This window comes from Cupressus sempervirens, chromosome 1 (genome assembly GCF_028749045.1).
Source record: "Cupressus sempervirens isolate cs-2001-9-10 chromosome 1, ASM2874904v1, whole genome shotgun sequence".
NCBI classification, from domain to species: Eukaryota; Viridiplantae; Streptophyta; class Pinopsida; order Cupressales; family Cupressaceae; genus Cupressus; species Cupressus sempervirens.
Genome location: NC_143118.1, coordinates 416967599 through 417111777, shown reverse-complemented (window position 1 = coordinate 417111777; position 144179 = coordinate 416967599).

Below are 144179 nucleotides of genomic sequence, written 5' to 3'. Positions count from 1 at the left end.
AGTTGTATGTTTCCTCTAGCACTCTGAGGAATGAAACACTCCCAAGAATACATATTTAATGAAGCCAAAAAGTAGTGAACATATCAGATCTAAAGAAAAATCAATATAGATTGTCAAGGAAATGGATCAAGTAAAATAAAATTTGTGAGGAGCAGGGGATGCACATGAGTAGACACATCCCTGAAGGATGCATATGAGTAGACACAACAATAGCGTTCAAGAAAAAGAAGGTAGTTACAACTCATAATAGAAATAACATAGTTAATGACAATATTGGAAATGATAGAAATACATTGTTTTGTAGGCAAGGATAATTAGGAGAGCCAAATGGGATTATGTATAGACAATATGAGACATTCTTTTCATATAATTTTTCCAAACAACTCATCTTTTCTTCCACTACCCATAATTAAATGGATTTTTGTTTTCAAGATTTGTCCACATAGGACTCCTTTCAGGATTTCCAGGGATATGGTGGATATTCACGTTTTTATTTTTATTTTTCACAATTTTATGTTTAAAGATATATATTTTTGGATAATACATAAAGATGATACATAAGGAGTTCACAGAATATATGCAAAGAAGTAGGGTTTGAAGATTACCTGGGAGCTTCTCCAACATTGTCCTTAGAGTTTTAGAGATATCAAAATTGCAATGCCACAATTTTAATCATTGTTATACAGCTACAATTGAGTATTTAAGGATAAAAGAGCTGCAACTTCTAAATGAATTAGGTACAACAGTCATTTCCTATGGCACCTGTGTGTATGGACAAAACTTGTGTAATAAATTATGGCTAAATCTCCATGTTACCCTACCATGATTGATGAAGATGGTCAAATGAAAGGGAATGCTTTGGAAAATAATTCTTATAAAGAAGATACTCTGAGATAAAGCCCTAAATCTTTGAGCGAAAAATAATAATATGAAAATAACACTTATAAAAATCTCAAAATGTAAAATGCCTTTAAGGAAAACAAGATAAATTCATACCAGGGGTGTGAAATATAAGAATGGGAAGCTAAAGGCTTTTTATATAATTAGAGGTTATGTTAATGGAAGCTCAATATTTACAAGTGACCTTCCACTTCCATCGCTCCCAAACAACTGGTTCTCATGGGTCGACAGTTTTTCCCTAAATTTCTTATAACCTCCGTTCTTCCAATAATGCCCTTCTGAGGCAATATCTTCTTCTTTTTTAATGATCTCATAGGAAGTGTGTGTGTTTTACATGCATTGTATCACACAAATTTTAAACTATGGTATTCAATGTTATATTTTTAAAAAAATTGCTATAATTTAATAAATGAACTATTTGTTAAAAATAATTATTTTATACTTGTAAATTGATTCGATTTTAATATTTGAGCTAATATACTTTTAGAAATTATACTTTTAATAAAATATGAATCTAAGTATAAATTTTATTTATATCTATAATTAGAAATTTTCAATTTAAAATTCCTAAATATACATATAATACTACAATAATAATGGTACATAATATATTAAATTTATAATATTCATTAAATAATAATACATGTGTATGCATCTAGCTTGTATGTAAAGTGTAAGATACATTAACATTAACAATGTAGTCAATGTGTGGTGCATACGAAATCATGAAATGAACTCAAACACACACACACACACACACACACACACACACACACACACACACACACATATATATATGTATATATATAGAGAGAGAGAGAGAGAGTTCATTTTATTTTTTAAGATTGTGAAAATTACCACATAAATCTTCACAACTCCTCTAGTTATTTAGTCATTCATTTGCGCATTTATTGAGTCATTATAATTTATCTCACCTTGTAGTTTTACCCAATTACCAAATTAGACCTTTATTTAGATGTTTATACTTATAAATTACAAAGAAAAGTAGAATTTGATCACTTTTAGTCACATGACTAAACATTTTAGTTGCGTGACTAAAAATTTTAGTCACATAGTTATTTATTTTCCCAAATTCTACTAGTGCCATTCTTCTTACATTTGTGACATTTTCCTTCAAACTTAGGATTTTCTTTGCATTCATTAGCTCTATGACCATGCTGATTGCAACTGTAGCATTTTTCGTTGAATTTAGCTTTCCCATTGCTCCAACATTTGTCTAATGTATGAACTATCTTACCAAAGTGACTGCAAGTAGGTCTTTGATTCTTTTGAACTCCTTGCTTGGATCATTCACCTTCTTCTATATATCCAATTCCTACTTTTCCCTTTTGTTTGTATTGGATTTTCTCATTTAGTTGATCCATGTCTGCTTGATATTTTATCATTCTCTCATTGGTTTTCTTTCTAGTGTTTCATTCATTCAACAATCTTTCATTTTATAATCTTCGATTGATGAAATTTATTCATTTGAATTGGTGAGCTAAGTAATGAAGTCCTCATGCTGAAGGGATAGCTATTGAATTTTATTGTTCTTTACTTCTATCTCTTCTCTTATCTTGTTTTTCTCTTCTATGACTTCACACAATCTTACTAGCTGAATTTCTTGTTGTCTTCTTAATTCTCTTATTTCTTCTTGAAGGTTACCATTTTTTTCTAATAGTTCTTTGATTGCTTCATTGGCTTCATCTGAATTTCTTGAATAGATGTCTACAATATTTTCTTCAATATAGAGTTTGTCACTCATCTATATTGCAAGATGTTTTCTCCTTTTCAGGAATTGAAATATTTGTTCCTTTGCTTTCTTGAGTTGTCCAATATCCAATTCCAAATCTAGCTTCTCATTTTCAATACCTTTATCAAGTATAAATTCTTCCATAGCGTTTGATCTTTGCTCAAGTTGTTAAACTTATTTCCTGAGAACCACAAAGCTCTGATACCAATTGTTCAAAATATATGTGATAGGATAAGTTGTCGAGAGGGGCGGGGTGAATTAGTAACTTGTAAAACTTAATCCTTTATTTTTCAATTAGTCCTTTCTATGTATTCTATTCTAATTGCATGTATGAAAAACAGAAAGCATCAAAACATTCATAACATTTTTGAAACACAATATGGTGACCCAAAAACCTTACAAATAGAAAGTAAAACTAGGGTGGGGATGATATCCACAAGCTTTAGTACTCTAGTATAAAGTTGGCTTGTGAAGGCTTACAATGATCACTTCTGATGATCTTCCTTGTTTGGAGCAATAAGGACTGCTAGGTCAAGCTTGCAAAAGGATTTACAAACATACAATGAAGTATGCACTCCGTAAAGAGATTTACAAAAGACTATTTAGTCTACTTTAGAAATGACTTAAATGACCCACCTACTAGGATAGTGGCTGATCTCTAATCTACAACTTGGTTTACTAATTGAGATTTTTATGAGTGTAATGATCACCTTGTTGTGATAGATAAATCTTTGCTGCTCCTTATACTATTGTAGGCTTTGTACTTCACCCTTTTGTTCATCTCTGCTTGTTATATTACTTCCATACTATATATTAGATGTGATACAATACATTACATATATACAAATCCAAATTACAAATCAACAAAGTCAACTACAATACAAGTTTACATAAAATACACAAAGTTGGCCCAATTGTATGAATTGAGGTTCTAAAGACTAGCTTGATGATGTTCTAATACTCAACATCCACTGTCAATGCTTGGAATTTTCATGAATTTAGTAGACATAGAAGCTTGGTCCATACTAATCACTTCCAAGTATCCTAAACTTGGTCTATACTGGTGACTCAGTGAATACTATTAAATTTAACATATAAACTAAATCACTTGATTCACACTACATAGCTCAATCAATGCTACCACGATGAGCTAGGTATAAATTGAATCATTTGGTTGACACTAAGTGACTTGGTCATCATTGGATTCACATCACTATAACTACAAACTTTGTAAGCACTACACAACTCAGTTTACACTAAGGAACTTGGCATACATTGAGATCCTTGATTTACACTATTGATCACCCACTTGGTAGAAACTGCTAAGCAAAAACTAAATAATGTTCCTTGAACTTAGCAGCAACTATAGAACTTGGTAATGCCTAAAATGCTAGGTTAATACTGTTAACTATACATAATCTTAGTAGATACTATCTATCTGAATAACTGTGTGTCAAGTGCTAATAACAAACATGACTATAATGTCAACAATAGTAGCCTTCCTATTCGAAACATTTGGTTTACAAACTCAAAGGAGCATGAAAGAGGGCTTTTTTACTTGAGAGATGGGCATTTATCAAACAATGTTACCACTTCATCATCACAAAAAAAAAGGACATTACTAAGAACTTTACTTATTAGGATATCAAGTTAAGTGTCAAATGATTGTGGAAAATGATAGCTCTTGACTAAATCAGATGATCAAAGCTTAGGCTTTATAGTTGATTTTTAATTTAACAATTTAAATTTGTAGAAGAATTGTGATTTTATTTTAGTTGAGTTTTTAAAAATTATGAAAAAAAAATTAAAATTACAAAGCCTGACCTTATTAATATTTCTTTATTGATTCAATAAAACAAATGAAATTTGATGCTTTTCCATAATACCTAACACTAATCATAGATATGTAAACAATGAAGAAATATCCTAACACTAATCAACATAAATATGTAAGCAATGGAGAATGATTAGAACAATGTGTACTTTATTATTAGAAGCTCCATTACATATGTCCAAGCATAGGTTACCAATTTTTATTCCAATAATAGATCTCAAGCTAAAATTAAATATACACCATTGAAAATTTTACAACATAAGAGAATGTCTATAAATTTGTCTCAGGCCTCTATACATTACACACATGCAATAAATTAGAAGAACACACAATAAAGTTTGACATAGTAAAAAGACAAAAAGGTATATATAGGTATGGCCAAGTTAATCCTATTTTCATGGATCAGTTATAGATCACGCAAAGAAAACCATTTCCAAACACCATTTTCAAAACCAATGGACTAAAGATTTTTATTTTTTTTGCACCTTGGTGAATCTAGGCACCTTTTTATTTAACATCTTCCATTTTTGTTGTACAACTTGCTTGGGCTTGGATTACAAAATCATTGTTTTTTAGCCATAGACTTGTTGGAGTTTCTCCTAGCATGCATATTCCAGTGCTTTCTTATATCTCATAAATTCTTGATAGTCAACTAATGGATCAACTTCATGGAAAAAACTCCTATTATTTCCTATTAGAGACCTACTCATTACCATGGAACCAAAAAAAATCTTTGAGAAAAGCCAACAATATTTGTTGAACCAAACAAGAAACTTTTGTAGGCCATCCTTAAACATCACACACTAAGGGAAGAATTAAGCTTGATAAAAAAGTCAACTTTGACTATAAATAACACTTTTGGTCTAGGAATTAAGCTTAGTGTGTGATGTTTAAGTCATTCTACTTTTGCAATGCCAAAAGAAAGCAGAGAAACTTATGTAACTGGACTCTTTTGAACAATTTCATAAAGATGCCACTAAAAAATGTTCCATCCATTGTAGGCTTTTGGTCTCTCCACCACTCTTGCAAATCATACATATTTATGAACTCCTATAAGATGCTCTTTTTCTATAAATCCTCCATAAAGCATTGTGGAAAAAAATGAGAACACTTGATACCTCTTCTAAAGAATATTAGAAAGTAAATGATTGCCATGAACCATCCTCGGAAGATTACCTAGCTGTCTAGTAGGAGGAAAATGGATTACAACACAAAAATTATGTCTCTAATTAGAAAATCAAGCTCATCATGCACATGAAGAATAACAGATCCCATATTTAGTTCTTTAGCTAGAAACAACACAATAGACATAGTCACCACAAGCCCTGTTGATGAGCTCAAAACTGATCCAACAATCATATATTGTGGTTGACAAGCATGAAACAACAACCATGATTTGAATAGATCATCGTCAAATTTCTCCCAGCACTCCTTAGCCTTATTGAAGGTCAAAAGTTATGAAATTATCTTGTGTCTGACAAAATAACATGCAATTATTTAAGATCTAAAATATGATCTCTTATTCCATACTACTAATGAAAGAAATACAAAATAGAGCATAAACAACAAACAACCAAAATTAGAATAAAAACTCTAATTGTATTGAATGTATATTTCTAAAATTAAAGAGTACATTATAAAGAAAAACTAAAACACTTAACCTTGATTTTTGATCAAGGGAGAATGTCAACACAACAAATAAAAAGCCTAAACGATAACATGCAAACATATTGCATGATAATAACAATTTTGCATACAATGCAAACTAATTAAATAATAATAATAAATGATGCATTCGAAGCTAACTACAATGTTCATGTAGTTTTAATAAGCATGAAATTAGTAAAATAATCTAAATTAATGCATTGTGAATGCATTGAAATGCATCACCACTACATGCACATGCAATGAAATGATGTATACGAGCAGTGCATGTGAGTAGTAAAGTTAATGCTTTCAATGTCTCCCTACATGAACAATAGAAATGAGACCAAGTTGATGTCTCAAGGTAGTAAAATTGGATGTAGTGAGAGCTTTGGTGAAGATATTAGTAATTTGACTAGAAGTTGGGCAAAACTGTAACTCCACTGTACCATTTTAAACCAAATATTAATGAAGTGATGACAGATTTAGATGTGCTTCAATTTTGCATGAAACACTAGATTCTTAGTCATTGCAATGACACTATTGTTATCATAAGAAAAAATTATAGGATGTTCTTGAACCAAATGTAAATCTTCTAGATTCTTTTGAACCCATATGACTTGAAAATTGGCTACTATTGGTACAATATATTATGCTTATGCTAAAGAGAGAGCCATAGTTGGTTGCTTCTTACTACTCTATGAAACAACTCTAGAACCAAGTGTGAAAATATAGCTAGAGGTTGATTTTTTACAATCTATTGAACTGGCCAATCAAAATTCCTATAAACAACCAGCTCAAACTTATCATTAGGAGAATAATGAATATCAAAATTGTGTGTACCACTCACATACCTTAAGATTATTTTTGTAACTCATAAATGAGACTCATGTGGATCTTGCATGAATTAAGAAATGAGGCTCATGAAAAATATAATATCAGTTCTCATTGTAATAAGGTACATGAGGCTCCCAACAAAACTTTTGTATAATGTAGGATCAACATGGGAGCTTGGATTGTTGAAGATTGATGCAGGAGCATCTAAATTCTTTTCTATTTACCTTGGTAGAGTTATGCAAGGGCATCCTTCATTATTTAATTTTCTAGTCTTTTCTACTAGTTGCTACTGAGTTTATGTGGCCACTGAGTGCTAGTTACTACTGAGTTCCAATTCTGCTCAGTGTTCCTTCATGTGTCAAGTGATCCTTTCGTTGTTGAGTTCATGTCGATGCCGAGTCATCTTTTGGTTGCTGATAACCTATTGATGCCGAGTGATCCTTTGGTTGCTAAGTTCTTGTTGATGCCAAGTGATTCTTTGGGTGTCAAGTTCTAGTTAAAGTCGAGTGATCCTTTAGGTGTCAAGTGCCAGTATTTCATGGAGTCTTCATTTGTTGAGTTGTCTCTAGTTCCAATTTGGGTCAACCTCTCATGCATTCAATTTAGTTATGGGTATTTAATATTTGTTGAAAGCTGGCTTGTGGCTTGGTTATGTATTTAATGTAAGGATTTATTAGTTGGTATTTGCATCAGGCCAGCTTGTGGCCTTTTTGTGTTCTAGAATCTTCTATGTGTCATTTTGGCAAGTATTTAAAGGCATCTTGGGTAGATTCCTTTGCATTAGCATGGGAGGAAGGATCATTGTGAGTCTTAAGAGGAGCAGCTAGGAGGTAGAAGTTTGTATTTGATTCTAGAGATCTATTCTACTTTGAAAGATGTATTCTTCTTTGTAATGATAGCAACCTAGAAGGCCTTATAGTCAGACATGTTGGATGTAAACTTATTGATTTGAAGATAAGAAATATTTTCTCTTTAGATCTGAATCTCGCTCCTCTTGTTCATTTTTCATTGTGTGTTGATTTTCTAGTTTCTAGATCACTTCATTTTGGGGTACATCTAGATTCTTACTATATTAGATGGTATCAAAGCTCAATTGTTCCTGAGTGTGCAATAAAATCACTGAGTGTGAGGTAGTTTATAATAGGACCTTGGTTGGGTGAAGTTCATCAAAGAAAGGTTTTGATTTTGGAAGTCCTATCTAGTTGGTGATTTCGTGTGGGGTGTCAGATCTGTGGATTTAGCCTGCACTTGCAGAGGACTTAACATTTGTTCTTTATTTATGAAGATGGTTCAAGGAAGGAGGAATGTTAATCCAAAATTATTGGACATGGTGGGGAAACTTGCAGGTAGAGTAGAAGCTATTGAGTTAGCACAATATTGTGGAAGACATCTTCATGAGGTTAAGAGTGATGAATATGATTCCTTTTGGGATGATTTACATGAAAGAATTGATGATCTAGAAAACCCTAATTTGAGTTGGCATCTAAGGATTAGAAAGAAGGTTTGTTGGTTGGTTAAAGAAATTATGAAGAGAAAAGATAGATTGTGGAAGTACATGATGATTTTGTTGGAATGGAGGAAATATCATTTGGTTTTCATGAGCAAACGAATAGATCTAACATGGAAATTATAGAGCATCTTGTTGTGCACAATGAGGTTGCTGAAGGTTTCACTTATGTTTGTAAGGAACTAGATGTTGTTATACAGAATGATGTTCATTTTGGAATGGATGTGATTGAGGAATTATCTATTGTTGTAATTGCTAAACTAGAGTTATCTATTCATCCTATTACAAATGATGTTGATCTAGATGTTGCTTGTGGTAACAAGACAAAATTGCTTGCTAGTAATATGGTTGATGGTTTTAGAGGTGTTATTGATATGGATTTACATAATGATGTCATTGCTGATATGAATCTGACCTTATATGTTGTTGTTGAGATGTTGAAGGATATGGAGGTGACTGCTAATGTGGATCTTGATGATGTTGTTGATTTACATGTTGCTAGAAGAATGAGTATACATACTATTATAAGTATGGATGACATAGAATTATTCTTGCATGTTGCTGATATAGATTCATTTACTATTGATTTGGTGGAGGATTCCTATATTATGGATTTATATACTTTTTCTATGATGGATCTGAGATTATATATTTTTTCTGATTTTATTTTCATGTATGAGGGTACTGTTATGCATGATGTTGATGTCAAGCTATAGATGGAGCATTGTTATCTTCAGTTGGGTTTGTATGTTGGTTGGTTGGATGAGATTCTAATTTTTGAATGGATGAAGCATAGATGGTTGAATTTTAGATTTGTTCTCTCTTCTTTGTTGGATTGGAAGCCTTTAGTAAAGATGAAGCTAAGTACAAAATTTTCTTTTGGGATCAAAATGTGCAACATATTTTCCTATTTACCTAGGGAAGCTGATGCAGGAGCATTTGAATTCTTTTCTATTTACCTTGGAAGAATAATGCAAGGGCATCCTTGGTTCTTTAAATTTCTACTCTTTTTTGCTAGTTGCTACTTAGTTTATGTGACGGAAAAGTGCCAGTTACTACTGAGTTCCAATTCTACCAAGTTTTCTTTCATGTGCCAAGTGATCCTTTGGTTATCAAGTTCTTGTAGATGCCGAGTCATCCTTTGGTTGCTGAGTTCCTATTGATGCTGAGTGATCCTTTGGTTGCTAAGTGCTCATTGATGTTGAGTGATCCTTTGGGTAAGTTCTAGTATTTCATTGAGTCTTCATTTGCTGAGTTGTCTTTGGTTCCAATTTGGGCTGACCTCTCATGCATTGAATTTAGTTATGGATATTTAATATTTGTTGAGATTCAACTTGTGGCTTGGTTATGTTTTTAATGTAAGGATTTATTAGTTGGTATTTGCATTAGGCTAACTTGTGGCCCTTTTATGTTATAGGATCTTCCATATGCCATTTTCACAAGTATTTAAAGGCATCTTGGGTAGAGTCTTAGGAATTAGCATGTGAGGAAGTATCATTGTGAGTCTTAGGAGGAGTAGCTAGGAGGTAGAAGTTTGTATTTGAGTCTAGAGATCTATTCTTCTTTGAAAGATGTATTCTTCTTTGTAATGGCCACAATCTAGAAGGCCTTATAGTCAAGCATGTTGTATGTAAACTTACTGATTTAAAGATAAGAAATATTCACTCTCTAGATTTGAATCTTCCTCCTCTTGTTCATTTTCCACTGTGTGTTGATTTTTTGGTTTCTGGATCACCACATTTTGGGGTACATCCTTATTTTTACTACATCAAAGATGGATGAACCTAGATTTCTAGAAGATCTTAGACCCATTAGTCTCTATCAAATGATTTATATAATCCTTTTTAAGATCATGGTAAATCATCTCAAGTCCCTTCTTGACAAGTTTATAGGACCCTACCAGAATGGTTTCATGCCAGGGAGGTAGATTCTTGATGTGGTCATAATCACACATGAGGTAATCCATTCTATGCAAAGGAGCATGAACCTAGGTATGGCCCTTAAACTAAAAATTTCCAAATCTTATGATAAAGTTAGGAGGGATTTTCATTTTTCTATTCTCTCTGAACTTGGCTTCAATGATAATGTTATTAGAATTATTGAAAATGTGGTTAACATTGTCATATATTTTTGTTCTTGTTAATAGGGCTCTTGGTAGTTTCTTCTCTTCTTCACAATATCTTCATCAAGGTGACCCCCTATCACCTTACAAGTAATCATCATTGTGGTGGAAGTTATAAGCATAAATTTAGTGTCCCTAACTAACTCTATCAAAATTAAAGGAGTTGAACTTGCATCCTTGTACCCAACACAAACTATCTAGAAATTTGTTGATGACACCTTCTTATATGGAATCTCTTCTATTCATGAAGCCAAGGTGTCAAAAGGTATCTTGAATTAGTATGCAATGGTTTCTAGGTAGTGCATAAATTATCAAAAAAGAAAAATTTATTTTTTCAACATTGTTGCTAGTCTAAGAGAAAAGGAGACCAGAACTCTGGAATGCAAGGAGGTGTTTCTCCTAGATACTTATCTTGGTCTACCACTCATAATTAAAGAGGTCTCCATTCAGTATAGGAATGACTTGGTTGAACACTTCTAGAGAAAATTGGCAGGTTGGAAAGGAAATATTCTAAGTAGCATGAGGAAAATATAGCTTCTCTCAGCTTCTTTGTAGAGAATCTTGCTATACTTCCTCTCTATCTTTAAAATATAGAGTAGATTTAGATAAATTCTTGAAAAAATTGAATGTAATTTCTTATGGTTAACATTAAAATTAAGTCTTCTATGAGCTTAGTGAGCTAGGAAGAAGTCTATCACCCTAAGGCCCTTGGAAGTTTGAAAATTAGAAGGATAAGATATATTAATAAGGCTTGCCTAACCAAGATTGACTAGAGATTATTGAATTCTTAGGGAAGTTGGTACAACATTGTGAAGGTCAAGTACCTTGGAGGGGAACAATTTAACAACCTTTGAAGGACCCATGCTCTCCCCCTAGGTTCTAAAATTAGGAACAATGTGTTGCACACATAGAAAATTTTGAAGATGGGTTGTTACTAGATTGTGGGGAATGGAAATACCATTGATTTCTAGGAATACCAATGACTCCAAGATAACCTCCTCATGCACACTAGATTCCTACCCTTGTGTGAGACTTGTACTCACAATTATGGTTCTCTAGCTCAAAGCTATATCACCCTAGAACATCAATGGATAAAATTAAGAAATAGGAGATTACTAGGATGGGCCTTACCCTAGAACTGAAAATTCTCCTTTAGAGTTAGAGGATTCCTTTCACCCTAGTGTATGACTCCTTGGTTTTGAAACTTACCCCATTGGGTGATTTCATGATTAAGTTAGCTTATCTTTGTTGTCATGGGAGAGGGTGGGCGATGGCCCAAGGGGATTGGAGAAAGGTCTGGTACCCTTGGATCCTACCAAAAATAATTTCTTTTGGTGGTCTACCTTACATGGATCTATCCTCATGGTGGATAACCTACAAAGGAGAAGAAGTCAACTAGCGAACTATTGTATCTTATGTTATCAAGAGGTAGAATCTATCCCATACCTTCTTATCCAATGCACTTTTCCCTCAAATTTATGGAGTGGGGTCCTTTCATTATAGGATATCCAAAGGTGTGTTGATGAAAGCTTGTATGTGAGATCCAACATATGCTTGTTGGAAAATATGGAAGGAGTGGAATAATAGAATCTTTAGAGACAAAGCCACTACCAATTTCGTGGTGACCCAATAGGGTAAGAAACTTCTAAATTAATGTAATAGGATCTAGTGGTGGAAGCTCCCCCTCAAATCCCCTAGGTTGATATGATATGAACTAGGCTTTTGCTTGGGACATAAGCCCAAAGGTGGCATAGTTTGACAATTCCAAAGCTATGTCTAGGAGTATAATGGTGTGGAACACCCCCTCCCCTAGTCTTGGATAAAACTCAATTTTAATGGGTTGACCATGGTGGGTAGTACTAATAGTAGGGGTGTCTTAAGAAAATTGTATGGGGAATTTGAAGTGCTAGTACATTATGAATTAACAAGTTAGCTATTGAGGGGGATTCAATGTTAATTATTAAAGTTTTTAAAGGTGAAGGATGGAGTAGCTGGTCAATCAAAGTGATTATTAATGAAATTTGAAAGTTGATGGAACAATGCCAAGAGATTGATGTAACATGAAACTTGGTCCTCAAAAATTTAACATTTGCAATTCATTGACTATGGTAAATAAGTCTAGACAGAGTGCTATTTGGAGATCTTTCATCACATCCATCCAACTATGCCCAATCTGAAACCTATCTCCTAGATAGACCCATACTCAGAGGGGTATAACTTTTGAATGAGATAAAAACACCTCGACCACTCTAGTGAGGATGGGTGCAATTAACCTATCACAAACATACTTGAATCTGAGAAAGATCCAATGGTTAGTTTGGAAGATAGTGCCCTCGCACTAAGACTGAATTCTATCATAGTTTCAAAAAAAATGAAACATACATCTGTCTACTTCACAATTTCTATTATCCCAAAGGCTAATATCAAACATGGTTTTTTTTTTAGAGAGTCCCAATAACACTCAACTTTCTTGAAACATTAAAGGCCGATAGTAATGAATTATGCACAAAATTCCCAAGAAGACTATGAAACTCAGTACCATTCATAAGGAGCCAATATCCATCAAATAAACCAAAATATCTCTCCAACCCAATATCACTGAAAGTTTTGCACTTGTGTATTCCAGGTATGTAAGGATATAGCAGATTTTAAACCAATTCTTTTTATAACTAAATCCCTTGACCAAAACAAAAATAAAGAACCACATACTAAATATTTCACAAGGAAAACTATGAAAATAGATAAGAGAGAGAGAGAGACAACATGTTACAACAACACCAAAAACTTAATCAAATTAGAATATGAAATATACATAGCATAACTAACATGCATGGCTCTCTGGTTAAAGGCCAGAGAGCTGACTTTTTTTTTCCTATTCTTTGTGCTCCCTCTCTGAGCTCTCTCTCATAATTCCTCTACTATTCGTCTTTTTCTTTTCTTTTTCAGTTACATTATACTTCTCTCTTTATAGAGATGAATCCCATTATCAAGATTCTTGGGTAGTTATAGAATACCCAAAACCGTTTTCAATCCTATCGATGAAAGGTTTACCAAGAATATATATTCTATTTTAGAATTCATTACAATGTTATAATAAGCCATTAAACCATTTCTTGACATGGTTCCACGAAATTCAAAATGACTTAAACATTGCAATATGATGAAACTCCTCATAATGTTAATGGGTCATGATGCTCCCACATCATACTCCCAAACTTAAAATATTTCCATGTCCCATGGAAATGTGTAGTGGAGAGTTTTGGAAACAAATCTTTCGCTTCCTTGTCTTCATCAATGGGTCCATGCTTCTACTACATACTCTATCTTTTTCAAAGAACTCCCATCAATGGAGTAAAGACTTGCTGCTAGCCATCATGCTTCATGCTACTTCTACATACCACCTTATTGTAATCTTACCGAACAATAGACTTAGTCCAGTGATGCACTTCCCACTCTCACTCAGTTGTTTCTCTCAACATCCTACTCTAGACGTATATTTGATGGAGACAATACCAAGATCCTAGTTTGAGATCTTCACATGCATAATTGCAAATGCATCCTTCTTGCAGCTATGATGGATCCACATATCACCAGTTATCTCTACCCAAAAAAACACCAGATCTTTCACTGGCTCTGATACTAATCTAATGTCATGTGAAACTTGGTCCTCAAAAATTTAACATTTAAAATTCATTGAATATGGAAAATTAGTCTAGATAGAGTGCTATTTGGAGATCTTTCATCACATCCATCCAATTATGTCCAATCTAAAACCTATCTCCTGGATAGACCCATACTTAGAGGGTTATAACTTTTGAACAAGATCAAAACACCTTGATCACTCCAGTGAGGATGGGCACAATTAGCCTATCACAAACATACATGAATCTTAGAAAGAACCAATGGTTAGTTTGGAAGATAGAGCCCTCGCATTGAGACTGAATTCTATCATAGTTTCAAAAAAAATGAAATGTACATCTGTCTACTTCACAATTTCCATTATCCCAAAGGCCGATATCAATCATGCTTCTTTTTGAGAGAGTCCCAATAACACTCAACTTTCTTGAAATATTAAATGCCAATAGTAATGAAACATGCACAGAATTCCCAAGAAGACTATGAAACTTGGTACCATTCATAAGGAGCCAATATCCATCAAATAAACAAAAATATCTCTCTAACCTGATATCACCTAAAGTTTTACACTTGTGTCTTCCAGGTATGTAAGAATATAACAGATTTTAAACCAATTATTTTTATAACTGAATCCTTTGACCAAAACAAAAATAAAGAACCATATACTAAATAGTTCACAAGGAAAACTAGGAAACCAGATAAGAGAGAGAGAGAGAGAGATAACAGGTTACAATGACACCAAAAATTTAATCAAATTAGAATATGAAATATACATAGCATAACTAACATCCATGGCTCTCTGGTTAAAGGCCAAAGATTCAACTTTTTTTTTCCCTATTTTTTGTGCTCCCTCTCTAAGCTCTCTCTCACAATTCCTCTACTATTTGTCCTTTTTTTTTTCAATGACATTATGCTTCTCTCTTTATAGAGATGAATCCCATTATCAAGATTCTTGGGTAGTTATAGAATACCCAAAATTGTTTTCAATCCTATCGATGAAAGGTTTACCAAGAACATATATTCTATTTTAGAATGCATTACAATGCTATAATAATCCATTAAACCATTTCTTGACATGGTTCTCCAAAATTCAAAATGACTTAAACATTACAATATGATGAAACTCCTCATAATGTTAATGGGTCATGATGCTCCCGAATCAGGGATCTACATGGACCACATTTATCATGGAGGAAATGGCTTGGTGGATGATTTGGAAAAATTTGGCCATAATTTCACATGGCTAATCGAATGGGAGGAAGTCAACCAAATTCCATCATCACCTCAAGTTATGATGATACATGAGTGTAGTTCACACAATGTTGCATGATGCATCACAATAGGTGGCACCCCTTTAACTTTCTATGTGTGTGGGAAGGAAAGATGTTTTCCCTTCATAAAGTGATTATTTGAAAAGATTTCATGAGGATTTACTTTTATGATCCTCTTGCCACGAGCTTCGATAATTTTGATAAAAGAATGAATGGAGTGGAGTTTCCTAGATATAAAAAACTAGCTTAAAAAGTTAATAAAGACACCTAATCAAACCCGACTTCAACTACAACTAGTAGCAAGCTATTACAAAAAGAAAAGGTCTAATAAAACATGTCGACGAGGGAGGTTCTTTATGTTTTAGGAAACCTTGCAAACTTATGACATTTTTTTCCTTCCTTTACATTTTTATCTTGGGTGCATTTTATTTAACTTGTGATGACTACAAACCTACAAGAAGGTGATGTCAAAAAATTTTGAGGAGTTGGTGGTTGAGCTAGGTGGAGTTATAGGCAACAATGATCACACTGAACCTTTGGGAATGGAGGCTTGTATCTATAAGAGTGAAGTTGCAATGGTTTATATGTGAGAGGGTGGCTTATTACCAATTATGGAAGGGGTGACAAAGCATGATGAGAATATCTTGATGTTGTTCTTCAACTCAAGAAATGAAAAAATAGTGAACATCACTGGGATATGTTTCAAAATCATGGAAGAGGTTATTGCTCAGGTTAGAGGGTTTACCCTTAGATGAAAGAACTGGTGCAAGAAGGCCAAAGTGAGTGATGAAACCAATCTGTGGAAGTTCTTCAAGTTTGATGAGAAACCAATTTCAATGCATGTTTTCCAAAGAAGATCTTCCTAATCCTTGGGATGTTATCTACTATGCCTTAATGAGATACATTACTCTTAAGCATAATTTTTAGGTACTTTATTATTACCATTTCCCCTTTCTCAACCATTCTTGAAATCTAGATCAAATTTCCTTTCTATATCTTTGTTTCAATTCTATGGAACATAGTATCTATAAGGCTAGGAAGAAGAAAGAGGAGGGTAAACTAATTTATCTCATTCACCAAATTTTCATGAATAAACTATATATCTCCCACCTTGCCCTAAACCTACTTCTCCTAGTCAACCCATTTACTACTAGTACTCCCCAAATTTATTTGGACTCCAGCCTTGGCTTGAACCACAAAAAAACAAAGAAAACCCTTATGCTTGAAGATAAAATTAGCCTCATTGATTCAAATATAGAAATGAGGAAGATAAAATAACATGCTAAGAGAACTAGCAAGCATCTAGAATTGGAGAAATTCTAGCCCCCCCCCCCCAAATAGGCTTTTAGTTCTCAGTCTTTTGAGAGTGACATAAAACCTACCAAGAGAAAGAGACCTCACCAAGACATTGAGAAAAAGCCCATCTCTAGCCCTCCTAGTCCCTCTCACATTTATAATATCCTTGATGCTACCCCTTCCCTAGTTATAAGTGAGGGAGAGGAAATAACCTCCCCCATGAAAGGTACTCCTAAGGGTTGGGGAGGGAAAAGCATATCCATGGCCAAAGACAAAGCAAGATTCCGCTGGATAGGATAGAGTAGTCGATGAAGGAAATCACAGACAATGACATTGGCATATGCCAAGAATTTAACACTCTGGCTGAATTCTCCACAAAACTTATGCAATTTTATTCCATTAGCCTTTATTTCTTATAATTGAGTAAGGAAGAGAAAGACTTGGGCAAGGAGAGTGAGACTATTTGCTCCATCTACAACTTTCTAGTGGAGGACTGGTTGAAAATGCTTCTAGAAAAACCTATCAAAGAGGAGGGGGTGGAAGTGGATATGGATGGGCCTAAGGAGAAGAAGGATGAGGCACTTGAAAAGAATGAGGGCAGCTAGCCCTAGATATGTTTTTTCTTTTTTCTATAATCTTGTTAATTAGTCTAAACTTGATGCCCTATGATGTTTTAGTTTTTATTTATATGTCTAATTGTTGCACTGATAATAGTAATACATTTCTTTACTATAGGAATATTTTTCCTTTTTATTTATTGGTTTGTAACATGACTAATGGTATTGATAGTTCTATTCCAAAACTTATATATTTTTTGAAGTATAAAATTTGTATTGGTTAGATGATTGGGAGTAAACCTTCAGCTAATGCTTCAACCTTTTTGGAATTTGGGGTCAGTCCCCCATCCTTTTGGATGCTATCTAATAATTTAAAAACATGGGGACTTGGATCATCCTTGGTTAACTTTTCACCAAGGGCTAGAAGGGTACCAATTGTTGTGCATGACATCATTCTAAACTACTTCAATAACTCAGCAACATACTTAGTTTGAGAAATGGATATACCATCAAGTTCTTACTACACCTCTACCTCAAGAAAATAATGCATAAGTCCTAAATTTGACATCTCAAATTCTTGTTTCATTTCTTCTTTAAATTTTTTCATGAGAGATTGACTATTACATTTAAAAATGAGATCATCAACATAAAGGAAAACAATTAGAATATCATTACCAAGATATTGTATATAGAGGGTTGGCTCTAAAGAACTCTAAATGAATCCTTTCCTCAAGAAATAACTATCAATTCATGCATACCAAGTGTTCTTTTCATATAATTTCATAGCCAATAGGCTGATCCACATAAATCTCTTCATCAATATAACCATTTAGGAAAGCTGATTTTACATCCATCTAATAGACTGACCAATTAGTTTGAGCAGTAATTGACAATATAATTTTAACAGTATCAAACCTGGCAACTAGAGAAAGACTCTCTAAATAATCTACTCTAGGTGTTTGTGCAAATCCCTTGGCAACTAGTCTAGCTTTGTGTCTTTTCACAGAACCATCATCACTATATTTCACCTTGTAAATCCATTTGACACCAATTACTTTTCTATTTTTTGGAAGTGGAACTAATTCCCATGTATGGGTAAAAGCACAAACTTGTGACACCCTTTTGTTAAAAAAAAAGGCTAACAAAAGTATAAATGCTCATCTTTAATGACATAAAATTGGCTTTATTATTTAGAATTTGAAAATGAAGTAAACTAATGAAATGTATAGAAATTATTGAAGTTTAAGATTATAATTTTTTAATAATTATTTGGAATAAGAAATGACAGATTTTTCTATTTGTTATAGATAATTGTTTAGTTGCTAAAAAATGTTGAAAATTAGGGGTTTAGTTCGCACCACAAAACTATATGAAAATAAGCTTATTTCTATTTGAACTCGGAAAATATTATCGATAACACATTTAGCTAGAAAAATAAAAAATTAAATTAAATTTAGATCTGTATTTTCTCTTTTATAGTGATACAAATTTTGAATCACCTAAATTTGATAGTTTTCATCTCCCACCACATTTTCAAAACAAATATATTCTAACTAGAAGAAAATTATACATTCTAAAAGTGGACTCTCTCCTCTAGAATTTCATATAATTTTAATATTTTTTTGATATGATTTAATATTTTTTTTTTCTCAAAATTGACATCTTTTCAAGTGTTAAAAGAGGTGCTTGTAGAATTTTTTAATTACAATATACTATGCATAATTAAACACTATAAATTCTATATGAAAATATTATGTACTTTGAGCTCTATAAAATGGTGTTTATATTTTACTAAAAAAATATCATGTAAAATAGTAAGATTTATTAAAATGCCAATTTTGAAATAATTTTATTTCTTTAGTAATTGGATACAAACTAGTATAAAACATGCATTTAATAGACATTTCCAATTAGAAAAGTGTGAGACATATATAATTTAGCTAGAATGAATTTATTTAGATCATATGTTTGAGAAAAAATGATTTTTGGATAGAAATGCTCAAATGTAGTCATTCTAATAAGTTAGCCTATAAGGTGACATGGCTTTGTATTTTTACTTATATCATTTTTCTCAATAGCATGCATCTCGTCATTCATAACATCAATCCACATTGGTTCTATCACAACTTCTTCATAAAAAAATTGTTCAACTTGAATGGAACTTAACAATACAAACTTAGCAAATAGATCCACAGTAGAACTCCTTTGATATATTTTATTTAAACTTCATACCTTTTGTGAGGAACCTGGACTCAATTGTGAGTTTCAACTTTCACCAAAAGAGGAACTTGGTGAACTTGGTGGACTTGGGCTTGAGCTTCCACTCAAACTTGTGGGGAGAGGAGGGAATTTAACATCTTCATTACCCATGATGAATGGTGTAGATTGTTGAACTTCTTTCTTCCATTTCCATACTCCCCCTTTATCAAAAACCACATCTCGACTAATAATTCATTTCTTTATCTCAAGTTAATAAAATTTATATCCTTTGATGTAATCAAAATATCCCACAGAGATACAAAGTTGGGATTTGGCATCAAAAATTTTCTTCTTTTGAATAGGAAAATGAACATATGAAAGGCAACCAAATACATGAAATTGACCTACTGAGGGCTTGCGTCCACTCCAGGCTTCCTTTGGAGTGATATTATATATAACTTTAGTTGGCCTTCGATTCAAAATATAAACTATGGTTGCCACTGCAACTCCCCAAAAGGAATTTGGAAGGTTCTTAGACTTTAACATAATTTGTGTCATCTCCATAATGGTACCATTCTTTCTTTCTCCAATACCATTCTTCTAAGGGGAAAAGGTTTTCATAAGTTTTCTTTGAATTCCATGCATGTCACAAAAATTAGAAAATTCTTTGGAGATGAATTCTTCCTCTGTATCTATTCTGAATATTTTAATGGAATACCCACTTTTCTTTTCTAGTATAGTTGTAAAATTCTTGAAGCATCCAACTGCTTCAAATTTCTACATAAGAAAAATAACCCATGTGTGGCATGAGAAATCATCAATAAATGTCAAAAAATAGATATGCTTACCAAAGGATTCCTCTTGCATAGCACCACAAATGTCAAAATAAACAAGATCTGGAGGATATTTTTCCTTCCATGACTTGTTCAGTAGGAAACTTTCTCAATGTTTCTTACAAAGAACACACCCTAAACAAACTCCTTTTTCCTGAATGGTAGGAAATCCTCTCACACTATCCTTTTTATGAAGAAAACTTAAGCCCTAAAAATGCAAATGTGCATACCTTTGATGCCATATCCATGAATCATTTGTGGTTTCCTAAAGAGAATGCATATTAGTGGAAACCAAAGTGAGAGGAAGTAATATATTCTCTATCATACAAGTATTTGCTACAAGATTATGGTTAGCTAGTTTATCACAAACTTTGTAGTAGTTATCCTCAAAAGGAACTTTATAATTTCTCGCTACAAGCTACCCAATACTAAAAATATTATTTTTTAACTTGGGCACATGCAAGGTATCATGATATTAGGTAATTTCACCTTGCTTAGTTTTCATAGAAAGGGTACTTTCTCCCATAATATCAAATTCTTTATCATCACTAAATTTGACTTGACTTCTGATAGATTCATCTAATTTGACAAAGAGATCAGATTTCCCTGTCATATGATTTGAGCACCCACTATCAAGAAACCATAAGTCCCTCTAAGGTTGATTTTCCAAATCACATGTAAATAAGGTGGAGTTCTTTGAATCTACAAGAGATTCTTTAGTATAGTTGGCTCTTAACTTATTTAAATTTTGTTTTTTTTCTATTTACATTCAAATTCATAGTGTTCATACCTTTCACAATATATACATTGGATGCTTCTTTGATCCTCAAAAATCCTTCCTCTTTCTCGCTTATTTCCTCTTCCTCATCCTCTACCACATCCTCTTGATGTAGAAGACTCCCCTTGAGTTTTGTTTGATTGAAAAGAGGTTGCAGGTTTTGCTTCAATTTTGATTGTAAACTAGAAGGCTTACATTAGATTCTCTATTGAGTGTTGCATGTGCTCTTCATGTGATTGCAAATAACCTATCAACTCTTCAATTTTGAAGCTAGATGTATCTTTACTCTATTTAGTGACTATGACCACTAGATCTTACCAATATTATCTTGTTAGAACCTTGGTATTCTATTTGAAGAGCTTCCCATGCATCCTTTGACTTTTTCATATAAGTTTGAATGAAGAAAATAGCTCGATTATCCTTCTTCTTGTCTTGTTTCTACTGATTTTGTTGAGCCTCTATCAAGGCATTTAAAACATTCCAGTCTACATGTTCAATGTATCCTCATACTAATTCCAAAAGATCTAGAGACAATAGTAGATTATTCATCTTGATACTCCAATATTTATAGTTGTCTCCATAAAATAAAAAAAGTTGGAATGGAAAGTTGCCACCATTTTTCATTATAAAAGATCTTGGAGAAAACCATTGCTATACTTGCAAGAAACAATATTCTAGAAATAAGCTTTGATACCAATTTAAGATCTAAAACAAAAGCTCTTATGTTATACCTATAATCAAAGAAATAAAAAAATAGAGCATAAACAATGAACAACCAAAATCAGAATAAAAACTCTATTTTTATTGAATGTATACTTCTAAAATTAAAGAGTACATTATAAAGAAAAACTCAAACACTTAACCATGACTGCTAATCAAGGAAGATAAAGAAAAATACGATAAAATATCCTAAAAATTAACATGCAAAGAGATTGCATAATAATAATAGTTTTCTATATTGTGCAAACTAATTAGAAAATAGTTTAAAACAATTTCTACAAAGGTAACTAAAAAATGCAATTTTATTAAGCGTAAAATTTATAAAACAATCTAAATTAATGCATTTTGAATACATTGAAATTCATCACTACTACATTTTCATGCATTGGAACAATGTATGTGAGTGGAACAAGCAAGCAGTGAAGTGCATGCTTTCAGTTTTGCTACCTAAAGTGCAAGAGATAAGGAATAAAATGAGCAGTACAATTTCCACTAGGAAAATTGAGCTTGATACAATGAAAAAAGCTTTTTTGGAGTCATGTGAAAGTTCACTTAAAAAATCATTATGGTAATTTTATCCCTCTCCTTTGGATTCTTTTCTAGCCTTGTACACATAAAAGAGCTCAGAGGTGATAGCTATGAATAAACTGACAACTAGCACCACAATATCCAAAGAGGCTTTAGTAGACCTATGAGTGGCCATTCCTAGTAGAAAATAGGAAATGAAGACATAGATCACAAGATTTCCACTATCAATCATTAATTGATTGGCAAGAAAATTAGCTACACCCCTTTCATCTAGAACATCTAAAAATCTTATATTGTTCTCATCTAGATAACTGATAACTTGGATGCTCAAAACACTAAGGATCATAGCTTTGCCTGGTATCCACCATGTACCTGGTTTTCTCTTTAGTACACTTGAGTTATCCATCAACATAAGATAGATAAAAAAAAAATCCCTAATGACACCCTATCTAGTTTTATACCACACAACAACACTTGCCATGTTATTTTGTGTTGCTCAACTGCCATTGAATATAGAACAACAATAAGAGAAAACATTAATTCTTTCTACTAGCTACATTTCCTATGGAAATTTAAAGAATTTAATATGGATTTCATGTTAGTTCTCTATAGAGTTTTCTAACTAGATTATATATTATTAAATATTATGTTATTAAATTTCATGTTACAACAATTTAAAAAGATTTGTAAAAAAAAAATTATTTTGATTTAATTTAGAATAATAAGTTTTATCTTAATTCATGTTCTTACATTTCATGTTACAATAATTTGGAAAGATTTATGAAAGACAAAATAATGTTTTAATCATTTAATGAGAATTTAAATTCTAATTAAACTTTTGGATGTCTAGAATCTTTTAGAGTTGTTATTTTTTTTAAAGTTTATATTAATTTTTTCTTTTTAAGAAATCATTTTCAACATTATATGCACTTTTCCCTAAGTTCAATGGAGCATTTTATATAAATAGACAACAACTTTTAGTTTTAAAAAATATAGTTTATATTGCAAAATTGTATCATCAATTTCATATATTTATGTTCTTATTAGAACAATTGAGGAAGAGCTCAAACCTAACAACACATAGCATCAAGTCTAAAGACAACACTAAAGGAATTCATATGAGGTAATTTGAACACATTACTAAAAGAACCATAAAATAGACAACAAAAATTTAGAACAAACTAGCACAACAAATGAAAGAAAAGGGAGATTGAAATCTTTATTGAGTTCTTCAAAACTATCCAAGTACTAATGAATCTCTTACTTCTCTTAATCCAAAGGAATAAGAGGCTCAAGCTCATAAACATGATCTTCCAGAATGTCCCAATCATAAATTTTTTTAGTCCAATTCATCACCTACCTCTCAAACACTGTTATCCACCTTTTACATGAGACACATTAATGGTATTGGACCTTTTGTATCTATGTACTAGTTTGATTGAAGAAGAGGGAACCCGTACTTTAAAACTGCAATATTTAGCTTTGTATATATATTTGTTGTTAGAATAATAAAGTATTTTCTTATTAATTAAATTATATTGATTTAATTATTAAGTTACTGTTTATTTTTAGTTTACTTAAGCTAAAATTTGGGCATATAATAATGAATTAAAAAAATTAATTCTTTTATTAATTATTATCATGCAACCTAGTTTTTACTAGTTAGGGTTTTGACCTACTTTTAGAAGGATTGATCTATTTATAGTTTGATATCTTTGTAACTTATTCATTCACTTTTGATACTATAAATTTCTCTTTTTTCTCACCAAGAATGTCTCATTTGTGGATCTGGGAATTCCAGCCTCTGTAACTTTTGCTTCTCTCATTCTATGACCAGTGCTTACATGTAGGTGATTCTTAGCAACTATGGGGTTGATGTTTCATCAAATTCAATATGGTGTTAGAGCTCCAGATCTTCATGCCCATGTTCTTCTTATAAAAAGTTTAGCTTTTCTCTTAGATTTGTGTTTTTCCTATAAGGGGGTTTCATTTTTAAAAGATTTGTTTTGTATTAGATTTGATTGGATGGGGGGGGGGGGGAGGTGTTGTAGGGGGGTTGACCTTTTTCTGGTGCACTTTGAGCCCAAGTAGACAACACTGTTGAGCTTAGAGCACCCAAAAACCCTTATTTCCATATAAAATTTGTCCAATTTGAACATAGTTAAAATTCGAGGCAAAAAAATATTGCTCTGGGATTAGGAATGTTTCCTGAGGCAGTGATTTGAAGATCCTCTTTGGCATGGAAATTGAGATATTTGGACATGCAAATTGATATTTTTGGACAAACAAATTGATATTTTTAGTATGTAAATAAGGATTTTTGGCACTCAAATCAAGATTTCTTATTATGCAAATCAAGATTTTTTGGTATGCAAATTGTGATTCTTTTGCATGCACATTGAGATTTTTGGTACACAAAATGCCACACTTCCAAAGGTAATTCTATTACTAGTGTAGACACTTCCTTGGGTATTAAATATTTTTATGTTTCCCTTCCAACATTTTTTTGACCTACATGTGTTATTTTGCCCATAACTTGCTCATTTGGACTATGTTTTTTGCAAACAAGATATCGCCATAAAGCTAGTTTCAATCTCTTTGTAGTGGTGTAGTTTATTTAGACTTTTTATTCTGCTTGGTTTCTAGTTAATGTATTAAAATTCAAAGGTTCTATTTTTTACTCTAGGAGACATATCTTGTGACATTCTATTTTCCAAATTCTACTCTAGGCACGTTCCATTCAATTTTTTATTTTTTTGTATTTTGATGGATATCTTGGTTGTATCAGGTCTAGAGATTGGATTTTTTGCTCTAGATATTTTTATAGGGTTTTACTATCTCTTGTATCATTGTTATTTCTCTTTTGACCTTTTTTGATATCCTTATGTTGTATTTTTTGCAAACACACTGACATAAAGTGTCATTTTATTGCATTTTGCGATCTTGCACATCCATGTTTTTTTTGTACTTACACTACATTATAATGTTCCTTGGGGGGTTTCATGTTTTCCATATTTTTCATCTTCCTTTCTCAAGAGATTATTCATTTGATTACATAAACCTCATGATGTGTTGATGACACACACAATTATAGGTGTTTGTACTTATTTTGCACTCTTGATGTTCTCGTTCTTCTTTCTTTGGAAATATTGCATTTAGTTTTAGTGTTCTTGTCTTACCTCTTAGTATTATAGGGTAATTATATAGGTTTTATTACTTTCTTGGTTTGATGGAGTCAGCTATGTATTTAGTATTTGATCCTATGTATTAGTTGATTGCAGTGGCCAGATACCTATGCATTTCGGTGAGATGGATCATTTACTGTAGATATACATTCTTTCATTCCTATTTTTGGAGGCAATGAAGTTACCTTCCATCTTCAATTGATCATCTCTTCAAACTTAATCTTCTCTACATGGTCATGTTCTATACAATGGAGGTATTGTTAGGTCACCAATTTGGTAGTGTTTGCAGCTTCATGCTTTAGTGGTGTTCTTTATGATAATATTTTGTTCTTATCTTCTAGGACATTCCCTAGATTGGAGGCTTCTTGAGTCCCTCACTAGTTCTTTTCAAAATTATTTCTATCTCATTATGGAGTAGGGTTTATCACATTTAGTTTTCTTTAAATTTCTCCTCTTTTCAAAGATTTGGTTGTCCTTGGGTACCTCATCGGGCCTTTGTTGTCGAGACCCAAATTTACCTTCAGTAGTAGTTTCAGGAGGTGGGGGGGGTGGGGGGGGGAGGTGTTAGATATAGGAGCATCCTAGGCTTGCTTGCAATCCTAAATATTGGAGGCATTTTAGCTTTGGAGTTGTTTACTTGATCACCAAAGGAGTGACTGTTTAGTCACTATTGGGTGCAATGTTGGCCAAGGTGGTCAGTCATTGAAGGGGCTTAGTCATTGAAGAGCTTGATAGTTACTACTTTTCAGCATGTTTTTGTGCTTTACATGTGTTAGCTTCTCATTATGTATTGGGTTTCTCAACATGTATTGGTTAGATGGCAATGCTTGTGGGAACTTGACAATGCTTGAGAGTTTTCTAACACTCAATAGTGTATTTATGTTGATTGGAGTTCTTGGTGCATTTCATGCATGTAGCATGTGATCATGACATGGATGGATCTAGGAATTTGTGTGGAGCTATTTGTGGTCTTGATTATATTTCCTATGTACATTTAATCATGGTTGTAAACTTGGGTCTTATCCTAATTATTTGTGTCATTATCATGTGTTAACTAATGCAAGGGTTAACATTTTGTATCTAATATTTTTTTGAATTAAATATGATTTTAATTCAAGGGGTTTATTTAATTTTGTAATTTCTAGGCCAACTTGTGGCTTAGTTGGGTATAAGTAGAGGGTCTTGTGGAGTATTTATTCCTTATGATCCAACTTGGAGAAGAGGATGAAGTGTAGGAGTAAAATTTGAAGAGCTAGATGTTATAGCTTAGAAAACTAGGAGATTTCTTGGTGGGCTTTCCAACACAAGTTGAGATTTCCTTGGTGGTTTTCTTCCAAAGTGCAAATATGGAATAGCTGGGATTAGTGTTGGTAGTTGGATCTTATGGGATCTTGAAAAAAAATTATTGTAATTGCTATTGTATTTGGCCCTAACCAAAAAGGCCTTACAACTAGGCATATTGCATTTAATCAGTTATTTTGTAAATAAAGAGTTGTGATTTGGTATTAGATTTGGTCTTGTTGTTGCTTTGTTGTATTTTTCTATTGTCTGGTTGCTTGTTGGGGGCTATGATATCTCCTCTAGGGATTCTCCTATCTTGGACTATGTTTGGTAGTATCAACGTGAAGGTTATTCCTAAGCATGTAGATAGATCACTAGAGCTAAGGTAGTTTGCACCAAGATTGTGGTTTGGAGAAGATTGATCTTGTGGAATGAATTGATCTTACTTATTTGTGGATCTATTTCTTAGGGTTTAAATTTTTTTTGTAAAGCTTGGAGAAGAGGATAAAGTGTAGGAGAAAAATTTGAAGAGCTAGTAGTTATGGCTTAGAAAGCTAGGAGATTTCTTGGTGGGCTTGCCAACACAAGTTGATATTTCCTTGGTGGTTTTCTTCTATAGTGTAGATATGGAATATCTAGGATTAGTGTTGTGGGTTGGATCTTATGGGATCCTGTACAATTGTTATTGTAATTGCTATTGTATTTAACCCTAACCGAAAAGGCCTTACAATCGGGCATAGTGCATGTAATCAATTATTTTATAAATAAAGAGTTGTGGTTTGGTATCAAATCTAGTCTTGTTGTTTCTTTGTTGTATTTTTTCCATTGTGTGGTTGTTTGTTAAGGGCTAGAATATCTCCTTTGAGGATTCTCCTACCTTGTAATATGTTAGGTAGTATTAGAGTGAAGGTTGTTCCTAAGCATGTAAATAGATTACTGAAGTTGAGGTAGTTTACACTAGGATCATGGCTTGGAGAAGGTTGATATTATGGAGCCAATTCATCTTACAAATTTGTGGATCTATTTCTTAAGGTTTAAAAAAAATTTGTAAGATACCTTTGAGAAGATTGGACCCTAGGGAAATTGATGATCTTAGTGATGTTGTGGAAGAAAAATTTTTAGAGAAGGTTAAAGAAGATGTTGGATCTGAAATGAAGTAGGTTAAAGCTAGTTTAAGATCTTAGATAGCATTGATGAAGAGCAATATGATTGTTGAAAGAGTGAGTACTTTAGGTGGTGTACCTAGGCATGTGGGTACTAAAGCTAGTTATGAGAAAGTTGTTGAATATTTTTGAAGTTTCTAGATCAAGTGGTGAGGAATGAACTGATTGTGTGAAGAGACCTATTGGAATTAGGGTTGTTCAATTTTCATGACCTTCATTTTGGAAATGATTGAAAAGATCATGAATGAAGAGAAATGGAATTGGTAAAGTTTGTTTCAATTTTTTTTTTGTCATTAATATCAAACTTACCACTTGCAAGAATGATAATTGGTTTAGTGATCCAAATACTATCAGTTGGTTGATTAATAAGGAGGTGGCAATCAATAAGATGTAACTAGAGTACCTAGAGAAAGGTTGAACTTATGATTTGGTAATGAAGTATAAGGATTAGCTAAGCCATTGATGAAAAAGTGCATTGATGACATACTCTAAGACACAAGGATTAACTAAGTTCTAGTTAGTGTCGAATAGATTCTCAGTTGAAGCCGAGCAAGTTCAACTTAGTGTGTGTCGAGTGATCTTCAGGTGCCAAGTAGTCTTCAAGTATCGAGTGAAGATCAGGTGTCGAGTAGCAAAAAAGATAATAGGTGCTGAGTAAGTCTTAGAGTCCTGACCAAGATATAATTGTCGAGTGATATTGAAGTGTTGAGTGAATTTCAAGAGCTGAGTTTCACAGAATTTCTTCAGGTGCCAAGCGCCAGTAAATAACAATAAAAGCCGAGTAACATAGAAGGTACCAAGCATCAGTAAACCAATGATGTCGAGTTGCTACATTATTTTGAAAAGTCAAAGGTTCACCAAATCTAAGCTAACATGGTAGTTATCTAGAATTTTGTGAACCAAATAGAAGATACTTCACATCAGATGTGGAATACATTATCAAGAATCTATGGACGAGATGATAATGTCAAGAGAGCCAAAAGAGAAAGCCTAAGAGGAAAATTTGATGACATGAAAATTGAAGGAGAGAATGCTTCTCAATACAATGCAAGAATGAAGGAAGTAGTCAGTGCCATAAGAAGCCTAGGAGAACAGTTAGCAGAAAAAACAATATGCAGCAAATACTTGAGAACTTTGCTTCCCATATATGCTATAAGAGTATCATCCATCCAAGAGCTAAGGTGTGTACTAGGCAACACAGTGACATTTGAAGGAATAATTGGAAGACTCACTACCATTGAGCTATCCAACTTTGACAACTACAAGCCAAAAAATTTTGAATTTGCATTCAAATCTAAGATGACAATGAAAGATAGCGAGGAGGTTCAAACAAAGAAAAAGAATGGAAAAGGAAAGTATGTATCCAGTGATAGTAGCACTAATGAAGATGATGTGGACCAATTAGAAGCATTTCTAGCAAGAAGATTTCACAAAGGAAGAGGAAAATTCAAAGGTAAGCTACCAATCATTTGTTTAAATTGTAATGAAGTTGGTCACATTGCAGCCAAATGCACACAAAAGAAAAATTACAAGGATGGAGGAAATTTCAAGAACAAGAAATAGGAAAACAAGGACTACAAAGGTAAAGGCAAAAGATGCTACATTGTTGAAGAAGACTCTGACAAGAATGATGATGAAGTAGTCTATGTGGCTATGAAAGATGAATCAGATGAAAATGAAGCAACTGCTTTGGTAACCTGCATGAACAAAAATGATAGATGGATCATAGATAGGGGATTCTCTTATCACATGACTGGAGACAAAAATAAGTTAATTACATTTGTTCAATATGAAGTAAATATTGTTAGATTTGGTAACAATGCACCATGTTAGATCAAAGAGAAAGGTAATATCAAGCTTACTGAAAGGATATCATGTGATAATGCATACTATGTTGAAGGCCTAAATTATAACTTGTTAAGTGTCTCATAGTTAGACAACATAGGATGTAAGGTTGAATTTGAAAAAGGAGTTGCTAAGATTTATGATTCTCAAGGAAGTCTATTAGGAAAAGGTGATCAGACTAAGAGTAATTTGTTTTACCTTGACATGGAAGATGCTTCTTTTCTTATTGTTCAAACTGATGATGTATGGTTATGGCACAAGAGGCTATGTCATGTAAATTTTGGCAATCTGATAAGCATCAACAAGATAAAGAAAGTCAAAGGTCTACCAAGGTTGAAAAAGCCTAATAACATCATGTGCAAGAAATGCCAACAAAGAAAGATGACAAAATCAACTTTCAAAAGCAAGACTTATACTTCAAAAGAAGTACTAGAGCTAGTTCATATAGACTTGTGTGGTCCTATTGAAGTACAAAGCTACAAAGGTGACAAATACATAATGCTATTAGTAGATGACTATTCAAGAATGATGAAAATCATGTTCTTGAAACAAAAATTAGATGCATTCCAAATGTTCAAGTGGTACTTGGCTAGAGTTGAGAAAGAAATTGGAAAGAGCCTAAAATGTCTCAAATCTGATAGAGGAGGTGAATTCACATCAAGAAAATTTGAAGAGTTCTGCAATGAAAGAGGAATTAAAAGGAAAACATCAGAACACAGAACTCCACCTCAGAATGGTATAGCAAAGAGAAGGAATAGATCAATTATTGACTATGCTAGGACCTTAATGATGGAGAAAAATGTTGCACTCAAGTATTGGAGAGAAGCTGTAAGTACTGTAGTCTACACACTTAACAGAGTTCAAGTAAAGAAAGGTACACATGCAACACCTTTTGAATTATGGTATGGGGATTCTCCTAATGTAGAACATTTCAAAATATGTGGATACAAATGCTATATATATATAAAGAGTCTATGAATGGAAAGTTTGATGCAAAGAGTGAAGAAGGCACATTTCTTGGTTATTCTACTAGAAGCAAAGCTTATAAGTGCTTGAATGTTAACACTAACAAAGTAGTAGAAAGCACAAATGTGAAATTTGATGAACTTGCAGAAGTTCAAAGTGTTGAGAACACCAAGAAAGAAAAAGAATACAAGAACTTTGCATGCTTTTATCAAGGTATACCTAATAATGGTGAAGTTGCAATTCAGAATGACAATTAGCAATAGAATCTAGTATCTGTCAAGTCACAGAAAGTGAATGCTAAATAGCAGAAACATTCAGAAGCTGAGCTGTAGAATACAGAAAATGTTCATTCAAATTCTAAGAATAGACAACAAGAAGAAAATGAACAAATACCTTCTGAAAATATACATGAGAATATAGATTCTAAAAGAGACAACATGCAAACAAGGAAAGAACCTGTATTGGCAAAGTATGTGAAAAGACATCATCCTATAGATCAAATTATTGGAAATAAAGAGGTAGGACCAATGACAATGAATAGACTCAGAAATAAAACATGTCTACTCAGAAAAATAGAAGCAAAAATAGTAAGTGGAGCCATAATAGGTGATGATTGGTATAATGCTATTGAAGAGGAAATAGAACAAATTTAGAAGAACAAGACATGGACCTTAGTCTCAAGACTAGTTGATAAGAATGTGATTGGAACCAAGCGGGTGTTCAAAAACAAGTTAGATGAGAATGGTGAAATCACAAGAAACAAGGCAAGATTAGTCTATAAAGGATATGCACAAGAAGAAAGACTATATTATGGAGAAACTTTTGATCCAGTTACCAAAATGGAGGGAGTGAGGACCTTACTAGCATACGTAGCCTTCAAAGGATTTAAAGTATATGATATGGATGTAAAGTCTTCATTTTTTAATGGTATACTTGAAGAGAAAGTCTACATAGAGAAACCATAAGGTTTTGTTGATGAAAAGAACAAAAATAAGGTATGTAAACTGCATAAGGCTCTATATGGATTAAAGCAAGCCCCTAGAGCTTGGTATGAGAGACTTCACAAGTATTTGGTGCAAATAGGATTTGGAAGAATTGATGATAACAACAACATGTACATCAAATTAGAAGAAGGTAAGGATATTATTGTATTTGAAATCTTTGTGGATGACATAGTTTTTGGAAGAAACAAAGTGCTTTGAAAAAGTTTTGCTAACAAAATGAAACATAAGTTTGAGATGTCTATGTTTGGAGAAATCAATTATTTTGTTAGTTTGCAAGTACATCAACTAAAACATTGTATATTTATAACACAATCAAAGTACATCAAAGAGATACTTAAAATGTTTGGATTGGAAGACTACAAACTAGTCATCACACCAATGGCAATAGGACATAAGCTATCTGAAAATGATGTATAAGCTAAAGTCAATCAAAAAAGTACAAATCCATGATTAGAAAACTACAATATGTTGTACATAGTAGACCAGACATAGCACTAGCAGTTGGAATAGTGGCTAGATTCTCTGCCAATCTTAGAGAAAATCATCTCATAGCAGTAAAAAGGATAATGAGGTCTCTCAAAAGAACTGATGATTTTGGCCTATATTACAAAAAGAATGAGAAGTTTGAGCTCAATGCATACACAGATGCAGGTTGGGGAGGAAACATTGATGACAGAAAAAGCACAAGTGGAGGAGCATTATTCTTAGGCAAAAGGCTAGTTACTTGGACTAGCAAGAAACAAACGTGCTCATCTCAGTCTGCTACAGAAGTAGAATATGTGGCAGAAGCAGTCAATTGCACAAACATTGTGTGGCTCAAACATCTATTGAAAGGAATGAAAGAAGAGGTAACTACATCTTTGATACTGTATTGTGATAATATAAGTGCTATAAATATATCCAAGAATCTAGTAATGCATGCAAAAACCAAGCATATTGCAATCAAGTATCACTATGTCATAGAATTGGTGGAAGACAAACAAGTGAAGATGGAGTACATTCACACAAAGAAACAAATTGTAGATATCTTCACCAAACCATTGCCTAAGGATATATATGAATATCTTAGAGGCAAGTTAGGGGTAATGCCCCTAACTCAAGCAGTCTAAAGCAACACAAAAGCTGCCCTGCATCAACAAGAGTAGATCATTGAAATATCAGAAGAGTGATGCAGAGGATGACAACAAGAAAAAAAACTTCAGATCACTCACAAGCATGGTGACAAAGGGAGAAAACATGAAGATGCAAGGCCTCTATTTAGCATATTAAATATGCTACATCTTTGGCATTTATGTCAAAGAGGGAGATACAGGTGAAACCGATCTGATCAATACAAAGACAGAGACATATGATATATATGAAGGATCAAGAATATAGAGTAAGGATGTAGCAATCCAGAGGGAGAAACAAAACAAAATAGATTCAGATTTTGGTGGAAACCAAGTTGATCAGCTTAATCATTTGATCAATTTAGTTTTCCAACAATGCCAAAGAGGGAGATTGTTGGAAATGATTGAAAAGATCATTAATGGAGATAAATAGAATTGGTAAAGACTTTTTTAATCAATTTTTTGTCATTGATGTCAAACTTGCCACTTGTAGGAATGACAATTGCTTTAGTGATCCAAATACTATCAATTGGTTGATTGACAAGGAGGTGGCAATCAATAAGATGTAACTAGAGTACCTAGAGAAAGGTTGAAGTTATGATGTTGTAAAGAAGTATAAGGATAAGCTAAGCAATTGATGAAAAAGTGTAGTCAGTGATCCAAATACTATCAATTGGTTGATTGACAAGGAGGTGGCAATCAATAAGATCTTACTAGAGTACCTAGAGAATGACAATTGTAGGAATGACAATTGCTTTAGTGATCCAAATACTATCAATTGGTTGATTGACAAGGAGGTGGCAATCAATAAGATGTAACTAGAGTACCTAGAGAAAGGTTGAAGTTATGATGTTGTAATGAAGTATAAGGATCAGCTAAGCCATTGATGGAAAATTTTATTGATGACATACTCTAAGACAAAAGGATTAACTAAGTTCTAGTTAGTGCCAAATAGATTCTCAATTGAAGCTAAGCAAGTTCAACTTAGTGTGTGCCGAGTGATCTTTAGGTGCCAAGTAGTCTTTAGGTGCCGAGTGGTAGAAAAGATAATAGGTGTCAAGTAAGTCTTCAAGTGCCGAGCAAGATATAAGTGCCAAGTGACATTGAAGTGTTGAGTGAATTTCAAGAGTCGAGTTTCATAGAATTTCTTCAGGTGTCGAGTGCTAGTAAATAACAATAAAAGCCGAGTAACATAGAAGGTACCGAGCATCAATAAATCAATGATGCCAAGTTGCTGCATTATTTTGAAAAGTTAAAGATTCGCTAGATCTAAGTCGACATGGTAGTTATCTAGAATTTTGTGAACCAGATAGAAGATAAGAATGATCAGCTGGTGGCACAAAACACTATGTAAATTTTTTTTGGTGAATGCTAATGGTTTTATCATGAAATTTATAGATGGAAACAAGATATGGGATAGATACATTGTATCCTACCTAATCCATTGAAACCCTAAAATTGGAGAGGAAGATTTGAGCGGGAAATCAAGAATAGAACTTATATTTAAGAAGTTACAGGTCAAAAGATCAATAGTGCATGGAAGAGAGGGAATTGGTCATAAGTGCAATCATGCAAAGAAGCCTAGAGGAGTAAAGAACAAGAGCATCAAGACTTTGAATTGATTGAGTGAATAGAGAGAGCATTGGGAAAACAAGTGGAAGAACTTAAGGAGATAGATCTTGAAGGGTGAACAAGCTGTCTGTACTACAAAGGAGGAAAGCCAAGCAAAGAAGAGAACTGAAGGAGTGATCTGAAATATGCACAGTGAGGGTTGCAAATCTGTATCAGGTCAAAACCCTTCTAATAATTTCTTACCATTGTATTAGATATTAGAACTGTACATTGCTAGGTTAGCTTAATAGCTAGGTGGATAAGCCTCAAGAAAAGGATAAAGAGATCCCTAGGAGAAGAACAAAGAGATCCTCAAGAGAAGGATAAAGAGATCCTTAGGAGGAGAGGGATGAAAGATTCTTTTGAGAAGGTGACTATAAATCTCATGGACTTGGGTGAGCCTAACAGCTCTATGTAAATCCTTTAACAGGGTGACATTCCAAGTCGAATGTTCTTAAATCCTATAACAAGTTCACATTTAACAATGTGTTGTATCCTTTAATATGGCAGGCCTTTAATAGGGAAAACCATCACAAGTGGTTGAAGTGAATTGTGCAGTTATTTTGAGGGTATCATCTCCACTCCAATTTTACCTTCTTATTCTTGGAGGGTTTCTAAGTTATCAAATCCTTAGTGTTATGGTGTGATGCATGTTTACTTTTCATGATTGTTTAATGTTCAATTGCATGCATGATAATTTCAGTTATTTTTCATTAAAGATTTGTAGATAAAGTTTTATTGGACATGATTGGACCTTGAATGGATGATTCAACCCCCCCACTCTCAATTATTCTAAAAATTTCTAACACTTCATCTCAATTAAAGTTGAAGCATAAGATGGAGGTTTCTAATTTCTTGGGTACTTTAAATCTTGAAGACCTAATTGATTGAATTAGTGGATCAGAAGACTACTTTGGGCTTGAGGATATTGAGGATCTATTCAAGGTAAGGTTGGAACAAACTAAGTTCAAAGGACATGTTTCTCTTTGGTGGAAGGAACTATGAAGAGATAGATATAAGGAAGGTGAAATGAAGATCTCTAGATGGACATTGATGTTGACTAAGTTGAAAGCTAAGTTCACTCACTTTGATTGTGAACTTAAGCTATTTAAGAAGTTTCAAAATATTAAATAGAAGGATATTTATATGAAATATTATACCCAAGAGTTCTACAAGTTGACTATTTAGTTTGGGAATAGAGAATTGTCAAAGTAGAAGGTAGCTTAATACATTAATGGTTTAAGATTTAATATTTAGGATGGTATTTTTATGCTAAATATCTCTTCTATTAAGGATGCTTATTGGTATGCTTTGAGAGAAAAAGAGAAGACATCAAGGTAATCCTTGAGGAAAGGAAAAGTAGGATAGTTTGGCACAAGCTAAACCAAGTGCAAAAGCTGAACCAAAACCTATTGATTAAAAAAGGAGGACATATGGAGGTGTGTTTAGAGGTAATTTTTTCAAATGTGACAAAGAAGGGCACAAATATTTTGAATGCCCAATGGTTAGGATAGTTATTGTTGTGAATAAGGTTGTAGTCCAAGACAAGCATCCTAAACAAGGACAAAATTTTCTGGCTTAGCTAGTACTCACTAGTCATAGGACTAGTTTTTTTAGGACTCATTTTAAGTCTAGTGGTAAAGTTTGCAATGTGATTGTGGATGGTAGTAGTACTAATAACCTTGTTGATGAGGAGATGGTTCAGAAACTTTGTTTGAAGAGAGTTAGACATTCTTATCCTTATAGGAGTGGTTGGTTGCAAGGTGAGTATTCTTTGGAAGTGAGTGAATAATGCCTTGTGGATTTCCAAATTGGGTAGTATAAGGATCAAGTGTTGTGTGATATTATCAACATAAAAAATTGTCATGTGTTTCTTGATCAACCTGGGTAGTATGATTGCAGTGATGTGCATGATTGTGTCAAGAATGTATTTACTATTGAGAAAAGTGGAAGGAAGTTTTCCCTAATTCCTTTGTAGAGTGAAGAGCTTAGTAAAGGAAATTGAGTATTGGCAGTCAAGTTGAGTTGAAATTTTTTGAGAAGGTTGGAGATCAATATGGAAATAGTACATGTGGAACACCGAGGATGGATTTGAAGAAGAAAAATAAGAGCAAATGAAAGAGTGTACAAGTTGAAGACTTAGAGGACATGTATATGAAGAACTAGTTTTGGATTTATGTGTTGAATCGTAGAAGATGTTTTTCTAGCTTCTAGAACATCTTCTCAAACTTGGGGTGTTTGAGGCAAGAGAATCCTAGGCTAGCTTGCAATCCTGCATGTTGGAGGGATTTTGGCTTTGGAGTTGTGGACTTGGTCACCAAAGGAGTGGTGCTTGGTCACTATTGGGTGTAGTTTTGGTTGAGGTTCTTGATCATTCAAGGCGCTCAGTCACTAAAGAGGTCAATAGTTACTATTGGTTAGCACTCTATTTTTCTTGGCATGTGTTGGCTTCTCAGCATGTATTGGGTTGCTCAATATGTATTGATTTCTTGGCAATTCTTGTGGGATATTAGTGATGCTCAGGAGTTTTCTAACACTTGGCAATGTGTTGGTGTCAACTAGAGTTCTTGGTGCATTTAATGTATGTAGCACGTGAGTGTGACATGGATCAATTTGGGAGTTTGTGTGGAGCTAATTTTTGTCTTGGTTATCTCTCTTATGTGCATTTAATCTTGGTTGTAAACTTGGTGCTTGTCCTAACTATTTTTTTTGGTTATCACATGTTAACTAATACAAGGGTTAAAATTTTTTATTTAATGTTGTGTGCTAACTTGTGCCTTAAATATGTATTTAACTCAAGATTTTTATTTAATTTTTTAATTTCTAGTTTGATTTGTGGCTTAGTTTGGTATAAGTAGGATGTCATGTGGATTCTTTATTAATTATGATCTAGCTTGGAGAAGAGGATGAAGTCTTGGAGCCAATTTTGAAGAGCTAGTAGCTATGGCTTAGAAAGCTAGGAGATTTCCTGGTGGGCTTGTGAGCACAAGTTGAGAATTCCTTGGTGGTTTTCTTCCAAAGTGCCGATCTAGACTAGCTATGATTAGTGTTTTGAGTTGGATCTTGTGAGATCTTGAAGAATTGTTATTGTAATTATTGTTGTATTTGTCCCTAACCCAAAATTCCCTACAGTTGAGCATATTACGTGTAATTAGATAGTTTGAGAATAATTATTTGTGATTTGGTATCAGATCTTGCATTTGTGTTGCATTACTTTTGTGTTTTCATTATGTGGTTATTGGTTGGGGGCTAGGACATCTCATTTGGGTATTCTCTTACCTTACACTATGTCAACATTAGAGTAGTAAAGTATTTTCTTCTTAATTAAATCATATTGATTTAATAATTAAGTCTCTTATTATCTCTAGTTAACTTAAGCTAGAGTTTGGGCATAAAATAACTAATTCTTTTATTAATTATTATCATGCAACCTAAGTTTCACCTATTAGGGTTTTGATATCCTTTTAAAAGGATTGATCTCTTTGTGACATATTCATTCACTTTTGATAATAAATTTTTTTCTTTTTTCTCATCAAGAATGTGTCATCTGTGGATCCAAGAATTCCAGCCTCTATAGCTTTTGCTTCTCCTTTCTATGCTAGGTGTTTGCATGAAGGTGATTCTTGGGAGTTATGGTGTTGATCTTTTATCAACTTTATCATTCGATGCAAGAATTTCAATAATAAAATGTACCTCCATTTGATCTATTGCTAATAATAGACTAGCTTTCATATCAAACATGACCATATTTTTCACAACTGCAACAATGTTCATTGAATTATTCAAACTATATGAATATCAATCTACTCCCAGAAATATTTGTTGCATGACCAAATTTTCCATGACTATTCAACAAATAAGTGTATTTGGTTTCTTATTCATGTCTATTTTATGTATATTTAGGTCTTGTTAAATTTCTTTAGATTTTGATGATTCTCTATCTTCAAACATTCTACTTGGAATATACCTAAGGAATGTTGTATGTTTATATTTCTTGTGATTGTTTAGTTATTTAGTAAGCTTTTGGGAACTCTCATTAACCTTTTAAAATCTTTCACTAGATTCCTCATTGGTCTTCAATTCATTCTTTAGCTTCTTCTTTTCTTCTCCTAGTCTTTCTTACTCACTAATCACTTGTAGATTTTTCATCAATAGCATCCTATATGTGTGTCTATAGTAATGCCATCTCCTATCTAGTCTTAGTTATTCATCTTGTACATCTCTCTTTTCTTAAATACCTTCATACAAAATTTATATGACCTCCATGTTCCTATTTTAGATTTATAACCTTCTCTTTAAGCTCCTACTTCTCATTCATCACTTCTACTACTGTTTCCTCAGATCATTTATCATTGTGTAAATATATTTCCTCATCTTTCCTTGGAATTCACTGATCATGTTGGATTCTTCTAAGCAGTTAATCTTGTCTTTCTAGAGGACCTATGCTTTGATACAAATTATTTCTATAGATAAAAATTGATTAGGGGAGTGAATAGGTGCAAATAGGTAAACTACTAACTCAAATAATCAATTTTATTATGTTATAGGAAGGTCTCCAAAATACATATCATATAACTACTAAAATAATGGAGAAGAAAATAACACCAATCAACCACACATACAACACACAAAACACATTGACTTTTGTACATGGAAAAACTTGGATAAATTAAGACAACCATAGTGGGGATGACATGAACAAGCCCTTCACTATAGTAAAAAGGTTTTTCATGTTAGGAGCTACAATACCATTTCTAGGTGTTCACCCAATTAGGAGCACCCTATAAACTATTTGGAAACCAAAAAAGTTATTCTAAGATATAGCTCACTACATAATTTAAATTTCCTTATGAGATTTCACCCTATTAAAGAATGTATGCAAAGAGACCTATTAGAGTCCACCCAATTATGAGATTTTCCTCACTATAACTATTAGGAAACAAAAAGTTGAAAGATTTATGAGAATCATTTCTTGGGTATTGGATCCAATCTTCTTTATCCAATATAATAATTCTAATGGCCAATCACTACTGCACACCTTGATTTCGCCTTCTTTAATCATGAAATTATATTACCACAATCAAAACATTCTACTTTTTTTCTCTTGGAACAACATTATACAAATAGACAACTGTAGTAATTCTTAATCTTCACCATCCATTCCAATTTTAGACTTGTTGTTCATATAGCATATGCAATTCACATATCCCAATGTACCTGACACATTTTTCATCATCTTGAGACATGAGATTAAAAAAAGATATGCAATCCATATGTAACTAGGGCAATCATATGATGAATAAAAAACTAGTTTGTTTGGTTGTTAGAATAGGAATATAAAATTTGGAATATGTTTTCTATTTTTTGTTTAGTTCATCAATTAGAATAGGTAATACATAAGAGAATTACTAAACCTAAGAATTACATAAATAGCCTAATTTGTTAAATTAGAATTTTTCCAAGACATGTTTCTAAGCATTTTTGAGTATATATTTTTATCTCAATACCAAAACATAGAAAATAGATAAATATATATTATATTTTTTATTTCCATACTAGTGAAGCATAGTAAACTTTCAAGTTATTTTGTATCTATATATTTAGTTATAGTTTCTATGTCTATATTTTGAACATTATATCAAAATGAATGAAGAATTTTTGACATATATCTACATAATCTCTGCACATTATACCTTTAGTTGTTTGATGTGCTACACTTGTGACAAAAAAGGAGGAAACAATGGTTTCCGAATGTAAACATCATAGTGTAATGTGATAGACCCTTGAATACCAACACCAACACCTTTTCAAATTTGTTTCATTTTGAGGTGGCATGTTAATCACTTTCATATGGACAAATAACGCTATTTTAGTAGAAGTTGATGTAAATTTTTAATATTTCAAACTCTAATTAATATAGAACTTCATCAATGGTGCACTAGTGTTTAAGGATTGTTTTCAATTTTAATCAAGTTTGTTACAAACATATGCCAACGTGAATATCTCTTTTCTTTAGATTGTTTATGGAAAAGTATAAGGATTCTAGATTGCTTTCTAGATTAAGCCTCTGTTTTTATGGGAAATTTCTCAATTGAAACATTATTCATTGATTTAAGTTTTGATATTATTTAATATTTGTTTTTTGAAAGATTGCACACATTCGACTAATTATGGTGATTTTTTATTTTTCGTTTAATTTAGGATGTTCGTTTAATTCTGAGCAACCTAAAACACTAATTAAGATATGTGAAAAAATATCCAAAATCAACGAGACAAATAGATTAATTAATATTTTATATTTTTTTAATTGTTTAATTGCATAGAAAATTTGAAATTATAGCTTATTACACCATTATAGACATTGGAGCTTAACTTTTTTGCAAAATTTGGAGTTTATAGAATTAGAATATATTTTTTAAAATGCCAACTTTACCTATGAATCATCCACATATGTGAAGTTTATTTAGCAAAGACTAATCAATGAATATCGTGAAACATATTTATTCTAATCATCTCCAATTGAAACATACTATTTTGAATTTATTGTATGGAGGTTCTTTTAAAATGAAAAAGATCAGTAGTGTACCATGCTTCAACATATATCAATCCCATTTTATTCATACTACACTATAATATATCAGTGGAGTAAAAGATGAGTTTGCTCAATGACATGTCATTTGATAAAATCTATCCCATCAATGAGAAACAAAAGATTTCCAAAGGTCATTTGATAGTATAAACATGCTCCAATAACCATATAAGCATAACAATTATGAAGCTCTACCAATGGGAATAGAAACATTACAAAATAGACACATTTGACACAACTTAGAAATAGTTACACAGATGAAGGAAAGAAACCAAAAAATGGTGACCAAAAATGTTAGGATAATGAAATGATTAGACGAGGACATAAATATTGGGAAAACAAGAATTTTTAGTCAAGAAATATAAATTTTTTTTTAGGAATTACAATCTACAACACATAACTAGTAGAGGATGTAGGGTGGGAAATGAATCAATTGTGATCAAATCAAAACTTTAAACCCTCCATTATATATAAAATTTGAAACCTTAAATACAATCCAAAGAAAATAACACCATAAGACATATCACTAAATTTTTTTTCTCAAGCGGAACCTTTAGTGCATAAAGAAAACCCACTAGATGTACTAGCACACATCAAACCTTGTTAGAAATACAATGGAGAATGCAATTCCATTTAGCTACCGACTTAAAGCCCATTTCTTAATTGGACAAAAATCCAAATATCAAAAAAAAATTTTGGAAGTAGAATATTAGATTCAACTCATACCCCTTGTTAAACAACTCTAATCTTAATCTTTGAGCCAAACATTAGATTTGTATTATTCTCTCTTTAGCACACACAATTTATCTTATATCCACACACAATAAAAACTAAACTACTTCAGCTAATATGATTCCATCAGTATACACTAGAACATATAAAAAATATATTGTAATATCAATTAACATCTTCTCATCCACTAGATAATCATTATAGTCCAAACAAGATATTTCTAATTAATTTTTTCAAGAAATAAACTATGTTTCAATGTCCACTGAGAAAACTAACTTTTGAATTATTCATCCTGTAGAAAATTTGTAGCTAGATATGAATACACCTCTCCATTAGGAATCCCAAATCATAGACCAAATTATTTCTCCATTGAAACTCATTAAATAAAATACTAAACCACGACATAAATAGTTCTCAGAAAATACTGTTAGTAACCATTCTTCATCAAAAGTTCTCTAACTTTACCACATCAACTTATAAACATATGCAATGGAAAATATAACATGTATTTGGTACCATTTTAATTGAAGATTGCTCAAAATTGATCTAAAAAATTTATGTTATTATTTAGTTGAAGTTTATCATGTGGTTGAATTAATTGTATTGATCTATATAAAAGAAAATTGCAACAAGGAATTTCTTGTTGATCTCACTCAAAAAATAGAAATGAAAGGAAACAAAAATTAATTTTATTCATATTAATATTTTATAATAGATTCATGTCACCTTTTAGGATTCCAAAACCTTTTTTGGTCAAATCTCATTTCTCTATCACAACTCTTTTTTTTTCATAAACTAAAAATATCATTTTATAGATCTCAAATTCAATATAATCATTATATAAATATATGGGTTTTTTGATTAGTTATAATATGTTATAATTCCAAAATTTTATAAGTCAATATTTCAACATTTTAGAAGATGCTCCCTCAGAAAGGAAAAAATATAGTAAAAATATCAAAAAAATTAAAAAGTTAATATTTATCTCTAGAGGAGAGAGTCCTCTGTATGAACACGTATTTTTTTTTTAAAAAGGTGTACATCTGATAGGAAGAAAATTTTGTTGGATTCTGCTAAGGTTGATCTTGAGCACTTATAACAAATAAAATTTGCATAAAAAATAATTATTTCTTTTTTTGCCCCTAGCTATACATGTCATATATAAGATATTTTCAATTAGAATAAAAAAAGTTGATTTGCATATACTTGTTTGACGAGAACTATACCCTATATTTTTTATAGTTAAAAAAAGGGACTTCAAATTTATTTTTTAAATTAATAAATTCTCACTCAAAAAATTTATAAAAATTATAGGCATAAAATTCATCCAATTTTACACATTTCATTAGTTCACATCATCTTAAAATTCTAAACACAAATACCATTTATTTTGTCATTAAAGTTGAACAATTGCATTCTGATATCGTTTTTCTTTATAAAAGGTGACACAAGTTTGTGCTTTTACCTCATTCATGTGATTTGTAGTGAAATACACAATAAATTCATAACTTCAAAAGAGAAAGTCTTCATTTAAGAAACTACATAAAGAACACAAACACATTTTTCTAAAGAATTCAAATGTACACAAGACGTGACAATTGTTAAAATAATGAGAAAATGAATGAAAATAGCTTTGAATGCATAAACATTAACAATAGAACTATAGGGAATAAGTACTAGATTACGTAGTAATGGAGGTTTGCATTTTCTTTCCTTACGTACAATAAATTAAGCTTTGTTTATATCTTCATATCTTTCATAACATTTCATACCCAATGATTCATATTTCCTACAATATCTTAACATTTCCTTATTGATTTATCATCATATTTTTTTGTTCTTATATATAGTTTTTGAAAATTGGATATTATCTTATTGTGTTATTTCCATATAAATCTTCATATATCTCCATCCAAATCACCTACTAACTTCTCATATTTCTCATATTTCTTTTATATCTTTTTGTCTCTATGAAAGAGGAATCTTCATAAAGGAGATAACCATATTAATGGATATTTCCCCTTGTTGATAATTATTTCAAACATTAAATGTATTATTCCCTCTCTAGAACTTGTGCGCTTGGCTCTATTATCATCTTGGCTATGCCCTATCCCTTTTTTTCCATGCTTATTAAGGGGGTTCTTGATGGAGGGTCTATCCTCCCAACTTCTTCCTTGAGCTATGCCCCAAAATTGATTGAGGTTACCAAGCATTAATCTAAGCCTATCGTGGCTACTGGTAGCTTGCTAAATAAGGACCCATCTCTTCCTTCTAGAGTCTCCCCCATGACTCCTTGTACTAACAAGGTAAAACTAGAAACTTGTGTCACCCTTTTGTAAAGGAAAAGGCTAACAAAAGTAGAACTATTCACCTTCAATGACATAAAATTGGTTTATTGTTTTAATTTTGAAATTAAATTAAACTAATGAAATGTGTAGAAATAGATGAATTTTATTATTATAATTATTAATAATCATTTGAAATAAGAATTGATATATTTTCCTAATTTTTATAGATAAATTTTTAGCTATTGAAAAATGTTGAAAATTAGCCTAGTCAAGTTCCCACCACAAAATAATATTAAATAAAATTATTTCCCTTTGATCTTGGACTATGTTATAGATAACATATATATCTAGAACATTCAAGAATGAAAATTTTCTTTAGAACTATATTTTCTCTTTTATAATGATTTAAATTACAACTCACCTAAAATCAAAAGTTTTCATCTCCCACCACATATTTCAAAACAAATCTATTCTATCTAGGAGAAAATTTATACATTTTAGAAGAGGACTCTATCCTCTAGGATTTCATATACTTCTAATTTTTTTTGATATGATTTAATATTTTTTCTTTTTCAAAATCAAGATCTTTGCGAGTGCTACAATATGTGCTTGTAGGATTTTTTAATTACAATATACTATATCTAATTAAAACACTATAAACTTTATATGAGAATATTCTTGACTCTAATATCTATAAAATAGTATTTATATGTAATTTTAAAAATATCATTAAAAATACTAACAAATATTGAAATGCCAATTTTCTAAAATAATTTAACTTCTCTAGTAATTGGTCACAACCTAGTATAGAACATGCATTTAGTAGATATTTCCAATTAGAAAAGTGTGAAAATATATATAACTTCACTAGAATGAATTTATCTTGACCATATAATTGAACAAAATTTATTTTTAGATAGAAATACTCAAATTCAGCCGTTCTAATAAGTTAGCATAAAAGGTGACACAACTTTGTACTTTTACCCAACAAGACAATGCTTGACAGCCAGTTGCTAAGCATGTTTCTTTCATTTATAAGGGGGTCTCATTTGACTCTAAAGTAGCTGGTAAAATGTCCAACTCTGTTATATTAATTCACAAGGCTAAGGGTTATGTCTCTATTAAGGATACAACCATTAGTATCCTATATGATATACTAGAGGAAACTATTAAATTATATGGTCCTCACTTTGGTTGGGATACTTCTCCTTTACAAACCTTCTATTTGAGCAAATAAAGAAATGGGCTTCCTCAAGTTGGGCTTTGAAGGGAAGCACCAAAATTAATGCCTTGGTGTTTTTGGTATGTATATGTTATCCTTTTGTGTAAGAATTTTCGTTAGGGAAAAATCACCCAAGACCAAGAAGCTAAACAACTAACACAAAATAGACCAATAGAGTATGATCAGAATAACAATATGATATTCAATTGTTGTACAAGTACACTAGGAGTGCCTAAATATAAAGACCTCTAGAATGCTTCTAAAATGTCTAGGAGCTAGCAGAATGATAAGACTCAAAACTAAGAACATGTCCACCAAGAGTTGAATACCCTCCATTAAGCACATGAGTTAGTGTGATGATGAGAGAATAAGCCTACAAAGGTGTGTCATGTAAATTTATGTTGTAGACACCATGTACTTAATTAAGAGTATGAACAATTGTGTTGTCTACATGACAACTTAGTTGATTATAGAAACTCCAGTGTTGTAGACACCATGTGCTAAAATAGAGTTGGTAACTCTTGTGTTGTCAACATGACAACTCATATGAGTAAGCAAACTCCTAGATGTCTAACCTAATAAATAATAAAATAATGCATTTATCCTAACTAAACTAAAGTAAAGTGTAAATAATTAGTATTTACACTAACACCCCCCCTTTAGTGCAACTTAGGGGAATGCACTTAAGCTCACTAAAAGCTATGATGAATTGCATAATGAGTTTTGGCTACTAGGCTATGTTAGGTATCTAAGTACAAAAGTAATGCTCTACATACAAAGATGAAATGCAATTTATCTAAAAATGGAGAAAGAGGGAAAACCTCATGGGGAAAATACTCCTCCAAAGAGAGATAAGTACAATAATGAAAATGAGAGAGAAGAAGACCTCAAATGAGGAAAAGATCCCTCCCAAAAGAAAGAAGAGAGAAATCAAGGGACTCCCCTTTTTGAAACATCTTGTAGCCCCAAGAGATCTCACAAATGGATATACTTGACCTCTATGAAGGGTTTGGTGAAGATATATGTAATTTTCTCTATAGTAGGATAATATTATAATGCAATGACTTGCTCATGTATCAGCTCTTTGATGTAGTGCATATGAACCTCAATGTGTTTGGTCCACTAATGCTAAATTAGATATTTTGAGATCTCAATAGCACTTTGATTATCACAATGTATGACTGTGGGTTTAGGTATGTGAAATTCAAACTCCTCTAGGATATGTTGTAACCAAATAGCTTTTTTTGCTATAGTGACAGAACTTTGATACTCAACCTCAGTTGAAGAAACAGCAATAGTATTTTGCATCTTAATCTACCAACAAATGGGGTTGAAACCAAGGTGGTACATGTAACCTAAAGTAGACTTGCGAGAATCAAGATCCTCTACATAGTCTAAGTCTGTATATCTAACAAGTTGAAGTCTAGTACCTACTACATAGTGTATCCCATGTGTATGTGTACCCTATATGTAGTGCAAGATGCTCTTGGTGGCCTTCCAATGAAGCTATGTGGCTCTTGCATGAAGCAAGAAACCATGCCAACTGCAAAAGCTATGTTAGGGCATGTATGTGTCAAGTAGATAAGACTCCCACCCAACTATCTATACATTGTAGTATCAACAAGTGGTGTGGTATAGTTGGCCTCTAACTTGACACCTGCAAGAAAGGGAGTAGGAACAGGCCTGCAGTCACTCATGTGAAATTAAGAAAGCAAATCAAGAGCATACTTGGGTTGAGAAAGTTTGATCCCTATTGGAGACTATGTGATCTCAATACCAAGGAAATAATGTAGTAAACCCAAGTCTACCATAGAAAATCTATCATGTAGACAAGTTTTGATGCTAGCAATGATGGATGAAGTACTTCTTGTAATGATCAAGTCATCTACATAAAGCACAAGTATCAAGTGTGAGTCATCCCTCTAAAGAATATAGACATTTGAGTTTGAATGACACCTAATGAATCCTTCTAAGAGTAGGAAGGAATCCATCTTGGCAAGCAAAGCCTAAGGAGTCTACTTAAGACCATAGATAGACTTCTTCAATCTACAAACCATAGTAGAATCCTATATGAACCCTTATGACTACTCCATATAAATCTCCTCATGAAGATCACCATTCAAAAATTCACTTTTCACATCCATCTGATGTACAACTCAACCATGAGCTACAACAATAGCTAGTGTCAAACAAATGGAGTTCATCTTACCGACTGGTGCAAAGGTCTCAGTATAGTCAATACCAAGAACCTATGAGAAACCTTTGGCAACAAGTCTAGCCTTATGCTTGTCCACACCTCCATCCACTACAAATTTGGTTAAATAGATCCACTTACACCAAACCAACTTTCTTCCCTTGCGAAAGGGAACTAAGTCCCAAGTGTTGTTCTTCATCAAAGAGTTATATTTTTCCTCTATAGCCTTGTCCCATTCAGGAATGCCTGATGTTTACTTAAATGACTATGGACCTAAAGAAATGGCAATGTATGCATGTGGAAATGATTTGTGTTGTAACCTTGTCCTCCTAGTATCTGAAGGATTCCCCACAAATGAATCTACTAAATAAAGGGTTTATTGTGTCCAATGAGGTCTAGTGGAAGAAGAAGAAGAAGGAATATCCTGAAATTTTTGTGGACCCTACGAAGGTGGTTTCTTGGGAGTCAATATTTTAGGAATACCATCTTACAAGTCACTATCTTCACTATCATCACTTTTCATGAAGAAGGAAGAAGTAGGAGTTGAAGAAGCCAAACTTGGACAAGTCTCTTCAAAGTGAACACTCCTCTCAAAAAATATTTTTTGTGCCTCTAAATCCATGAATTTGTATGTCTTAAGATGGTTAGGATATCCAAAAAATATACAAGGTTTTCTTTGAGGTTCAAATGCCTTTTTTTTTGTCAAGGTATCCTTGCCTATGCTAGACAACCAAAAACTTTAAAGTATTTAACACTTGGTTTTCTGCTATGCCAAGCCTCAAAATATATAATTCTATCTAAGGCCTTATGGGGACTTTTGTTTTGGATGTAATTGGCACAAGACATGGCTTCTACCCACAAGACTTGATCTAGACACTTATTCTGAAGCATACAAGTGGTCATCTCCTTAAGGGTTCTATTCTTTCATTCAACAACACCATTTGATTGTGGAGTGTATGAAACTAGATGTTGAAGATCAATGCCCTCATGAGTGCAAAAGTCTATAAGCCTAGAGTTCACATATTCCCTGCCATAATTTGTACATAGAATCTTGATGGATTTTCTTGATTGTTTATCAACATGATCTTTGAAGGTGATAAACTTATCAAACAATTCAATCTAATGAACAAGAAAGAAGACCCAAGTGTAGCGTGAAAATTCATCAATGAAGGTGAGAACATAGCGAGACTTTCCAAATGATGGCACTAGAAATGGACCAACTATATCACTATGAACTAGTTCAAGAACAACAGTAGCTCTCCAAGACTTCTCCTTATTAAAATTCTCTTTGGGATTCTTGTCTAATTCACAACCTGAACATAAACCCTCTAAATACTTTACTTGGGGTAGACCAATGACCATATCCTTTTTGCTAAGTTATTGAAGGTAGTGGTAATTGAGATGTCCAAACCTCTCATTCCATAGTATACATTGTGAATTTGAGTGGGTCAACAAAGAAAGGAAAGTGGACTTAGGCACAAAATGAGAAAAAGAATAAAGTCTTGTCTCATGATTAGCCTTTCCAATTGCCACCATAGAGTCATCCTTAAGATTTTTCACCACAACTAAATCAGGAAGGAACTCTACTTTGTTGCCACATCCATAGTGAGTTATCTGGTAGATTGAAAGAAGGTTGGTGCTAAGATTTGGAACATGAAGAACATCCTTGAAGACTCCATTGTCTAACTCAACATTACCTTTTCCTTCAACTTCCACTTGAGTATCATTTCCCACATAGATGTAAGGTACTTTTGATGGTTTCAAAGAGGAAAAATGCTCCCTTGAAGCACCCATATGATGTGTAGCTCCTAAATCAAGAACTCTTTTCTTGACATTGTTTATACTTGCTACCAAACCTTGTCCCTTACATTTTGAAGTGGTTGAAGATCCCTTATCCTTATAGGAATTTGGTACATCAATTATATGTTTCCTCATCATGTTTAGCAATTCATCAATCTACTTATCCTTACACTCATGTTCATCATGAACATTCTTCTTATAATAGGCACAAGTTTTCTTCTCCTTCTTATTGTTTTTGGAAAAAGACATGCCTTGTTGTGAAGAAGATTGTTGTGTGGATGAAGATTGATGTGAGAAAATTTTTTGTTTAGAGGAGGATTGTTGCATCTCATCTTGTGGCTTAGCCTTCCACTATTTTTTCTTCTCATTAGAATTTTTACCACTTGAATTCCCTTCATTAGTGATCAAGGCTTTGGTCTTGGAAGACTGGAGAATTCCTATACTCACTAACTTCTCATGTTCTAAGACCAGCATTCCTAAAAAATGACCTAAATGAAGGCTTAGTGGAGGCACTACCCATTGTTAATTTGTGAGTATTATAATTGGAAATAAAAGCTACATATTTAAGTGGAAGATGAGTCATCACATGTTTGATCAACTTTCCATCCTTGATGGATTTACCACAATCCTTAAGTTGTGCCCTATACATGTCTACTTGGGTAAGATAATCTTTGATGGTGTTAAAGTTCCTAGGATCTAATTTGAAAAGATTTTCATCAATGGTGTAGGTCATTTCTTCATCTACTACCCCATACAATGCTTCAAGTTTACCCTAGAATTCTATTGTATTGGTAAGGTTCCTGATGTGATATTTGATAGGATCTGAGATATTCTTTAACAAGGCTCCTAGGGCCATTTCTTATTTGGATTCATTTCTTCTCTCTGAGACTCATCAGCATCATCACCATGTTTCTTTAGTACATCAGTTACATAACACAATAAACCTTTTTCAACCAATGGTTCCTTTATGTTTTCTTTTCAAGTACTAGAATTATGTGGAGTTAGCTTTGAAAAAGAACCCATAATGCAAAAGAAAGAGCCCATATCAAGGAGACACAAGAACACAATACACAACCCCCCTTTTCAATCAATCAGAAAATCCCCTCAAATGAAATATTTTGGCACTTTAATTTAGTGCATTTACAATAGGCCACTTCTCAAAATGGAAAAATTGTTCTTCTAATTTTTTTGTTTACAACCTCTCGTTTGAGTTGAAATCTAGAACTTTAAAATGTAGCTCAGAAATACAATAATATTGAAGCAATAAAACGTAAATTAGGACCTATTTCTAAAAGTGGTACTTTTTGTCCACACAAGCCTATAATCTAATTGTAGATCTAGAAAGTAGACAAAAAATTAAACACTTTTAAAAATAAAATAAAAACTTGAAGATGTGTCCAGATGAGCCCGTATGGAGTGTTTAAAGTTGTAAAATGTAGGATTGGACAAGTACAATTTCCCAAAAATGTAATTTTTCAAAAATCCTTTCACAAAACTAGAAAACAATAGCACCTCTAGTAAGATCAGGAAATTATAGTTAATATATAAAAAACTGCACCTAATTTGGAGCCCGAAGGGCTAAGATATGGCCTCCCAAAGTTGAACTATCAAATCAAAACTAAATCTAGAGAGGGGTATGATCAAAAAAATGTGATGTTAAATTTGATGTCTAGATAGTCATCATAGTAGTGCAATTTTTCCTACAAATGATGGTCAAATGGACATCAAATTTAAGATTGAGATTGACTAACATCAGCAAAAAAAGCCCACCCTAGATGATGTAGCAGTGACATCATTATACTGACACTATATAGATGGAACACATTGTAATAACATGGCATATGGATTGTATGATAGGTTGGGTGAGGTGTCTACTAATGTGTTCAAGCTATAGGGGTGTTGAATGGTGCTTGGAGGCAGTTAAGGTGCCATTTTGACTATGTGCTATGTGGATGTTGAGTCACTATGTGGATGTGAAGCTCTGCATGGTAGTGCCAACACATGGTGGAGGAGCATAGGCACCATGCAGTAGGAGCTTGTTTCCAATAGAATTGAATGGATTGTGGGAGGATAGGATGTCACCATCAAACTATGGTGATTAGTAGAGAACACACTAGAAGATTTCATCACTGGGGGACAATTTGCGATTGGGAAGTCTTATTGGTAGTGGATGGGGGTTTTTAATAACACATCCACTATGTGGACGATGTCAAAGAATTTAAAATTCAAAATGCTCAATTTTTTAGGCAATGAGAAAATAGTCATAATGAACCATCAGGGTTGAGTGAGTCATTTTTAGATGTTGAAGTGACCACCAATTGTTGTGTTTTCCAAAGGTTGTGATTTGGCCTCCGGTAGGAAATGTGGTTGGTCATGGAGCTATAACCACCATGTTATTGTGTCATTGCTAGAATATGCAAGAATATGTGAAATATTCAGCTATAGGGGCTAGGGTTTGACCACCCAATTCCTACAAAAAGAAAATCTCTATAGAGTTGATAGGCCAAAAAAAATTGAAAAAAATCAACAAAAAAATATGCACAAAAAATTACAGATTGAAAAATAAATTGCATAGATCTTAAAAATGATCATACTCAATCCTACAAATTGGGCCTTTGGGTGTTGGTTTGCAAAAAAAAATTGCCTCAAATTTGACTATAGCCTAGGGTAGGCAAATTTAACCAAATTGACACTCCCAATGACTGTGATTCTCTAGATCTAAGTCAAGATCCTTGAAGAGATGAAGCAAGAATGGTCTCCAATGGCTATGTGAAGAGAAATTCCCTTAGCTCTAACACCATGTAAGAAATTTCCTTAGGGAAATATAACCCAAGACCAAGAAGCTCAATAACTAGCACAAAATAGACCAATAGAGTATGATAAGAATAAAAAAATGATATTCAATTGATGTACAAGCACACTAGGAGCATGTGAATATAAAGGCCTCTAGAATGCTTCTAGACTGTCCAAGAGTTAGCAAAATGATAAGCCTCACAACTAAGCATATGTCCACCAAGAGTGGATTATCTTCCATTAAGCATAAGAGTTAGTGCGATGATGAGAGGATAAGCCTACAAAGGTGTGTCACATAAAATTAAGTTGTAGACACCATGTGCTTAATTAAGAGTGCAAACAACTATGTATTCTACATGACGACTTAGTTAATTATGCAAATTCTAATGTTGTAGACACCATGTACTAAAATAGAGTTGTTAACTCTTGTGTTGTCAATATGACAACCCATATGAGTAAGCACACTCCTAGGTGTCTATCCTAGTAAATAATAAAATAATGCATTTATCCTAAGTAAACTTAAGCAAAGTGTAAATAATAATTATTTACACTAACATTTTGTAATCATGAAGACCCTATGGATGTTCCCACTAATTTCCCTTGGTTCTTAAAGATAAATTATAAGAATACCTTGGTGAGATGTTAATGAAAACCTAGACTAGACCTCCTTGTTAACCTTAGAGTGCTATCCCCCACATGGGTCAGTCTCTTCAGTCCCTACTATGGAATTTTGTACGAATGAGATTTTCAAAGGTATAGAAAAATATTTTATATACACTTTCTTAGTTGATAAGAATATGTAGTCCAAATCACACCCACTGTTTGCAAGGATCTATGTCACTACTAAAATCCAAGTCCAGATCTTATGTCCAAATCCTTGAATATGAAAATGAAAAGGAGTTTTGTGTTAACTTCAAAATGTTTAGATGTTTTCATATTGCCTGTCCCTTAACTTTGATAATGAGGTAGTCTAATTTCTCACCATCGTAAAACTAAACCTTTGCTTAAAGGGGCTACATATTCTACTCTTACTAATCCTCTAAATTTTTCTCATCACATGGGACCCATTATAGACTCTTTACATCCACTTCTTAACCTTGAACATAAAATTCTTGATGAAGTAGTTAGAAAATGACCATTGAAGACTCCTGAATCCCTTGATTTATCTATTATTGTAAATAGGAAGAACCCTGGTCCACAATCATGTATTTTTATTGTCTTATCTCCAAAAGTCTCATTGTTTCTTTGAAAGATGTGGGAAATTCTCATTGTGAGAATCATCTTAGGTCCCTCAAATTCTTCCCTAACCCCTCTACTCAATTTTGGTTGATTATGAGTATATTTTTGAGGAGTTTGAGTGGATCGTGGTTGAACAAAAAATAAGAAGAGGAATAAAATAGATGTTGGAAGAGACAAAATAAATTATCAAGAATGTAGGGAAAATGTTTGATCCTAAAATACTAGAGAAAAAAATTGTAGTGTCTATCTTCCATAAACGAGGAATCCCACAAGAGAACAATAAAGGAAGAGACGCAAGCTACTAGGCTCCTAGGTTTTCTCATTGAGGGGTGGCTTGTGTGTTAATATAAATTTATTTCAAATGAAATTTTTGTCTTGGAATATAAGGATTTTTAATAGTGTGGTTAAGAAAAACATGTTCAAGTATGTCCTATAGGAACATAAAGTAGATATGGTTCTAGTGCAAGAAACCAGAATACAGAAGGAAGGTTTCTATAAAGTGGCTAAAAAACTCTTTCCTATGGCAAAAGGAGAATGAATTGATTCTTTGGGGGCTTCTAGAGGCTTGGCAGTTATGTAGAATAAGGAAAAAAAATTAGGTATACTACTACACTCCTCTCCCAACTCCCTTATTTTAACTATCATGATATTACTGTTGGTCGGTCATGGAACTTGGTGAACATTTATGTTCCTTACAGTGTAGGTCACATAAAATAGTTTATTTTCTTATCTAAATAATCATATGAGAAACAACAATAATAGAAAATGGATAGTGCCATAGGAATTTAACTCCTGTCTCTACCCTTTATAGAAACTCATAGGCAATGAAGAATACTTTAAAAGTATGAGAGACCTAGTGGAGTTTATTCTCAACTCTAGTCTTATTGATATAGACTTGGAAGGGCCTCAATTCACTTGGCCTAATTGAAAATAGAGAAATAGACATATTTAACTAAGAATAAATTATTTTAACCTAGTGTCTAATTGGAGAAATATTGATAAATTCAAGCTTATAGCTAAAACTGGGATCGGATCATATCACAATGCTATTGTGCTAGAATAGAATGTTTTTAGAAGAGTGTCTTATGCTTTTAGATTCAAGAATATTTCAATCTATCACCCTCTCCTTAGGGATCATATTAGCTCATGGTGGATTAATCCTATGATTACTTCTCTAATGATTAATCTATGTTGTATATTAAGAGAGGTAAAAAGAAAAACTTAAGAAATACAAAAAGAACTCATTTGGAAACACTTTTTAAAGGAGAAAAGCCATTTTTGAAAAAATGGAGTAGTTGTAGATTTAGTTAGGAAATGATCATGAGGATAAAAAATATTAGAAAAAGGAAAGAAACCTAAGTTAAAAATGGTTGAAACTATAAAAAAATGAAGAGGTGTAGCAGAAGAAAAATTCTAGAGTCCAATGGCTTAGAAATAGGGACAAAACATCTATGTCAAAACATAATCAAAAACTTAAAACTACATGAGGGTGTTTTGGTGAATGAGTTGGAGTATATTAACACTACTACAAACAAGGTTTCTTGGGATAGAAGAACTAACCAGGATCTCTTATATTTTGGAATATCTCCTAGACTATATTCCTATGCTAGTCTTGAAGTAGGAAAATTGTGCCCTTTCTACTAGGGTCTATTTTGAGAAAGTTAAATTTGTATCATTTTCCTATTAATCCTTCAAATCCCTTGGCCTAGATGGTTTGCCCCCTTATTTTTATCAAAAATATTGGGATATAGTGGAAGAAGACATCTTCAAAGAAGTGTGTCATTTCTTTAGAACTATTTTCTTGGATGATAAGGTGAACATTAATTATACAGCCCTCATACCTAAGAAGTAGAATCCTATCACTATGTAAAATATTAGACATATAAGGCTGTGTAACAATATCTACATAATTATTTCTAAGATTATGGTCAATTGGGTAGAACTGATCCTTGAGAAGCTAGTATTTGAGAACAAAAAGGGTTTTATGGTAGGCAGAAACATAATGAATGTTTTAATTACTACTTATAAACTAATAAATTATTTTGATTCTAACAATAAAGATTCTATAGATATCAAATTGAATATATCAAAGTCTTATGATAGTGTTAAGGAAAATTTCGTTAAAGTGGTGCTAAAAAAATTTGTGTTCAAAGTGAAGCTCCTTAAAATGATAATGAGTTGTGTGACAGCTATGAAGTATATTGTACTAGTTAATGGAACTCTTTCTAGTTTCTTTTCTTCTAGCATCACACTTAGGTAGAGGAAACCCCTAAATTCCCTTATGTTGTTACCTTTTGGTAGAAATATAGGAAAACTAAGACTTACGTACTTCTTAAAGAGTATCAAAGAAACTTCTATAATCCCTCCTACTTCACACCAATAATATTTTTAATACACTATACTCTTTGAAGAAAATTTTATTTTGATGACTAGAGGTAGGAAGTCCCTTCTATATGATTAAGCTACTCTTTAGGGTTAACACATAAACCTCCAAAGGAGTAAACTATTTTTTTCTAATACTAATAAAGACATGCAAGTTTAGATATCCATCATTTTCAAGTTTGCAAATGCCTATGTCCTAGACATTTATTTTGGTCTCCTATTTTCCCCCAGGATTCCTTCCCATTATTTTTGGAATAGTATGGTGGAGAGATTTCACAAAACATCTAGCAAGATGGAAAGGGAAACTCCTTAGTTTGTTAAGGAAACTTTAGCTAAACAAACTCTCACATTTTCCCAATTTTATGCAAGTTTTTAAAAATCATTTTGTTGGCTTCAAAGGTAATCCAATGTATTCCACGAAAAGTAAAGATAAAGGCACGATTTTATTTTTATACTGTAAAATTAAATATGTTCAATGGTTGTAGGCACTTCTATCCTTTTTCCTTCATGTTCTTTTACTCTATACATTCGTATCCCATAAAATAGTAAAGAAAATGCAAAAGTGACTGAAACATATAGGGCATCCTTAGTAAGTAAGTATTTATCAAACAAAACTACATTCAAGAGTCAATTATAATTACAAATATTATTATATTTTATTTATAAATATTTAAGATATTTTATTTCAAAATGGAAATATTATAAGATAATCAAATGCAATCTATATACATAAGAATAAATTATGTTTTTCTCAACTAATAAAGATTTGTGGACGTGATAACTAATATACAAGTGTATACCTATTTCAATATGTATGTTAAAGGGAGATAGTTATAATTTTTTATATTAAAATGTGTATTTTAAAATAATTAGTAAAATGAAAAAAAAAAACAAATTGAAATTAAAAAATAAGATTTGTTCGAAGGATTTCATTGGAAATAAGATACTAAGGAGGAGGGGGGTTGTGAATCAAGATCTTAAGCTTTTAATTGCAAATACCAAATTACTAATTTCGCATTTAATTCATCTCATATCTATCATCAAAATTGTAATTCTGTAATGGAAGTTTAAACATAACATCCATGAAAACCCAGAATCACTTCAATGTGAAGGTAAGACTAAGGTCGGGATGAAACCCACAAATCTTCACCATTACAACAATAAATTAACCTATTAGAGATACAATGTTTGATCTACCTTATGAGGGGTCAGCCTAGTTAAAATCTTTAAGATTATTAAATCTTACCCTATTAAAGGATTTTACACTTACAATCAAATAATGACTCTATTAGAAGATTCTAAATAGATCAGTTAGGATCAACCTATTAAGATATTTTCCATGACTCAATCAATTAAAACAAATTTAGTACCTAACCCTTGATTTTCTCTAAAAGCTAATTTTGAATCTTCTTTTTCCAATATCTCAATCTAATCCCTTAATCTGATATCTTCATTGTATCATTTTTTGCTACTTCAGTTGAGCATTAACTAATTCATTACTCATCCATTCACACACATGATCCTAGGGTTAGTACCCTCTTTAAATAGATGACCTTTGAAATTTATGGATCATAATCGATGATTCATAATTCATTCCTTTTGTAGTTTCTGTTCTAATTTTCTAATTGGTCAATCTGCTTTCCTCTAGATTAATACCTTCTATCAAGAGGCGTAAACTCCATCTTAATTGTCTCTACAATCATTAAATGTTATATACAAGTCAGACAAAATTGGTTTACATAGGTGTCTTTACGATTACAAACTCATATGACAAAACTGATTTTCTTGACATCTAGATGTTTTGATGCTCGGTCATAACTAACATTCATGCTGGCACTCAACTTCTACATAGTTGATCTATCATGTTCACTTTAAAAAAAAATTCTTATAATTTACTTTGTCTGAACTTTATTAGCTTGGCTTATATATGTGCTTGGTTTCAACCTGGATGCTTAGAAATCCCTAAATTTCTTGGCATGTAATGCAAAATAAATATGTCCTTGTGTACTCAGCCTTTACTAGATGACTCGGTCATAGTGACGACCATTCAATCTTTCTTAATAAATAACTAAGTGTTTGGACACTAATAGGAAACTTAGGCATAGAGATCAATAATCTCCCCCTTTGACATTATTGGCAAAAAGACTTTGTCATGAATTATCATTTCATTCCGTAATACTCCCCTCGAGATTATAATTTTGATCTGCAGACTTGATTTGCTGATACTATTCCATTTAATGTCTCTAATGCTTATAACATATCTTTAGTACATTTCCCTTGTTAAATAAGTCTTTTATATGCTTATACTTGTTTTACTCTCTTATACTCTTATTTCTCCCTTTTTTTGTCACTTATGGAATGGGGTTTTCTAGGGCCATCTTATACTTCTCAAAAAAAAATTCATCTCTTTCAAGAATTTCTACAAAAGCATTATTTCCAATTCTCCTTGACTTTCTCCAAAACTTAAATTTGAATTTCTAGCTCAATAGCTAGTTCTATTAGGCTATCAGTATTTGAGAAATGTGTGTCTTTCTTCATGATATTATATTTTAAAAACACTTCCTTCTAAATAATTTTCAAATGTGGTAGCAACATGAATTTAATTAATATTAGTTTGTTCCTCATGTCACTAACTCGAGCTGTGAACTTGGCTAACCTCTATTATCCAAATGTTAACTTATTGTATGAAGGTGAGCTCAAACTTGCATTCTTACCCAAAGAAATTGTACATGCCTTCATGTCAACATGTATAGATTGTTCATTCTCCAATTTGGTGAACTCAACATCACAGAGCTTCATATATGAAGAATAAATAGTCTTCAAAATTTCTTCTAACTATGTGACTAAAATAGAAAGATCTACTTGACTATGTACAATTTCTCTAGAGACTTTCTCCAAAACTTTGTGCTCAAATTTTCTCTCAAACCATTGCATCAATTTTTTATTGGTCTCAATGTCTTCTAATTAAACTTTATCAATTGTATGCACTAATCGATCCAAAATTTTACGTTGATTGTTCAAGTCGGTTATTCCAAATGCATCAAAAAAATATCATTAATAATATTTATTATATAATTCCTTTTGTGCTCTCTCCTTAATTGTTCTTGTTTTTCATTGTGGCCTATTCAACTTTTTTTCATTGTGGCCTATTCAACTTTGCAATTCCTACATTTTCTCCAATGTCAAGTTGTTTAAGTCATACATAGGTAAAGTGGTCACCTCATCTAGACTTACTGACTCATTTGTCATCTCTTCTGATCGAGTCAAAATCTAAGATCGTGGGGTTATATAACTAGGTATTGATATTTTAAACTGTTTACCCTTCTCAATCAATATAGATACCTATTTCTACTCCTCTTTAGTAAGTTTCACTTATTATTTAGGTATTTTAGTCAATGGTTCTGGTATTTTGCACTTGAAAACTATATAATAGCCTGTGTAGCTTTTTTCTCTTTTAATTTCTCATTATCTTCCATAGACTCTACTTCCTTGACTTCTACAATCTTCACTTTATTATAAAGTACTATCATACAAGTAAACTATGGAAACACAATTATAGCCTTGCCTTGTTTTTTAACACTTGTATCCTCAGAAATTGATGTAGCCTCAAAACCATCAATCTTTTTACTTTCAATCCTTGGATAATCTATGATTTGTAATAGAACAAGATTAATGTTGGGTAGACACATATCAAGCTAAAAATTTTGCATGTCTTCCTTTTTTAATATATTCTAATCATGTGGTGATGAAACATGAATGTCTTCAATGGCGAGTAGATAATGCCCACTTCCACTTAGCAAATTAACCTTATTGTAAAAAATTTCTAGAATCCCTTTTCCGAACTCTATAGGTGTAGTTTTAAATTGCATCATTTCTATCAAAGATTTTCCAAGTTTTTTTGATCTTCTTTATTTAAGGAATCAAAATTGATTTCTTTGAATCCTGTCAAGCTTGCTAGTTCAATAATTTTTTGACATACCTTGTCTACAATTGTAGGAGGTGGTCTTGGCATAATCTGAGATTTTCTCATATCATCAAACTCAATCTCTTTATCATCTTCTTCCTCCTCTACTATGACTAATTTTCTCTTTGGCCTCTTAGGAATGTTCTACTATAGTGAACTAGTATGTTTCATCTTTTCTGGACTTTCTTTCATTTTGATAGTTGGAAATTAGCATGTCTTTGATCTTGTTATCATTCTTCTTTTAGGATGCTGAGGTATATCAACCTTTTGCACACCTTTCCTAAGATCAACTTTTACTTTAGGATAAAAAATTATCACTTTCTTTTTCTTGGTTGCCTTAGGCTTGACAACAACTAGCTCTTTTCCTTTTGCTTCCTCAACTTCACTTTTTTTTTTAATCCTTCTTCTTCTTCATCTTCTTTTTCCTCAAGACTTTTCTTTTGCCTTTTCTTTTCCTTCTTGGGCTCACTTGACTCTACATTCATTTGATACTTAAGTTAGTCATATATGTTGACTGGCTCAAAATTTTCATCAACATCTTCTGAAAAAAGTTTAGTCACTACTTCCATTAATTCATCAACATTAACCCCATAGGGCACAGGTCTTAAGCATGAAATTCTAGGTAGCACTACATGCACATAAAAAAAATTGTTTCCACCATGAAACATATCTCATCAAAATATTTATCTCCAATAGATTTGGGAATTCTCATTCACTTTCTCATTTAATTTTTGAATTCCTCAAATTTGTTATTCATGATTGCTTCAAAATTCTCTCCCAACTAACTTATTAGCTCATTTATTTGTTCCATAGTTGTGTTGTTCCCATTCTATACTATTGTAATAACTCTAGGAAAAGAGTTATGTAGATAAAAGAATATACAAATTAACAAAGATCCAAACTTACACAATGTGTTCTTATTGCTCCAAATTCTCTATTAATTGTTGCAGTTGTAGCTTGGCAAGATCATAAGTATGATTCTTTTTGACAATTTTGTAGCCTAGATCTACTACAACACATGGCACATTGTTCAATGTGCTAGACTAGAATAATTTGTGTGCTATCACATGTAATAAAAATTCAAGCATAGGATTATCAATCCCATAAATTAACATCCCTTGACCATTCCACTTTTCTTTGGTTGATTTCTTGATCTCATTTTGGATTGTGCTCCTTATGTTGTTTGGTCTATCTAAGGTAATGTATCAAGTAACTTAATGTACTATCGCCTTGTTAATTTTGATTAGGCCTCCTTCTAACCATACCTTCATATCATGCACATGGTTTAGAACAATTTATCCATTCAACCTTGAAAACTTTTGGAAAACCTAGGGCATGGGTAAACCCTTTCTTAGCTAAGATCTTATTTTCATCCCTTAGTACTCTATTACTGCATACCTTCTCATAAGCTTCTCTTATCTTTAAATCTATTTCTCCTATTTTTTACATATAACAAGATCCTACATCTTGAAAAATCAAAACCTTGGGTGGAATGATGGAAAAGCACCAATATCATCCTCAATCTTCTCAAAATTCACATTGTTTCTAAAATTCAGTGGGCGACAATAGTCATTCCTCATGATTTGAGTGTTTCTCCTTTTCAAAATAACACTTGTTGATGTCATTTCAATTTATGGTTTTCAAAAAAAAAATCCTTTATGATAACCATAGAAAACAATTAACTCAGTAGTGAAAGTAACACTTACTAGCTTTATCAAATTTGCCAATGCTTTAATGTGATTTTCTCGCTTCATCATTAAATTCATCTTATTCACCTTTGAATCACTTGTGAACTATAATATTGCTTCGTGAAGTAGAAATAAATTCCCAAGTTTGATAAAATATCTTCAATTTTCCATTTACATCTACAATAAATGTGTTTGTACTTGGTAGGTGTATGACATCAATTTCTTTCTACAAACAATTAGTTATCATTACCTTACTTGGCCAATACCAATTTTTCTAGTCAACATATTACCTCGGTCATTCGTAGGTTTTTATTTTGAACTCTAATGCTCATTTAATATTGACTGTATTATTGATGCTCGATACTTCATGTTGTAAATTCATGATTCTCTTTCACATCTCCCTCTATAGATTTGTTCTATATGCATCCTTTCTTATGCAGATATGAAATTTTAGCCACTTTATGTTAGGAACTAATGTAAGATATATCATTAAATTTACGACTCCTATATACTTTCTTCTCTTAGGTAGTTATGGTGTGAACACTTAAGCCATTAGATTAGGTGATCTTAGATTTCCCTGATCTATTGCTTCTAGCTTCCACTATTTCTTTCCATGTTTTCTTTATCTCAACCTTTTCTTTACCTTTGTCATTTCTATTTTTTTGTGTTGGTGCTCTAGTTCTACATTTTCTACTAATATGTCCAACTTTGAGACAACTAAAAAAGCTAGCTCTCCATTTAGTCGTTTCTTCTAATTTACTATGAAATGTTTCTAAATGGAATTCTATATAATTTTCCCATTTTCTCCATAATAATGACAATTATACCATGTTTTGTAATCCCAATTGTGACAGTTACCTTTTCTTAGTACATATATTTGTTTTTTATATGCCTAGTTACATTTTGTCCTTATTCTGCACTTATGAGCTTTATGTCAATATTTTTGACAATTATAGGAATGTCCTTCAAATCTATATGTAGTAGGTGAATCACTTTTCTTTTATTTGCATTCATGTGCTTTGTGTCCTACCTTCTTTCAATTAAAGAAATTACCAATGAACTTAGGTTTAGAGGTTTACATACCATTCTTGTTTTTGTAGATGTTAGTTGTGTCCAAGTTTACCAAAATGATGACATGTGGGTTTGCCTTTGGATTGTGCATTTCTTTGTTCTCCACTCTTTAATGATTATCCTTCTTCAATAGATGAAAATGCTTGTTGTATCCTAGTCTAGATGTCTCTCTTGTTGATCTAGGTGATCTCATCAATTCTTCAAAGTATTCGATAGCTTTGAACTTGACCTATTCATCATTTTCACAAGTCCCTTTTCAGTCCTCAACTCATTTCTTAGTTTCTCATTCAGCAACTTTAAACTTGTGATATTCATGTCCTTCCTATTTGCATTCTTTGTTGCAATTGTAAATTGATTCACCATATCAACACATTTTTTATGAGCTTTTATACATCAAATGATCTTTCTTCAAATTTGGTTTCCATCTATCTCTTATTTTCTTTGGCAATGATTTTTTGTTCATCTACTTTCTTCTTTTTCTCTATCACTTCACATAGGCTTATTCATTGGGTTTCCTATTCTGTCTTGGGTTCTTTGACCTCTTTGCTTGGAATTTTATTCTTTTCTAGTGGTTTTGCTATTGCTATGCCATAGTCACTAGTTTTTCAACTATAAAATAGTCCTTCTATATCAAATTCCTTGTATAGTATGTCATTTTGTTGAATTGCCAACTCTTTCCTTTTCATCGAGGAATTTTTTAACTCTTCTCTTTATACTTCATGTTATTGAAATATTATTTGAATTTCAATCATCTTGTTCTCAGTGACTTTCCCCATCAAGTATTCCTCTATTTCCACAGTCTGATCTTCTCAAATTGTTAGAATTCTTCCAAGAGAACTTAGTTTGATACTAATTGTTGGAAGGATTTAATATGAAATAAGACACTAAGAGGGGTGGGGGCTGAATTAGGATCTTAAAATTTTACTTGCTAAAACCAAATTATTGATTTCACACATAATTCATCTCATATCTATCATCAAAACTATAATGCTAAAATGAAAGTTAAAACATTAGATCCATGAAAAGACTCAACACACAACACAAAAAATTTGGTTACCTTGAAACACTTCAATGTGAAAGTAAAAATTGGGTGGGGATGAAACCCACAAATCTTAATTATTGCACAAATAAAATTAACCTATTAGGATTACAATATTTGATCATAATAGATGTTCTACCTTGTGAGGGGTCTAGCCTAGTAAAAGATTTAGGACCGTTATGTCTTACCCTATTAAAGAATTTTAAACTCACAATCAAGTAATGAATCTGTTAGGAGATTCCAAATAGATCTATTAAGATCACTTTATTAAGAGATTTTCCTAACTCCATATATTAAAATTGATTCAATACTTGACCCTTAGGTTTTTATGAATAATGATTTTAGATCTCCTTTGTTCAATGTCTCAATCTAATCTCTTAATATGATATCTTCATTATGTCCTTCACTGCTTGGATTTCTCTTTTTGACCTCCTTTAAGACTTAGTCATTCTTCCTCTATTTTTTCTTTCTTCACTCCTTCACTTGCACATTCACCCATTCATTACTCATCCATTCACACACACGGTCCTAGGGTTAGAACCCTCTTTAAATAGATGATCTTTAAAAGTTTTAGATCATAATTAACAGTCCACAATTCATTCATTTTTCCATTTTTCTTTTGATTTTGTGATAGGTCTATCTTCTTTCATCAGGATTAATGCCTTCTCTCAAGATGTGTAAAGTTCATCTTAACTATCTTTACAATCATTAAATGTAATATAGAAGTTGGCCAAAAATGGTTTACATAGGTGTCTATGCGATTACAAACCCATATGACAAAAATATTTTCTCAACATCTAAATGTTCTGGCATTTGGTCATAACTAATATTCATGTTAGCACTCAGCTTCTACACACTTGTTGTATCCTATTCACTTGGCAAAAACCATCTTAAAATTTTCACGACCTTAGCTCTATAAGCTTGGTCTATATATACACTCTATCTCAAGTGGCATGCTCAGCAATCCCTAACTTTCTTGACATGTAATGCAAAACAAACAAGTCCTTGTGTACTTATCCTTTACTAGATGACTCAGTCGTAGATGACTTAGGCACAAAGGATCAAAAAAGAACATATAAAATTATCAAATAGAATATCAAACTTGAAATTATATGGTATAAATCAAGCATAACTTTAAAAAACACCTCCCAAAAAATGCCTAAAATGCTAGCGAATCCAACATTTTATGGGCAGGAAAATTTTCATGTCGAGGGAGATTTTTTTGTTCCATGTAGTTCATAAAATATTATATGTTGGTGATTTTTTTATTGCCCTAACAAAAATCATTTTAGATGTGATGAATCAATTTTTTCTGTTGCTAACAGATAAATAAATGATGGCTATTTTTTTACTTGCCAAAAAAGAGTTTGTAATGTTAGAGGTGAATTACTTGTTTTGTATGAAAATGAATAATAATGGTCCTGGCTAATCTTTAGTGGTAAACATAAAAATTGTTTAATCTAAAAGCAAGTTTTCCATGTGTATTGGCTAGTGACCTTTAAGGCTTTATTGTTGCCAAGTGTACTGACTAGTGTACTATCTATTATTAATAACATCAATGTCACCATTACCAACTTGTCTACCATCAAAAATTGATCTAGACTATTCAATGAATGATAGATCAATGACCATGACTCTATTTTAGGCCAAATTTTAAAAGAACTAACTTAAATTATATATCTACCCAAAATTAGGACACATGTCCCAAAATCACTCAAGAGACAATCTAATAGTTATAGTCGAAGATTATTTCTTATACTTATATATGGCTATTGATTAAAAGAAAGATCGATGGCCCAAGTTGAATTTTGGATCAATTTGGGGAATGTTTCCCATTAGCCTATATTCATCCATAATTGTGACAAATGTCTGATCATTATGATACTCAATTAAATGTTAATTATTATGTTTAGTCTTTGTTTTTAGTTTTAATCTCAACTATTATGTAAAAGAAAGATTGATGACCCATGATGAATTTTGGGTAAATTTTGAGAATGCTACCAATGTTGTCAAGAAACATCTAGAATCATGACAGGTGTCAAGGACATGCATCCAAGGAAAGTGTCATGATTCTAGATGAATCTTGACAACAATGATAACATTAGACAAATTAACTCAAAAATCATATTAGGCAGAGGTTGTCAATTATTAGTTTGATTTTTATTATTTAATTTATTTGAAATTTTTTAATTTCAAATGTATTATGTAATAAATTATTACTTATTATTATTATTATTATGTACATTATTGATTATAGTAACATACATGTACATTGTACACAGTACAACACTTTAAACCATAAATTACTTACATTTTAACTTTTAACTATTAAATTTGACTTTTATGTTTTTAAACTATGTATGAAGTTTAGAGTTCTCGAGCATCCAATATTATAGGGTTTTCAAATTTTAAGTTTTCAAAGACTATGACTAAAATCCATTTTTTGTTTTGAAGAATAAAACTCTGAAACTTGCTCATATCATAGGACAACACCAGTTATTTGAGCATTTACTAGTACCAATATTATTGAATCTTGAATTAAGTGATTCTAGGTATTTTATTTTATTTAATTTTTTTATAGTGCAATTATAGCAATAGAAATCTTACTGTCTTAGGTTTACACTTTACAATTTTTTTAATTAGGGCTTGAAGAAGAATTTTGTGTAATAACCAGTAGTAGGCATGGAAAAAAAAAAATCAAAAACCTCTAGTATGAGTGCAAGGAAAAAGGAAAAGAAAGACATTATAATTTATAGAACTTTTTGGGACTTAAAATTGAAGCACTAATTTTGATTACCATTCTAATCAATTAAAGGATCAGTCATTAAAGTCATCTTTCTTTCTACTTTTGAAAATACATAAGTCAAAGTCACTATGGTGTTTTTTGTGAGCAAATAGCTATATCCATGACCAAGGTGAAGAGCCTCCACAATGTTATACATCTTCTTACTCTATAAGTGAAGCCTTTTTTCATGGAGTATATGTGTACTAGAGGAGTAGAGAAGAGTAAGAGAGAAACCAATATAGAGAAAAGGGGCAAAGATCTAGCTATTGTTTGGGTTGATTGATTCAAGTTACTATTTGCATTGAGGAATCCTTGAGTAGTAGCTACATGTAAACATGCATCTAGCTGATAGGGATAACTTTAAGAAAACCCCCTTTGAAAATCTGTAAAACCTTGGCAAATCTATAAGTATTCAAGAAATGTGTGACCAAAAGTATAAATAAATAGAACCCATAATATAATATCATCTAAAACAAAATAGAATTTTGAAATACCCATTAGATTATCCTAAAGCAATGGCATAATGCTTATTTTGGGCCAAAATGTTAAAGGACAAAATTTTGGGGGAAAGCCTTCAGAATAATGACACTTTTCCAAATTCAAAAATATTTTGGGCCAAAAATTAAAAGGATAAAAAATTAATTTAAAATTCATCCAAAGATATGACCAAGGTAGTGTGCATAAGTTCATAAAGGATTTTATAATAAGGTTTCATGTCTCCTAAATTTATAGCCAAATATGAAGGTGTATGAGCACAGGTGCAACTTAAGGGTGGTCACAATGTTACATTCAAAGAGGAAGCATAAAGGTGTATGTCCATGCATAGTTAAGTGTAATATTGCATGGTAAAATCTAAAGCTTCCTAGAGTTATTGTTGAAGGTTACCATATGAGTGGAGGCTTATTTCAAAAGGGTTTTAATGTAATGACAAGGGTTAGTTATTGCCAAGCATAAGATGGAGACTTCAAGTAGTTAAACTCATGAACCTATAACCCAAGGTTAGTATAGTTAAGCATAATAGTGTAGGGTTAATTTTGAAGACTTCTAGAGTTATAGTTTTTTGCAAAGTGACTGTGTAGGAGGCTCCATGTGTCAAAATCTTGTGCAACTGCAAGCTAGAGCTATTAGAGATGAGAAGAAATGAGATGATGTCATGTGGCAATGCCATGAAAAAGAACCCAATGTAATATGAAAAATTTGGTGACAAGGATTAGGTGACCAATCATAGAAGGCCACATGTTAAGAAGAGTCAACTAGGGTTTGATTAAGCTTAGAAAGGGCCTAATTTTGATTCAAATATACGAGTATTGTATATCAACAGAAATGGAAAGAGATGAACTTTTCAACTTTGCCATCTAATAAAATGTACATATCAGTGGGTAGCTTTAATTTTCAAATGTATCTCCCATGCTTCACTCAACAATATTTTTGTTTGATAGTGAAAATTCAATTTTGAGCTTAATGGTGAAGTGGGACATCTCTAGTTTTCCCAAGAATATTCTTATTATAGTTTATTTTCCATTAAAACCTTTTGGTAGTCATTTTTGTACAATTTTTGGTAGGAAATTTTGCTCCCTATAGGCATTTTGGTGGCCTCTCTTCACTTTTAGGGATCCTACAACAACCCCTCTTGTTTGACATTGCAAACCATTAAAGGCTACAATAACAATATCAACTTGTTGAAAAAAAAGAGTGGGGAGTCAAAGACTATGATCGTAGACTACTTAGACTACATCTATAACAATAATATGATTCATTTGCAAAAAAAGGGTACTATAGTACTATAGTCTATAATACTATCCAATAAAAGTTTCAAACCTATCTGAGCATGTGAGATGTCTAGTGGATAGTTAAAACATAACCAGTACTACATAAAATTACTTTTAAAATCACTTACCTTTTATGAAAACCACAGTCCATGAGCCATGACTTCTCAATGGGTAATGCACTCAACACTCAACACTCCTTAGAAATGCCAATCTTTAGACCATAAAAGAGAAAATTGTTTAGAATAATAGTATCTTTTAGTTATGAATGTATATATATTACCAAACTAGGTTGGAAAATTGTGAGGTATTAACAAGTAGGAATGTCAAATGTAGGTGAAATGTACCTTCCTATGTAAACCTAAAATATAAAACACTTGGCTAAACAAGGCTGGTGGTCAACACACATTGGGAAAATGGTAGGCGATGTTGAACTGAAGGGAAAATTAATTAGTTATACTAATGAGAAAATAACATTGTCCAATAAGAAACCAACATGTAAAGGATTACAAGAATTTTAAAATAATTATATCCAAAACATATATTATAGTAGTGATTGGACTAGGATTTTCAACCAATCATGTGAAAACTAATGGGTGACTAGCACAGGCTTTGGACCCAAATCTTGTAAATTTTTGGTCATATGGTTGACCAACTTTACATTCTCTATTCACCAAATGATGATCAACCAATGAGACAAGATCACCAAATGGAAAAGATTCACCACTAAAATAATCTTTAATATAAATTAGACAAAGGAACACTAATGATTGTATAGTAATTAGGAATTGATTGAGTGTAGTTAAATATAAATATAAATATGTGAAAATTTTAGATTGAATATATTTTTGCACAAAGACTATGTCATTTAAATAAATATATAATTTGATCAAACTATGGTCTTCAAATGAAATTAAGACTTAATGAGAAAGGGAAGGAAAGATAGAGAAATTTAATCACTATATTTTGCACTCTTTATGAAATGTATGTAGATTTAAAATGATCATGTAGCTCAAAATATATGTGCACTTCCAAACTTACTTAAATGTAACCACTTAAATATTGAGAAAGGACATTGCATCAATATAAAGCAATGAGTGTTGTTAGTCAAATCTATCTTCTTTCTAAGATATGCATACTTTATAGTAAACTATAATTGGAATAGTAAATATGTAATGACATTTTTTTATATAACCAATAAATTAAAAAACAATACAAACAATAAATTAATTTTGTTTTAAGAAAAGAATTCCTTTTCCAAAAAATAACATAGTGTAATTTCAAATTATTATTAATTGTCTCAAAGGAAAACCAAACCCATGTGGACAATTGTCACAATTTTTAAAGAGGTGAGATCAATTTTAAATACCCTAATGAAAAATTGTGTTTTAAAAGGAAAGATTTATGAGGACAAGACACATTGTCTCATCAAAAAATTGAACAAGCACGATGTATACATCAAATTGTATGATAGTAATTATAATTTACTAAGGGGATATAGAGCAAAAAATAAAATAATTACAACCATGCTTTCTTGGTTGTTTTGGTTGTTCTTTACCTTAGCCTTAATAGTTTACATAATCATTTGGCTTGTGAAGGTGACAAAACTACTGGTAAGAGAATGGGTGGTGAGCCGAAAAGGCAAGAGTGTAGTAGATGTAATGAATGGAGGCATGATCTACAAGTTTGGGAGAAACTTTTGAAGGGTGGAGTGACTCCATATAGAACATCTCTATGACTTTGAACTAGAGGAAACAATAGAGTTTTTAAAGGGATGGAAGGAATACAATGTTACAATGTATGGGGTGTCTTTCTCTCTCAATTTCAAGTTTATCTATGAAAATGTCAGACTTTCAAATAATAGAAATAAATATTTTAAGGAAAAGAAAACAATGAGGCATTGAAGAAATTCGGAAAGGGTAAAATGGAGAAAAGGACTTTGGTCAAGGTGGATAGTTTCTTTTCCAACAAGAAAAAAAACCCTTGTGGCACTAAGTTTTGTGAGGGCTTACTTCACCTTGGATCAAGGTATTTTTTTAGTGGCTAATATTCGTCTATTGGCGAATTTAGAAATTTTTGGCTGGTAATTTGGCTAATAGTTTAAGATTTAACACAACCTAAATTGCCATTTTTTTAAAATTTTATCTCTAAAATGTTTAAATCACTCAATTTTTTTAATTTAAAAATTATATTCAAAGGTGTGCCATAATATTCAATATATGATTAGATTTGATTAACCTAAATATTATATATTATTAGAGAAATTAAAATTAATTCAGCAATAATTATCATAATTATTAGTTACTTTAGGGATATATTACCAATATTTAGTTTTCACTATTGAGTTAAAAAATAATGTAATGATCCTCTTAATATTACATAAGTTAAAAAAATATTCAATTTTCATTTGTAATATTCTATGGTGATTAATAAAATTTCTATTATTATTAAGATTCACCAATATTTTCTATACAAAAATTATGATCCTAAAATAATCGTCAATATAAATAAATATTAATATAATTTTTTTGAAAGATTCGTGAATAGAAATTTTTATTTTTATTTTTAATAATGAAAGATTCGCCAATATTTTATAACTTTTTTTGGAGGGGGGTTTCTAAAAGATTACCTTTCCCTAGATGGAAGGAAAAAGTAGGTGCATTATTTTAAACTTTTGTTCTTGATTCATTTTTGGTATGGAGAGAGAATTTTCTTCCCTATTAAATATGCATTCCCTAGATAAGAGTGTTTCCATCTATAGGAAGAAAAAATTCTAGCCTATCCTTCATGAGGGCCTCATTCTTCTTTTTGCTAAGTTGTAAAGCTAAAAACTCTGTCGCAAGCCCTAGCATGAAATCTAAAAGTGGGCCATGGACTAAAAAAAGGCAGCAAGAAGAAAAAGGATGTGGAGAGCGATGATTCAAGAAAGGAAATGGGTGACAATAATGAGTCTATAGAAACTTAGGAGGATAGGGTCTTTGAAGATTTGTGAGGTAGTAAAAGTGAAGGAATAAAAATAGGGGAAGAAAATGATGATTTCCCTTTTGCCAAGAGAATTAAAAACCCCTCTATTTTTCCCATTGATAGGAAGACCTCCAAAGAAGAGAGCAAGAAGATACAAGGGGGGGCATTGCTAAAGATAAAAGTATGGAGAGGGTGGATTCTCCTATCTAGGACATTGTCAAGTACTCAATGTCAAGTTATGAAGATGATAATGTGAAGGAAAAGGAAGGCATCACTCCCATCCCTAACCAGGAAGATCCTAACAATATTGGTAGGGCAAAGGAGAAGCAAAGGCTTCCATTGATTTTGATAATTGGGTTATAAATGAAATTAAATTCAATAGGGAGGTGGTGGGTAAAATAGATAAAGAATTGCAAAAAGAGGTTAAGTTGACAAGAAAGATGGAAGATGGTATCCCAAAGAAAATTTACGAACTAAACAAAGTAATTGGTTATAGTGATTCTAAAATTCAAGGGTTGGTTCAGAAACTCATTAGTGGTAAAGGAAAAGTGGATGTTGAGGGCATTGAGCTCAAGCTAGAGTTGACTGGAGAGTAGTGGGTGGACTAGGTAGAAGAATGAGAGGAAAGTTGAATATGAAAGTGGTCATTCTAGAAAAGAATATGTAGGACCCTAAGGTTGCTAAGATGTAGGCAACCAAGCTCCTCAAGGAATTATTTTAGTCTAGGTTCTCTATGCTTTCTGTTTTTTGTTTTTTACTTTTGCTAGTTTGGTATGTGTGTTGGATTTTGATTTCGTGTTGGTCTTTGCATTTGGGATGCTGAAAATTACAAAGTTATATCGTTTGCAAGCACTATTGTAATTTGGACTCCTTCATTTTATCTTTGTACTTTGAAACTTTTAGACTTTATGTCCCTATAAAACTTGATTTTGCCTTAATGCAAAAATGTAGAATACCAAATAACACCAGATTATTTTGTGAAGTCTAATCTATTCATCTTGACATATCTTTATGTAAATATTTTTTATTTGAATTAAATTTCACATCAAAAATATTCAACTTGATCTATTAAAACACTATTCTCAATTTTGATAAATGCAAACTATCTATAATAAACTAATAATATCAAGTTTCTCTACACTACAATTCATAAGAACTGATAAATAAATTAATATATTTTAAAAATTTAATAAAGAAAATCAAGAAACAGAATGAAATAGGCGAATTGGTTGAAACACAATCAAAAAATTAAGTATAATAAAAAAACCTCTCAAAAGATAAAAATTTAAATGACCTCTAACTAGTGGAACTCCATATCATTGAAAAAAGGACGAATAGTTTGAGGAAATTTGGTAGAGAGCAGTCCATTATACTTGCATACCTTACAGGTTAAGAATTATACCCCGGGGCTCCCACCACTGATGAAGGAACAAAAACAAGAGCATTAAGCGGGGATATTCTCACGTCTTTCCAATTTTCTACAACTTTTCCAGCAACATGGAAAAAAATTAAGATCCCACCTAGGCGCTTTGTTCTATTCTCTTTAAGGACAGTTCCCACTAAGGCGATTTATTCTATTGTCTTTAAGCACACTATAGCGTCATAAAGACAAAAGTGACATTTTATTCTGCTGTGTAAGTAATCATACTTCCGTTCTTTTGCCGTGAAATATCCCTTGCTGATTATATACTCTGGAGCTCCCCCACGCGGAAAATTACAAAAGCAAAAGAAGATGTGAGTGGCTCATACCTACAGCATAATTTGAGTTTGGGGATAGCATAATTTGTTAATTTTAAAGCCGGCAAGTATTATGGACTGCCTTTGCCCAATTTCCTTCAACTTTAGTTTGTTGTTTTAAAGTAATCTCGGATAACATTTTTCATTTGGTCTCAATGATTTTAAATAAAATGTCAACAAAGTCTTTATCTTGGCCAATAGATTGTCAAGAAAGATAATGATTTAATTAGTGCTTGTAGTAAAATAAGATATATATGTCTATTTATTAGTGCTAGGAGTAAAATAACATATGAATTACATGTGTATCACAATTTACAGCATGTAAAATGAAAATTTTGAATAATAAGTTTTATCTTAATTCATGTGCTCATATTTCATGTTACAAGAGTTTAGAAAGATTTGTAAAAAAATAAAATAATGTTTTAATCATTTAATCATAATTTAGATTCTAATTAGCAACTTTAGGGTGTCTAGAATCTTTTAGAGTTGTGATTTTTTCTAAAGTTCATATTAAATTTATTTTTAAAGAAATCAATTTCAACATTATATGCACTTTTCCCTAAGTTCAATGAAACATTTTTCATAAATAGACAATATCTTCTAGTCTAAAAAAAATAGTTGATATTGAAAAATTGTATCATCAATTCATATATTTATGTTCTTATTAGATTATTTGAGGAAGAGCTAAAACCTAACAGCACAGTAGTATCAAGTCTAAAGACAACACTAAAGGAATTCATCTGAGATAATTTCAACACAGTAGTAAAAGAACCATAAAATAAACAAAAAAATTTGGAACTATTAGAAAGGCCAAGATTGTCACTGCACCAAAAGATTGACAAATTAACGCATGATACAACCAATAGTTTGATAGAACCACGTGGGGCAGTTAAGCCATGTTGCAAACCCTATGAGAGGTGTTGGCTTGTTGCCAAAAATCCCCCTCCTAGCATCACTCATCATGGCTTATAGGATTCAAGCTCTAATACCAATTGTTAGAAAGGGTAGGGTTATCGTTGCACCAAAGTATCAACCTATTAAAGCCCAATACAACTAATAGTCTTATAGAATTACATGAGGCAATTAAGTCATATCATGAATGTTGTGAGAGATGTTGACCCACTACCAAAAAGAATAAACTAGCACAACAAGTGAAAGAAAAGGGAGATTTCAATCTTCATTGAGCTCCTCAAAACTATAAAAAAATGAAGTCCTTTTGGCAAGATGTAGAACCACAATAAAAGAAGACCTCTCTTTAGCTGACTAAAAAACTACAAGTAGAATTTCCTCGTGCTTCCTTCATTTTTCTTTACTGAATTCCAGTTCAATTAAGTCTTTTTCTTTTATCATCTACTTACTAAAACTTACGACATTCCCTATCTTATTGTTGACTTTTATCTAGTTTTCTTTAACATTAGCCAAGGACTAAAGAATCTCTTACTTCTCTTAAACCAAGGGAATGAGAGCCTCGAGCCCATAAATATGATCTTCCAAAATGTCCCAATCATCAAATTTTTGATCTAATTCATCACCTACCTAGCAAACACTGTCATCCACCTTTCATATGACACTTTGATGTTATTCCCTTTTGTATCTATGCATTGGTTTAACAAAAGAATAGGGAACCCATACTTTGAAACTAAAATATTTATCTTTGTATCCATATTTGTTGCAAGCATTTCAATGACTATCAAATATACGTCCATTTGATCTATTTCTAATAATAGACCAACATTCATACCGAGCATGGCATATTTTTCACAACTGTAACAATGTCCATTGAATGATTCGACTTTATGAATATCAATCTACTCCTAGAAATACTTGTGGTATGAACCAATTTTCCATAATTGTTCAACAAATAGGTGTATTTGGTTTCTTACTTGTGTCTTTTTTCTGTATATTTAGCTCTTGTTAAATCTCTTTAGATTTTCATGATTCTCCATCTTTAAATATTCTACTTGGAGTATACCTAAGTAATGTTGTACCCCTTTCTAAAAATTTAAAATTTTGTTTTCTAGGTGGGATTTTAAATGCTGATTTGAAATTTTCAAAATGGGTACCCATTTTTTGAATTTCAAATAATGGGTGTCCGTTTCTTACAACATGGGGCAGGATTTTTCTCTCCTACCTTGGATTTTGGTTTAGGATAGGCTTGGTGAGACCAAGCCTATGCCTTCACCTCTGAAGATTTGGCTAAGGCATTGAACTGACAAATTCACGCCTTCCCATAATTTTTAGAGGGTCTTCCTGATAAATTGTTTTTATGAAACAAAAACCCATTAGAGCTCTCACTATCATGATTTCACAAATATAAATTTTATAGTGCTATGGTTTTATTTACTATTTTTGCATTATTTTTTAATGAAAGGTGGTACCTAAATGTAAAATAGTGAAGTTCACTAAAAATTTCATAACTTTTTTATTTTACATTTATTTTTAATTAATTTATATGTTATCAATCTACATACAATTCTTTTGAGGTTTTAAAAAAAATGAAAAAAGTGAATTTTGATCAAATTATGGTTTCCATACATGAGAGGTATTAAAATTTACCTTTATAGCCAATTAATAATTAATAATAATAAATTTAGGAAAAATATCATCATCCATCTTAGGTATATTAGGTAATTTCCTTTAAAATAATTTACAAAAATACATTTATTTGTGTCAAATTATGGTGTCCATACACGAGTGTAGTATGGTCCTGAAATAGGCATTTTGAAAAAATGGTTTTCAAAGATCCATACAAAAAACAAAATTTATCATATGGGTACACAAATAAATTACATGTTCAAAAACTAGATTCTGATCACTAAAAATTTTATTTCTAAAGTATTTTTATATTCAATCTCTAAATGCCTCAAATTTTGACATCAATTGACAAGAAATTTTAAAAATAGAAAAAAACACTTCCACTTTTTGCCCAAAAGTGAGACCCAACTTCTTGCACTTACCTAGATTCTCATTTTCTTCTCCTAGTCTTTCTTACTCACTGACCACTTGTCAATTTTTCATCATTAACATCCTATATGTGTCTCTATAGTAATACCATCTCCTATCTTGTAGTGCCTACCCTCATTCACATTTTTCTAGATACATTGTTGCTATCGTGGTCGAACTTTATTAGACTAGTTTTACGTTGATGGTTAGTAGCATTGTTTGAGACTATTTGATATTGTGTTACAGATTCAATTGACATATGATGTGATTACTTAGACTCTACATTTCATGTATGCATGATGATTATTACATTATTTTTAGTTATTGATGATGATTAGTTAGATGGTTTATTATCAGATGTGTTTTCTTATGGATACTTACCCCGTACTTGCATGTGTATGGTGTGCATGTTTGTTCTCTTATTGTATGGCATTTCTGAGTTGGTTAAGTGTGAGGCCTCACCCAATCCACTGTAGTATAGGTGAAAATTGCATTGTGGTACTTTTAATTTGATGTTTTGATATAGTTTCGAGACTATAGGGTTATGTCATTTTAATATCAGCATTTTAGTGATTTGTGATTATTCGAACCTATTTGATATATTTAATGGTCTCATTTCATGTTCTAAATTAATTCAATTGCTTTAATAGGAACTACATTACATCAATACTTGAATGTCATGCCCTGATATTAACAAAACGAAACACTAAAGTCATATCCTTTGGCGCTAATTTCCATTTGAACATACCTTTACTATCCAATGCATGTTTCACAATAAATTTTATTTCCAATGTAGAAGATTTACAATTAACCTTATTCCCATGCAATTTTAAGAAATTGAAGGTATCAACTAATAATGCTTAGTGCATTTTCCATGATTTAACATGATGAAATTTCTTTTCTCAACATATACTAAAATTTAAGCAATGATATACCAAGCTCAAAATCAACACACTAACAATAATCATAAGGTGGTGGAAACATTCTCAAAACTACACAATGAAGAAGCACATGTCAAAATAGCTCAAAGTCTTTCTACATGAAGCCACCAATAACACATTGTATGCTTATCCTAAATGGGGTCCTCTTCATCTTTTCATCACCAATACAAAATAAGTCTTTTTGTACACCCATACTGAACTTCATGTCTATCAAGGTTTCCAAATTCTTCAAGCAAAATCCTGCAAAAAGAAGGCAAAATGGGAACCATGGAGGCTCACCTCCCAACCTAGGCCTCAACGAGGCCATCCACTGAGCTCGGGGAAACAAGGCTCAACCGAGTTTCATCCAAACATCATCACAGCATATAGACTAACACAATCACATATTTTGCAACACATTTACAATTCCCAACCAAGTCTTGCACAATGATTCACACATGGAATCATAAACATTAGGTGAAGGTGGGGTCACAATTAGGAGATTTTCCATATCCTATAAAATTTGTAACAACAATTTTGATGCCCTTTCGGGGCTATTCACAACCATTCTCCCTTCATATTACCATCAACTATGGCCACCTTGAAAACCATACTTCATCAACCTTCTTACCACACCATCACTCTCCTTACTATCCATAAGAAATTATCAAGGCATATGGCATACAATGGAGGCCATTCTCCAAGGTTCTCAACTATATCTCAAGCCCAACTAACCCCTTCACCCAAGGCTTGCTCTTCCCTCCCAAGGGTGAGTGAAGCCTTCATACCCATGAACAAATTTCAACATCCAAACAAAACAGGAAAATTTAAAAGAAACCCCAAGAAATTTCATGAACAATACACACCCTCACAATACAACACAACACAAGAATCCCAAGAACAATCCTACAAAAAGGCACTCTTACAATTTCCAATTTCAGCTGTATGATATAAAGAAAGCATGCCATGAAGGACTAACCTACTTACAAGTTATTGCAATGGAATGAAGACCTCTTGTTGTTTGGTTTCCAAACGTCTCCTTTCCAATCTCTATATATCTCTAAAATTAGAGAGTGGGTGAATGATCACCTAGGTTGGCACAAGCTCCCTATAAAGACCTTCACTTTCATCCTCACCTAGCCCTCTTACTTGGTGATTCTTATTTTAGGGTTTTCTTTCCATGTTGGTAGCTTGTGAACTTATATGCTATGTCTTATTGGGATAGCCATTCATTTACCAATGTCATCCTATTCTTTATTTATTACCTAACACAATAAATGTGGAACTAAAAAATATACATTGTTTATGTATTACCTGATCTAAACTTAGGATAATACTATTAGAAAAAAACAAAAAAACCAAGTGGGGATGGTCACATCCCCACCCATTTCCCTAGGTCAATTGGAGGCAAAATGCAAATAATATACAACTCAAGTCGATCAAATTAAATTCACCTTTAGCCTTGGTGTAGACCCCAACATATCTTGAGCGCTTCCCATCTTCCAAACTCATTAATGGTGGTGGGTGACTTAGTAAGTCAAATTCCTCCTTTTCTCATGTTCTAAGTCCAAGCCAAGCACGTGGGCAACAGAAAAAAAGAAGGGTAGGCGACCTTGCATCATGATGTGAAGGCTTAAATGTTAAAATAACAAAATTTTCAACTTTGTCAAGAAACTATATCTCTTCTTCCCCATAGGTGTCTAGCCATAGGCATAGGGGTTAATGAATATTGAGTACTGCTTCCACTCACATCTAGGAAGACTTAGCTCATGTGGCAACAAGTGGTTTGTAGTATTAAGTTAGAATGTTTTATGATGGAGAGTGTGTGCATTATAATATTTTAATTAGGGATGTAGATATTTATGGGCAGAAGGGATAGTGTAGGATGTTATGCATTGTAATTTTCTAAATTAGAATATAGATACAATTCCACTTTAGTGGTCTTGGATGTAATTATAGGTTGAAGGTATAATGTTAAAGATTGGGGGAAAATAAAGAGATGCTTGATGCTTCAAGACTTTGGTCTAGTTAAGTCACATTGTAGATTAATTTAGCAATGAATAAATAATTATCGTTAAATTAACATAAAACGATGATGATAAAAGACATAATGGTGATAAGAAATAGAGAATTAAATTAACAAACAAACAGGTTAAATAAATGTTCAAAATCCATAACTAAATAGGAAGAGACCTAGGATAAATAGAAATTAAGTTTTAGAAAAACCTATAAAGAGTAGGAAACATGCAAAAAGAGATAAATTAGGAGTTTAACATCCTTGCACCTTGCATAACCTTGCTACTAGGAAACAAGTATCCCTCACAAGTGAAACTCAAAAATTCAAGTTGGGTGCACATCTCTATATCTCTAGTAGCTTTCCTAATTCAAACATCGATGTGAAACCTAATCCACATTTAAAAATAAAATAAAATGTTATATTTTACCTGAATAATGTTGGTATGTTTGACCTTGTAAAATTGTGGCATGACATTCTGGATTCTCAATACAATCTAACTAGTAAGGTATCACTTCAAATTTGAATAATGATGAGTGAGTTCTGAAAGGTTAAACAATAGGGGTAACTTGACTACTTGACTACAGTAAGGAATGTGATTGCAACATGTTTTTGCCAATGTATAATTCTTTCATAATATATATATATATAAATAGATGTGTTTTCCTCATTAAATGTAGGGAGTGACATTCGATGTGAGGCCTCACCCAATCCACTGTAGTATAGATGACAATTGCATTGTGGTACTTTTAATTTGATGTTTTGATATAGTTTTGAGACTATAGGGTTATGTCATTTTAATATCAGCATTCTAGTGATTTGCGATTATTCAAACCTATTTGATATATTTAATGGTCTCATTTCATGTTCTAAATTAATTCAATTTCTTTAATAGGAACTGCATTGCATCAATACTTGAATGTCATATTGTAATGTTCAAATGGAAATTAGTGCCAAAGGATATGACTTTAGTGTTTCTTCTTGTTAATATCAGGGCATGACATTCTAGTATCAGAGCCAGGTTGTTCAAACACTGGGCATTGATGGGTACATAAATAAATGTAAAATTTAAATTTTACCTTCAAAAGAGTAAACCTTCAATTGACTCATCTTTAAAGCTAGTATCTTCTATGAGAGAGAACTAAAGCATAACACCCTTATTATTCCTGAATTATTGATAAGATAACTTTTCGTGAATTTATATCTATATATATATATATATGACCTTTAATTATATTAAATAGATTATTCTAAATGATACTAACCAATATAATTATAGTGAAAATAAGAAAAGAAAGAAATAAATAATAAACAAGAATTGAATTTCATTTACAAGATTAAATTTATTTTATAGATTTTACTCTATTTAAAAAAAAATTAATATAACATTAGTATTATTATTATTAATTTCTATGATTAATTAATGAAATAAGAATAACCTATACAGCTTTGCTTCTAACTAACATTAGCTAACCTTGTATTTCTTTACTCATTCCATTGAAAAAGGAATACTAATTTAATATTATGTGTCAAAATGTCCCTATACACAGTTCACATTGTCACTGCATGTAAGAGAGCTTAGTGATTATAGATTGGACTAGAATGAAGGATCTTTAAAGAAAATAAATGCAAAATTTATCGAAGATTTTCTATGCAAGTAAATGAATATAAACTAGATGAAATACAAATTTAATCTAAGAGTTGATAAGAAAACATTTAAGCTAGAATAGGTAAAATGAAAGTATTGAATGAGAACGCAATAAACTTTTTTTTAATAAAAAAAACAACAACAAATGTAGAATATTCAAACTGATAGAGTTTCTTCACTCACAAATTTCATCCTCTGAAATGAGAGACATAAGTTCCCAATTTATAGAGAAATCCAAAATAAATCAATCGTGTATGTCAATTAGATGAATGGTGGAGATTGAATGAGTGTTCACTTTGAAATGGAAGTTTCCATTTGAGAGAGAGTTAATTGATTTGTTTCCTTGTTCTTTTAAAACTGACTCAATGTTTCCATTTTTTTTTTATAAAGAAAATCAAAAGAAGATTTTGGGAGGTTTTGTTAAAATTATGTCTCATATTGTGAATATTTAAATTCAAATAATAGATATATGTAGATATTTAATTCAAAGAAGTAATAAATTCATTTCTCATGTAATTTTAGAAAATATCAAAATTAATAAAATCAAAGTATTAGGAAATTTTAATTAAATTAATTGATTTAGAGGGTTTAATAGCTAAGATGTTGATGAGCTTATCATTTTATTTAATTATGTATTTATTAATTTTTATAGTAATTTTTGTAGATTAATGATTTTCTACAATTGATATTTAAATCAAGTAGAGTCAATTAGGATTTGTTGATCATTTGAAAGATTAGGAGCAAGTTAATTTCTGAGACTAATTTGAGGTATTGCAAATATAAGAGTACAAGGTATACTATCCATTATATTTAATAGAATATATATATTATGATCCAATTTAATACTATTCCTATAACTAACAACATTAACTATTTATGATTAATTGTACACTTGTAACAATGATAACTGATTATAAGAATGTTGAAGGATCAGGGTGTCATAAAAATATAACATATAAATTAGTGTGGAAAATGATAATAGTTGAAGGGCGTATAAAAATATCAAAACATAATGAAGTGAACTATATAGAACGATATCCTAGATGTGAATACAAGTGTGATATTAAGATTTGTTACAATGTAGGTAGAAGTGAAACTTGACCTCAAATGATTGATAATAAGGTGGTCATGGAGTACCTAATATATATAGAAGAGGAATTATCATCCTCTTATAAGGGCTATGATACTGAATAATAATCCATTCAAGACACCATTGTGTGTTATAGTCAAAACTGTAAGTGTCAAAAGTGATATTCCTATATTAGATATAGGATGTAATCGATAGTAGGAATCCTAAGTATGATTGCTATTTATCACACTATCCTATAGAACTCTTGATGTGAGTAAATATTAATCATCTAGGGGTCGTGATCTCAGTGTACATGTTGGCTAAGATGGATAATTACTTATTTAGGCACATCCATTTGGACACAATTCAAATTGGGAATCTAGGTTTCAAAAAGAATTTACATGTTACTTTATAAATATCATGCTTACCCTCAAGGATAGGATGTTAAATTGAATTATCGATAAAATTTATTTCTATAGCAAGGTTTCATAAGCATATGATCCCTTCAGAGATCAACTATTAGCAGAGTCTAGTTTCAACACTAGGTGCCTAACCCATTATGTTTCAACATATGCAATAAATGACAACTTGGTATAAAATGTATTAGTACACCCAATTAAACCATGATCTATGGATGAAGCACTTAGAGACATAGGGGATATGAGACTTCTTACTAAGCCATGAGTTCCAAAAAATAATAATGCATCTTCTTCTCGATCAGGGAACTTTGGTATGGTCACATCATGCTTGCAAAATTGTTATTCAATGTAAAATTTTGCCATTGCTTTGTTCTAATTTTGCATTATACAAGTTTTTAATTTTTCTTACCAATAATTTGACTTAATTTTTCTAGATTTCTTGATCTTGGTCTCATTGTGCCTCAGGGACAAGTCTTATTTTCTTTGTGATTGACTAGTGTGGCCACATCTATGTTGTTTTCCTGTTAAATTGATCTTTTTATGTTAAGTTACTTATGAGGCATTTTCTTATTGAATAGGTTGACAAGAATATTGCATTGATATCGCCATACCCAAGAGAATCCTTGACAAACTATCTTGAGAATTAGTGTATTAGTAATCCTTCTTGTTATCCATTGCAAAGCTACTAGCCAAGGATTCTAAGACACCACCCCTTCGTATGTCATAAATATGAATATGGTCCAATTTTTTTTAGCACATGTATATAACATATATTAAATTGGATAACAGCATAGATGCATGCTATGTTAAGAACCTTAAACAAGAACATAAGCAACTTAGTAGTTACACCTTAGCAAGGTAAAGATTGGTCTATTAACATCAATAAGTAGGAGACTCAAGTTGGCACAAAATTTGTAAATGTAACAAAGATAATGTTATAGTACCTACACCTTGTTGATGAACTCCAAGAAGAGGTTCATGCCTGGGGGGGAGGATGTGAGGCCTCACCCAATCCACTGTAGTATAGATGACAATTGCATTGTGGTACTTTTAATTTGATGTTTTGATATAGTTTCGAGACTATAGGGTTATGTCATTTTAATATCAGCATTTTAGTGATTTGTGATTATTAAAACCTATTTGATATATTTAATGGTCTCATTTCATGTTCTAAATTAATTCAATTGCTTTAATAAGAACTGCATTACATCAATAGTTGAATGTCAAATTGTAATGTTCAAATGAAAATTAGTGCCAAAGGATATGACTTTAGTGTTTCATCTTGTTAATATCAGGGCATGACATTAAGGAAGGTAGTCGTAGTAACCTGCTAGTCAGAAACTACATGATGCACTACTTCCTTCCATTGCCTATTTAGCTTAGCATATGTGTGTGTGTGTGTGTGTGTGTGTGTGTGCGTGTGTGTGTGTGTGTATGCACATATATGTGCATATATATATATATATATATATATATATATATATATATATATATATATATATATATATATATATATATATATATATATATATATATATATATGCACATATATATATATATATAGATATATGTATATATATATATATAGATATATGTACATATATATATATATGCACATATATGTGCATATATATATATATATATATATATATATATGTACATATATGTGCATATATATATATATATATGTACATATATGTGCATATATATACATATATATATATATATATGTACATATATGTATATATATATATATATGCACATATATGTACATATATATATATATATGCACATATATGTATATATATATATATATGTATATGTGCATATATATATGTACATATATGTGCATATATATATATATATGTGTATATATATATATGTGCACATATATGTACATATATATATATGCACATATATATATATATATATATATATATGCACATATATGTACATATATATATATATGTACATATATGTATATATATACATATATATACACATATATATGGATATATATCTACACATATATATATGTATATACATATACACATATATATGTGTGTATTTATATATACATATAGATATATATATAGATGTGTGTGTGTGTGTAGATATATACATATACATATATATATATATATATATATATATATATATATATATATATATATATATATATATATATATATATATATATATATATATATATATATATATATATATATATATATATATATTGTATGTACGTACATGTATGAATTTTATGCAGGTTGTAGGTATCGAGTGTCTACTTCCCTGAATTTTCAAGATGAGCATACCTTATCACACTATCTCAATGGTAAGAGAGGGGAGATAAATTCTCGAGTCCAAATCCTAAACCCTTAAACCATTTGTCCTAGAGAGGTAGGACAAGTATCTAAGATGTTTTACCTTTCGAATGCATTGGATGACATAATTTGTGGTTTTAACCCCTTAGACTGATTTTGTATGGATTGTTCTATGGTGGGTTTTCATATTTTATCTTGGAGGTCTTTAGTGAATTTTCTATTAATTAAGTCTAGAATTAAAAGATTTAATTAATAATTTAATTATTTTGAGGAAATTTAATATAATATCATGATCTTTTGATATTTTGACTTTAATTAATTAAATGGGAATTAATTGAGAAAAAGAATTAAATAAAAGAAATTAAAATTAAAAATAATAAAAATAATAATAAATAATAAATAAATAATAATAGAAATGATAAAAGAATTAAAATAAAAGTTATAAGTCTACCTAGGAGTAAGCACACCCCTTGATTTCACATATGTCTACAACATAGGAGTTAGCGCACAAATTAAGCACATGGTGTCTACAACCTTGTGACTCATCTAGAAGGTTGGAAAAAGCTTGTGCTTAGTTGATAGTGCTTATCTCATCTTCTAGTTGTTTCTAGAGACATTCTAGGTGCTTCCTAAGAGTTCTTTATATTCAGGCACTACTAGAAGCTTAGGGAGCATGGTTGGAGGACCTAGAAATATTGGAGAAGGAAGGAGCTTGCTTTGCAGATTCTGAGGAGAAGTGATTTAGCATCAGTGTCTAGGTAGACACTCGTGATTTTGCTTATGATATTTCACTTCTTGCACTTCATGTCTTCATCGCGCCTGCCAGATGACTGCTTGGATAATTTTTATGGTGAATATGTTGTATTATGGATTGTTGACACACATGTTTGATCAATGGAAAACCCAATTAGAAGACCCTCATTCCATTTATGAAAGAAAATTAGGTTTCGAATCAGGCTTGGGTTCGAATTGTAGTAGAATTGAGAATTTAATTAGACAAGAGTTTGTATTTTAAATGGATTATTCTGAGTTTAAAAAATCTAAATGGTTAATTGTAAACTTTCTATCAGATTACATCTACAACAATATAAAAAAATGAAACATGCATATGCTTCAACCTTCAATATTAGAAAGGGAGTTTTATTTTAAATAAAACCATATTTCTAAAAGATGTGATTTGATATATAATACATTGTTATCTCAATGGAGAATCGAATGGGAGATGTTATTAAAATGACAAAAATGTTTAGTATGGAAAAGAAAATGTTATTGAAAAAATGTATATATAAAAATCAATAAAAATAAAAAAATATAATATTAATAAGGGGTGGGAAACCCATACCCCACCCCTATGTACTCCAGGTCTACAAGATCGTAGAGTACCTACATGATCGCAGTGTACCTGTGACCCGTAGTGTACCTACAATTCAAAGTGTACCTACAATCTATAGTGTTAGTGGCCGATAGTCACCATTATTAAAATGCCTGAGATTAATGTATAAAGTTTAATAATACGAATCTGCCCATGTATATATATGATATTAATATTATTCATTAGTTAGTATTAATATCTTTTATTTCATTTGTTATGTAATATATAAATGTTAACAATTATTATATTAACAATGTTAGATATGTAGTGTCAATTTAATAATAATTTGGCAACTATTATTAAATTGAATAGTGATAGTTATCATAGATTTATTTAATATAATTTGTTATTAGTTACTAACAAGTTATTATTAAATTATCAATTCAAATGTTAATGGGGTTGTGTATTGGTTAATTAATTTAATTAATTATAGAATTAATCAAACTTATTTAATAGATAAAGTTAAGCAATGGGGTTTAATTGGATGATTATCGATAATACCAGTGTTAGGGAAATTGCAAATTAGTTAATTGGAAATTGATAAATTTTATTCTAATGATTTGAATAATGAAAGTTGCTCTTGGAATCAAGGGAGTTTCATTTAATTGTTAGTAATATTGGTTATTGTAAATTAATGTGGGTAATTTTATTGAAAGTCAAAGGAAATGAGTTCAATGATGTAAATAAGTAAATAATTATCTCCTGAGTATTTTAGAAAATTGTTTTAAAATAATGGAGGGATAATTCTATATTTTATTTGAAAAGATAAATGGGTTGACTTGGAGATTAGATGAAGAATTTTATATGCTTGGAATATACTTGAAACAAATCAAAACCTCATACTTAATTCAACTATGTAATTTTAGCAAATCCAAACATATGCTTGCATTTATCTTTCCTTCATGCTATTTGTTTTGAGGTTTTGGGTTGACTACTTTGTTGACCAGTTATAGGACATCTACCAGAGGCTTGGGGATTATGATTGTGATGTCATGATGATGTCTTTTGATCTCGATCTTTTAAACTCAACCATGGTTATGTGATGGCATGCTAATTGATATTGTTTTCAGTCTTCATGTGTACGCTGTGATATATGTAACCTTTTTTATGAGTTATCGATCAGTTGTATTTGGATTACTTTCCAGTCACTTGAAGGAATTGAATTATTTATCTGATCTTGATGATGTCATGTTGTGACATGTTTTGACTTGACCATTTTGCAGTCATCGATCAGTATTACTTTGAGATACCTTTTGGTTGCTTGTTGAGAACCAATGGATATTGTGAATTATCATATATACCTTCAGTTGCCAATAGAGATCTGTTGTGGTCATGATTATCTATTGATCTGATTTCTAGGATCTAGGACAATTACAAAGAATGCTAACCAATTACATAAAGTTAATTTTAAAGATTTAATAAAGAAAAATTAACATAATTGCAAATAAGAAAACACAGAATGAGATGATAGAAAGAGAGATAGAGACATAACACATTTGATTTTGGAGTTCATCGATGAAGGACTACATCCCTGAGTCCAGCTCCAATAGGGGGACCGATCTGATTAACTCCAATAAATCAATACAAATGATTTGTGACAATTCCCTTTAAGCACACACAACAAAATTCCACTATGTGCAGGAAAAATCAATAAGTCTCCAAATACATAAAATCTCTCTCACCATTTGAATCATTTCTCCGTTAATTTTCATGCCTTCAAAAGGCCCCTAACCCCTCTTTTTATACCAAACAATGTCTAATAATAGGGAAAAATATATTTAGACCCTTACAAAAGTCCCTCCTCAGAATGGGACTCATTTCCATTTTAGAAATTTGTCCTTATTTACTAATTTCCCTTATTTAAGCAAGGGAAAATCGGGCTTTGATAAAGTTTAAATAAAATCTATACTAAAAATATCATAAGCCACTCGCGTGGCGCAATGGCAACGAAGATTTTGAAAAAATGAAAAATGGAGGAAGGTTGGTGGTTCCAACCACTACACTGCCCTTTAACCAAATTTGGATCAGCTGCTAGTTATTGATAACAATGCGCCGTAAGTTATTGAAGGCAGTCGGTGGCATAACGGCCATCGGTTCTATTTTGATGCCTGGTGGTCACGAGGTCGACCCCCACTCTTCACTTGTCAATGTTAAAATTAAATGAAGCCATGTATATATAATGCCAACAAACCCGAAGGTGCCATGTGGCTTCTTTCCATACTCGTGGCACCTAAATTGTTTATTAATTAATGCCACGTTGGTGAGACATGTCACCTCCATAATCTGCCACATCACCATCATTAATCCTTTTGGTCAACCACCTTTGATTGCAAATAACTTTTGCATACGGAGTCCAATTTTGATGAAACAAATATTTTTTTAAAGCTCTCGATGAGACCTTCAATTTGGTGCATACTTCAACCAATTTTGGAGAGTTTGAAATTTTGCCTTTTTGATGATCTCTACCCAAGGTTTGACCCAACTTTGACTTTCCATATCTCGAGCATATGAACTCCATTTTTTCCCATTCTAATTGCATTAGGTGCAAAATTTTGAAGACTTTAAAATGATGTTGATTGTTGGAGTTTTGGAGATACTTAAATTCTTGGTAAAAATATTCCCTGAATCATCTATGCATGCTTTTCTGTTGCTCATGGAGATTTGATGCTCTTATTGTAGATTATATTTTGGTATTTTTCCCGTCACTTGTATAGGACTATGGTGATTTTGTAATTTATGATTCCATGAGCCTAGGGTAGGTTATCTACTTGTAGTGTCAGGAAGTGGCTTGCTGTCATGCCCAAGATTTACAAGACGAAACACAATATTTTTTAAAAAAAAATCTTGGACCAAACTAACACTCACTAACTGGTACTAGTTACTCCTCAATTGATTAGTTATATGCTACCATAGCTACTACCGATTTATCTATGTCCATTTACACATTATGATTTACTTGCCTTCAATAATACCTTCAAACCCATGAACATTTTATTACTAACTAACTTGTTCCCATATATACTACTTATATCCTAACAATACTACATTAACATACTACCAATACATGTTAGTGAATGCTTGCTAACTAGCAATCTATGTGAATGACTAACTAATGATAATAATTTATTTTGAACATTATTACTTTGGCCACTTTCCTTATATCTTATAATTACTTTCTTATTTTATCTTACGATCATATTCCCCTATAGCATAATTGATTTCTTATAATATTCTAATCCCAAGAATATTAGAAAGACCCATACTAGATTACCCCACTAAAAATATAAATGTCAATTCCTAGTGTCTAGCTAAATTCCTAAATCCTAACACTAATAAATGACAATATCAAAATTAAAATTAAAACATGAACTTTGCATAGGATTACTAACTGAAATTTTAATATAATAAGTTCTCCCTTATCCTATGAGGCTAAGAAACTTGCCACCCTATAGACTATCTATATACATATACCTATATTATTATTTTTTTAAATGCAAAATCTTCACCCATATTAAGTTCATGTGCCTTTTTACTTTTCCTAAAGTGGGGTGACATGAGTCACATCGCCCTAGAACATCAAGAGGACAATCAAGTCAGATGGCAGCTTGTCCCATAAGGAAAATTGGACCTATGGCATTTATTTCAACTTTTAACACTTTGCAAAATTTTCCCTTGCCCTACTTTATACGTGAGTTGATGGGTGGGAAGTGTAATTGATAACTTTTCACTTTACCAAGCATTAGGTGCCTAGGGAAGAGTTGCTAACATGATGAGTCAGAAAGGAGTCATAAACGTATTTTTGCTAGGTAAAAGTCAGCAACTAGCATGATTACCTTCTTTTGGGTTTTCCATGTCTTTTAATGATGGTCACCTAAAGAGTGGGTTTAAGTCATGTCAAAAGAATGGACAAGCTTTAGCCTTCCCAAAATAATTAAGAAGGGTAGGCGCCATGTGGACCACCATCCCTTGTAAAGTTTTGACTTGTATATTTTTTTATTGTTTTCTTTTCTTTCAAACTTTTATGAGGATGGCGCTTGGTGCCATGCAATTTATTTTTTAGTATTATTATTGATATTAAATAAGCATGCTCTTTCTTTCTTTGTCATTGAATTAGATTATATCAGATTTACTTTAGTCTCTTGCATTTACTAATACCTTGCATGGGATTGGATGGTTCTTTTTGAATATTTTATTGGTCTGTATTAAGAGAAGAGATTTATTTTACTTTCTCATACATTTCCCAGAGGATAAAATGTGCACCTACAGAAAGCTTATGTCTTAAGCCTTGCATATTTTATATCATCACTCGATTTTCTTCTTCTGTAATCTAGGATATTCAAGGTAAGTTATTGCAAGGATAATTAGGAGATAATTATAAACTAAGTATAGTTTTAAAATTGTGATTCATTTAGCATTCAAAACATTAAACTTAATCCAATAACTCAACATTTCATGACAAGACTTTATATGAAATTATCTGGATTATCCCTATCAATGAATTATGAAATTTAGAAACCATTTTCTCAACATTATCTTCTTATGTAGATATAGATTTGAATGTACATTCACAATTGGTAAACAATGGAACTTAAATGATAATAGCAATCCACAAGGATAATCCTTCCTATGAATATTATCTCTTCTATGATATCAAATTTCTTTTGTATTCCACTCAAGAGCATCAAGTAATTTGGATCTTGGAATGGTGTTACCATCCAATAAAACAACAACATTATTACAATGAATTATCTTCAGTGATACCCTCATGATACACAAAAAGGTGGTAAAGTCAACATATCATAATATACCCAATGGAAAATACTTTTACTACACATGAGCACTCACAACCTTTCCATTGACAATCAAACTAAGACAGTAGCTTTCTCTTACAATACATTTAGGCTCACATAACAAAATGGAGTTTTTCTCTCTATCTCATCTCCATGCAATATTGTCTTCTCCTCCTATGCACATGGAAGATAACAAGGACTCCAAGTTTCCAAGATTTTTCTCTAAGAACCTGCAAATGCATCACAACAAAACAACAGGGACCAGGGGTGCTTTCCACCCAACCATAGGCTTCAAAGAGACCACCCCCGTGCTAGGGGAACAAGGCTCAAATGAAATCCACATACAAACTTGTAAGAAACATATACACCACATAACAAAACTGAAACAAATCCCATCCCAAGGATATTTCACAAAGGCTCACCATTTGAACCTTGAACATAGGGTGAAGGTGGAAACACAAGGAGGTTTACCATTTCATATCATATTTTCCACAAAACTCATGCCCTTTCGGGGCTAAATCAACAAAATACAAGGCCCTTTCGGGGCTTCATAATATCATGCCCTTTCAGGGCTTCATAAACATCTTCCACCACACACACTACCAACACAACATCCTCCACCACACACAACCAACAGCTTTAGCTTCCTACAAACCCATACTTCAGTTACTTCCTTCCTCACCATTTCTTCTTTTTTTCTTATCCTCCCCCAAGGCAAAATATGAATATGACAATGGCATACAATGGAGCCCATACTCCAAGGTCCTCAACTATGTAGTCCAACTGCTGCCCATTCACCCTGGACTTCTCTTCCCTTCCCACAAGGGTGAGTGTAAGTCCCACACCCATAAGAACACTCAAGCACAACAAGAAAACAAAACCAAGTAGCAATAAACAACAAATTTTCAAGAGCACATCACATTATCACAACATAATATCAACACCCATAATGCAACATGGAAATAGAGGAAATCCAAACCTCATACTCACAATACTCCACACAATACAACAAGATGCACAATGGTGTCACACTAATCTACATGGAATGAACACCATTCAAACACTCACATGAATGCTACTCCACAATGCACTGCAATGCATACTCCATTGATAAACTCCACACTTGCAGATTGGCTTAACCATGCTAAAAGAAAGAAAAGTAAAGGAAACAACTTTGAGATACCAACCTTGGTCCAAGCTAGGGTAAGGATAGTTGTAGTAGAGCTCCACTCCCTCTCCCTCCAAAACCTAACTGTCTCTAACATTTAGAGAGTGGCCAAGTAGTTTTCTCATTTAGCCCTACCTCTATATATATCCTTCTCATTTTCGGATTCCATAAAGAATGTCATTTTCATGGGGTCTCCTGGGTCCACTAGACACCCTAGGGGTCATTAATAGCTCCCTAACCTATAGTAATAACATGGGTAGGGTTGATTTTAGTCACAACTTACCTTAAAGTTACTTTATGACCCTCCCAAAGCTAGGTGATTCAAATTTCAACTTCCCCAAGGTGATGACTTTGTCCTTTTTACTGACTAAGGCAATGATCAAATTCCTCAATTGAGGCATTTATCATGGAATAAGGTGGCCACATGATCCATTGACTAATAACATGTCGTTCACGTAACAAGTACAAGTGTCAAGTGACACATACAAAATATCACATTATATTAAAAAAAAATGACTTATTTTACAATAATACATGAACTAGGCTACTACGCACACATACAATTCACATATACGAAATAAAACACATTACAATGAGGTTTGAATCTTTTCCAGTAATTCAACCTTGGCTATGTCATGTTTGTAGTAGTTTGAGCCTTAATTCCCCTTTAACCCATGGTCAAATTCCTGCACACTAAACTCGAGCGTTAGTAGTCCAAGAAAATCATATAAGCATATGTAAAATAAATCATTATCTCATTCAACATTAGGCTTGCATATATTTCGTCATCTTAAATTTACTTTCCCTTTCTTAATCATTTCAAATATAACCTTCAAAATATTAAAATATCAAAACTTACATATCACATTCGACATTTGAGTTCCATACTTCATTCCTTTTAATTACATTACTTCTTCTAACAATTTCCATGCAAAAAGTTCAAAATAGTATAAAATTAAACTTTACTTATCAACATAACATGGTCAATTTAATATTCTAAATAACTTCATATTCTACAACAAGATGCTGAATCCATAACTATTGAATCCCTAGGTATGCAGGTTAGGTTTCAATACATAACAAAATTTATCTTTTAACTCTAATTTCTACTTCAATGTTACCTTCTTATATTACAAGCATTTCTACCATTCAATTTCTATTAAAGCAATGTCAATAGCTTACAACATGAAATAGAATCATTAAATGCATCAATTAGGTCATAATATGTAGAGGTAATTGCGGATCATCAAAATGCAAATATTAAAATGACATAACCCTACAGTCTCAAAAGTGCATCAAACATAGGATTAAATTCACCGTAATGCAATTATCTCATTGGTACTATGATGAATTGGGTGAGGCCTCACACTTGCAATGGGGGTCGAGGCCCTAAGTGGCTACCAGGGTAACTCATTGTAACTTGTCTTAATAAGTGAAAACATTACACCTAATACTGACTTAAATGAACCTAATAAGATAATTATTTGTTCTCACCCATGTCTCAAGTGCTAGAACGGACTAGGATGGGAGTAGAGAGAATGCTTGATTGTGACCTTGCATTCTATAGTATGCCTCATCTGTATGAGAGGATACTAGTGGCCGCATAGGGATCACTAGGGGATCGGGGTCTATTGAGAGACTACCAAGGTAACTCTAGCATGATCCATGCAATGACACTTTCTCGCTTACATAGTAGGTTTCCTACATGTGTTTGTTGTGCCTTTGGGATTGGATGTTAGTTTGTGTTGGAACCTTTGAGTTAGTATACTTTTAGGATTCCTGGACTTAGAGAGTATTTGTGCTATGTGATTTGATAACCTATTTGGGACTTGAGATTATCTCCTTAGCGTGGTGGGAGTGGACCATTTAGGTTCCATGTAGTCGGGTGGTAGTGCTTTTTTACTCTTACCATATGAGATCCATCTGAGACACTGTGGCTGATACATTCTTTTATTATTATGGTGGACACGTATCCTTATATTGATGATTAGCATATGATAGATGATGTTGTTTACTTATCTTATGCTTTATTTTGCATGATTAGATTTATTTCTACATATGATGTAGTATGTTTTAGGAGCGATGTTCCTACTATGATAATACTGATGATCTCTTTGGTGATTTGGAATATTATGCACGGAGGGATGGCTAGGGCCCACAATGGTCTAATGATGATATTTACAGTTGGGAGGAACCATGCACTTAGATAATTATGTGTTATGATTTATGGTTATCTCTTATGATGGATGCTTATATCTTCAATGATGTTGTATCATGTATGGTAATTGATTTCATTTACTTTATAGCATTTTCATCATGGATTAGAATAGGACGATGTACTTTATTTCACATATGTATATTCTTTCATGTCTTTCATACCCTGTGGCATGTACAGTGGATGATTGAGTTTCCTGTAATGTAATCTATTAAGGGACATTTGGGACAAACTATATTGGTTAAAGAACGTTGGACTTTTCATTATTATTTCATGTGAATGTGGTATTAGATGGAATTAATATTAGTTGATTTAATTGTGACCCAATGCTAAGGGATCCTTAAAGAATGTAACTTGTTATGTATGTTTATGTTTACTTTTAGTTGAATGATGTTATTGCTTTCCCTGCTATCTTATGAATGGTTTTAACTTTCATGTTTCAAAAAAAAAAAAAATGCTACCAAACTTAGTGAAACTTTAGGTTAATTCTTTGGATCCCTTGGCGGGGCGTTACATATCTTGTCTTAGCTCTTCATTATTTTCCTTTAATACAATTTCAACACCTTTCTTGGAATTTTCTTTACATTTCCTTGCATCTTGTACATCTCTATTTGCTTAATACACAATTTATGTGACCTCCATGCTCCTCTTTAAGATTTATAACCTTCTCTTTAAGGTCCTAGGTCTCATTCATCACTTCTACTATTGTTTCCTCAGATCCTTTCGATATGCTTCTTTTAGATTATTTCTTAATGTTGTTCTAGCTTTCATGTCACTCCTCAACAAGTTTTTTTGTTATGCAAATAGATTTCCTCATCCTTCCTTGAAATTCATTGATCATGATGGATTCTTCCAAGTGATTAATTTTGTCTTCCTAGAGGACCTATGCTTTGATACCAATTATTTCTATTTATAAGCATTGATCGGGGAGTGAATAGGTGAAAATAGGTAAACCACTAACTCAAATCATCAATTTTATTACCTTATAGGAACCTCCAAAATATGTATATCATATAACTATTAAAATAAAAGAGAAGTAAATAACACCAATCAACCACACATATGACACACATAACATATTGGCTTTTTTACATGGAAACCCTTGGATAAATTGAGACAACCATAATGGTTATGACATGAAAAAGCCCTTCACTATAGTAAAAATGTTTTCCATGTTAGGAGCTACATTACCCTTTCTAGGTGTTCAACCAATTAGGAGTGACCTATACACTATTTGGAAAACAAAAAAGTTTGTCTAGGAAATAGTTCACTATAGAAATTAAAACTCCTTATGATATTTCACCCTATTAAATAATTTATGCAAAGAGACCTATTAGAGTCCACCCAATTATGAGATTTTGTTCTCTATAACTATTAGGAACCAAAAATTGAATGATTTATGAGAAATATTGCTTGGCTATTGGATCTAATCTTCTTTATCCAATCTAATATTTCTAATGGCCAATCACTACTGCACACCTTTATTTCACCCTCTTTAATCATAAAATTATCTTACAATTTAATCAAATCATTCTACTTTCTTTCTCTTAGAACAACATTATACAAATAGATAATTGCGATAATTCTTAATCTTCACAATCCATCCAATTTTAGACCTTCTGTGCATATAGCATCTATAATCCACATATTTGAATGAACCTAAAATATTTTTCATCATTTCAAGACATGAGATTTTTAAAAAATATACAGCCCCTACAAAGCCAGGGCAATGATGTGATGAACCAAAAGCTAGCCCATTTGGTTGCTGGAATAGAAATAGAAAATTTGGAATACATTTACTATGTTCTTTTTGGTTTGTCTTTTTGAATAGGGAATACATGAGAGGGTGACTTACTAAATCTAAGAATTACATAATGACCTATTGTTTTGTGTTAGAATTGTTCAAGTACATATTTCTAAGAAAAGTTGAGTACATATTTTTATCTCAATAGTAGAGCATAGACAATAGATAAATATATATTATATATTTTATTTACATAGTCGTGAAGGATAATAACATTTCAATTTATTTTCTATTTAAATATTCAATTATATTTTCTATGTTTATATATTGAACATTATTTCAAAATGAATGAAGAAGTTTTGAAATATATCTACATAATCTCTACAAATTATTCCTTCAGTTGGCTGATGCTCTACACCTGTGATGAAAAAGGAGGAGGAAATAATAGTTTTCAAGTGTAAACATTATAGTGTAATGTGATAGACCCTTGAATATGAACACCAAAACCTTTTCAAATTTGTTTCATTTTGAGGTTGCATGTTAATCACATTCATATGGACAAATGATGCAATTTGTTAGAAGTTGATGTAATTTTTTAATCTTTCAAAATCTAATTAATATAGACCTTCATCCATGGTGCACTATTATTTAAGGTTTCATTTCAATTTTAACCAAGTTTGTTACAAACATATGCCAAAGTGAAGATCTTTTTTCTTTAGATTGCTTCTGGAAAAATATAAGAATTCTAGATAGATTTCTAGATAAAGGTTCTATTTTTATGGGTAATTTATTGTAAGATTATTTGTTGATTTAAGTTTTGATATTATTTAATATTTTTCTTTTGAAAGATTGCATATATTTGATTAATTTTGGTAAATTTTTCTTTTTCTCTTAATTTAGGATGTTCCTTTAATTCTGAATGACCTAAAACACTAATTAAGATATGTAAAAAAAGTACCAAAAAATCAGCAAGACAAATATATTATTTACTATTCATAAATTTTTCAAATTGTGTAATTTCATACCAAATTTGAAATTATAGCTTATTACACCATTATAAGAATTGGAGGTTAGATTTTTTAGAAAATTTGAGGTCTATATAATGAGAAAAAAAATTAAAATGACTAACTTTACCTATGAATCACCCACATATGTGACATTTATTTAGAAAAGAGTATTTAATGAATGTTGTAAAATAAATTTATTCTAATCATATCCAATTGGAACATACTATTTTGAAGTTATTATATGGAGGTTCTTTCAAAAGGAACAAGATCATCAATGTACTATGCCTAAACATATATCAATCAAATTTTATTCATACTATACTAGATATTGGTGGAGTAAAAGATGGGTTCACTCAATGACAAGTGCATTGATAAAACATATCTCATCGATGAGAAACAAAAGATTTCTAAAGGGCATTTGGTAGTATGCTCAAATAATGATATAAGCATACCAATTATGAAGCTCTACCAATGGGAATAGAAATATTATAAAATAGACCCATTTGACACAACTTAGCAATAGCTACAGGGATGAAGGAAAGAAAATAGAAAAGGATGACAAAAAATGTTAGGCTGATGAAATGATTGGAGGAGAACATAACTATTGAGAAGATAATAATTTTTAGTCACCAACTATACATATTTTTGTTAGGAATAACAATCTACAACACGCAGTCAATAGAGGATGCATGGTGCGAGATGAATCAATTGTGACCAAATCAAAAATTTAAGCCATTTGTAACATGTTAAAACTGAAACCCTATATACAATACAGAGAACATAACACCATAATAGATATCACTAAAATGTTGTTCTCAAGGGGAACCTTTAGTGCAAGAAAAAAACCCACTAGATGTACTAACACATATGAAACCTTGTTAGACATACAATGGAGTATGAAAATCCATTTAGATACTCACTTAGAGCTCATCTCTCTATTACAATAAGGATGAAAACCTTAATTTGAAAACAATCCAAATATCAATAAAATTTCCTTGAAGTACAAGTTAGATTCAACTTGAATACCCCTTGTTAATCAACTTTGATCTTAATCTCTGAGCCAAACATTAGATTTTTATCATTCTCTCCTTAGTACACACAATTTCTCTTATATCCACACACACATCAATGTTAAAAATGGATTAATTCTCTTATGCAAGTCTTAAATAATTATTAATTCTACTTATTATGAGACCTAATAAAAAACAAATTACTTCAGCTAATATGATTCCATAAGTATCCACTAGAACATATATAGAATATATTGCAATATCAATTAACATGTTATCATCCACTAAATAATCATTATAATCCAAACAAGACATGTATAATTAATTTTTCCAAGAAATAAATTATGTTTCAATATACATTGAGAAAACTAAATTTTGAATCATTCATGGGTAAAAGTACAAACTTGTGTCACCCATTTGTAAAGGAAAAGGCTAACAAAAGTATAACTATTCACATTCAATGATATAAAACTAGTATTATTATTTAGAATTTGAAAATGAAGTAAACTTAAGAAATGTGTGGAAATTGATCAAGTTTACAATCATAAATTTTAACAATTATAGTGATTCAAATTTCAACTCACTTGAAATTGATAGTTTTCATATCCCACCACATTTTTCAAAAAAAATCTATTCTAACCAGAATAGAAATTATACATTCTAGAAGAGGATCCTTTCCTCTAGAAAATCATATCACTTTTTTTTTTTGCTATGATTTAATATTTTTTCTTTCTGAAATTCAACATATTTTTTAGTGTTAAAGTATGTGCTTTTAGAATTTTTTAATTACAATATACTATATCTAATTAAAATGCTATAAACTATATATGAGAATATTCTTGACTTGGAGATCTATAAAATAGTGTCTATAAGTTATTAAAAAAATATTATAAAAAATAGTAGGATTTATTGAAATTTCAATTTTCTAAAATAGCTATATTTCTTTAGTAATTTGATGCAAACTATTATAAAAACATGCATTTAATAGACACTTCTTGTTGGAAAAGTGTGAGACCATATATAACTCAGCTATAATTAATTTATCTAGATCATATGTTCAAAAAAATTTGAGTTTTAGATAGTAATACTCAAATTCAATTGTTTTGATAAGTCAACCTAAACAGTGACATGGCTATAGATAAACACACATCTCCATTAGGAATCCCAAATTATAGAACAATTTTTCCTCCACTACAACTCATTAAACAAAATACTAAACCACGATCTAAAATAGATCTCAAAAAATACTATTAGTTACCATTCTTCTATAAAAGTTCTCTAACTTCACCACATCAACTTATAAACATATGCAATAGAAAATATAGCATTTATTTGGTACCATTTTAGTTGAAGATTGCTCAAAATTGGTAAATTTTTGTTACATTATTATTTAGTTTTTGAAGTATTAGATAATAGCCAAAATAAAGGGGAGTTGACCCTAAAGTACAAAATGGTTTAAGAACAACTAGGAGTCACCTCCCACTTATCTACCCAATACCATTTTTATACATAAAAAACCAAATAAAGTCAACCTCCGAAAAAGATTAACCCTTATCAACAATTGTATCCCTACTAAATGTATAACATGGCAAATTATACTAGCAGCCATAAAAATTATTGCAACTACTAGTGGGTGATCCCACAATACTGGGTGCCACTTTTCTAGCATGAACAAAACCAAAAATGAATGAAAATTTCCAATTTTCAATTTTCAATTGTTTGTGAGAGCATTAAGGAAATGTTCATGTGAACATTCCCAACATTTATGTTCACACGAACATAAATAAATATAAATAGGCATGTTCACATGAACATAAGTGCTATAAATGTTCACATGAACTTACAAAGCTTACTATTTTCATTATAAAATTGCCATTTTTTGAAAACATATGTTCGCGCAAACATATGTTTTCAAAAAAACTATGCCATTTTCTTTTTAAAAAAGAAAAAAATGGTGTTTTGACCCTCAAAATTGGGATCAAATGATCTCCTACTGTAACTCAATAAATGTCAAATTGTGCCTCTTGAAGCAAACTTTCTGATGACTATAATTTTAATAGGTATTATATTCATTAAGAATTTCAAAAATGAGTTTTAACTCATTATAGGTTTATTAATGATTGAACATCAATTGACTTCGACACTTCAAGAAAATTTTTCAAAAAAAAATTGGAAAATATCTATGAAATGGGTTACTGAGATAACTTTCTATTAAAAAAAGAAAATTTAATTTATGATATATTGAGTTCAAGTTATCCTAGTGAAAAGAACCTATATTTGAATTACAATTGTTGTCACTTGAAACCTTCATAAACTATGCAAAATTCAACAAAATTGAATCAAACCAAATACATCCTCTAGATATTGATGTTACAAATCTAACATCAAGAGAATTACCCCATTATCATTTTTAGAAAAAAAGTTGTGTTAAGCAGAGTGTCACTCTTTAAAAAATTTGATTTTTTATATGTACCATTTTTCGAAAGAGAAGAAAAATTTGACTTAAATAATTTTTTCTTAAATTAAAAAATATGATTACAAAGTAGGAATAGAGTACTAAAAATCACTAGTTGATATCATCTCCAAATTATTTATATTTTTAGAGATATAGTCACTCGAATGTGAGGTTTGTTTCAAAAATATTGATTTCAGTACATGATCATATACAAAAGAAAAACCCCATAAGGTACCAAGTTCAACGAGATGAAAACCATAATGAAAAATAGAGAACCACTGGCTATTTTCCCACTTCCTCTCCTTGTTCCTCCTCCTTTTCCTCAGGCTCCTCTCTGTTAAAATCCACCCCATCCTCTTTGACGGTTTTATCAAGCAACATCTTTACCCAATCCTTTGCTAGGAAACCATAGATGCAGCGGATAGTTCCATTCTCTTTGCCTATATCTTTCTTTTCGTTGTACACCTATAGAAAGTAGAGGGTGGTGGTAGGAAAGTGCATGACCTTCATGGTGAATTTTGCCAAGGTGTGAAATTTTTGGTAAATGCAAATGTGGTTATTATTTAGTTGAAGTCTATTATGTGGTTGAATTTTTATTGTATTGATATATATAAAAGAAAATTGCAACGAGGAATTTCTTGTTGATCTCACTAAAAATATAGAAATTAAAGGAAAGGAAAATTAATTTTATTCATGTGATTTGTAGTGAAATGCACAATAAATTTATCACTTCAAAACTGTAACTCATCAATTAAGAAACTATAAATAATACAAACACATTTTTCAAAAGAATTCAAATGTACACAAGACACAACAACAGTAAAAATAGTAAAAATATGAGGGAAAATAGCTTTGAATGTATAAACATTAACAATAGAACTATAGGGAAGAAGTACAAGATTATGTATTAACGAAGGTTTTCATTTTCTTTCCTTACATATAATAAAATAATATTTTTTTATAGCTTCATATCTTTCATAACATTTCATACTCATGATTGATATTTCCTACAATATCTTAACATTTCCTTGTTGAGTTATCATCATAGTTTCTTATTCTTATATAAATTTTCTACAAATAGAATAGTATCTTATTGTGTTATTTCCATATAAATCTTGATATATCTCAATACAAATCACATAACACCTCATATTTCTCTTTTTTTTTTAAATATCCTTTTGTCTTTATGAAAGAGGAATCTTCACAAAGGAGACAACCATATTAATGGATATGTCCCTTGTTAACCATTTCTTTCCAACATTACATGTATTATTCCCTCTCTACAACTTGTGACCTTGGCTCTATTCTCATCTTGTCTATACCCCAGCCCTTTCTTTTCATGATTATTATTGGGGGTCTTGGTGGATGGTGTATCCTCCCCACCTCTTTCTTGAGCTATGCACCAAAATTGATTGAGGTTACCAAGGTTTAGTCTAAGCCTATTGTAGCAATTGGTAGCTTTCTAACCAAGGACTCATCTCTTCCCTCTAGAGTCTCCCCCATGACTCTTGGTACTAACAAGACACTGCTTGAAGATAAATTTCTAAGTAGGTTTCTTCCATTTATAAGGGGGTCTCATTTGACTCTAAAGTGGTTGGTAAAATACCTAACTTTGTTATATTAAATCCCAAGGCTAAGGGTTCTTTCCCTATTAAGGATACAAACATTAGTATCCTATATGATATAGTATAGTAAAATATTAACAATATGGGTCTCACTTTGGTAGGGATGTATCTCCTTTTCAAACCTTCTATTGACTAGCAAAGCAAATGTGTTGCCCTTCATTGGGCTCTAAAAGGAAGTGTCAAAATTAATGCCTTGATAAATGGTATGTATATGTTATCAATTTATAATCATGAGGATCTTATGGATGTTACCACTAATGGAAGTTTGTCCTTAAAGAAAAATTCTAAGAATACCTTGGTGAGATGTTAATGGAAACCTAGACTAGACCTCTTCGTTAACCTTAGACTAGTATCCCCCATGCGAGTTTGTCTTTTGGTCCTTACTATGGAATTTTGTACCAATGAGGTTTTTAGAGGTATACAAAAATATTTTGTATACACTCTTGTTAGTTGATAAGATTATGTAGTCCAAATCACACCCACTTTTTGCAAGGATCTATGTCATTAGTAAAATCCAAGTCTAGATCTTATGTCTAAATACTTGAATATGAAAATAAATAGGAATTTTGTGTTAACTTTAAAATGTTTGGAAATTTTCATATTTCTTGTCCCTTTAAATTAGTTAATTCTACTAATGAGGTAGTCTAATTTATCACCATTGTAAAACTAACCCTCTACTTAAGGGGGCTACATCTTCTACTTTTGTTAATCCTCTGAATTTGTCTCCTCTCATGGGACTCATTCTAGAATCTTTACGTTCACTTCTTAACCCTGAATAGAAAATTATTGATGAAGGAGTTAGAAAAGAACCGTTGAAGACTCTGCATTTTCTTCAGTTATCTATTATTATAAATGGGAAGAATCCTAGTCCACAATCATGTGTTTCTACTATCTTATCTCCACAAGTCTCATTATTTCTTCGAAAAGGATCATCTTAGGTTCCTCAAATCCTTCTCTAACCCATTCACATCATCAAGTTTGGTTGAGTGTGAATATCTTTTTGAAGAGTTTGAGTGGACTATGGTTGAGAAAAAACAAGAAAAGAAATAAAATAGACATTGGAAGAGACAAAAACATTATCAAGAATGTAGGCGAAATGTTAGGTCCTAAAATACTAGAGAAATAAATGGTAGTGTCTATCTTCCATAAAGGAGGAGTCCTACAAGAGAACAATAAAGGAAGAGACTCAAGCTACTAGGCTCTTAGTTTTTCTCATTGAAGGTTGGCTTGTGTCTTGATATAAATCTAATTTAAATGAAAGCTTTGTCTTTGAATATAAGAAGTCTTAATAGTGTGATTAAGAAAAGAATGTTCAAGTTTTTCTTATAGGAACTTAAAGTATATATGTTTCTAATGCAAGAAACCAAAATACAGAAGGACAGTTTCTACAAAGTGGCTGACAAAATATTGCCTCCTACAAAATGTGAATCAATTACTTTGTTGGAGGCTTCTAGAGACTTGGCAGTTATGTAGAATAAGGGAAAAATTTGAAGTACCCTAATAAACTCCTCTCTCAGCTCCCTCATTTTAACTATTATGATATTACTACCAATCGGTCATGGAACTTGGTGAACATTTAAATGCTCCTTAGAATGAAGGCCAGATAAAATATTTTTGGTCATATCTGACTAATCTTATGATAACCAACAATAATATCAAATGGATGGTTTCATGAGACTTTAATTCCCCCCTATACCCTTTATAGAAACTCAGAGGTAATGAAGAATACTCTAAAAGTGTGACAAACCTAGTGGAGTTTATTCTCAACTCTAGTCTTATTGATCTAGAGTTGGAAGGGCCTCACTTCGCTTTGCCTAACTATAAATAGGTGAATAGGATTATTCAAGTGAGAATAGATTAATTTACCTTACTTTCTAATTTGAGAAATATTGATGAATTTAATCCTAATACTAAAATGAAGATGGGATCAGATCACAATGCTATCATGCTAGAATAGAGTGTTGTAGGAAGAGTTTCTTCCCCTTTTAGATTCAAGAATATATTGATCTCTCACCCTCTCCTTAGGGATCACATTAGCTCATATTGGATTAATCCTATGGTTGCTTCCCTAGTGATTAATCTATGCTCTTTATTGAGAGAGGTCAATGAAATAGTTAAGAAATACAAAAAGAATTTAGTTGGAAATATTTTTTAAACGAGAAAAAGCCATTGTTGAAAAAAAGGTTTAGGTGTAGATTCAGTTAGGAAATAATCATGAGGATAAAAAAATATTGGGAAAAAGGAAAGAAACATAAGAGAAAAATGGTTGAAACTATCAAAAAATGAAGAGGTGTAGTAGAAGAAAAATTCTAGGGTCCAATGGCTTAGAGACAGGGATAGATACACATGATTCTTTTATCAAACTATTCTAAAACATCTATGTCAAAATAGAATCAAAACATTAAAACTATGTGATAGTATTTTGGTGAATGAGGTTAAAGACATTAACACTACTACAAATAACATTTTTTGTAATAGAGGAACTAATGAGGATCTCTTAGGGCCCATTTTGTTGATGGAATAGGAATTGAAAAATTGGAATATATACATTTTTTTTCCATTTGCTTCGTCACTTGGAATAGGGAATAGGAATACATATTCCCATTTTCCATCTAAAATGAGCTTATACCCATTCCAAAAAAAGTTGTTATTAGAATAGCCATTACGATTCCCAATATTACATCCCTATTCTCCATTTCTATGCCCGCAGCGAAACAGGCCCTTAGATTTAAAATATCTCCTAGACTGTATTTCTATGCTAGCCTCAAAGGAGGAAACTTGTCCCCTTTATACTAAGGTCTATTTTGAGAAAGTTAAATTTTTATCATTTTCCTTTTAATCCTTCAGATCCCTTGGCCCAAATGATTTCCCCCCTTTTTTTTCTTAGGAATACTAGGATATAGTGGGAGAAGACATCTTCAAAGAAGTGTGTCATTTCTTTAGACCTATGTTCTTAGATGATAAGGCAAACTTTAATCATATAGCCCTCTTATCTAAGAAGAAGAAAACCCTATCACAATTTAAAAAATTAGATATATAGGCCTATGTAATAAAATCTACAAATTTATTTCTAAGATTATGATTAATAGGTTGGAACTGGTGCTTGAGACGCTGGTATTTGAAAACCAAAAGGGTTTTATGGTAGGCAGAAACATAGTGGATGTATTAATTACTACTGATAAACTAATACATTCTATTGATTCTAACAATAAAGCTTCTATGGATCTCAAATTGAATATATCAAAGACTTGTGACATTGTTAAGAAAACTTTCATTAAAGCATAGTGCTAAAAGTATTTTTCTTCAAAATAAAGCTCCTCAAAAAGATATTGACTTGCCTAAAAACTATGAAGTATACTTTGTTAATTAATGGAAACCCTTCTAGTTTGTTTTCTTCTAGCATCACACTTAGGTAGGGGGAACCCCTACACCCCCTTACCTCATTACCTTTTAGTAATAATCTAGGAAAACTAAGACTTAGGTACTTCTTGAAGGGTGTCAAGCAAATTCTATACTCCCTCCTGCTATACACCAATAATATTTTTAAGACACTATCCTCTCTAGAGAAAATCTTATGTTGATGGCTAAAGGTTGGGAGTCTCTTCTAGATGATTATGCTACTCTATAGGGTTAACACATAAACCTCCAAAGGATTAAACTATTGTTTTTAAATATTAATAAAGACATGCAAGTTTAAATATCCTCCATTTTCAACTTTGAGAATGCCTATGTCTCAAACATTTATTTTGGTCTCCTGTTTTCTCCCAAGATTCCTTTCCATTCTTTTTGAAGTAGTCTAGTGGAGAGATTCCAAAAAATATCTGGCAATATGGAAAGGGAAATTCCTAATTTTGTTAAGGAAACTTTAGCTTATGAAAAAATTACAAAAAAGTGTTCCTATATACTCTATATCTATAGTTATTCTAGCTAAGAAGGTAGTGGATACACTTTAAAAGATATAGAACACCTTTCTATGGGTGGGAACATAAGAAAAGCATATGTCTCTTTTGGATGGAACAAGATGTGTAATCCTAAATCTAAGGGTAGAGATGGTACTAGAAGAATCAAAGATATAAATAAGTTATTTATTACTAGAGTTTGGTGGTTTCTTCTTGAAGGAAAAAAAAGACTAGACTATAATTTTGAGAGCTAAGTACACATCTTATGATCCCTCTAAATCATTAATAGAAAGGAATAAATTAATGGTTTTGTTAGAATATATAGTCCACCAATATAATTGAGGTGGGGGGGGAGGTGTGAATCATTTATCCAACTATTATCACAATTATCAACTTTAATCAAACTTAACCATGTGAGTAATATAAGTAGAAACCATAACAAGATACACATGCATAATAACATCAAATATGTTAACTAGGGAGACCCTTGATCAGAGGGAAAATCTCAATGGGGATGATACATAGAAGATGATGTACTACTATAAATATTCCTTATTAGAGGATAGACCCTATTAGGATTCTATAACAATATTCAATATATATCAATCCCTGTTAGGAGACCTTAAATCCCTCTTAGAATATTTTGACCTTGTTAGGAGTTGTGCCAACCCTGTTAGGAGTTGTGCAAGGTAGCTGGACCTAATATTCAAAGAGATTCAAGGGAAGGACCAATGAACCAATTTTCCAAATGATCTCTATATTATTCCTTGTAGAATAATAGAATTAATTTACACTTTGTTCCTCTTTCTCTATCATTTCAACTGGACCTCTACTCCTTTTGGTCTTGTAACCAAATCACAACTCTCACATCCAATAATGCCTTGGATCACTTACTCGCATTCACCAAACACTCTGCTCCTTTTCACACTTTGCATAGAGCATATATATTTCAATTTCACTTAAAAACAAGGAAAACATCTTTCCGTTATACCGTATCTTCAAAATAATTCCTTGAGTTGGGCTTGAGGATTTCCCAATTAATTATAATAAGATAATTGATTAATTTACAATTATAATAGCACTGTCAGCTCACAATATATAAAACTTTGCATGTGTGATACTAGGGCTTACACACTCACTGACATCATCATCCAACTATCTTTAATCATTGGTTGATAGAGCATCACTAGATTATATTTTTCCTAGTAGATATAATAGGATCATTAGAAATTGCTTTCCATGTACTTTGTCTCTATGTTTCTCTTTGTAAATCACCTATAACTTCTATAAAACATCGACTTAGACTTTGTATATTTACCCTCGTAATAAGACACTAGGTACAACATGTCCTTAAATGTGCTTCACTTGTACATCAAAACTATATCCGTACAGGTATGATCTTTGTCTACTACTTTACTAGTGTTCACATATTTACTGCTATATTGACATCAATGACAAATATAGTCATGAATGCAACATGCCAATACTCTCCAATGCTTAGGATACTCCCCCAAAGGAATACCATTAGAATTCATACTAACAATCTCCCCCTTTGGAATTGAAGGAAACATATATGAAAAACATCTAAATTCAAGGAATAAAAAAAATAATACTCTACTACTACTTCTTTTGTTCTCATATTTCAAATCCTCTTCATCAATCAAATCTAAAAATCATCTAGAATGCTACTTGTTTTGTATATTTATAAATCTTTCTAAATCTCCCTAATAAAGTATCTCTCCCCCATTCATGATTAGGAGATGTTTTTCATGCACTTTTCTCCCCCATTGAAATCAATGACTAAGACCTCATTATGTCAATTGTTTCTCAAAGGCGTTAACCAACTCAAGTGTCCAAGGACACAATTCAATAATGGTGTAGGGGCCTAAGGTCTTGACTAGTTTGGTCAAACCTTAATTTTGGATATATTAATTTTTTAATAAGTTCCTAAGTTGACACAAAGCATTATGTTAAGTTGCAAGCGTCTCTAGAGTTCATTTAGTCAAGTTTCATTCATGTTGTAATAAGACCTATGAGAAAAATCTGGGTTAGTCAATGTTGGTCAATGCAAGGATTTGACAAATAAATTATTCATTTTATGTTTCTTGGAAGTCTTTCATTTTTTACATGCAATTGTAGGCATTTAAAGGTGTTTATAATGGAAATCTTGAAAAGTTGCAATTGACAAAAAAAGCAATTTGTCATTCAACAATTTTTGTTGCTGAGTAACTTTTGCATATTTTTTAGAAGGCCAACAGTCATCGCTATGTAATGGTCGAGAAAGGAGGAGTGAATGTGAAAGGTTGAGGGACACAACCTATATATTAAGATATTCAACCAAGGAAAGGGTTGGACATGATATGTACTATTTGAGTCAATAATATAAGAAACTTTTCGTGGAAAAAGTGTATAGATAGAAAGTAAAGTATGATATTTTCTTGTAGTGGCATTCATAGGTACATGTTCTCATTGTAAATAGTTGTTTTTTTACTTTATAGTGAATGTAATAATTGGTTTGGTTTGTGTAGGATAGATTTTAAATAGGTTTTCTTTATTTTGCATCCACTAGTTACCCTAATATGTACCTAAGGTTTTAGCTCAATTGGATTCTCCCTCCTAAACCCCATAGTGAAAAGCCCTAAATTTTGGTCTAAAAAAGTGGTATAGGATGGAGGTGAAGGTGTTACATTCTATTTTCAATCCACTCAATAGCTTGGAGTCTCTTAATAGCCATTAGGTTAAGCATCTTCATGTGCTTAGCATGCAGACAATCAAGAATCACATTGTAGAAGGCATGATGGAGGTTGTAGATGCTTGAAATTTGGAAGATATTAGTGTTGAGAGATGTCCTAAGTTTTAGAAGACCCATTCTTGAAGTGGGTTTCGAAGTATGATGAATTTTAGTGCAAACTGTAGTTTTAGTCCTAATTCTGCCTAAACTAGGGCTTGAGGGTTAAAGGGTAAGGAGGATAGACCCATAAATCATCTTTTGGAATTTGTTAGGTTTTCATGACCTATAAATTATAACCTAATTTTTTTGGTAGGTTATTTTTAAGATTTGGAGTTTGGTGATTAAAAATACTGAATAGGGCTACAAGGAAAGAACCCCTATTAGGCCTCCTAGAGAAGCTTGTTATTTAGGCTTGGGAGAATGCCCATACCCTACAAGTTGGTCCTAAAACTTGGTGGAAAAGGTAGAGAATAAGGTAAATGGGTGTAGTAAGGCTTAAGTTCTTGTAGGGTGCAAGGAAGTGAGGTGTAGGAGGAACTTAGTTTCCTTTGTGAAGGTTTATGAATTTATAGAAGGTTGAGATGGAATTGAAGGGTGAAGTGGAAGTGTTGAGGAAACAATTCACCACCTCTTTAGAATTAGGTAGGTCCTAAGGGACAAAATAAAGTACTAATTAGCCTTAGGAAAAGGTCAAAGAAGGATAGCGAGAAAATTTAGTCAAATACACTCATTACTCTCATCGTAAGTGGTATCAAAGCTTAGCTTGGAGCTAGAGAATTGGATGTTTGCATCTAATTAGTGTTCTACATTAGGAAGACACAAGATGGTGAAAAATTCATATTTGGACAAGGAGCTACAAGAACAGAAAGATGAGAATAAGAAATTGAAAGAGAGGCTAGAACAATTAGAAAATAATATTGGGGTAGTAGAGAAAACTACAGAGAAGATTGAGGAGGATCTTAGTAAGGGGGAAGGAGAGATGGAAGAGAAGGAATAGAAATATGTGGATGATGAGTATGACAACATGCCTGTGGACCAAGAAATCTTCATAATATCCCTAGAAAATTTTGGGAGCAAATTAATTGACACTCCTATTTTTGGAGGAAAGATGGATCTTGGTGCCATAATGGATGGGATGGAGGCTCTAGAGAGTCACTTTGAATGGAATGGGATAATAGAGGGAAAGAAGGTGAAGCTAGCATAGTCAAGAATGAAAGGAGTAGTTCTCACATGGTGGAACTTTGGTTAGAAGGAAAGAATAAGAGAAGGTAGGAACAAGATTACCTCATGAAAGGTGATGCCAAATATGATTAGTGATTCTTATGTCCCTGAGGACTATGAAGTCTAATCACATATGAGAAGACAAAATTTGAGGCAGAAGGAGTTGAATGTGAGATCATATACTGAGGAATTTCATAATCTTTGCATAAGGTCAAGAATGGTAGAACCAGAGAGTATAAAGGTAGCCAGATATTTAACTAGCCTAAGTTATAATATTCAAGAAGAAGTTACCATCCTATGCCACAAAATAGTGGAAATATGCTTTCAATTAGCTATGAAGATTGAGGAGAAGATAAAGAGGAGGTAGGAGAATTCAAATAGAGGCAAAGGAGGAAGAAATAATCAACAAAGGGGAAGGAGGAACTTTTCTAGGAATCAAGATAGGAGGCTAGAAGATCATTAGCACAATGAGTAGAGGAATGACAATGGTAACAGGGGTGAAAGTTGTCATAGAGGTAATCAAGGATTTAGAAGTTAGAGGAGGCCATTTGGCAGAGGTAGAGGATATGAAGGTGGAAAAGTGAGAGGATATGGAGTCATAAAATGCTATTCATGTGGGCAGCCAAGACATACAATGGCTCAGTGTCCACTCAAAACCATAAATCCTCCTAATAATACTAGAGATAGAAGGAATTAAATAATCATAAATGATGAAGCTTTTTGCAATAATAATTCCAAACTCAAGGCAAGGCATTTGATAGGTTGTGCTAGCTCATAGTTAATTCTAGATCTATAGAGAATGTTGTATCTCTAGAAATCTCTAAAAGATTACCTTATTTAGCCCCCCACAAGATTTCATGGTTAAATAAGAGCCAAAGTTTTATAGTAGAAGAGAAATCATGGGTAGAGTTTGAACTAGGTGAATACAAGGATAGAGTTCTATGTGAAATCATTCCTATATATACCTACCATTTAATTCTAGGATGGCCATGGTAGTATGATGTCAAATCCCAACATAATGGTGAGAAGAAGACCTATTTGATAGAGAAGGATGGTGCACAGTATAGGATGGATCCATTACCTGATCATATGGTGTTAGAAAAATATGATAGTGTAGTGAGACTAATCAAAGATAGAGAATTCTTACAAATGACCAAGGAAGAGGATTTTTAGGGATATTTTCCAATAGCAAAGCAAGTTAGGAATAGTGAACCACTATCTACAAAGGTTGAATAAATACTAAAATAATACTTTTCATTGGTTGTAGAAGTGAAACCAAAGGAACTACCACCTATTAGGAATATAAGCCATCAAATTGATTTAGTACCTAGTGCAACATTTCCCAATAACCCCACCTATAAGTTCACACCACAAAAAAATGAAGAGGTAAGTAGACAAGTCTTGAAAATATTGAGTAAAGGATTGGCAAGGAAGAGTTTGAGTCCATGCACATACCCTTTAGTTTTAGTACCCAAGAAGGATGGTACATGGAGAGTTTATGTTGACTCAAGAGAAATCAATAAGATTATAATTAGGTATAGGTTTACCATGCCTAGAATTGAGGACCTAATGAATTATCTAGGAGAATAATGTGTATATTCCAATATAGACTTAAAATTAGGATATCACCAAATTGGGATTAGGAAAGGACATGAATGGAAAATAACTTTCAAGACTAATGAGGGACTGTATGAGTGGCTAGTGATGCCATTTATCTTGAGAAATGTACCTAGCACATTTATGAGATTAATGAATGAGGTATTAGTATAGTTCATTGGAAAAACATTGATAGTCTATTTAGATGGCATTTTGATCTTTATCAAGAACAAAGAAGAACACTTGGGACATCTAAGCATGGTGATAAGGAAATTGCATGATAAGAAGATACACATTAATTTGGAAAAATATGATTTTTTCAATTATAAACTAGTTTATCTTGGTTTTTTGATTTCAAAGAGGTATCTAAAGATGGATCTTAGTAAGGTAGAATCTATTTTTAATTATCCTGGACCTAAGGCAGTGGGAGATGTTTGGATTTTTCATGGCTTAGCTAACTTTTATAGGAGATTCATTATAGGATTCAATGCGATAGTAGCTCCCATACTTGATACCATCAAAGGAGGATTCAAATGTAAATTCAAATGGACTGAAGCAACAGAGAGGAATTTTCAATTCTTGAAAAAGAAAGTTGTATAATTACACACCCTAATGCTATCTAGTTTTGATAAGGTGTTTATTGTAGAGTGTGATGGCAGTAAAAATGATATAGGAGCAATCCTTATTTAGGAGAATCATCCCATTTCACTATTTTTAGAGAAATTTAATGAAGAAAAGCATAAATATTCTACTTATGACCTTGAACTACACTTCATGGTACAAGCCTTGAAGAAATGGAAACACTACCTCATGCCGAAAGAGTTTATAGTTTATAGTGATAAGCTTAATCATGTCGTCAACTTCCTAAATAGGAAAGAAAAACTTAATCATAGACATGTTAAGTGGTTGGAATAGATACAAGCATTTAATTTTTATATAAAGAAAAAAGAGGGGACTGCCAATAAGGTGGCTAATGCTTTGAGTAGAAGGATACTTGCAATTCAAGAAGTCAAGTTGCAAAGTGTGAGATTGGAATAGATCAAGGACCTATATAAGGAAAATTCTAATTTTAGAGAGGCTTATAAAATTTTTTGGATTATGCTAACACTTTCCATGGTGAGTTTTTTTATTATGTGGTACAAGATGCCCTATTGTTCAAAGGTAGTAGACTATAAATTCCTAAGTCATTAATGAGGGAAAGAATCATCAAAGAAAAGCACAATGGCTCACATGGAGGTCATTTTGGGGAAGACATGACACTAGAACAAGTCTCAAGATTCTATTACTAGCCTAAAATGTAGAGTGGGGTAAGAAGATATGTTGAGAGTTTTTTAATTTGCCAAAGGGCCAAGGGAACATCATCAAATGTAGGTTTATATCAACCCTTACCAATACCTACAAAACCTTAGAATGCATAAGCATCATGGACTTTGTGCTTGGGTTACCTAAAATTCTAGAGGAGTGGATATGGTATTTGTAGTAGTTGATAGGTTCACAAAATTGGTTCACTTTATTCACTATAGGAGCAATCATGATGTCTTTTAAATTTCAAACCTTTTCTTCAAAGAAATAGTGAGAATTCATGGGGCTTCCTATGACCATAATGACTATTAGAGACACAAAGTTTATTGGACATTTTTGGAGAATATTATGGAAGAAAATTGGCACACATCTGGCCTATTCATAAGCTTATCATCCTTAGACTGATGGCCAAATTGAGGTAGTGAATAATTCTTGAAGAAATATACTAAGGTGTTTTTAATTAAAAAAAATGGTCTAGTATGGGATCAACTGATTAGACATAAAATGACTCAATTAATAGATCCATAGGAAGGACACCTTTTGAGGTAGTATATGAGTTTCACCCAAGGGGACCTATGGAACTAAGGGATCTACAAGATATGAAGTCAAGAAGTGCCATAGGGGAGACACTTGTGGAACTCATGAGGATAGTCCATTACCAAGTGAGGAATCATTTGGAGAAGTCAATAGCCAAATATAAAGATAAGGAAACTCAAAAGAAGAAGGAGATTCATTTCAAAGTTGGTGACCTAGTCATGGCATTTCTAAACAAGGATGGGTTACCTAAAGGACCAAGCAACAAGCTACAAATGAAAAGGATTGGTCCCTACAAAATTTTACACAAACAAGAAAATAATGCCTATGATCTAGAACAATCATAGGAGATAGGTATATCACCTATTTTCAATATAGTAAACCTTACACTGTTCAAAGGGGACAACAAAAACATGAGTTCAAATAGAAAAAAACAAGGAAGATCGAGAAGTAGAATGGGTAAAGGGTTTACCACCCAAAAAACCATTGCAATTGGAATGCATATTCGACACCAAGATAGTTAAGAAGAAAAGAAATAAAACCTATGAGGAGTAACTAGTAAAATGGAAAGGCTTACCAAAGGTTGAAGAAAACTAGATGACAAAGGAAGACATTGTGAAGCATGGCACTAAGGTAAAAGCACAAACCTGTATCACCCTTTGGGATATCTTGGAGGGTTATGACCAAAAGGGTTTTAGTCAAAACCCTATCGGTCATACATAGATGGCACTTTCCTAGGTGGACATGGAAGCTAGGGTCATGGATGAAACACTTTCAGTTGAAAGGGTTCTGGCCGAAAGGGTACAAGGCAATATAAATACACTAAAATTCACATTTGGATGTCATTTTCACTATTGCAATTTTTGGATTCTGAGGAGCAGGTTAGGGTGTTTTAACCATAAGTGGTAGGTGGTGGGTTTTTTTTTCTTTTTCAAGTTATTTTTAATTATTACATGTTAGAATTAGTTAAATTAATTATATTTTAAGTGTTTTAGTAGTTAGTTACTTAGATTAGTTAATTTTCTTATATAGTTAAATCATATGTTAGATAGAGTCTTATAGTATTTTTTAGTTAAATATCTACTTAATCATAGATCTATATTTTACATCAAACATAGAAAGCTCAAGTTCAGACCTAGATAACTAAATTAATTACATTTCCAAAAACATAAACATGGTAAACCTATATAGATAACTAACATGTAGTGAAATATTAGGTAGAACTAAACTATAATAACTTCTAGTTCATCAAATTTTTATGGATATTCAGTTTTAAAAAAATTAATATGCCATAAAAATATTTCATGGGGTGGTTGATGAAAAGCTTTTATGGGGGAGAGGAAGAGCTAGTTTGAGTGATTATATAAGCATGTTTCCATTTCATTCTTTTGTTGCAAACAAGAGTGCATTTACAGAGAGTAGAATAGACAAATTAGAATGATTTTTTGGAGTGTTTGAGTAGAATAGAAAAGAGAGATTGTAAGTAGAATATAGACTTTTTGTGAAAGATTACAAATTAGTGAAGAAGAGAATAAATTTAGAGAAGCAAATTGCAAATTTGGAGATCAAGATTCCAGAGTTGCATCAAATACAAAAGTAAGTTTCTTCTTATATTTTTAAAATTTATTTTGTATTTCAATCATATTTTATTTAGATTCATATTTTGATATATAAAAGTAGATATATTTATATTATTTGTTAGATTTACATTACTAATTTAATTTGCATTACTATTTTCATTTATAATATTCTTTTAGTTTGGATTACTATTTAGATGTTGAATAATATTTTGATTTGGATTAAGTTTTTTTGTAGAATATTAGAATGCAAGTTTTATGCATAATTAAATTTAATGTTTGAAATGTGGAAGGCAATGCCGCCATTTTTTAACATTGGAATGTAATTTTTTCTAACACATTTTTCAATACATTTTTATGTACTATGTTTATGTTAAAGGTGCACATCATAAATTTTAACTATGGAATGAAAGTGGAAGTTTGTTGTGATGATGGTGGCTTCCAAGGAGCATGGTTCCCTGGCACTATAATAGGTCGAGTGGAAAATGCTCAAAGGCCAACATTTGTTATTCAATATGATCATTTTATTATAGATGAGATGACTCGAGAACCTCTTATAGAGGATATTTTTTTTTATCATATTAGACCTACACTACCAATTGTTTCACTACTAGGATACATTCCATTAGATTTGGTTGTAGATGTCTTTGAGAATGATTATTGGTGTTCTGGCATGGTTGTTGATAAGTTTTAGTCCCCACTAAGTCAACAATAATTTTTTGAAATCTACTTTCCATATACCAAGCTCTTGAAGCCTATTCTCAAGTTCACTTGTGTTGATCTCATGATTGGGTCAACAGAAGGTGGATATTAAGGTAGTGGTATTGAATATTCTCTTTGTTCTTTTTGTGTGGAGACCCACATATGTTTTGGCAATTACTCTACTCTAGTAGAAAGAGAATGTTCACTATCTTCTAAAGTGGACTTCCTATTATTTTTGGTATTGGTATTTTGTATTGTAAAATAGTACATCATGTACTTATCTATTTTGTAATAAAATGATGTAATAAATAAGATTATTGATTTCTATTATGTAATAATCTTTTGTGACTATTTATCTTGATGTTTTATATTTGATAATAAAAGTCTACACTTCCATAAATCTTTTAATTTAATATTAAAAATAACATTCTTCATGCTCTTTTATCTTCTTTATTAATATATTTTTGAACAATCTAATAAACTCTCTCTAATGTTTCTCTCTATTATGGATAATCTATGCATACATTTTGATGCTTATATAATCTCATCGATCTACTTGCACAATAACTTTCTCCAAAAAAAATTCTACATTCTAATACTAAGGTTCATTTGTTATGTAATTCTCATTTCTATACAAACATATGTTACTCAATTCCAAGGTTATCTTTATTAAAGCATACATTATAAAATAAAATAAATTCATATTTAATAATATTTATTGGTGAAATATTTGTCATCTATAAATAAATAAATGTTACTTCATTAAAAAAAAAATCTACTAGCTATGTTGAGACCTAAGTTGAATTTTGAGATGGAGGAGGAAAGGAGAGAATACCAAAGATAGCATCAAATAGAGTATCATAGATAATATTATAGACATCAACAAGAACAATAGATAGAACCTGAAAGATAACAACAAAGAGCAATAGAAAATCAAGGGCATATGCAAAGATATACTAAAAGAAGTGCAGAAATAACAGTTGAACAACTGAAAACTGAAAATCAAGATCTAGAAAATGGAGAGAGAAAAAATCATCAATGTACTTTTGAGAGGGTCCTTCCCCAAAAACCATAAATCTATCAAGTTCAAAATCCTCAAGCACAACCAAGTAGCATATATGACCATCCTCCAAATACAAGCAATCAACTAAATATTGAGAATGTGCACTCACCATCCATAGAACATGTACTAGAAACACCACAACATGGAAAATGATAGAGAAAACATAGAGAAAACATTCCCAACCCAAATGGTATGCTTCAATATAAATTTAGAAGATTCCAAATGCAGTTTAGATACCAGATAGATAGTTTGAAAACACCAAATATGTGTTATGTTTGTCAGGAGTCATATGCAAGAATGAAAGTATATCACAGTAGTGAGGGTCCAATATGCAATAGATGTTATCAAGAGAAAAGAATTCATAGGTTTTCATGTTCAAATAATATGGATCTGAGATGTCAACCACAAGAGCTTGCAAATTTAACTTAGGATGAAGAGATGTTGATTTCACATGTAAACCCTATACTAAAAGTTACACATGCAATTATTGGTCAATATAAGTATAAAGGACATACCATTAGTTTTCCCCAACATGTTGAATAGCTATCAAAATTCTTTCCTCACACAGTTGATCGTTTGCCAATCATTATTGTTCGAAGAAGGAATCCACATGGTACAAGATATAACTTTACTATGAATAGGGATCGTGTTTATAGAGCACTGAAATACAAAGTTGAAAATGATAAATTTTATACAGGTTTTAGGATAGATGAAAGTTCTCTTAATGAATTTCTTAGAAATATGGATGAGAATATTGTTCATAGATTAAAGATGGTGCACATGGAGTTTGATTTTGATGCAAATGAAGTTGTATTCCTAGGTCCTCTCATGGAGACAGACGAAGGTAATATAATTGAGCACACAAAATCTATGGCTTCAAGGCCACCTAATTCTCAAGGTGAAATAGAATTAGTTCATGCTTGGGTTAGTAATCCTGATGTAGTTTCATCTTCTTTAATTGAGTGACCATTTATAGGTGACTCACCTATTAATGAGTATGTCATATCAAGGTTGTTGGATATGGCTTTCCCAAAATCATTTCTAGATAGAAATTGTGATTATTTAGAGCCTAAAATGAAATGAGTATACTTGCATGAATTTTTAAAGCATTTGATCAAATATTGGGATCACCACTTTAGAAAACATACATGGTTTAGTTATTTTGTGCAAAACATGGTAATGAGACATCATGCACAAAGTTCAACATCTATTTTTGCAAAAGGGAGCTTTTAGGAAATACCAATTATTATTAATGAATTGTGTGAACATATGGAGAATATGCCACATAATAATCTCACAAATGGGCTAATGCATTTCAAAACAAGTCTAAGAGGAGCAAGATCATATTGGGCAAAATGTAAAGAAAAATTAACTGACTTGCTTGACCAACTTGACACACTTACAATTTTCTTCACATTAAGTGCAATGGATATGTAGAGGCCTGATTAACATACACTAATGCTTGGTACACCACCTACTGATCAATGAGAGGCTCAAAGATGGATAAGATAGAATATCATTGACTATCCACATATAGTCACTTATTATATGCACTTAAGGAATACAATATTTAGGAAAGAAATGCTTGAAAAAGGTATGAACGTAAAGGAATTTTTTTGTAGATATGAGTGAAAACATCATGGTTCACCTTATGTTCATGGCTTCTTATGGCTCAAAGGGGCATCAATATGGACACTATTAATTGGACAAATTAGGATGAATGAAAATGTGTAGTAAGATATTTTAACTCCATTATTTATGCATGGAATCCTAGATGTGATCCACATCAAAGAAATATACATGTAAGTTTCATATTATAAATGAGTTAAATATTAATATGTGTTGCTCACCTCTATCCAACAAAATAATATATGAATGATCATTTTTAGGTCTTCCAAAATTTTGGCTAGTATCAATGCCTCAAGAATACAACACAACTCACTGAGATGGATATAGATCAAGATTAGGAATAGATAATCAATTGTCTCAAAAGACACATAGTATATAAGGAGGGAGCATGCCTTGATAAAAAAAAAAAGAGGACAAATGGTTTGCAAGTTAATCAAATTAAAAAATATTGTCTAAATTATATATTTCACCTTTTTCAACAAGTTGGGTTAACAAGATATGTATTCACCAGAGGGGTCAAAGTTATACACTGATGCAAATTTAGGTGAGAAAATTTTTGAACCAGCAAGAAATGATGACAAGGTTAATACACACAATTGGTAAATACTGCAATTGTGGAGGGCCAATGTTGATTGGAACCTATCCTTTCAAGATATGCAGTTATCAAATATATTTCAAAGTATACAACAAAAGAAAAGAGAATCTCTGAAACATATCAACAAATGTTGATGCATCTTTCTAATCTTTCTAGTCTTGATGATTTAGCATCATGGGAATATAAAAATCTTTTAACAGAGATAGTTATAGAAAGAGATATTGGAGCTCAAGAAACATGTCATATATTATTAAAACTTTCATTGGTGGAGTGTAGCAAAAAATTTTGTTAATCTAAATGTCTCCCATGAAATTTTCAAACCTATGGTAATCAATGATGATGGAAATGAGGAAGAGGTCACAAAATATTTTGTTGATGGTTATAAAAAAAGAACACTTTATGTGGAAGGTATTAGTTTTATTGATGTAGCAAGGTCTTGGATGTATAATCCTAAAAGAAGAGGAGATAATAAATGGGGCCCAAGAAATAAAGTAGCTAGTGTTAGGGTTTTTCTTAGGTATTTTTCTATTCCTCCGCAAGATTCTGATAAGTGGGTGGACTTTTGTTTGTTTGATTTGATACTATACAAACCTTTTCATAATGTCAAGAGAGACATTGGTCATGATGATGATACTATGTTAGAAAATTGTGACTCACTCAACTATAATCTTTGGCATGTCCAAAGGCAAGAACATGCACAAAATGATGAACCTTCAAGTGATTCAAAGATAGAAGATAATGGAGCCATTGAGAAAAATACTCAAAAACATGGGTGGGAAATAATATCTAGGTTATGCCATGGTCAACATATGACAGTTTATGAAATTGACATGTTGGGAGAAGAGATATTGATAGAAATACAAATTGGTGTAGTGAATATCAAACTAAAGAAGAGTCAATTTGAGCAATAAATTTCATAACTAAAATAAAAAACCATGGATGTCTTATGTATGATGACATTCCATAGTGCATCAACTTTACAAATCTCAGTCACAAGCAACAAAAGGTAGTTGACATTATTCTAACACACTACCATAGCAATCAAGTGGTCAATCCTTTATTTATGATAACTCAAGGAACAATGGGAATGAGAAAGTCTTATCTAATTGGTGACATCAATCAATCTCTTCAAATAGAATCAATGAAAAATCTTTCTCCACTTTTTTTTCTTGCACCAATTGGAGTTCCAACTTTCAATATAGGAGCATCTACCATTCATTCAAAGTTATGGATACCAATTAAATATTTTTCCCAACTAGAAGGGACAAGACTTATAGGATTTCAAAAAGAGATGAAAAATATCAAATATATTTTGATTGATGAAATCAGCTTCATTGGCCAAAACATGTTGGAAAATATAGATTGTTGACTTAGACAAGCCTTCCCACATAAGCTAGACATAAGCTTTGGAGGTATCTCTTTCCTTACATCACATGGTTTTATTAATGTCTCATAATTATTGTTAACATTGGTCATATAGAATACATATCTTGTGATTTTACTTTATGTATGTAACTTAAAATTTTGCAACTATCTTTTAGTCGTATCTATTATTTTAGTTGGTGATTTGGGCCATTTACCTCATGTTAATGATAGACTAGCATATGATAGCAATAGGTAGGAAAATTTATTGTGTTAGGAATTCAAGATAGTGGTTACATTGGATAAATTATTTAGGCAAGATGAAGAAAATATCCAACAACAAAGATTTTGTTAGCTTCTTAGAAATGTAAGAGATGCAAATCCACAAATAGATGACTGGAACTTTCTCATGAGAAGAAGAACTATAAGATTAGATGTTGTAGGGTAAAAGTACAAAATTGTGTCACCTTTTAGCCTAACTTATCAGAACAACTGAATTTGAGTATTTCTATCAAAAAATTAATTTTATTTAAACATATGATTTAGAGAAATTCATTCTAGCTAAGTTATGTATGGGTTCACACTTTTTCAATAGGAAATCTCTATTGAATGCATGTTTTATACTATTTTGTACCCAATTACTAAAAAAATAACATTTCAAAAAATTGACTTTTCAATAACTCTTACTAATTTTTATGGTATTTTTTAATAACATATAAACATGATTTTATAGAACTCACAATAAAGAATATTATCATATAGATTTTATAGTGTTTTAATTAGATATAGTTTATTGTAATTAGAAAATTCTACAAGTACATATTTTAAAACTCAAGAAGATGACAATTTTGAGAAACGAAAAATAATTAAATTATATTAAAAAAAAATTAAAAATTACACTATGTTCTAGATGAGAGAGTCCTCTTCAAGAATCTATCACTTTTATTTTAGTTTGAATAGATTTGTTTTGAAAAATGTGGTGGGAGGTGAAAACTATCGATTTCAAGTGAGTTAAAATTTGAACCATTATAAAAGATAAAATATAGGTCTAAAGTCAATTTTTTGTTTTTTATTGTTCTAGCTATATATGTTATCTATACAATAATCTAAGATCAAAGGGAAATAAGTTTATTTCCATATAGTTTCGTGGTGGGAACTAGATCTCTAATTTTCAGTATTTTTCAACAAGTAAAAACTTGTCTTTAAAAACTAGAAAAATATATCAATTCTTATTCCAAATAATTATTAAAATTTATAATCCTAAACTTCATTGATTTCTACACATTTCATTCATTTACTTCATTATCAAATTCTAAATAATACTACCAATTTTATGTCATTGAAGACAAACAATTATACTTTCATTAGCCTTTTCCTTTATAAAAGGGTGACATAGGTTTGTGCTTTTACCCTGTAAGAAATGATGAGTTTGATAAGATAGTGTATTTATTCTCTACAAATGACAATGTTCGTAACCATAACATGAGGATGTTGTATTCTTTAAGACATCTAGTTGCATGCAACCTTGCAACAAAGTCAAGGAATGGTAATAGAAATGAAGATTTATCAAATGAAGAATTTAATACTGAGTTATTGATTAGTAACAATAAAAGAGGAATGTTGACTACAAATCTATGGGTAGAAGCTAGTCTTGTGAATGGATTATTGGAATATATCATAAATATTGTCTACAAACTACAAACTGCTCCACCTGAGACACAAGCATATGTTACAGTTGAATTGTATAATTACTCTATAGTACCATTTGGTGATCATCATCCAAACATAATATGAACAGCACCATTTTAGAGGGGTAGAACCTTCCAATTAACATTAAGGTTGGCATGGGTGTTGACTATTCACAAATCTCAAGGGCTAAATCTTTCAAAAGCCACAATTGACATAGGTCCAAGAGAAAGAACATGATTGACATTTGTGGTTGTATACCATGTTAAGTCATTCAAAGATGTGAGGATAATGCCACCCTTTACATATGACCACTATGAAAAAATGAAAGAACAACTTTCAAAGAGAAAAGTAGAAGAATGTAGACCAAGAAGTCTTGAAAATTATTAATGTTTTTAAACATATTATTTAATAATAAATATTTTTTTGTTCTCCTACATAATGTGATCATCATCATGAACTATTATGTTATTATTCTCATTATGTACATTGATAGTTTATATTCTATAGTTAATGATGAGTATAATTGGATATGCTCAATGCAACATGATAAGCTTATTATTTGCACATTTTAATGGTTGCAAGTAACATTAGGTTAAAATTTCATTATACTAATTCTATAATTTGTAATTTTTAAATTTAACTATGATCATCAATGGGGTCCTCAAATTAAGGTATTTATAACATTGATTCAAATTAGAAACACGACTTTGATTGAAATAAATCATAATCATTGTGCTTCATGACTTTCAACCAATACATTGCTACTCAATATTTGAAAAGTATGTTTGTCTATTCTTCACTATCCATGAATGGTCATAGTTTTACCATGTTTCCATACCTAAAATGTTATTACAAGTTTTAATACAATATGGTTTTTCTATTCATTTCCTCCACACTTGATTATAGTAAATGACCTATTATGGTTTATTATTGATTTAACTGACCTATTAAGTGACCTATTATATTTTTTAAAAACCATGATTGATTTAAAATTTATATCCCTTTGATTAAGTACACATTTGTTCTTCTTTTTTATTAGTGCTAATTCTTTCTAAATTATTTTGGATGCATTGTTCCAAGCATAGCAGCCTCTGATAGATTGTTAAGCATTTTTGACATGGGACCAACTTCTTCTATAGGATCAAATCATTTTTTTGAGAGAAAGTCTCAAAAGTGTGCACAAACAATGAAATAGTGTTGTACAACTATAGTGCAAGCACTTTAGAATGCAACTTTATCAATTGATCATGTATAAGAGATAGAGATACTTGAGATGGAAGATGTTGTCAAATACGTTTGCAACACATCTGCAAACATATATGTGTTTCCACCCATGATGAAAGAGGTCTATGATGATCACATTACAAACAAAGATCATAATATGATTTTAATCTCTGAAGAATATGTGATGTACTTACATCATTATGGAGAATTCTACACATGGTCAATATAATTTTTTCACATCTTTTAGCTTTTACTTATTATTTCATCTAAATAAGTGTACTAGGACATATAGTTCTCCTTTCATCTATGAATTAGAATAATAAATAAATGTTTTAACTTTTTAGCTCAAATTCTTCCCAGCTATGCTTGCAAATAATTCAAATATTTTACCTTGACCTTTGTGTTTGTAATATTAACTATTTTACATGACATATATCATTAATATTTTGATCATTAAATTATGTATAAAATTGATGTCCTATTTCTAACTATTAACCTACTCTAAAGCTTAATATTCATTTTATACTCATTTTAAGTGTAATCATTACCTCAATAATATTTAGTAGCCCTTCATTGTACATATTCATGCTAAGCATAATTAACATTAACCAATAGTCTATTTATAAATGTAACTAATAAAATCATAAAAATACGTAAGGACCATTGTAATCTAAATATTGTCCTATTATGCTAAGAGGCATGTGTAATGAGAACAAGTTGTCATCCTAAATGTAACTCTAAACATAACACTAACTATAACTCTAACCACGATCCTACTTTTTCCCCTAACCTTATCCATGATCTTGAGAATATACTTATTATTATTTAGGACACCTTATATAATCATAAATTTATTCTAAAATTCCAACCCTTACTCCCCTTCTAACTATAACTATGACCCTAAGTAAACTACTAAATTTACCCTATTTTAAAATCATGTAATTGATTATTTAAAAATCAGCTACCCTACCCAATTCATATATAGTCATTGGGTCCCAAAATTTGACCCACAAATCACTAAACAATCATTGTAATCATTGTTTGATAGTCTTGAGATGCAATAGAAAATTTTTGTCATATTATTCTACTTTCTTATCAGCTTTTTGAATTTGCAATCTCTGATTAGTTTGAATTCAAAGTTGGTGTAAACATGGGATAAAAACAATGAAGGAAGTAGAAAATTAAAGTTTTGAGAAATGAGGAGATTGAAACAAATAAAGAGAAGGAAACACAATGTCAATGAGGGAGAAGACAAAGAATTAGAGAGTTGAGCAATGTTGGGTCTTCAATTTCAATTTTTTTTTAGAACAAAAGGACATTGAGGATATCATGATGGATAAAGAAGATGAAGAAGAGAACACAATACAAGGAGATTCAAGTGCACATTCTAATAAAACATTCAATATAGGTGTATATCGAAACCCTCAAGTTTATTCTCATGCTAAAATTGTTGATTTTGTACAAGTAGGTTATGATTTAAATGATTTAGGTTTTCTTCATGAGAATAGTTTTTCAAATGATCATACACAAAAAACTCCAATGGAAATGTAAGCCACAAAAACAATACCGAGAAAAAATGAAAATGGGATTCAAATTCCAAATAACATTGAAATTGAAATGCCAATTGAAAGCAAAATTTATATGAATGTAGACATGGAAAAACCAAGTACTTAAGAAACATGTTCCAATGATACTGAAGTGTATGGACATAATTTCTATTTTTCTAATGATGTGCTAGATATTATTCATGGATTGGTTTTGTGGAGATGAATTAGGACACGTGTTAATAGATTATGTAGATAATAAAAAATTATAATAAGAAATTTGGGTTTCAATGTCAATCAATGTTGCAACTAATTAAAATGTCTAAAATGCAAAAAGTGATGAAACAGTTAGGAATGTATAAAAAAATCAATAATAAAAATGATTCTTTAAGACAAGTTATATCCAATGTTGCTAGTTCCTTTAATGTTATAAAAAACAGAAGTCACTGTGAAGATAAGAATACAATGCAATGAGTAATAATAATACCTTTAGTTAATAAATCAACTTCTAACAAATAATTATTAGTAACATAAGTACATATCTTAATTTGAACTATAAAAATTTAGAAAGATTTGTAAAGAGAAGGGTTAAATTTGAATGTGATCTAGCAAATAATCTATAGACTTTAGTGGTAGAAGCCTGAGATCTGATATAAAACTTACTAGTGAAGTGAAAATTTTGGTTGAATTTTTTTAGCATGATAGTACAAGAGTATCACCTAATTCAAGAGATGTTCTTAAATTGAGAGTTGGCTCAAAAATATGGCATCTACATCCTAAATATCTTTTTGACATGTCTCAAATTGAATTCTTGAAAAATAAAAGATGATAAGGTGTTAACTATTACCATTAGTCAAAGATCTTTTGAAAAGTGTAAACCATAGTATGTAAGGATTAACACGGAAATAGTCACATATTTGTGTAAAACTCATGTTAAATTTCATTACCATTATGATGTATTTTGATCTATATGTAGTACCATGCATAGTAAAGAAATATTGTAAGAATGTGGTATACAATGACCACCTCAAGATATTATGGATTTCATATCAGGTTTGTTTTGTAAGCCACCTAATGAGTAATATTTTCTTTTTGATGAATGTATTTCTGGTACATGTAATATGAGTGGCAATCTTGCTTTGTTGGATGAATGTCTAGATGAAAATTGTTTCAATACTTTTGGACAGTAATTAGTTGATGTAAAAAGAATTAAAAATATTGAATATTCATTGAAGGATGGGAAGATTGTAGGAAGGTGTGATCTAGTTACAGATTAAGCTAGTTGTCATGCATTTATGGATGATTTTAAGAGTGTGATCATACCAAAATATTTTAAATTCTCTCAATATGCTAGATGGCTAGATGGATTAATGGATAATTTTGCATATGTAGGAATAAGTTTTCAATTGGTACTATACTTTTAGTCATTTACTTTGTAGAGAACTACACACTTGCACCCCAAGATGAGGTACAAGTACAATATTACAATTTAGGACAAGTAGCATTTTTTTTCATATAGTTTATAACTATGCACTTGATAGTAAAGAAGAGGATCAAAAAATATTGAGAGAGTACATTTCTATATGAGTAGTAATAAACTTCATTCATCAAAGTTTTTTCAATATTGGTTCAAGGTCTTTTATCATAATTTAGGAGAGAGACAAATTCAAATGAAACAATATCTAATATGGTCAGATAATTATATAGGACAATTCAAGAATGCTAGAATGTTCTATTGGTTAAGTAAGACACATATGAAAACTAATATTCAACATATATGGAGTTTTTTTAAGGCTAGACATGGTAAAGGAGAACATGATAGTGTTGGTGTATACTTGAAGAGATCCCTTTGTAGAGAGAAATTAAAAATAGAGAAAAAATTTATTTCAAAAATGCACATGACATTGTGGAATGGTATAACAAATGTTTATACATAGGATCAAGTAAGAACTCTATAATCAGACATTTCTTCTACCTAGTTGAAGAGAAGAACATCCTTTCAAGATATGACTATGATACAATTAATCGGTCAGCTAAATCTTATTCATTTAGGAGTTCAAATTTTAACACTTGGACTATATAAACTAGGGAGCTTGCTTGTTTTTGTCAATTTTGTCTTGCAAGTGAACATGAAGAATATGTGAATACAAAATGGGACAAAGATTGGCAACAAAAACCATTAGCACCTATTGACACACACATTGAAGATGGTATATAAAATGAAGGCCCAAATGTAACATTTGCATCAGAAGACTATGGTTGTATTTCAAATATCATACAACCTCGTATGTACAATTTAATTAAATTAGTTGTGATTGTGCTTCAATTTATACTATTTATTTATGTACATGTCATTAATATAATATAATTACATGCAAGTGTAGGTTTTATCTTATCTTGCAGGACATGTTTATGTTGTTATTGCACCTAATAATAATGATGAACAAACTAAATAATGGCTAGCTAGATGTGTGGAACTTAAGAAAAATTGATATGTCATCAAGTTGATGATGATAGTTTTGAGTACCAATTGGGTTTGTAATTGTAGCCAGCACATGGTTGCATTTGAAGATTACCAATCAGAAAAGAACATTTTATATTATTCTCATTTGGTTGTAGCAAAAAATATCAAATTAGAAGCATACTTGAAGGGAGACCCACAAATAAGGTATTATGGATAATTTCAATGGAAGAGCATGAGGAAATCATATATATATATATATATATATATATATATATATATATATATATATATATATATATATATATATATATAGCAAAAGATAGAGGATACAGATGGTATAGTGAGATGACTACAAAATATAGACATGTATGCATTGTAATAGGAAATTAGAGAACTTATATACCTCTTATTTAGGTCTTGAATACAACTTATGAAAATTTAAATGTTGTAGGTGGATCCAACATCAACATCTGGTGCAATTATACATAGTGAATGTATATTAAACATATTTTCCCACCAATTTTTTTCCTTAGACATTTTTCATCTACTAAAATGAATTATTATCTTTTCATTCATTAGGTTTGCTATTGGTGAAGTAGGTATCTCTAAAATTACTACAATAATATTTCACATCTTCTTAGCTTTCTAACCATATAGATTTTTTATTTTTGGACAATATTAACAATGCAAACATTAATTACTTTTACCAATACCTTGAGATTCCTCATAGACATATGTCTACCATTTTTCTAATAAGTTATGACATAATTAACAAAATTCAAAATAAATTATATAATATTGTTCTCCACTTGATTCTATATATTTTTAAACAAAAAAAAATTCATTTTAAATTATTTAGATGTAAGTTATACTTAGCAAATGAACAGGTACCAAAATTTTAGGATGTAGCCAATTCAATAATTCATTAAAAAACATACTCATCAGAAATAACAAAAAAAAAATACAAATTGTAGATATTACTCTTAACTACCATCCTACCAAAGGCTTATGCAAACTACTAAATATAAATATGAATTTTGTGTTACACATGAAAATAGTTATGTTTTCTAGAAAAATCAAGAACTATTTTTTGTGTGTATGGGGTTTAACCTACCTAATCTTATCCATTTTGTATAAAATCTAGTACTTTAGAAAGTAGACTCAAAGCACTAAAATTTATACATTTTACACATATTATCATTTTGAGTGGGTAGACGTCAAATGTCTCCTCCAAGTTCAGATTTACCTGATTTCATAAAAAAGGATGTCCACTTACACCCCCCTTTTTGTACACCATCTTGGTGCACTCATATTAAATAAAGACCTAAGTGTTAAGATGAATAAGTTGAAACACTAATTATTTTTAATATTGGCTAAGAAGATTTATGAGTTTGATTAAGTTGGTTGAAGTTCTTGTTGAAAATAACATTGGGAAAGTAAACTCTAAAAGGGGGGGGTGTGAATCAATACTTTAAAAAATTAACCATAAAACACTCACCACACATGCATCTCATCATTTAGCATATAAACTGAAATAGCTAACTACACATTGTATACCTAGCATAAAAGAATTTAACACATGACATAATAATTTGGTTACCCAAAAACCTTCGAAGGAGAAGGTAAAACTAGGGTGAGGATGACACCCATAGATCTTCACTACTACAATTGTAAAGTGTAGCCAATTATGGTTACAATGAGTCTGATGATAAACTATGATCTACCCTGTGATAGGTCTACCTTGTCAAAGGCTATAAAGACTAGTAGATATCACCTTGTTAGAGGATTTAGACTCATAATTAAGTAAGCACTTGGTTAAGAGATTTACAAGATCCTGTTAAGACTACAAAACATATTAAGGCTACTATGTTAGGAGATTTTCTCTATATCACCTATTAAAATAATTCATAACCATGATCGTTTAATTAGCACCTCACTGCTAGATGGTAGATCTTCTCTTTCCTGATGAATCCTTGATCCTTCTACTCAGATATATCTCCTCTATCTTTCCTCTGCTATCCTCTACTCTCTCTAGTTAATTATACAATTCATATCACTTTCATAACCTCCATAGTCACCTCAAATGCTCTCTCTATACTTAGCATTTGTTTCTTACACCTTCTCTCCTCTCATAAAACCTCTTTAGGGTTTTCCTCCTTAAGTAAACATAGGTGGACTAGGGTTAGGTTAGAATCAACACTTGTGGTTGATCCATATTATTGCTTAGAACATCCTTTAATCTGATTGGTTGCATGTACTACATAGGAATTTTTAATATGACTCAATCCTTATCTTATAGAATCATAAAAAAATGCATATGTCAGCCCAAAAATGGTTTACATAGTAGCTTGTGCCATTATAAATAACTATTTCACAAACTATTTACTCAACATCCAAAAGCTCTGATGCTCTGCCATCATTGTGTTCATAATGTTGAAACTTAGCTTCTGAACAACTCAACATACACTATCTATTTGACACCTACATCACTCATCACACATTAATTTTCTTGGCTCCTTTTGTTGGCTCAATACTTGAGTGACTCAGCATGCATAGACAAATCAAAACATAATAGTTCTTGACACTAACTATCATATTACTCAACATATATTGTCTGGAAACTAATGCTCAACATACATTATTCACTCATCATGCACTACATTTTTGTTAAGTAATCACTTAAGTGTTTTTCACTACCTTGTCAAAATCAAAATGAGATCAAAAATCTCCCCCTTTGACATGTTTGGAAAAACCACTCTATCATGCATATACATATGTACTATGAACATAACTCAGACAATATATATCTGTTACTTTGTTCTCATACAAAATTTCAAAACTTCAAAATTTTACAAAATGAATGACATCCAGTCATACCTCATAACTCCATTACTCCCCCTGAGTAATTAATTCATTTTTGTACTTCTTATTCTACTTCTGATACTCCACATGAGTAGATCTATCTGATGAACTTCATACCTCTAAACTATATTCCCCTTTCTTAATTTCAAAACTTCACTATCCCCCTTTATCAACAAAATCTTCATAACCCCCCTTTTTTGACACTTATGTCATTTAGGTTATATACTTAAAGTGCGTTTTTTCAAAAATTAGTTATGGACCTACATTATAATCTTCAAGGTTGCATCCTAATTATTGTTGGCTACCTCTAGAGATTGATACTAAATATCTAACGGGGTAGCAAGGTCAACTAACCCATCATGAGTTGAAAGATGGGAATATTTATTCATCAAAGTCTTGGCATAGGCTATTTCCTAATGAAACACTTCCATGTGTGGAGTCAACATAAACTAGATGTTGATCAAGGTAGACTAAATGTTTGCATCTTGTGCTTGCAGCTCAGCAAGCCTACCTTCTGTGGAAAATAAATTCAGAAAATGAACTCGGCTTTGACCAAGAGATAACTTAAGAGAAGTACCCATAGTTTGTAAATCTCCTTGTAGTTGGCCAACATCCCTTTGAACTTCCGATGTGAAAAGATTCACATCACATAGCTTTATGTATAGAGAGAAAATATTCTCTAACAACTTCTTAACATTCTCCATCTTGGTTTCTAAATCAACCTGTCAAAGTGCAATAACACTAGATATCTTCTATAGTCCCTTTGTGTGAAATTTCCTTTCACACCATTTTAAAAGTTTAACATTTGAGTCCAGGTATATATCCTTTATTTTTTCAACAATAGTGACAAGTTGCTCAATTATGGTTTTTTCTCATTCATCTAAGTGAGACTAAAAGCATCATAAAATATGTCTTTAATCTAATGCAAAACTTGCTTTTACTTATACTCACTTTTCATCACTTATTACATCTTCTTTCTCTACAAAGGTTCTTGTACAATGCTCATCTCTTCAATTGTGATTATTGTTAGATCAAACTTGGGCAACACAATCACTTCATCTAGACTTACATTGCAAAAAGATGTATCTTTTTCACTCTTGGATGTGCTAGGACTAGACCTTGATATTTGCAGTGGTGTAGCATCTGTACTCAGCCTTTGAAGAGTTTAACTAGTAAGAGGAGATACAAAAACTGCTAGTGTGACCAATTTTTGTATGGCAATCTATTCATCTAGCTTATTAGTCAAAGCTAACTCTTCAATCCTATTATCTGCCTTCACTTCTTAATGAACTTTACCTTGAATTTTTCGAGTAGGTGTAGGACTTGCCTCCTAACCTATGTGAACTTTAGTTCCATCCTTCTTAATAGTTAAAATTATAGGAAAACCTAAACTATTTAGGCTAGGTAATGAATCTATTGATTGTGCCTCTGCCTCTTTCTTCTAAAATACTACAATGGGCATTGCAAATTGTGTATTAGTTGTAAGAATAGTCTGACTCAAGTTTGCACTTTGATCTCCTTGAAGATCCTTTTTTTCTACCACTTTCACTTCTATAGATTGAAGGGGCACATTGGATGTTTCTTGTGGTTTCTCCCCTACAAATGTCAATTCTACTTTCTCAATCTCATCCACTCTAACCAAAACAATATTTGTGCATAATTTTTCTATTGTGGTGGACTTAGTCAATATCTTCTTCAAGTCTTCTTCAATTAGGGGATTGATATTCTTAGCTAATGTATCAGGTACATCCTTCATGAGTACTATGTCTTGTTGACTCACATGGTCTTTGTGTGGTGGACTGACACTCAACACTTGTATATTTGGTACATCTTGTTGCTCCTCTTTAGTTGTGGCCTCCTCTACTAATGTCTCCTCAGTTACATCCACATTACTGTCTTTGACTTGATCATCCTTCTCTGGTGCATCACCTTTCTTAGGCTCCTCCACCTTATCAACTATTTTCTTCTCAATTTAGGTGGTCCTAGTGGAGTGTAAATTGTGACAAGTACTTTAAATCCTATTTGTTGATGATTTGTCTAGAATGATGAATATGATGTTTCTAAAAGAAAAATATGATGTTTTTCAAAAATTAAAGTGGTATTTGGTGAGAGTTGAAAATTAAATAGGTAAGATTTCAAAATTCTTGAGATCAGATACAGGTGGTGAATTCATATCAAATGAGTTCAATACATTCTACATTGGCAAAGGAATCAAAAGACAAATGTTAGCACCAAGGTCTCCACCACAAAATGGGATAGGTGAATGAAGAAATAGATCGATCATGGACTATGCAAGAACAATGATGATGGAAAAAAAATTACAAAAGTATTGAAGAGGAGTTCCAAGTGGTACTATTTGTACACTAAACTACATTCAAGTCAAGAAAGGTACAAATAAAACCCCTTTTAAATTATGGTATGGCTATGCACCTAATGTCAAATATTTCAAAGTATTCAGAAGCAAGTATTATATATAGAATGATATTAGGAATGGAAAACTTGATACAATGAGTGATGAAGGTATATTTCTAGGATATTTTACTAAAAGAAAGGCATAGAACTATTTGAATTCTAACACTAAAAAAATTGATGAAATTGCAAATGTTAGAGTTGATGAATTTGAAGAGAAATACAAGAAGGAACTTGAAGATTACATAAACTTTGCATACATCTATGAAGGAGAACTAAGTAGCTTACCTAAACTAGAGAAAGAGACTATTGAGCATCAACATGACACGTAATGTCAAGGCTCAATAGAAAAGCTTTTTTGAGTGCCAACATACTACCAAACATCAGGCTATAGGAGTTTTTTTACAAAGAGAGGAGACCAAACACAAGATAGAGGAAGACTAGTTAAAATAGGAAATACGTAGAGAAAATGAACAAAATGAATCAAGTGAACTACTAAAAGGATAAAGAAGACGTGAACCTATTTTAGAAAAATATGTTGGAAGACACCACAGACCTGGTTAAATTATTGGATAAAATGATTTGGGAATCATGACAAGAAATATATTAGAGAATAATACATGTTTATTATGTGAGTTTGAACCAAGAATAGTTGAAGATGCATTGGAGAATGAATATTGGATTAGAGCAATGAATGAGGAAATTGATCAAATGGAGAACAACAAAACATGAACATTAGTACCAAGGCCAAAGGATAAGAACGTGACCAAAACCATGTGAGTATTCAGAATCAAGTTGAATGAAAAAGGTGGACTCATAAAGAACAAATCAAGATTAGTTTGTAAGGGATAGGCATAAGAGGAAGGAATTGACTATGGAGATACATTTTCCCCAGTTGTAAGGTTGGAAGGAGTACTTTCATATACTTTCTACAAAGGATTGAAGATATATCCAATGGATGTCAAATCTACATTTTTTAATGGAATCTTGGAAGAAGAAGTCTACATTGAAAAACATGCAGAATTTTTTGAACCCAGCAAGAAGAACATGATATGTAAGTTGCACAAAGCATTATACGGTTTGAAACAACCCCCTAGAGCATGGTATGAAAGGTTACATACATATTTGGTAAAAAAAAATTTGCAAGAACTAATGATAATATCAATCTATTTTTGAAAAGTTAATTTGAGGATAAGATATTTCTCTCTAGCATCTTGATGATAGATCATGCAGTATGATTTGAAATGTTGATGATAAAGAAAACTACACAAAATCAAATCCATTAATTGAAAGTGCATTAGCGTGCATTATGGAAATATAATAGATGCCAAATGTATACATTTCTAAAATTAAAAAAATTAAATAAATCAAGAAAGATCTTACAATGGAATGGTAAATTGTGATCCTCTTATGTAAGAGGTCTTGGGTTTGAGTCTACTCCCAATTCATTTATCTATCTATCATAAATAATAGATATTTTTAACTATTTCATATTTAGAAACTTAATTACTCAAATTTTGATATATATTAATCTTGATTCACTACCTCACTTTTAGTTTAATTTAATCAAAATTTATATTCTAATCATCTTAATATAAAATATACTTTATTTTTCTAAAAATAATTATAGTTTGTTGTGTCGAAATTGACTTATCATTCATAAAGGGTAACTTATGTATACACATCAACTTATAAACATATGTGATGGAAAATATAGCATGTATTTGGTACCATTTCAATTGAAGATTTTTTCAAAATTGGTAAATTTTTGTTATGTTATTATTTAGTTTTTGAAGTATTAGATAACACCCAAAAGAAAGGAGGGTTGACCCTAAAGTATAAAAATGTTGAAGAATAGCTAGGAGTTACCTCCTGCTAATCTAAGCAATACCAATTTTATACTTCAAATGCCAAATAAAATCAAGCTCCAAAAAAGTGCAACCCTTATCAACAATCCTATTCCTACTAAGCATATAAAATGGAAAATTATACTACCATCCATAAAACTTATTGTTGCTACTAGTATAGTTCATGATCATATACAAAATAAAAACCCCATAGGAAACCAAGTTTAATGGGATCCAAACCATAACAAAAACAAAAAACAAAAAAAGAAAACCAGGGGCTAATTGACCACTTTCTCTCCATGTTCCTCCTCCTTCTTTTCCTCAACATCCTCCTTGTTCAAATCTACCCCCTCTTCTTTGATGGGTTTATCAAGCAATGTCTTTCACCAATATTTTGCCAAGAAACCATAAATGGATCAAGTAGTTTAACTCTCTTTTCCTATATCTTTCTCGTCCTTGTTTACTTGTAGAAAACATAGAGTGGTGGCAGCAGAGTACATGACCTTCATGGTGAATTCTACCAAGGTTTCAAATTTTTGGAAAATTCTAATCTAGTTATTATTTAGTTAAAGTCTATCATGTGGTTGAATTGGAATTATATTAATCTATATAAAATAAAATTTTAGTGAGGAATTACTTGTTGATCTCACTAAAAAGATAGAAATGAAAGGAAAGAAAAATTAATTTTATTCATGTGATTTGTAGTGAAATATACAATAAATTCATAACTTCAAAGGTGCAACTTTTCAATTAAGAAACTACATAAAGAATAAAAGCATATTTTTGTAAAGAATTCAAATGTACAGAAGATATGACAACTGCTAAAATAGCAAAAATATGAAGGAAAGTAGCTTTGAATGTATAAACATTAACAATAGAACTATAGGGAAGAAGTAATAGATTATGTAGTAATGGATGTTTGTATTTTCTTTCCTTATGTACAATAAACTAATATTTTTTTATATCTTTGTTTCTTTCATAACATTTCATACTCAATGATTGATATTTCCTACAATATCTTAACATTTCCTTGTTAATTTATCATCATATTTTCTTGTTCTTATATATATTTACTGCAAATTGAATAATATCTTATTATGTTATTTCCATATAAATCTTTATATATCTCAATCCAAATCACATACCAACTTCTCATATTTCTCATTTTTATTTTATATCTTTTAATCTCTATGAAAGAGGAATTTTCACAAAGGAGACAACCATATTAATGGATATGTCCCTTATTGACAATTTTTTCCAACATTACATGTATTATTCCCTCTCTACAACTTGTGACCTTGGCTCTATTCTCATCTTAACTATGCCCTAGCTCTTTCTTTTCATACTTATTATGGGGGGTCTTGGTGGAGGGACTATCCTCCCCATTTCTTCCTTGAGCTATACCCCCAGATTGATTGAGGTTACCAAGGTTTAGTCTAAGCCTATTGTGGCTACTAGTAGCTTGTTAACCAAGGACTCATCTTTTCCCTCTAGAGTCTCCCAAATTACTCCTAGTACTAACAAGACAATGCTTGAAGGTTAGTTGCTAAGTAAGTTTCTTCCATTTATAAGGGGGTCTCATTTGACTCTAAAGTAGCTAGTAAAATGTCCAACACTCTTATATTAATTCCCAAGGCTAAGCATTCTTTCTCTATTAAGGATACAACCATTATTATCCTATATGATATACTAGAGGAAACTATTAACAATATGGAATTCACTTTGGTAGGGATATTTCTCCTTTTCAAACCTTCTATTAACCAACTAAGGAAATGGGCTGCCTCAAGTCAAGCTCTAAAAAGAAACATTAAAATTAAAGACTTGGTAAATGGCGTGTATATGTTCTCCTTTAGTAATCATGAGGACCTTATGGATGTTGCCACTAATGGCCCTTGTTCCTTAAAGATAAATTCTAAGAATACCTTGGTGAGATGTTAATGGAAAGCTAGATTAGATCTCTTTGTTAACCTTGGAGTAGTATCCCCCACATAGGTCAGTCTTCTAGTCCTTAATATGGAATTTTTTACCAATAAGGTTTTTAGAGGTATAGAAAAATATTTTTTGTACACTTTTTTTAGTTGATAAGATTATCTAGTCCAAATCACACCTACTCTTTGCAAGGATCTATGTCATTACTAAACTCTAAGTTTGGATCTTATGTCCAAATACTTGAATATGAAAATGAATAGGAGTTTTCTATTAACTTTAAAATGTTTGGACATTTTCATATTTCTTGTTCCTTCAAACTAGTTATATGTACTAATGAGGTAGTCTAATTTCTCACCATCATAAAACTAACCATCTTCTTAAGGGGGCTACATCTTCCACTCTTGCTAATCCTTTGAATTTGTCTCCTCTTAGGAGACCCATTCTAGACTCTTTAGGTCCACTTCTTAACCTTGAATAGAAAATTCTTTATGAAGGATTTAGAAAAGTACCATTAAAGTCTCATCATTTGCTTGATTTACCTATTATTATAAACAGGAAGAATCTTTGTCCACAATCATCTATTTTTATTGTCTTATCTCCACAAGTCTCATTGTTTCTCTGAAAGATGTGGTAAATTTTCATTGTTAGGATCATCTTAGGTGCCTCAAATCCTTCTCTAACCCCTCCACCTCATCAAGCTTGGTTGAGTATGAGTATCTTTTTGAGGAGTTTGAGTGGACTATGGTTGACAAAAAAGAAAGAGAGGAATAAAATAGATGTTCAAAGAGACAAACAAAATTATCATGAATATAGAGAAAATGTTAGGTCCTAAAATACTAGAGAAACAAATGATAGTGTCTATCTTCCATAAAGGAGGAGTCCCACAAGATAACAATAAAGACAGAGACTCAAGCTACTAGGCTCCTAGGTTTTCTCATTGAGAGTTTGTTCATGTCTTAATATAAATCAATTTTAAATGAAAGTTTTATCTTGGAATATGAGAAGTCTTAATAGTGTGGTTAAGAAACACATGTTCAAGTGTGTCTTACGGGAACTTAAAGTAGATATGGTTCTAGACAAGAAACCAAAATCCAAAAGGAAGGTTTCTAAAAAGTGGCTAAAAAAATCTTGCCTACTACAAAATGAGAACCAATTGATTCTTTGGGGGCTTTTGGAGGCTTGGTAGTTATGTAGAATAAGGACAAGTTTTTAGATACACTACTACACTCCTCTGCCAACTCTCTTATTTTAACTATCATGATATTGCTATCGGTTGGTCATGGAACTTGGTAAAAATTTATGCTCCTAATAATGGAGATCACATAGAATAGTTTTTTTCTTATTTGACTAATCTTATGAGAAAAAAAAATATATATCAAATGGATAGTGGCATGGGACTTTAACTCCCACTAAGATACCCTTCATATAAACTCAAAGGTAATGAAGACTACTCTAAAAGTATGAAAGACCTAGTGGACTTTATTCTCAACTCTAGTCTTATTGATCTACACATAGAAGGGCCTCACTACACTTGGCCTAACTAAAAATAAGGAAATAGGCTTATTCAAGTGAGAATAGATCAATTTGCCTTACTATCTAATTAGATCAATATTGATGAATTCAAGCTTGTTGCTAAAACTAGGATGGGATCATATCACAATGCTATTATGCTAGAATAGAATGTTACTGGAACAATGTTTTTAGATTCAAGAATATGTTGATCTCTTGCCCTCTCCTTAGGGATCACATTATTTCATGGTGGATTAATCCTATGGTTTCTTCCCTAATGTTTAATATATGCTCTATATTGAGAGAGGTAAAATAAAAAGTTAACAAATACAAAAAAAACTCATTGGGAAGCATCTTTTAAAGGAGAAAAGCCATTGTTGACCAAATGGATTAGGTGCAAATTTAGTTAGAAAATGATCATATGAATAAAAAATTTTGGGGAAAAGGAAAGAATCCTAAGATAAAAATGGTTGAAACTATCAAAAAATGAAGAGGTATAGTAGAAGAAAAATTATAGGGTACAATGGCTTATAGATAGGGATAGATACACATGGTTTTTTTATTAAACTACTTTGAAACATCTATGTAAAAATAGAATCAAAACCTTAAAATTGCATGATGTTTTTTTTTGTTTATTGATTTGGATGACATGGAAATTACTAAAAATAATATTATTTTGTGAGAGAAGAACTAATGAGGATCTCTTAGATTCAAAATATCTCCTAGATTGTATTCCTATGCTAGCCTCAAAGGAGGAAAATTGTGCCCTTTCTACTAAGGTTTATTTTGAGAAGGTTAAATTTGTATCATTTTCCTTTTAATCCTTCAAATACCTTGGCCTAGATGGTTTTTCCCCTTGTTTGTCTTAGAAATACTAGGATATAGTGGGAGACGACATCTTCTAAGAAGTGCGTCATTTCTTTAGATCTATTTTCTTGGATGATAAGGTGAAGTTTAATTATATAACCCTCATACCTGAGAAGCAGAATCCTATCACTATGTAAAACATTAGACATATAAGCCTATGCAACAAAATCTAAAAAGTTGTTTCTAAGATTGTGGTCAATAGGCTAGAACTGATCCTTGAGAACCTCGTATTTGAAAACCAAAAGGGTTTTGTGGTAGGAAGAAACATAATGGATGTTTTAATTACTACTCATAAATGAATAAATTCTATTGATTCTAACAATAAATATTCTAAGGGTTTCAAATTGAATATATCAAAGTCTTATGATAGTGTTAAGAGAACTTCCTTAAAGTGGTGCTAAAAATATTTATGTTCAAAGTAAAGCTCCTCAAAATGATAATGAGTTGTGTGACAACTATGAAGTATATTGTACCTCTAAGATACATCTAGAATGCCTTGTATTCAGCACCATGATGTGTCATACAACCAAGCACATGTCCACCAGATATTGGTTATCCTCCACTAAGCACGGAAGTAAGTGCAATGATGAGAGGATAAGACTACAATGGTGTGACATGCAAAATAGTGTTGTAGACACCATGTGCTAAAATAGAGTTGTGTACTCCTGTGTTGTCTACATGACAACTCAAAAAGGTGCACAAAATCCTAAGTGTCTCACAAATAAAAATAATAAAATAATGCAAAATAATAAACTAATGCATTAAACGTAAGTAAACTTAAGTAAGTGTAATAAGTAAATACTTATTTGCACCAATAGTATTATTCTTTATAGAATAATAGAATTTTATTACACTTCCTTCCTCTTTTCCTATCTTGTCAACTAGAGCTCTACTCCTTCTGATATTGTAACTAGATCACAACTCTTGCATCCAATAATCCTTTAGATTGCTTACTCGCATTCACCAAGCACTCTGCTCCTTTTCATACTTTAGCTAGAGAATATATATTTCAAATTCAATTACAAAAAAGGAAAACATCATCCCTTTATACCATATCTTCAAAATGATTCCTTGATTCATCGTTGAGTCTTTCCCAATTAATTATAATAAGATAATTAACTAATTCACAATTATAATAGCATTGTCAGCCCATAGTGATGTGACAACCAATATTGTTCTCAAACCCCAAACTCTCTAGGTCTCCACTAGGTCATTCACTTGGCCAATTAGGGCTTCTACATACCCTATTATTTCTAAGGATCCTAGCCAATAGATCATATTCCTTCAACTTGTGCACATCGATTGGCTAGTACCAATTTGCTCATAACTTAAATCAACTCACAATAACCCCAATGCTCATTAGCTCTTTCCATATGATGAAATGGACATCTAGGTATGCTTTAGGTCTCTTTCCAACATTCCAAACACAAAAAAATGACAAAACCCTAATTGAGTTGCAATCCACAAGTCAAATTGCACTCAAATGCTTGGAAAACGGCTACAAGGATTAACCCTCCAAATGCACAAAAACAAAGAAACTTGAAAAATACCTTAACACTAGCCAAAAAAAATAATCATTATAGGTTTCCTTTTTAGATATCTTGAATATTTTGGAATTCTTAAGTCCCCAACTTGTTCATACAGTGCAAGAAATTTTTTAGCCTTATTTTAAGGGTTTCAAGGGTTTTATTGTTGTTTGGTGTAAAAACCTCCTTAGGGTCCTTACCAAGACTTATCCTTTGGATTGGGGTTAGCCCATACCTTCTTATTACTCACCACATGCTTGGATTGAAGAATCAAACCTTTCAATCCACTCCATGGCTCCTTTTATTAAATTGTGATCCCTAACCAAGTTGGTTTTACTTGCCTAGGGCATCACTTTAAAAACAATGTTGTGCATTCCAAGTACATGAATTACATGGAGTCTAGTTCCAAATCTCAAGACTTCATATAATGCATATTGTGGGAAGTGGCCCTAAGACTCCATTTTCCACATACTACTCTATTCAGACCAATAGGTCAATAAGATGCAAAAGATTTATTTACAAAAATACAAACTGATTGAGAGGAAAAAAAATATATTTAGAGAGATCCTAAAAAACCTAAAGAAACTTATGTAATACAAAAAAAAAATACTACATCTAATCTTTACATAACATAGAACACACAAAACAACAAACTGTTATATCAAAATGTTGTAGCACAGTTCATACACTACAATAACTTACTTCTCCAACCTCTTGAAAAGGGTAGTTTGCCCTTATATAGGCTTGGCATGAATGATCAAAACTAATTTAAGTGTTTGAAGAGAAGCCACAAAGAATTTTTTCATTTTGCAAGAGAATTGCAAAAGTTGTCAATGACAACTTTTGTAAGAATTGAGCAATGTTTGCAATTTTGCATATTTGCTTCTCAAACTTGCTCTAGTTTTTACCAAACCATGCAAAAGGCCTTAGCTAGGTTTTTAAAAACTTAATAAGGCCCTCTAAACACTTACTTTCCCTATTTAGCCTTCAAAACTAAAAAATGCCCTATTTAGCCAAATGAGCAATTTTTGAGCAATTTTGGCAACACTGTGCTTTTGGGCTCTTCCAACCTATCTATCCACACCATAGGACCAGTTTGGTCCCCTTATAGATCTAGTGATATGGCTATAATCACTACAAGCTAAGACATCAAAGAAGCCCTAGGTCTGCCCTTAGCCTACCTAGGTGCTCCTGCACCATACTCCCCCATCAAACATGTCCAGAGGTATGCCAACCTTCTTAAAATTTGTTTCAAAAACCCAAGTAGCCTCTAAAATTGGCTTTCCCTTCCATTGGATAAGATGATCCATATAGACCTTGTGCCTTGTAGACTTCTTCACTCTTGAGTCTAACACTTTCTTTGCCTCCAACTTGTTGATATTAGGTGTTGCAAGAGGTTCAACATCAGCTTGAACATTTGGACTGATTTAAGGTAATGTGCATTTGAATTCCACCAAGTCTTGTACATTAAAAACAAGGGATATGCCTAAATCTAGAGGTAAATATACCTTATAGGCATTAGCTCCATACTTTTCCAAGATTTTACAAGGCCCTACTCTTTCCATCTGTACCTTGGTAGGAACACCTTTGTGAAGCCTTGCTTTATTCAAATAGACCATTACATAGTCCTCAAAAATAAACTGAATATCCTTTCTCTTTTCATCCACTTTGGCTTTAAGCTTTTGAGTGCTAGCTTGGATAGTTTTCTTGACTTGCTCCAGAATCTCTTTCATGTTTGAACAAAGTCTTCAGCTTGACCACTTCTTTGATCCATATCACCAAGATATCTTAGTTCACATACACCCCTTGGATGCAGTCAATGAACAATCACAAAAGGACTCTTTCCAATGGTCCTATTACTGCTATTGTTATAGGCATACTCTACTTGTGAAATGATAACATCCCAAGTCTAACCTTATTATTTACTTAGGAATCTTAGAAGGTTTCCTAAGGTCCTACTAACTACTTCAATTTGACCATCAATTTGGGGATGGTAAGCTGAACCAAAAGACATGTTTGTGCCAAGCTTTCTCCACAAGGTTTTCCAAAAATGTCTCATAAATTTGACATCCCTATTTGACACAATGCTTACTAGAAGTCTAGAATCCATACAACCTCTTTGAAAAATAGATGGGCAATATGACTTGCATCATTAGTTGTCCTACATGGAATGAAATGCCCCATTTTGTTGAATCTATCACAAACAACATAAATGCTATCATATCTTTGCTTAGTTTTGGTAAACCCACGATAAAATCTATACTTATGCAATCCCATGACCTATTCAAAATTGGTAAAGGTTGATAAAGACTTGCATTACTCATTCCTCCTTTGGCTTTCATGCATACCATGTACTACTCCACATACTTGGTTACATTCCTTGCTAGCTTTGGCCAATAATAGAACCTTTTCATCAATTCTAAGGTTTTGCTAACACCAAAATGTCCACTTAGGCTGCCATTATGCTTCTCCTATATTAGGTTCTCTCTCATAGAACCCCTTGGTACACACAATTGGTTACCCTTGAAAAGCAACCCATTTTGCAAGGTATATTCTAAAAATTTTCTATGAAAATTATTCTCAAAATCCATCCATACATTGTAGGCTTCAAAAAATTCCTCATCCTCCTTGTAGAGGTTCTTAAAAATCTCTATCCCAATGCTTTGGAGATTAATCTCTTGGAATGTCATGATCCTTCTACTTAGTGCATCTACCACTTTGTTCAATTGCCCCTTCTTGTGCTTGATTATGAAGGTAAAGGCCTGCAAGTATTCCATCCACTTCAAATGTATGTTGCACATCTTCTCTTGAGTGTTGATGTAGCTAAGAGCTTGATTATCTATAAACACAACAAACTCCCTGGGCAACAAATAGTGTCTCCACTTCCTAAGACATTGAACTAAGACATAGAGCTCTAAGTCATAGGATGAATACTTCTTCTTGTCCTCATTAAGCATCTCACTATAAAATACTACTGGCCTACCTTCTTGACTCAAAGCCCCACCTACTACTAAGCCACTTGCATCACATTCTAGGGTGAACAAATTTTCAAAACTAGGCAATTGTAGGATAGGTTGAGTAGCTACTTGTTTTTTTGACATTTCAAATGACTTCTCAGCTTCTCAAGTTCACTTACATTTATACTTGACTCCACCCTTTATAGTATCAAGAAAAGCTACACAAATACCACTGAAATTTCTAATGAATTTCCTATAGAATTAAGACAATCCTTGGAAACTTCTTACCTTAGTAGATGTGGTAGGTGTTGGCCAATCTAGTATAGAAGAAACCTTCTCCTTGTCCATCGTTAATGTGCCTTGAGACACCACAAAGCCTAGGTATACAAGTTCTTGTTTTAAGATCATTATATGTCAAGTACAAAACAAACTATAGGATTAATATGCAATGATGCATCAGAAAAGATCATTATATGTGTGAAAAATAGAAGGAATCAATGCAAATAAGTGATAAAGAAGATAGTGCTACTAAGCAGTAAAAGTGGATGAATGTGGCCAAATTGGTATGAGGAAGCTTATGAGGCTGCACAAAGAATAAATGCTCTAAACTAGGATTCGAGTAGGTGCATTATTTTGGATCATTTATTGAATATATTACTATTATTATATTTTACTCTTAAATCCAAAATATTGGGTAGGCATTAACAAGTCTTATATTGTAAATCTCTTAATAGAGTACACACTTGATGAGTGTTCAAAAAGCCTTTAATAGGGAATAATTTAGTAGGTGTTGTTGTATTACTTGTCATAGGGTAACTTGACAGAAGTGATAATTTTATAGGTTCTAACCAAGAAACCTTTAGGATACAATAGTGAAGCATTATAGGTTTTGTACCCATCATAGTTTGTCCTCTAGCCAAGGGATTTTGTGTGACCAAAATCATGCTTGTCATGTGTTTTTTTTAAAACAATTTACTTTACTTCACCATCAGTAAAAAATAAGAAGTTAATTGTATGCTTGCAAAACAAGATCTAAGGGTATAAGGTTAAAATTGTTATTTAGGGTCAATGTTTAGCAGAAATTGATTCATGACCCCCCCCCCCCCCAACCTCAACACCTTAGTTTTCCAAAATGTGGTATCAAATCTTGATCTCTTATTTAGAATTTTAACCACTTCAGAGAAAAGATCCAAAGAGATTGAATGCTACAAGTATAAAAATGTGATTGAGAATTTTAACATAGAACTTAAACATACAAAAGAACAAATTGGTAAATATCAAAAAATGAAAAACTAAAGAATGAGCTAAAAACTGAAAAAGAAACCAATGAAAGGATGAAGAGATCTAAGGAAAGTATAAAGAAAAGGGATGAAGAGTTAATAAATTACAGAATACTGAGAGATACCATTTTATTAGGTTATGTTATGAACTCTAGTACTAAGAAAGGAGAATCATCAGAGCAAGAAGGACAAAGAAATGTGTATGACTCCAAAACCTTAGAAACCAACATGTTATCATTGTCGAACACTAGACCACACAAAAAATATTTGCAAGAGAAAGGTTGGTATGTGATTTGTTAC